Genomic DNA, 129507 nt, shown 5'->3' with positions numbered 1-129507 from the left:
GCTGCCGGGTTCAAAATGCAATGGCTCATTATAGAGAACTGCCAGGAGCTACGGAGGAACTGCCAGGTAGTCTTCCTAGTAAGGGGTATGTTTGGAAAAAAAAGGAGAGCTGACATTATGGAAGATGGTTGAGTCAAGAACATACGTTTTTCCCCTTAAATGAAGAAAGCTCTAAACTTTTCTACTGCAAAGATAGAATACATGTGGTTGAAGGCACACACAAGGAATTAGAAGGACCTTTGGCATTCATTTGTATTCACTCCTGTTTTTGCCTATACTGTACAACTAATCTCTTGAATATCAAAGGAAGAAGTTTTTTTTTTTTATTCACCAATTATATTGGTAGGCAGACAAGTACTTTTAGAAAAAATTATTGCTACTTTTTTTTTTTTAATTAAGAATGATGGTATTGAAACAGTTCTGGAGATGGATAGTGGTAATGGTTATTCAACAGTGTGAATGTCCTTAATGCCACTGAACTATACACTTAAAAATGCTTAAAAGGGGAAATTTTGTTATGTATGTTTTACTACAGTTTTTAAAAAATAAACATTTGTAACACAGTTCTACCATTTAGTTTATAAGGTGCCAATTTCATCACATCTTTCATCAGCATTAAAAATCTTGACAAATTGATTTTAAAAAAGAATGATGGTATTGTATCGCAATTCTCATAGGAATTCTGTGAATTCTAATGCGAATAATATTTTCCAAGTGCATATCCAAACTCCTGAAGTTCTGCTCTTAGACATTTTTGTCCTTTGAAATCATGTTTTTGAGGCATTTCAGGCCGAGCTTAATATCAGGTCCTGCTTCCCACAGTTTGAGTCACTTGATCCCCGTTTCAGCCCAACCTCTAAGTTAAATTCTGGTCTTTGGTAAAACACATCAAACATCTCTTGTCCAACAATAACACTTGGCATCAAATGGCTTTTGTTACTGGCAAGATTCTGATACTATACTCCATTTTTGGTAATTTGATTTCTGTTTTGTCTCCTATGGCTGAGTGCCTGTTTTTGTAGCCTTCCCTATATCCTAAATGCTTTGTGATTGAACTCGGACTTTCACTTAAGGGTATTTTAAGGGTCTACTATGTCCATGCACACTTTAGGTGCTGGGGTTAAATCAGCGATTAACAAATAATCTTTGCCATCATTTACTTTATAGTAAATAGGGGAAACAGACAGCAAATTATAAACGTTATTAAGCTGGAAGTGTGCCTGGAATGTTTGAGGAACAGCAATGAGGCCAGTAAGCGTGGAACATTGAGAGCAATCGTAGAACAGAGAGGTAATAAAGGGTCAGGCAAAACAGAGCCTTAAAATAACTGCAAACACATTGTTTTATTTTGAAAGAAATTGAGAGGCATTGGACAGTTTTGAGCAGAGAGATAATATGATCTAACTTATATTTTAAAGGGACCATTTTAGCTATATTGTTGATAACATGCTCTGAATAGTCACAGAAACAGGCAGACTACTGTGGTAATAGCAAGAAGACTTCTGCTCCTGGCCAAGATGAAGTAACTGAAGAGACCGAATTTACCTGGCCATCTGAAACAACGGAAAAGTGGGACATGATTGATGAAACAATGGTTTTCAAATATTGGACATCAATTAGCACAAGGTTTATTTCTTAGAGGTGGACAGCAACTAAGGTGAGCCCTGTGATTGCCCCAGGTTACTCCCAGGGGAACTTCCAGGTCACAGTGCAGAAGAAGGCAATCCAACAGGAACCTAGTGGTCCCAATGAGGTGAAGAAATGGAGCTGAGAATTATAGGGCCAGCATAGCTAGAATTCTCAGAGCAGAGTGCCAGAGAGGAAAGAGGCACAGAGAATACAGAGATCTGCTGAGGGTCTCCCTGAGTGTTTGGGTGACTACTGCTTAGCACTTGCATATAAACTGCCCAAGGGCAGAGGGGGAAAAAAAACCCAACAACAAAACCTGAAATTATCAGTGGGAAGACCCTAGAGCTCACAAAAGGACCGGAATAGTTTGTATTCCCACCAGCCAGAGTGGAAACACTAAGTGTATCACGGGACAAAAAGTAGGGAACTCAAGAAGTGAATTTTCCATTTCAGTTATTTTAATTTTCAACTCCAGAATCTATTTGAGTCCTTTTAAAAATGTCTGCCCTTTTTTGCTCAGCCGGCATGGCTCAGTGGTTGAGCTTTGACCTAAGAACTAGAAGAGGTCACTGTTCGATTCCCGGTCAGAGCATTTGCCCGGGTTGCGGCCAATGCCCCAGTGCGGGGTGTGCGGGAGGCAGCCGATCAATGATTCTCTCTCATCATTGATGTTTCTATCTCCCTCTCCCTCTCCCTTTCTGAAATCAATAAAAATAAGTATTAAAAAATTTCTACCTTTTTATTGATATGCTTTATTTGGTTAGACATTGTTCTCATTTATTTTGTAGACATGGTTTCCTTTAGCTCTGAATATATTTTAAATAATTTAAAGTCTTTATCTAGTAAGTACAACATCTGGGCTTCTTCGGGTACTATTTCTATTGATTTCTCTTTTTATGTGTATAGGTCATACTTGTTCCTTGTAATTTTTTTGTTGAAATCTAAATATCTCAAGTAATGTGACATCTCTGGAAATCAAAATTCTCTTGCCTATTTTGCTGCTTGTAGTACTGGTAATTGTTATGTGTTCAGTAACTTTTGGACTAATTTCATTTTTAATGTCAGAGTTTTTCAAAGTCCCTATGGATATCGCATTCTGCAGCTTTTCATTTTAAGCTTTTTGGTTAGTCTGTTGTTTGTGTCATCATCTCAAACAGCTGTGGTGTTTAAAACCTAGCAGACAGTTCAAATAATGACATTTCTTTGGAAATAAGATCCTCTCTGCTCCCCCCAGGATTAGGAACGCAGGCTGTTATTTCTCAAGGCTACAGTAGAAGTGGGGAATGGGGGATAGACTAAGGTAAATTAAAATGCCACAAAGCTCACTGCTCACCAAGATCCAGCTGTTTTTCTTAACTAAATGTCCCCTGAATTGCTGCAAGCATAGGGTTAATTTTGAGCTCTAAAGCTGATTCTGACCATATGTCTTTTATTTTTTAATCCTCACCCAAGGATCTGTTTTATTTGTTTATTATTTTTAATTTTTAATATACTTTTTTGTTGATTTCAGGGAGGAAGGAGAGGGGGAGAGAGAAACATTAATGATGAGATAGAAATATTGATCAACTACCTCCTGCACACGCCTTACACGCTCCCCCCCCCCCCCAAGCCCCGGCCGGGGATCAAGCCCACAACCCAGGCATGTGCCCTGACCAGGACTCAAACTGTGATCTCTTGATTCATAGGTCAGGGCTCTACTACTGAGCCACGTTGGCTGGGCGGGAGGGAGAAAGAGAGAGAAACATTGAGAGAATACATCAATTCGTTGCCTCCCTTACATGCCTCATCCGAGGATTGAACCTGCAACCTAGGTAAGTGCCCTGACTGGGTATGGTACCCGAAACCTTTCGATGCTCTAACAGCCACACAAGCCAGCACCTGACCATTTTTTTTGCCAGGTTTTTTGTTTCTTATGAAGGATAAGCTTTTGGAAGTCTTTACTGTATGATTTTTTGCTGAGATCTTTTGCTCTCATTTTTCGTTAATTCATATTTCTTAAATGCCTACCATAGCCAGATACTGTTTTAAGTGGGCTGAGAAGATACAGCATGTTCTCTGGGCTCACATGTTATATAACCACAGTAATAAAATAGTGGTTTGTGGTATAATGTAATATTAACTAATATCTGCTATGAAGAGTTTGTAGTCTTCTTGTTCTTCCCCTTTATATATATATATATATATATATATATATATATATATATATATATATATAGTTGATTTCAGAAAGGAAGGGAGAGGGAGAGAGAGAAACATCAATGATGAGAATCATCAATTGGCTGCCTCCTGCATGCCCTCTACTGGGGATCAAGCTTGCAACCCAGGCATGTGCCCTTGACTAGAATCGAACCTGGGACCCTTCAGTCCGCAGGCCAACGCTCTATCCACTGAGACAAACCAGATAGGGCTCTTCCCCCTTTTAAAAGAGTTTTATTATTAACTAGAGGCCCGGTGTATGAAAATTCATGCACTGGAGAGGGGTCCCTCAGCCTGGCCTGTGTCCTCTCACAGTCCGGGAGTCCTCAGGGGATGTCCTACTGATGGCTTATGCCCACAGGCCTACTGGTCATTCTGCCATTCAGTCGATTTGCATATTACGCTTTTATTTATGTAGGATATTTTTATTTTCATGTAGCTAAGCAAGTATTTTGCTTCCTTTGGAGATACTTATTTCAAGTTAAACCATTCCTTTTATACCTACCAATTCCCCAAGCAACTCTGTTTCATTAAGTGTATTTTAAATTTCTTTATGAAAAATAATAAGTCAACAAGAACAATTTTTTGTTTTGCTCTACTCTTTGTGGGGAAAAAAAGTGCTATTTGTAATAATATTCATTTTTTTTAAGATTACTATTTTTATAGTCATTTAACTAAAAACCAAAAACAATGTCTTGGGTTAATACTGAAAAGTTTGGTCTATGTTGAATTTATAGATATAACCAACTTGTTCTTTTAAGCAGTCAGTGAAAATGTACTGAATGCTTCCCACATGTCCAACATTGCTGATATTCTAGGAGACCTTAGTTCCCCTCTTCCATCAACCCCTTATACTCTCCTTTTGCAGAAGAAAGTTTATACTTCACAGGAAGCACTTCTGTCTGTTCCACCACCTTTCTACTTCCTCACCTCAAAATAGTACTGTTACATTCCGAAAGGGTGGTTTGATAGGGATTAGCAGGTATCTCGTAGAGGGAATGCTATGATTGGGACTTAGGGGGAAGGGCTTATCTTTCACAAAGGAGCCTTTTTTTTTTTTTTAAATTTGGAAGAATTTAAAAAGTCAGAGTAAAAACATAATGAAAACCTAGGTTAAAGAGGTTCATTGAGGCTTCTCAGTTTCATGCCATACTCGATTGAATTTTTCCTTATAACTCTAACCCAGCCCACAGATCTATCTTCTTTTTTTTTTTTTTTTATTGAGGTATTATATGTGTACATATCTTACTATTACCCCCCCCACCCCACACCCACACATGCCCTCCCCCCCCAGAGTTTTGCGTCCATTGTTTATGCTTATATGCATGCATACAAGTCCTTCGTTTGATTTCATAACTCCCCCACCTTTCCCAAACTTTCCCCCTGTAATTTGAAAGTCTGTTTGATGCTTTACTGTCTCTGTATCTATCTTTTTGTTCACCACTTTATAATGTTCTTTACTATCCCTAAATGAGTGAGATCATGTGGTATTTTTCTTTCATTGACTGGCTTATTTCACTTAGCATAATGTTCTCCAATTCCATCCAGGTTGCTGCAAATGATGAGAATTCCTTCTTTTTTATGGCAGCATAGTATTCCATTGTGTAGATGTACCACAGTTTTCCGATCCAGTCATCTGCTGATGGGCACCTAGGCTGTTTCCAAATCTTAGCTATTGTAAATTGTGCTGCTATGAACATAGTGGTGCATATATCCTTTCTGATTGGTGTTTCTAGTTTCTTCGGATATATTCCCAGGAGTGGGATTACTGGGTCAAATGGGAGTTCCATTTTCAGTTTTTTGAGGAAACTCCATACTGTTCTCCACAGTGGCTGCACCAGTCTGCATTCCCACCAGCAGTGCACGAGGGTTCCTTTTTCTCCGCATCCTCGCCAACACTTGTTGTTTGTTGATTTGTTGATGATAGCCATTCTGACAGGTGTGAGATGGTACCTCATTGTTGTTTTGATTTGCATCTCTCGGATAATAAGTGACTTTGAACATGTTTTCATGTGTCTCTTGGCCTTTCTTCTGTCTTCTTTTGAAAATATTCTGTTTAGGTCTGTTGCCCATTTTTTTATTGGATCATTTATCTTCCTCTTATTAAGTTGCATAAGCTGCCTGTAGATGTTGGAGATTAAACCTTTATCAGTGATAGCATTTGCAAATATGTTTTCCCATGCAGTGGGCTTTCTTGTTGTTTTGTTGATGGTTTCTTTTGCTGTAAAAAAGCTTTTTATTTTGATGTAGTCCCATTTGTTAATTTTCTCTTTAGCTTCCATTGCCCTAGGGGCAGTGTCAGTGAAGAAGAAGTTCTTGTGGCATATGTCTGAGATTTTGTTGCCTGTGGATTCCTCTAGTATTTTTATGGTTTCCCGTCTTATGTTTAAGTCCTGTATCCATTTTGAGTTTATTTTTGTGTATGGTGTAAGTTGGTGATCTAGTTTCATTTTTTTGCATGTATCTGTCCAGTTTTCCCAACACCATTTATTGAAGAGACTGTCTTGACTCCATTGTATGTTCATGCCTCCTTTGTCAAATATTAATTGAGCATAGTGGTTTGGGTCGATATCTGGGTTCTCTATTCTGTTCCATTGATCAATGTGTCTGTTCTTGTGCCAGTACCAGGCTGTTTTGAGAACAGTGGCTTTGTAATACAGCTTGAAATCTGGTATTGAGATCCCACCTACTTTATTCTTCTTTCTGAGGATTGCTGAGGCTAGTCGGGGTCTTTTTTTATTCCAGATGAATTTTTGGAGAGTTCTTTCTAGGTCTGTGAAATATGCTGTTGGTATTTTGATGGGGAGTGCATTGAATCTGTAGATTGCTTTGGGTAGTATGGACATTTTAATGATGTTGATTCTACCAATCCAGGAACATGGTATGTTCTTCCATCTGTTTACGTCTTCCTCTATCTCTTTTTTCAGTGTCCTGTAGTTTTCTGCGTATAGGTCTTTTACCTCCTTAGTTAAGTTTATTCCTAGGTATCTTAATTTTTTTGGTGCGATGGTAAATGGGATTGCTTTTTTAGTCTCTCTTTCTGTAAGTTCATTATTGGTGTATAGAAAAGCCATAGATTTCTTGGCGTTAATTTTGTATCCCGCTACATTGCCGAATTCATTTATTAAGTCTATTAGTTTTTTGATGGAATCTTTTGGGTTTTTTTATATACAATATCATGTCATCTGCAAATAAGGACAGCTTCACTTCTTCTTTTCCAATTTGGATGCCTCTTATTTCTTCTTCTTGCCTAATTGTGATAGCTAATACTTCCAGTACTATGTCAAACAGTGGTGAGAGTGGGCATCCCTGTCAGATCTATCTTCTATGAATAATATTTATCATCAGTAGCACACGTTAAGTACAAAATCATATGCTGTTCAGTGGCATTTCTTTAGTATTTTTTGCTTATTGGACTTTTCATATGGGAATATGTATTTTTTAAATACATTTTTATTGATTTCAGAGAGGAAGGGAGAGGGAGATAGAAACATTAGTGATGAGAGAGAATCATTGATTGGCTGCCTCCTGCACACCCCACACTGGGGATCGAGTCCACAACGCGGGCATGTGCCCCAATAGGGAATCAAACTGTGACCTCCTGGTTCATAGGTCGATGCTTAACCACTGAGCCATGCCAGCCAGGCCATATGGGAATATCGTATGTTATGATATATTTTCCTTGAAGTCAAAGAAAAGTTCTTCAAATATATCCTCTATTTTCAATTATGACCAATATTCTTAAAGTAATATATATTATAGAGATAGAGATATATAGAGAGATTTATATTTGGCTCACATATTTGTGGAGGCTGTCAAGTCCAAAATCATAGAAAAGGCTGGGGCAACTGGACCCTATCTCCAAATACCATACAGACACATTCTCAGACACGGAAAGTTAGGACTTCAATATATGAATTTTGAGGAGACACAATTCAGCCCATAACAGTGATCAATAAATATTTGTTGAAAAAGTCCTTCTCCCTAAGTGTAATCTGAGCATGTGTTCTCTATGATTCTCCTTTGCCTCTTTGAATGTGAACTTTCAGGTTTTTGTTTTTTTTAAACTAATTTTGTACTTTTGGAAACGAAATGATTCATTTCCTATCTGGGTTTGGGTGTGGTTGGGTGGCAACCTCACTGAACTTTGACACATTGCATAGTTCACTGGAATGAATTTGGAAAAGGAAAAGTGAAGCCTATAATTAGTAGAGAAGGGTGGAGGAAACACTGAGGCAAGCAAGGAGTGGCCCTAGCTTCAGCTGGAGTCACACGGGTTCCTCCCTCCTTTGTCTCCAAAACTATGTCTTGCATTGATTAGCCCCTGCTCTACGCAGGTAGAGCCCCTAACCATCCCTTCTGGAGTGGGACAGAAATAGGCCCCTCTCTTCTGGCCTCTGGTATGAGGAGAGCAGGAAGCTGGCTTATTGAGAATATCATCTCCTAGGTCAGTGGTCGGCAAACTCATTAGTCAACAGAGCCAAATATCAACAGTACAACGATTGAAATTTCTTTTGAGAGCCAAATTTTTTAAACTTAAACTTCTTCTAACGCCACTTCTTCAAAATAGACTCGCCCAGGCTGTAGTATTTTGTGGAAGAGCCACACTCAAGGTGCCAAAAAGCCGCATGTGGCTCGCGAGCCGCAGTTTGCCAACCACGGCCCTAGGTGATAGTGCCGAGGTATTTCCCAGGAAATTACCAAGTCAAGTAGCTTTTGGAGAGCAAAGTATTAAAAGAAAATGGAAGACCAACTATGTGAAAAAGTAGAAATAATCTAGAAATGATAAAATAACATCCTTGAGTACAATGATGCAACTAAAATATAAATTATATTAAAAAAGGATCAGGGAAACTGGAATTATATAAAAAAAGAACTCCACAAATACCAGAACTTTTTTTTTTCTTTTTTAGCTATACTGATGAGTGCTTCTCATCACTAATTTTTTTGGTGTGGATAAATTGGGAATTTATCAGTACTTCTGAATAACTATTATATACATACACATATAGTTATGCCTAAGATAATATACTAGAGGCCCGGTGCACAAAATTCGTGCACGGGGGGAGTGTGTGTGTGTGTCCCTCAGCCAAGCCTGCACCCTCTCCAATCTGGAACTCCCTCGAGGGATGTCCGACTGCCCGTTTAGGCCCGATCCCAGTGGGATCGGGCCTAAACGGGCAGTCGGACATCCCTCTCACAATCCAGGACTGCTGGTTCCCAACCACTCACTTGCCTGCCGGATTGCCCCTAACTACTTCTGCCTGCCAGCCTGATCACCCCCTACCCATTCCCCTGCCAGCCTGACCTACACCTAACTGCTCCCCTGCTGGCCTGGTTGCCCCAAACTGCCCTCCCCTGCTGGCCTGGTCACCCCCAACTGCCCTCCCCTGAAGGCCTGGTCACCCCCAACTGCCCTCCCCTGCAGGCCTGGTCCCCCCCAACTGCCCTCTGCAGGCCTGGGTCCCCCCTCAACTGTCTTTCCCTGCAGGCCTGGTGTGTTGGAGTGATGGTCAATTTGCATATCACTCTTTTATTAGATAGAATAGCATAAGATAATAAGCTATTATCTATATATAAAGACCCAGGGTTCGTAATAACCGAAGGCTCGACCTAACAGCAGAAGTCAGGGCTGGGTTACCATGGCGATCCAGCACTGACTGCAGCCGGTGCCAGGGCAGTGGACCCAGCACTGACTGCCAAGGGGGCTGTGGATTAGGCCCAGAGAGAGGCTTGCAGAGACAGAGGCAGGGTCTGATCTGCAGCCTCAGTGGCAGCTGTTGATCAGCTGTTGCCTCTCTCTTTCTCTCCTGGCTTTACCAGCAGCGATGCCTCTGATTCTCTCCTGGCCTCCTGGCTGCTGATCAGCCCTGCCTCTCTGATCAGGCCCAGAGATAGGTCCAGAGACGCTGAATGGCATAGAAACCGACCAATCAGAACCAAACCTGGGTGAAGTGCCAGGAGCCAATGGCTGCCTAGGAGGTGGGGCTTTTGATGCTGCCTGGCATAGAAATGGACCAATCAGAGCCTAATCTGGGTGAAGTCAGAGGAGCCAATAACTGCCTAGGAGGCAGAGCTTTTGACACTGACTAGCATAGAAACCGACCAATCAGAACCTAATCTGGGTGAACTATGAAGGCAGAACCTAAGGTGGGGGCTGAGGAGGGGTTTTAAGGGCAACAGCTGTTTGGTGTAAGGTGTAAGAAAGCAGTTCAATTTTTTTTTAATATATTTTATTGATTTTTTTACAGAGAGGAAGAGAGACGGATAGAGAGTTAGAAACATCGATGAGAGAGAAACATCGATCAGCTGCCTCTTGCACACCCCCTACTGGGGATGTGCCCGCAACCAAGGTACATGCCCTTGACCGGAATCGAACCTGGGACCCTTGAGTCTGCAGGCTGACGCTCTCCACTGAGCCAAACCAGTTTCGGCAGTTCAATTTTTTTATGACCTCTTTGGCAGTATAGTGCATATGGCTGGCTATCAGTCCAGATATAGGGATTATGGGTTTTTCTCTGCCAAGAGCATCTCCTCCTGCTGAAAAAGGCTCCCCCCCCCCCCCATTTAAGCAATCCTATCCTATATAATCTACCTATACTAATAAAAGAGTAGTATGCTAATTAGACCAGGAGACCTTCCAGACATCCTTCTGGACAAAGCCATGGTCCTGGAGCTGAGGCAGAGGTGGTTAGGGGCGATCAGGCTGGCAGGGGGGGCAGTTAAGGGCATGTAGGCCGGTGGGGGGGCAGGTGGTGGTGATCAGGCCAGTGGGAGGGCAGTTGGGGGCAAGCTGGCTGGTGGGGGGGGGCAGTTGGGGGCCATGAGGCCAGCCAGAGAGGGCAGTTGGGGGCCAAGAAGCTGGCCGGGGAGGGCAGTTGGGGATGATCAGGCTGGTGGGGGTGGGCAATTGGGGGTGATCAGGCTGGCGGGGTTGGGCAGTTGGGGGTGAGCAGGCCGGCAGGGAGGGGCAGTTGGGGGCAATCAGGCCAGCAAGGGGGTGCAGTTGGGGGCGAGCAGGCCAGCAGGCAGAGTGGTTAAGGGCGACCAGGCAGGTAGGTGAGCGGTTAGGAGCCAGCAGTCCCAGATTGGAGAGGGTGCAGGCCGGGCTGAGGGACACCACCCCCCATGCACGAATTTCGTGCACCGGGCCACTAATAAGATAATATTTAATTAAAATATAATTGGTATAATTCTTACTCCAGAAATACTTTTATTGTTTACAAGAAAGGTCCACATGCAAGAAGGATTCTGATACACAGAATAAGTAAGGATTCCGATACACAGATCAAAACTCCTTGAGCTAACGCTTTACAGAATCATCATTAACATGGCTATTTTATCTGTATGTGCCACACTATATGCCAGGAATAGGTTTTATGCAGCCTAAATTTTGGAGGTTATTAAATCCCGTACATTCCCCCCACCAAATTCCAGGCAGATTATCAAGCTGATAGCTAGATTAAATGGATTTTAAAATGGATCAGAAGAGATAAAAATAATTGGTGGGCCAATTTGACTGACGAGAGAGCAGTTAGCCTCCTAGCAGAGGAGTTGGTGTCATTGGAGCTGAGTAGGTTCCCTTAGCCAGAGAGCAGAAACAGAGTGACAGGACAAAGTAGAGACAAGACTTGCTAAAATCAAGTTTATATTCTGGGCCTTTGAATGCTAAACTAACTACTCGAGGGTGGAGATTAAATTTTACATTCATGTTTTCCCTTATGCATCAATGCTTCTATGGAAGTATTTTTTTAAAAAATTATAGATGATAAAACAGAGGCAGCCCCTCATATTTTCTGAGCAACTCTCCTTTTCCATCGAGGGACAGTTCATCTGGATTCATTCCATGGAGAGCTCATTACTGTTGGCATCTTATTTCTTCTACCCCATATGGCTACTATTTTCATTTACTCCGGGTAGCGGAATGCCAAACTAAAATTGCTAACAATAATCTCAGAGAAGTCCTGGGAGGAACAGACTGCAAAAGAGAAAGGATGAAGAGAGAAAGGAAGATAGTTCCATGGCCTCTTTCTATTGGACATTGGTGAGAGAAATGCAGAAGAGAGGCTGACATTCTGCACCTTTATTTTTATTTTTTAATATATTTTTATTTCAGAGAGGAAGGGAGAGGGAGAGAGAGATAGAAACATCAATGATGAGAGAGAATCATTGATCGGCTGCCTCCTGCATGTCCCCTACTGGAGTTTGAGCCTGCAACCCAGGCATGTGCCCTTGATCGGAATCAAACCTGGGACCTTTCAGTCCTCAGGCCGACGCTCTATCCAATGAGCCAAACTGGCTAGGGCTCTGCACCTTTATTATCAGAATCTTGCTCCACACTCCAGGAAGGTATTCTGATTAACTGCTCTCAGATCCACCATACAGCAGCAGTTCTCAAAGTGTGGTCCCTGGGCCAGCAGCATCAGCATCACTGGGGAACTTGTTCAAAATGCGAATTCTCAGGCCCACTACAGCTCAAAGAATCAAAAACTCTGGGACAGGGGCCCAGCAAAATGTGTTTTAACATTTTGTCATGTCTTCCTTACTTTTTAAAAATGTCTTCCTTATTAATGAATCCATTGAGACAGAATGGGATGTTAGCTGCAGAAAAGAGTAATTAATTAATGATTCCACTAATCATAAAAGTCATACCAAACAAGAGCCTCAGACAGGGAAGGAACACTGAAAGAGTTCAGGAGATCAGGAGTAGAGGGGATTAATGTGTAGGAGTTAGGAGATGGACGGATGTGGGGTCATCTTTGCCCTTGGCCCCTCACTTAGCATTCATACTGAGTACCTAGGCTAGGAGAAGATGGATAGTCTTTGATTTTCACTCTAAAAAATTTAAAAGTATGGGTGGGGAAAAGGAATTCAAATAAAGAGTGACAAGACGGCTAACACTGTGGTCACGCTCACTCGGTCCTGAAGTTTGGGGCACAGAAGAAAGAGGAATTAGTTCTGTCTGGAGCAGTGGAGACTATGAGCTGAGTTAGAAACGCCTTCATGGAGTTGCTAGCTGCATCTGAAGGACAATGAGAAATTCTCCAGGTAGAAAAGGAGAAACGGCAATCCAGGTAAAGGGAATGGATGGCATGGACAAGAGCACATGTATGAAGAAGCTGTCTTTCAGGGTTTTCCTGTCTGCTTTGCTGTGTTTCTCTGTGCCTTCTGCAGATCATGTGGAACCCTCAGTGCACCCTAACAGGAGCAAGCATCTGTCCATAAATCTTTCCCTTTTTAAATGAAAGTTACAAGCTTCTTAAATGTAAGAAATATGAGAACTAATTTACTTGGTACTATTTTTACCGCCCTCAAGATCTTTCTTTATTGTTATTATTTTAATTGTGGTAAAAAGTACATAATGCAGCTGAAACCGGTTTGGCTCAGTGGATAGAGCGTCGGCCTGCGGACTCAAGGGTCCCAGGTTCGATTTCGGTCAAGAGCATGTACCTTGGTTGTGGGCACATCCCCAGTAGAGGGTGTGCAAGAGGCAGCTGATCGATGTCTCTCTCTCATCGATGTTTCTAACTCTCTATTCCTCTCTCTTCCTCTCTGTAAAAAATCAATAAAATATACTTAAAAAAAAAAGTACATAATGCAAAACTTACTGAAGCACAGAGAGGTTAATAACTTATCATGGGCACATAGCTAACAAATGGCATTCCCTGTACAGATTCCTTGCACCATTTTCTCTCCTCGGTAAGAATAGTGCCTTCTGGTTACCAGGGCAGTAAATAGCTGTTTTAAATCTCCCTCAGCACTAATGCTGACTTCCTAGAACTACAAGCTAAATACATTTACTGTAAATAAGCACCTCTCCCTAGCTCAGGCATTACTGTTGTTTCATTGCAATGGCTAATATATTACCAGACATACAGATAGCCCCCATAGCTAGAACCATACCGGCCTCCATTCTAGCTTCTCTCTTACTAGTAGAGCCACAGATTGGAAAATGTTCAATAGAATTCCAAAGTTAACAAATCTCATCCGATGGAACGAAAGGGCAAGGGTAAATGAAGATTCATCGCTGGAGAGAATAAAGACATCTTTACTGGGATTTTAGAAAAGCTGAGAGAACTAGACATGTGTAATGGTGGCCCTGAATAAGTTTTTTTTAAAAAAAAAAAAAGGGAGAAAAATTTAGAATCAGAAAATTAAAAATAGGAGAGAAGGAAAATGTGCCAAAGGAATTATGCTAACATTCTACAGTGTCTCTTTATTTTTAATTCCCTTTGTGTTGATTTGTAAAAAATGCCTCACTCCTGCATTATAACTCAGAATGAACTTTTTTTTTTTTTTGCTTTAGGCAGCCATTTATCTTTTAAAGTTATTAAAATTGATTTTCAATGTCTTTTATATTTATTTTATTTGATAGCATTTCCAGATATCTTAATTTGTGATTCCTTAAGTCTACCATAGTAGCACAAAAACAAACGAGTGTTACTATGCTCCAATAAACCTCTATATTCAAAACCTATGGCAGGATGAATTTCACCTGCAGGCCACAGTTTGTCAACCTGAGTCTTATATCTTTTGCCTTAAGAACTCCCTTTAATATTCTTTGTTTTTTAACAGTATGTATAAGATCCTATCATTTTTCAGGGATCAGCAAACTTTTTTTTTTTTTTCCTTTCAAATCCCCATCTGAGGATATTTTTCCATTGATTTTTAGAGAGAGTGGAAGAGAGAGGGAAAGACACAGGAAAATATCGATTGTGAGAGAAATACATTGACTGACTCCTGCACGTACCCCGACCAGGGCTCGGGCTGGGGAGGAGCCTGCAACCCAGGTACGTGCCCTTGACCGGAATCAAACCCAGGACCCTTCGGTCTGCAGGCCAACGCTCTATCCACTGACCCAAATCGGCTGGGGCAGCAAACTTTTTTTAAAAGTATGTTTTTATTGATTTCAGAGAGAGGAAAGGAGAGGGATAGAAACATCAATGATGAGAGAGAATCATTAATCAGCTGCCTCCTGCATGGGGATTGAGCCCACAACCTGGGAATGTGCCCTGACCTGGAATCAAACTACAACCTCCTGGTTCATGCGGCGATAATCAACCACTGAGTCACACAGGCCAGGCAAGAACTCTCTTTGAGCCAAAACCGGTTTGGCTCAGTGGATAGAGTGTCGGCCTGCGGACTCAAGGGTCCCAGGTTCGATTCCGGTCAAGGGCATGTACCTTGGTTGCGGGCACATCCCCAGTAGGGGGTGTGCAAGAGGCAGCTGACGATGTTTCTCTCTCATCAATGTTTCTAACTCTCTATCCCTCTCTCTTCCTCTCTGTGAAAAATCAATAAAATATATTAAAAAAAAAAAAAGAACTCTCTTTGATATTGTTGATAACACAGATCTGCTGATAATAAATTCTCTCAGCTTTTGTTTGTCTGAGAAAGTATTTTCCTTTTTTTATTGATTTCAGAAAGGGAGAGAGAGCTAGAAACATCAATGATGAGAGAGCATGATTGATTGGCTGCCTCCTGCATATCCCCCACTGAGGATTGAACCCACAACTGGGGCATATGCCCTGACTGGGAATCGAACAGTGACCTCCTAGTTCTTAGGTCAAAGCTCAACCACCAGAGCCATGTTGACAGGGCTCCCCCTTCACTAGCCTATCTAGTAAAAGGGTAATATGCAAATTAACTGCCACTCCATCACAAAGATGGCAGTGCCCATAGCCACAAGATGGCAGCACCTAGTTCTCTCAGCCCCACTGGAGTCCCCCAAGTCCCAGGGGGAGGGAGGGCTGCCGCTGAGAACAGGCAGCGTGATCGGCCTGGCGGAATGCTTGCTTTGTCACCACGGTGACGAGGCAAGCATTCCACCCCAGCCACAGAGGGCCTCTGAGTAGTGGACGTGGAGTGGCCAGGCCCCGCAGAGAGCTACTGGTGCACGGATTTGTGTGCAGAGCTACTAGTTGAAAGATATTTCTGTTGGGTACTGAGTGCTGGATTTTCTTATACTATTTTCAAAATGTCAATCCATTGTCTTCTGGCTAACATTGGAGAAGTTTGCTATAATTCTCATCTTTGTTCTTCTATATATAATGTGTCTTTTTTTCTCTGGCTATCTTTAGGACCTCCTCTTCATCTCTGATTTTCAGCAGTTTGAATATGATGCTACTAGGTGTACTTTATTTTATTTATTTATTTATTTATTTATTTATTTTCATTAAGGTGTACTTTATTTTGGTATTTTTTTCTTGCTTGGAGTTCTCTGTGATTCTTGGATTTGTTACCTCTTCTCTTTTTGATGATGTCCATTTCCCCCCAGTCTTTGTGTTTCAGTTTGGATCATTTTTCTTTTCTTTTTTTTAAATTAATCTTTATTGTTGATATCATTATAGGTGTTCCCCTTTTTCCTCCCATAGCTCCCCTCCACTGGTTCCCTCCCCAACCCAGGCCCTCGCCACCCTATTGTCTGTGTCCATAGGTAATGCATACTAGTACATGCATATAAGCTCTTTGTCTAATCTCTTCCCGCACCCCTTCCACACTCCCTTCCCTCTGAGAATCGTCAGTCTGTTCCATTTCCATGCCCCAGATTCAATTCTATTCACCAGTTTATTCTGTTCATCAGATTTTTTATTAATTTAATTTTTAGATTCACTTGTTGATAGATATGTATTTGTTGTCACTTTGTTGTTCATATTCTTTATCTTTACCTTTTTCTCCTTCTTCTTAGAGAATACCCTTCAGCATTTCATATAATACTCTAGCTGGTGGTGATGAACTCCTTTAGCTTTTTCTTGTCTGTGAAGCTGTTTATCTGACCTTCTAAATTCTAAATGATAGCTTTGCTGGGTAGAGTATTCTTGGTTGTAGGTTCTTGCTATTCATCACTTTGAATATTTCTTGCCATCCTGTCTGGCCTGCATAGTTTCTGTTGAGAAATCAGCTGAAAGTCACATGGGCACTCCCTTGTAGGTAACTAACTGTTTTTCTCTTGCTGCTTAAGATTCTCTTTGTCTTTTGCCCTTGGCATTTTAATTATGATGTGTCTTGATGTGGTCCTCTTTGGATTTCTCTTGTTTGGGGTTCTCTGTACTTCTTGGACTTGTAAGTCTATTTCTTTCACCAGGTAGGGGAAGTTTTCTGTTATTATTTCTTCAAATAGATTTTCAGTAACTTGCTCTCTCTCTTCTTCTGGAACCCCCTAATTTGGATGTTGGTACGTTTGAAATTGTCCCAGAGGCTCCTTACACTATCTTCATATTTTTGGAGTCTTTTCTTTTTGCTCTTCTGGTTGGGTGTTTTTTTCTTCCTCATATTTCAAATAATTAATTTGATTCTCAGGATCCTCTAATCTACTGTTGAATCCCTGTGTATTAATTCTTTATTCAGTCAGTTTATGCTTAATTTCTCACTGGTCCTTTTCCATTTTTTTTTTTTTTTTTTAGCATTTTCACTAAGATCCTTGGAAGTCTCACTAAATTCCTTGGAGGTTTCTAGACGATTCTTGAGTAACCTTATAACCATGGTTTTGAACTCTATATCCAGTAGTTTGCTTTTTTCCATTTCTTTCATTTGTGACATGTCTCTTTGTCTCTGCATTTTGTCTGTTTTCCTGAGTTTGTTTCTATGTATTGGGTAGCTACTAAGTCTCCTTGAGTTGATAGAGTGGCCTTGTGTAGTAGGTGTCCCATAGGGCCGGTGGCTCAGCCTCCCCAAACACCTGAGGTGGACACTCTTGGTGCACCCCTTTGTGGGCTGTGTGCACAGTCTTGTTGTAGTTGAGCCTTGATCGCTGTTGGTGTCACTGGGAGGAATTGACCTCTAGGCCAATTGGCTGTGAGTACCAGTTGTGACTACGGTGGGAGAGCTGCTGTGCAGGAGACACCCTTATGGAGCAGGACTTGCTTCAGTGGGGCCTTGGTGCTCACTGAGTCTGCCTCTTGAGTGTGTTGCTTATGGTTGTGAAAAGTTGCAATCTGGTATAGTCTCACACTGACCACTGGTACACTGGCTCTTGGGTTTCCAGGTAGGTGTAAAGTCAGCCACTGCCTGGGGCCATCCAGCAGGAGCTACAAAGAGATCTGCAGATTCCTCCTCTTTATATTGGGTTTGGAAGTGCCTAGACAAGGCCCAGTTGTGAAGCAAGGCAGGCTGGTGCTGATGCTGATGTGGGGGCATTTTATTGACAGGTTTGAGGCTCCCTGACTCAGCTGCAGCTTGTTTAACAGAGTTTTAGCCTGAGAAAGGACAGACCATTCATATGCAAAAGCTGGTGTGCACAGCTTGGGTGGGGTTGTAAATTGGTAGGGCAGGGTCTCAGGGAATCACCAGGGTGGAGCAAACAGAAATGGCTGCCAGTCAGCCCTGCACCGGGGAAGTCCCAGCACAGGATCCTCTAATCTACTGTTGAATCCCTGTCATTACCGCTGGGAGCACCTCCTGCCCTGATCCAGTTTCTCCTCGTATGTGTCTGGATCCCCCAGAGCCTCACCCGGCACTGGAGCTCAGAGGAAGTGGGAGCTCATAAATTCAGTTCATAGTGCAGGCTTTTTAAGAGGAGCAGCTGGGCCAAAACCGGTTTGGCTCAGTGGATAGAGCGTCGAGGGGGTCCCAGGTTCGATTCCGGTCAGGGGCATGTACCTTGGTTGCGGGCACATCCCCAGTGGGGGGTGTGCAGGAGGCAGCTGATCAATGTTTCTAACTCTCTATCCCTCTCTCTTCCTCTCTGTAAAAAATCAATAAAATATATTTAAAATAAAAAAAATAAATAAAATAAAATAAATAAGAGGAGCAGCTGGGTCTCCAGCAGCCTGTGTGTCACTCAGCCCCAACCAGCACTGATTTTTACAGTCTGTATTTCTTATGGAAATAATAATAAAAAAGGTGAAAAGATCAAATGGGTATGAGAATTTGGAATGAAACCAGAGAAAAAGGGCGGAGTCCAAAATTTGTTCTATGAACATCACCACTGTGATTTCTCTGGGACCCTGGGCTGGGGGTCTGGTGTGGGGCTGGGACTCCCTGCTCCTCCAATTGGGCCTCCTACAGAGGCGATCTCCCTCCTGATTAAAAAAGTGGCACACCCAGGTGCCGGACCAGCCCGTTCCAGGCCTCCACACCTCCTACCAGTCTCAATGAGCTTTCTTCTTTACCTCTCTAGTTGTAGTACTTCCACTCAGCCTGCTTTCCCTCGGTTCTGGATGATAGTTCTGTATTTTAGTTGTAATTTTGATGTGGTTGTGGGAGGCAGAAAGTACAGGTGTTTACCTATGCTGCCATCTTGGTTCTCTGCACTTATTTTAGTTTGGATCATTTATATGGACCTGTCTTTAAGATAGATATTGGCTGATTTTTCCTCAGCTCTGTCAAGTTTACTTATGAGCCTGAAGAAGAAGCTGCTCATTCTAATAATGTAGCGTTTCTACAGAGCCAAAGCAGCCCTCCCCAGTCTCTCTCCTACTGTTTTCTATCCTAGGACCTTCCTTGTTTCACTGTCCCAGCTTTAATAAACGTACTCTCAAAATCACCTGGATTCCTATTGTGAAATCTTTCTTGCACAAAGCCAAGAACCCATACCCCACCGGCCAGCCCTAGGCATTCCCCCTCCCGGCTTGGTCCCCTTCCTGGTAACGGTAAGAGACAAGCAAATAATGTTACCGGAAAGGGACCAGGATTGAGGCAGATCTGCTCCCCTGCACAGTGTGGAATGTGTAAACCACTTAATTAAGGAAGATAAGATCTTGTGACATTACCTGGCTGTAAATTACTCAGCCCTTTAACTACCTGTCTCAATATCCTTGTGCCAAGGAATTTTTCTCGCTTCTTTCTGCCAGTATCAAGTCTCTAGTTCTAGACCATAAAGTCTTCAGCATTTCTCTGGTTCCTTCAGTTCTTTCTTCATATCTTACCCATCCCAGTTACCAAAAACTCTTTTTGTTCACGTTGGTTTTAGGTGGTTTGGTCATTGGTCCAGAAAGTATTCTCACTAATTTATATTCTAGGTGGCTTTTAAGTCTTGCATTGTAACGAGCACTACAAAGAAACTCAACGTAGATTCATTTTTTTTTTTTTGCATGTATGCATGTTCTCTTTTCCCATGAAGAAGCATTTCCATAGGTATTGCTGGGTCAAAGAATATGCAAATCTGAAAAGCTTTTGATGCTCAGTGTGAAGTTATCTTCAGAAAGTTTTGGATCATTTTTATTGACACAATATTGAGTAGTGTTAATTTTTTTAAATTCCCAATTAGATAGAGGTATTCTGGTTTCCTATGGATACTGCTCCCATACCTGTGATCCCAAATATGTCTTAATAGAATAATAAAAAAGGTGAAAAGATCAAATGGGTATGGGAATTTGGAATGAAACCAGAAAAAAAGGGCGGAGTACAAAATTTGTTCTGTGAACATCACCACTGTGAATTCTCAGCCCTGGTGTTTCCCCAAAACAGGTATGGACTGGCTGAGCCAGTATGAATGTTTCAAGGAGAAATTAACTTAAGGAAGTAAATAGAATAGAAGCCCTTCCCTCATTTACCACCGTCACCTGAGGCCTCAGTAGGTGATTGGTTGGAGCTTCAATGGTAGCTCCACTCCCAGCCTGGGGAGTTAAAATATATGCTCCAGACGGGGAGCAGATCTCATCTGTGTTACCCTCAACGATGTGGGCTCAACTCCTTCTGGGAATATTGGCTCTATCACCAGCTATTGCAGAACAACTCCTTCCGTAAGTGCTAGAAATCAGAGCTTCTTTGTCTACCTTTCTCAAACCTAAATATGGGGGGAGGAGATAACCTTTGATTTATTGTAATTTCTTTCTCATCTTTTCCCTTCTTTGGTTGCATTTTCCTCTTTACCTGGAGAGAAAAGTTGAGGCCTAAGAGGAAGTTTAAAAAAAAAAAGATAATATTAAAATACAGTAGACTCCCTGTATCCTGTTCTCTGTCACAGAACTAATTTCCTCCTTGGTAATCTAAGCATAGACTCTCAGTGATGGTTTCCTGATTGTGGGAGGTTTAAGGGTTGTGCACTGAGTTATTTGTCCTCTTCTTCTTTATAGAAAACTAGTAGCCCTGCGCACAAATCCGTGCACCAGTAGCTCGCCAGTAGCTCGCTGCCACCCTCCTGTAGCTCCTCCCACTCACCCCCTCATAGCTTGCTGCCCTTCCCCCTCCTGGAGCACTCCACCGCCTGCTTGTAGCTCGCTGCCCCATCCTCCTGCTGATCCGTGATCCGGTCGTTACGCAGTCGGTTGTTATGCTTCACGGTGTAATGACCATTTGCATATTACATCTTTATTATATAGGATAAGGTTTATGGAGGCAGGGGGCTCAGTCTGTTTAATTCACTGCTATATGCTGAGTGTTTGTGAAAGGTCTTAATTTCCCACTGAATGGATGAATCATTATGTCCTCAAACCCTTTTGCTTCTTTAACAGAAACTACCTGGTGACATTACCAGCCCAGCTTCACTTCCCCTCTACTCAGAAGGTTTGTTTGGATCTGAGCCCTGGGTACTATGATGTAAAATTCACTGTTACTCTGGAGACCAAGAACAAGGCCCAGAACTTGCTAGAACACCATGGAATGAGGAAGAGGCACTTACACTGCATGTCCTTTTTGGTAAGCACAGACTTAGCCCCAACTCTAATCCCATACTTTCCTAGTCTCCTCCCTAGGTACTCACTATAATCTAACTTTGTTGTCTTACTTTTGTCAAGGCCCTTAAACCTATCTCCCCTAAACCTGACTTCAATTCCTGGCCATAACTCATCCATAATTTCCCTGACCTTGCATTTCTTCTTTTTGTTCCTGACCTTAACCTCTGACTATTGTTTCCCTTTCTCTTGGCAACTTGTTTTGTGGCTCTACCCTTGCTACTCCCATCTGACTCAGTCCTTTCCTTCTACCCTCCCATTCTTGGGTTTGCAACCAGTAGTAGATTCTGTGCCTCAGTCTCCTCCTCCTCCTCAGAGCTCCCCTCTCTTGGCCAGGTACCCCCTCCTGCGGGTGGCACAGAAGAAGTGGCTACAGTCCGGGTGTCGGGAACTGGAAATAACATCAGCTTTGAGGAAAAGAAAACGGTTTTAATCCAGAGGCAGGGTCATGGCACCTTTGTGCAAACTGACAAACCCATCTACAAACCAGGGCAGCGAGGTAAGAGGCACACATACAGGGTTGGACAAAAGGCTGGGGACACAGTGGCAGGTATCTGTCAATGAGGGCCTTGTGATTTGGTGGCAGGCCTATGGAATGATGAGAGCAGAAGAGGGGAAGGTCTGGGGGGATGCCGGGTTCCACAAGCCAAAAGGCAGTAGGTAGAGTGGCTCCTGTGTGTGTGTTTCTAAAACAGGAGTGCACGTTTCTTCTGGAATAAAATTTGCAAGTATAATTGGATTGCTGGGTCCTTCAGCAAGCTGCTTGTATGTGAAATATGCAAATACACATTTGGCTTGAGCTCCTGACATTTGCATTTGCTCCTTCTTACTTAGAGGGGCATTCCACTCTGAGGTTTCAGAGCCTGCAGCGGTGAAGAGAAATCATCTGAGGGCTTTATTTTCTCTCGGACTAGGTTTATTTTTTTAAAAATAAAACCCGATGGGGTTTTGCTGACTCAGAAGTATGTGTGAGGAAGTAGAAGGGTGGAAGGAAAAAAGATCCGAAAGAGGAAATATCCCCTTTGCTAATGATGCCTGTTTCCTTCCAGTGCACTTTCGCATCGTCACCCTGGACAGCAACTTTGTTCCCGTGAATGACAAGGTGAGAGTTTAGGTGGGAAGAAGGGAAGGGAAAGGGGTAGGACAGGCTGAGGGAATAGGGGAAAGAAGAGGTTCTTTCCAAGGGTGTGAGGAGGTGAGGCCCTCTGAGATGCAGAGTGCAGGTGGGAATTGAGATGCAAATCTAAGACCTCCTTGCCCCTGTCTGCCTGAAAACAAGCAGATACATCTAGTTCTCAGGTCCAACAGCTGAGCACATCAGTGCGGTTAACATTCCCGAGAGACGGTTACATTCCCTGCTGTTCTAAAAAATAGTTTTTGCGAACTTCAAGACTTTCCAGGAATGACACCAAGATGCTTTGCAGTTCAAATCTGAATAAATAATTCAGGAGTGTGTTTAACAAAAGGAAGAAATGAGGATATTCACCACCCCCTCACCTTTTTTTTTTTTTTCTTTTCTATGAGGCAAGGTAATTTATAACTTAGACAATTCTCTTAAGGCAACATTTAAAAATACCAAATTATAAAATAGACATTTCTCTGAAGGCAACATTTTAAAAAAGTGCCAAAGGTAAAAAATGTGCTAACATTTGGTGAATACTTAAATTTTTCTTTGAACAGCTCAACTGCTAGAATCATAAGCCTTATGAGAGGTAGGATCTCAATTCAGGGCTTGTGTTGTTTCTACATGCTTGTGAAATACTTTGCTCTAACACACCCTTGCTGGCTTCTTTCGCCTTCAGTCACAGGCCATGAATTCAAAGGACACTTTTAACGATAATTATAGGGAGGGCATTATTTTTATGTCCCTCTCCATGTTCTCAGAGCTTCTGTTTCCTTTCCCTGTGTACGGGGAGGCTATGGGCTTATGATCAGTAGCCTCCCCCATCACTGCTTTCTTTCCCAATTTAGAATTCTTTTTAGTTTCTCCTTCCCATCATCTGTATCCTTTATCAAAAGTTTGGTAGAGCCTTAGCTGGTTTGGTTCAGTGGATAGAGCGCTGGCCTGCAGACCAAAAGGTCCCAGGTTCGATTTCGGTCAAGGGCACATGCCCGGGGTTGCGGGCTCGATCCCCAGTAGGGGGCGTGCAGGAGGCAGCCGATCAACGATTCTCTCTCATTATGGTTGTTTCTATCTCTCTCTCCATCTCCCTTCCTCCCTGAAATCAATAAAAATATATATTTTTTAAAAAGTTTGGTAGAATATTGAATCACTATTGTTTAACAAATTGTTGATTCCAGAGCTAAAAAGAGGACATACTAAGGCGAAAGTGTAGCCACAGCCAAAGTTATCTCAGACTCTACTGCCTTCGAGGTTGATCTCATTAACCACCCCTGTTATATGATCTTTCCTGTGACCATTTCCTGAGAGGTGCTCTGATTTCTACAGTGACGCTCTGTTTCTGATGTAATATTACTCCTTCCTCTCCACTCCTTTTCTCTAGCCAGCACCCTCACCCCAAGCTCCAGTTTGAACACTGAAAATGTGAAATGCTTAATTTGAAACACTGAAATTACCCAAAGGAATTTTACTGAGAAACGGAGAGACAAAAATTATGAGTATACAGAGCACAGTGTTTTAGCCTCAGGCACTAAAGTAGACTTGAGATGAACTGACCCTGACTACTTTGGTTGCCACAGCCATTCATTCAGAAACCTCAGGCAGCTTCCAGTTGGAAATGCTATCGTCCCAGTTGAACACTTGTTTCCTTTGAGAGGAAAGCGAACTGGTAACTGGTGTCCTCCCCGCCTTTTGACTCCCCGTGTGAGAAAAATACTTTGTTATCTGAGGAAGTGTTCTTTTTCTGGAATTTATAAGATTCCATAATAATCTCAGAGATAGTTGCCTCCTTATCGCCTATGTAGCCCTGGTTTGTGGAAGTCCTGTCCTTCTTTGACCCGGAACTAGAGCAGAATAGGCCACCCCAAAATGTGCTGCTTTGTCATGTGGGCTATTTTGAGCTGAAGGCAGTTAAGACTCTGCAGCCCTAGCCAGTTTGGCTCAGTGGATAAAGCGTCGGCCCTTGGGCTAAAGGGTCGTGGGTTTGATTCCAGTCAAGGGCACATACCTTGGTTGCAGGCTTGATCCCTGGCCCTGGTCAGGGTGTGTGTGGGAGGCAACCAACTGATGTGTCTCTCACACATCCATGTTCCTCTCTCCCTGTCTCTTCCTCTCCCTTCTACTCTTTCTATAAAAACAAACAAACAAACAAATAAATAAATAAATGGAAAAATATCCCCAGGTGAGGATTAACAAACAAAACAAATGACTACAGACTCAAGAAAAAGTTTACTTCTCCCTTAACTGGCTGAAAGATTTTAGACGGGGAGCCTGTACCAGAGAGAGCTATTAGTCATCTCTGATCAGAGATGACTTTTTCTATATCTGAAAGACTTACTTGCATGGCAGGGCAAACATCTGGTTACCAAACATCTGCTTTTCTTCTCTTCCTGTGAATTGCCCTCCTCCGCTTGGAAGCCCCAGACCCCTATTCCATTCCTTAGCTCAGGTGGCATCTCAGCCTCAATTGCCTGACTCCTTTTCAGTCTCATTGTCTTTGTGGTGCTCCTATATGGACGTAATTAAATTTGTTTTTTCACTATTAATCTGTACTAGGTCAATTTAATTATTAGACTGGCCAAAGGGCCTAGAAGGGAAGAAGGGAATAATTTTCATCCCTACAATCTTTATCCCTCATTTCTGGCTTGACTGAGGGAATTGTCATTATCCTTGATATCAAGGCTACTGTTTGTATTTAATGACGCTCTGCTTCTTCAATGGTCGGCATCACATGGTACTTAGAACAAGAATCAAAGGCAAACACCAACTAGGTTCCATTCCATCTCCCTTCCAAGTGAGATCCAAACTTTGTACCCTCTCTAAGACCCCCATATCTAAATTCAGCTTTCAATCTCATTTAGTTGTAAGTCCTTTTAAAAGTGTGCAATACTGCCCAGCTTGTATGGCTCAATGGTTGAGTGTTGACCTATGAACTAGGAGATCACGGTTTGATTCGTGGTCAGGGCACATACCCAGGTTGCGGGCTCGATCCCCAGTGTGGGGCATGCAGGAGGCAGCCAATCAATGATTCTCTCTCATCATTGATGTTTCTATCTCTCTCTGAAATCAATAACAATATATATTTTTAAAAAGTGTGTAATACTAACTGGAGAGCCCTGAGTCCAGCAAATGTATAGTCTCTAACCAGATTTTTAATTATATTCACACCCTAGATGCTGTAATTATCTATTTCCATGGCCATGGTTTTGTAAAATTCTAAGAATTACAGTTAAAGAATTAAAACATCTCATATAAACAGAAACAATACAGTAAAAAGATAATTATCTCATAAGAAAGTTATCTTGAGCAGTCATTTTGTTTTCAACTTTTAATTATTAGAATTGTCAAACATAACACTAGGATTCAATGTTTTTTATTTTGCTACATTTGTTTTAATCTATTAATTTTTTGCTAAATAATTTACTTGTAAATACTTTTTACAAGCATATATCTTCTAAAAAGAATATCTCTAAAAATCTTAATATCATTACCACATCTAATAAAATTAATAATTATTATTTAATATGCAGCCCTAAATCTGTTTTTCCAAATTTTCAAATTAGGAGCCCCACCCCCAAAATCCATGTATTACATTTAATTATTATGTTTTAAATTTTTCTTAATATAATATAATCTCTCTTATTTTTTTATTATATTGACATTTTTTGAGAGAGAAAGAGATCAGGTTAGATAGCTTTTATTTTTATTTTTTTAAATATATTTTTATTGATTTCAGAGAGGAAGGGGAGGTAGAGAGAGATAGAAACATCAATGATGAGAGAGAATCATTGATTGGCTGCCTCCTGCAGGCCCCCTACCGGGGATCAAGCCAGCAACCCAGCAACCCAGGCATGTGCCCCTGACTGGAATCAAACCCAGGACCCTTCAGTCCGCAGGCTGACACTCTATCCACTGAGCCAAACCAGCTAGGGCTAGATAGCTTTTAAAATGTCCTCATTTTGAAATCTGACACTGATCTTAAGGAAACCTACTTGTCTTACAGAATATTTGACATTCTTAATTTGTCTGATTATTTCTTTATTGTGTGATCTGACTTGTTCCTCTGTCTTCTGGAAGTAGGTGTGAGGCCTTAGATAGATTTAAGCTAAACATTCTTGGTAAATAAACTTGGTAGGTCATGCAGTGAACCTCAAATGTGTCTCTTCAGGAAGGAAGCACATAATGTCTCTTTCCCAGGATTAGTGATGATGAGTTTGATGACTGGTGAAGGTGGTGACAGCTTAATTTCCCCAGTGGAAAGCTATGTCTTTTTTCCGTTTGAAATTGGCAAGCGCTTTTGGGGTGCTACTCACACCTAGCACAATGACCTGCTCCCCACCAACTTAATGGTCTCGGCATCTATTTTCTTGAGGAAACTATACATGATCCTTCAATGGAACTCTTTTAAACATTTTTTTAGAAATTGTTTTGCAGTGCTTGAAAATAAGGTTCCCGCCCAGTGGCATCCAAATAGCAGAGGAGGGGCGGGGAGATAGTTGGCTCCAAGAAGAGCTCTGTCACAGAGCACTGAGGGATGCTGAAGTGTCTGAAGCTCCATTTCTTTAAATATTTTGGAGACCAGCAACCCCTCTGAGGAAATCCCTTCTCTCTCCTCCACTAGCCAATAAGCCTTTGCCCCATTGTTACCCTTATCAGAGCAGCACAGAGCCATCTGAAAGGAAGGAGTGGGCAATGGAGAAAGAAAGGGGCCTTTGTGAACTTGCTTTCAACAAACCTAACCTTGTTGCGTATCCTGCTTTAACCCACATTATCTGGTTTTCCTTTTCAGTATTCTGTGGTGGAACTGCAGGTAAGTAGAAGTTTTTTTTTGTTTGTTTTCCTGTCAGTGGTGGAGAAGGAGGAGTGAGTGTTTGGTGCTAAACTTGGAAGCCAGACAGAACACTGAGATCTTGGCCCAGAGCCTGGGACTGCCCAGCACCGAGTGCCCACAATTCCACCTACACTGTGCCTGTTCTCTTGCCTCTGCCCGCCCCAGTCCTCTCAGCCCTACACCTCTGTAAGGAAAGTCACCGACCTCTGCTGGGACTAACCCTTCCACTCTGATTCCTGTAACTTCTCCGTGCCACGCCAATGCACCTGGTTCCATACTCCTCTTCGTTTTCAGTGATGAGCTCTTGTCATAGACACTCGACAGTTGACTATGACATGAATGCCTGTGAGAAGTGTGAAGAAGAAAAGGGCCTGGAAGTGCGAATTCCCCAGAGCCTCCCCTCCACTTCTCTGTTAAATTCCCTATCTCTCATGCATCTTACAATCAATCCCTTTAGTGTTGTCCCTTAGAAGAGACCAAGAATAGAGTAAACATTCTTTGTAAAGGACATCCTAAATCCCTCTTTCTGAAACTGGCCATAACACCTTAGAGGACTCAGTCTGATCATTTGAAGGACCCTGTTCTTCCAAAATGGGGGCTGAGCCTATCTCATGCAGCAATGAAGAGAATAATAAATAACCCAGGTGCGGTTTTTCGTGGACATGGGGAGACCATGGGAGAATGCTGTACCTGCTTTTGGCAGTGCAGAGTGTAAGTCAGACTGGCAGGTACATCAAGAGGTTTCTTTTTTCACGGACACAGGATCCAAATAGCAACAGGATTGCACAGTGGCTGGAAGTGGTGCCCGAGCAAGGCATTGTGCAGCTATCCTTCCAACTGGCACCAGAGGCCACGCTGGGCACCTACACAGTGGCAGTGGCTGAGGGCAAGACCTTTGGCACCTTCAGTGTGGAAGAATATGGTAGGTGGGAGATCGATGAGCTCAAAGTGTTCGATGTAATCTGGTTACAAAATCAGCAATAGCAAAGTAAACACTGCAATCCGGAGGGGTATTTATTCATTTTTGAATCAGTGCTAAACTGGCTAATAACTTTAGGAGTATTTCACCTTAACAAAGCCCTCCTTAATTGATTGATTGATTGATTGATTGGTTAATTACTGCTTTTATACCCCACTGTTCACTACCTATATGGTCAAGTTCTTCTCTTATTCCTTTTCCACTTTCTTTCCACTCTCTCCAGTGCTGCCTAAGTTCAAGGTGGAAGTGGTCGAGCCCAGGCAGTTATCAACCATGGAGGAATCTTTCTTAGTAAAAATTTGTTGCAGGTAAGAATAAGTCTCTAGATCTGGTGGAGATTGAAGCTACATGGAGAAGTATGTTGAGGAGTGTTATGGAGAAATGGAGGTAGTGGCTAAAACTTGGGGTTTTTATGCAGTCTAGAGTCAGGACTTCTCCAAGAACACATTTCCTAATGTGCTTCTGCTCTTACTTCCCACTGCCCGCTCAGTCAGCATTATGGATTTTGAGTCTACTTTGTGCTGAACGGAATGTTGAATCCCGTGGAGAAATAGGAGTAAGGAAAAAGAAAGCCGCTGTTCTGTCCTTTGGATGGCACTTACTGTGTAGTGGCAATACTCTAAGGGTGTGAGTAAAGTAGGGAAATGAATGAGAGCTGCTGAAGGGTGGGATTGTCAGAGTACTTGCAGAGGTTGGCGTGTGGGGAAGAAGGGAAGTGGTGTTTTGGGGGATGAAGGTTGGCTCTCAAGGGGAATTTCCTAACTCTGACTCCGCATGCTTCTCTGGTTTAGGTACACCTATGGAAAGCCTATGCTAGGGGCAGTGCAAGTATCAGTGTGTCAAAAGGCACATGCTTACTGGTTTGGAGAGGCAGAAGGGAAACAGCTACCTGACAAATGCAGGAACCTCTCTGGACAGGTGAGTAAATGGTATTTAGAAAAGTCACCTTATTTACATGTCCTAAAGAGTAAGTACCTGGTAAGCACCAACACAGAAAAGTGCTAAAAAGCCTAGAGTAGAAAACATTCACACAATTGTTATCCAAGTTTCAAAGAGCAAAGGAGTCTTTTTTATTCAAAATAGATAAAGTCTTTTAGAATCTGCCTTGTAATCAAGAAATGAACTTAAACCCTTGGGAGATAAAGTTTTCCCATTCTACAGTTGGCTCTTTTCATCTTCTCATATTTTGTAGCTTCAAAGTCATTTCATGACTATATATGTGTAGGTGTATACTCTATGCTATTGGAGAGTTTTTCTATCTTAAAGATGGAGAAACTAAAGTACGAAGGTAAGAAATTATTTCCTTCTACACTACATTATGAAATGGAAGTTGGGATCAGATTATTCATCCTCTATTTCTCCCTCCTTCTCTCTAACCTACTCATTAGACAGACAAAGCAGGATGCTTCTCAGCTTCTGTGAACATGTCCACCTTCAACCTCACTGGCTATAGGTACAGCCCCAGCATCAATATTGTGACTACTGTGGTGGAGGAAGGGACAGGTAAGTGGGATACTTCCTGGTTCATTAAGAAAAAAGCTAGGAAAGGGACTGTTTCAGGGACACACCTACTCAGAGAATTCAAGACCTACCTTCATTAGTTTGGGAGTGACTTCTAGTTCACAAAGGGAAATGCCAGATTCCAATCTGCCATCCAGTACCTGTTTCCCCCAAACATTTGGGGAGGAGGAGTTGGTTTGGATCTTTGGCTAGAAATATATTAAGCTTTATACTTCCAGAGGCACCATCCTTTCCGAGATTTTGTATTAAACATGAAAATGAGGATTTCAGGCATTTAGATTAATGTACATCTGGTTTTCCTCTGCAGGCGTGGAGGCCAATAGCACTCAGGAAATCTACATTTCTTCACAAATAGGATCAATGACCTTTGAAGACACCAATAATTATTATTACCCCAATTTCCCCTTCAGTGGGAAGGTATGTTGAAGCCTGTCTCTGCACAGACAAAAATAATTGCTTACCAGCAACTGTTGCCTCCTTTCTGTAGACATCAAAATAAAACTACCAACATTGTTCTAAGTACTCGATGGCTATTCACTTATTCAATCTTTACAACCAATCCTATGAGATAGACACTATTACTGGTCCCATTTTACAGATAAGGAGACTGAGGCAAGAGAGGTGAAGTGATTTTCCCAAGGTTATATAACTAGTAAGTAATAACTATGATAAAAACTAGGCAGCCTGCATTCAGAATATATACTCTGAACTCCTTATGTTGTGCTGCCCTTAATCTCACATGAGATATATCTTGAATATTAGTGTGACTTCCGTGCCCTTCCTAATGCCAAGGGCTCATATTCTAATGTTAAAATATTTGAATTTAGAGCTGTAAGGTATTTGGAGAAATCATCTAGTCTGAGCTCCTGCATCTAGGCAAGGTTAATATCAAACTTTTCTTGACAGAGAGCCATTTATAGATCCTTAAGCATTTTTTTTAAGAGAATTTAAAATTTTCTTTGTTAATGTCTTCAGTCTAATACCTAAAATCTACCCCTCTCTCCAGCGTATTCTTCTACATTCCTAGGACAACTGGTCAACACAATAATGTACATATTTAGATCCATTTATTCCTTAGTCATCTTTTCTCTAGATCAAGAGCAGATCCAGATTTTCTTAGAGCCTAATGTTATACAATTGGGGAGTGGAAGAGGTTAAATCATCTGTAAAATAGGGCCAATAATAGTGTCTATCTCATACAATTGTTGTAAATATTAAGAAAAAGAAAGCAAAAAATAAATAAATAAATAAAAAGAAAAAGAAAAGGAAAGCAAAATATTCTACAGAGCCTTAGGAAGAGCCTGTGTAGCTAATGAAGGGCCCTAATACTTCATAGCAAATATACTTCTGCTCCAGGCTAAGCTACTTCTGTTTGTTTCTCAATTCCTTGTAGATCCTAGTTTGCAAAACTTGAATACATTTAGCTTTTTCTGGAATCTTTCCTGAAATGTATTCTTAGAGTTTCTGTTATCACATCACTTGAACCTACTCCAAACCTAACTCTAATGACCTTTGCCCCTCAGATAAGAGTTAGGGGCCATGATGGGTCCGTTCTCAAGAATCATACAGTGTTTCTGATGATTTTGGGCATAAATGCAACCATCAACCATACCTTAGTTACTGACAACGATGGCCTTGCTTCCTTCAAGCTGGATACGGTTCATTGGAATGGGACAGACATTTCTCTGCAGGTAAGCACTGGGGAGGGCCAGCTTCCCAGCAAGGAAAACTTCCTGAAGGAAAAACTTCAAAATGTTTCTATTTCTTTTCTTCCTCTACCACCCCATTTGTAATTCCATCACTTGCCAATTCTGCTGCCCAGTTGGCAAAAACTTCTTCTGTTTGCTTTTAATATTAATTAAATAAATGACTCTTCAGATCAAAATTGCTCTTTATACTAATTCATCTTGTAACTTATTCCCATCTTCTAATTTAAAATTAGGATAGGAAGGTAAAAATGGTCCAGAGTTGTCTTCTTCCTCCTGTCCCCTTACTCATCCTATATAATAAAAGCCTAATATGAAAATTGTCCCCTCGCCCTGGAGTTCAACTGGGAGTTCAACCAAGAGTTCGACCACGGGGCAGCAGTGGTGGCAGGTGGCCAGTGGAAGGGTCTCCCCGGCTGGCAGCCGCAAGGGACCCTACCTGTGCATGAATTTCATGCACTGGGCCTCTAGTTACTCATAAAAATGGCAAAGAAGAGAACTCTAGATTTTGATACTTATAAGGAAGACTACTTGTATCAATTATGAACTGACACAATGCTGCTTAACAAACAACTTTAAATTTTAGCATTATACAATAAAAAGTATGTATTGTTCATGCATCTGGGGTAGTAAGTTAGGCAGCACGAAGTATATTCTTACGTTAACAATGAGGTGCAAGAGCAAAAGTGGACATGCAAGTGCTTTTTCAAGCCTCTGCTTATCTTGCATATGCTAACATCTATTTCCAACAAGTCACCTGGGGGCCCACTGTAATATTACATAGTAAATGATGTTGATGCAAGGAGAGATGAAAAATTAAAGCCATTAATGCAATCATTTAGCTACACTCCTTAAGCAAACATATGCTATTTGTCTGTGGCTAATAGAACTATTTTTTCCAGGCATCACTTCATCACTCTACTTAGAAATAATTATTTTCAGGCCTATTATCCTTTATACCTCGTTTTTTGTTTTGTTTTTGTTGTTATTGTTGTTGTTGTTTTCAGAGAGGAAGGGAGAGGGATAGCGAGGTAGAAACACCGATGACAGAGAAACACCAACCAGCTGCCTCCTGCACACCCCCCACTGGGGATGTGCCCGCAACCAAGGCACATGCCCCCGACCAGAATCGAACCTGGGACCCTTGAGTCCGCAGGCCGACGCTCTATCCACTGAGCCAAACCGGTCAGGGCGACATGCCATTCTTACACAGTGAAGATTTGAGAGAGATCTATTTGAAAATCATAACAAATGATTGTGGTTAAATATGGTTAGGGTACATGCCAAAAAAGAGCTTCTTTTCCCTCTCTTTCTCAGGGCAGGTTCCAAATGGAAGATTCGGTATATAATCCAGAACAGGTACCTCGATACTATCAAGATGCCTACCTGTACCTGCAACCCTTCTACAATACAACACACAGCTTCCTCAGAATCAACCAGCTAAATGGCATCTTACAATGTGGGAGGCCCCAGGAAGTGCTGGTGGAGTATGACATTGATCCAGTTGATGTAAACCCTGACCAGGAAATCACCTTCTCCTACTATGTGAGACTGGGAAATGAGGGTTGGTGAAAATGTGTCAAGAAGGAAAGGGAATGGGGAGAGTGAACTGGAGAAATTGGATAGACTATCCAAGTAGAGAGAATGCAAGCAACATAGGTAATTTCAAAATTTTTTAAACCCACACTAAAAGAAATGGAAAATACAAGCAAAACTCAATTTTAAAAATATATTTTATATGATCAGTGTAGGTGTAAAGGAAGGGGGAAATGAGGAATAAAGAGATTATGAGTAAGATCCCAGGGAAATTGTGTGGGGAAAGAAGATGAGGAATTATCAAGAAAATGTTGCTGGCCAGGGATGAAAGGGAACTGGGTGGGTGGGTGGAAGGGAGGGTGAGAAGAGAATGGGACTCAGAATAAAATTCATTCTGTGTTTTATTGACCAATATTTTACAATAGATGATACAGGGTTAAAATTAACATTGATAGCCTTGTTGGAGAAATAAAATCACAACTTGGAGCCTGAAGGAAATGTACAAAGATAAGTAGCTTTATTGGTCCTCTCAGTGAGAGAGAGGATTAGATTCCTGTAGAGCTCAGGTTTGATGGTACAGAGTCTCTTCATTCTGTTATCATCCCCTCAAAGTCTCTGAGAGACTTTCTCTCTACTGAATCATCCTAGTATCTTCTATCATCCCCATGCCTTCATTAAGCTAAAACAATCATCCTGACACAAAAGAATAAGAAGGATTAGGTGGAAAATAACAAATATTGAGTCAGGCTCTGGAACCATGAAAGGAGACTCTCCTTATAGAGAGATGCAGGGATGCTCCAGAAGTAGGGTCAAGATTAATCTCCCATAACATCTATGCTATTGATTTTTTTTCTCTTTCATAGTTAATAGGGAAAGGACGTTTGGAGATGGAGGGGCAGAAACACATAAACTCCAAAAGGAAAGGTGAGTGTTCATGCTTCTTTTGTTTTGTTTTGTTTGTTAATCCTTACCCAAGAATATTTTTTCCATTGAATTTTTAGAGAGAGTGGGAGAGAGAGGTAAAGACAGAGACAATGTGAGAGAAACACACTGATTGGTTGCCTCCTGCATGTGCCTCAACCAGGACCCAGGCTGGGGAGGAGCCTGCAACCAAGGTATATGCCCTTGACCAGAAATGAACCTGGGACCCTTTGGTCCAAAGGCCAACGCTCTATCCACTGAGCAAAACTGGCTAGGGCCATGCCTCTTTTGGAAGAGAAAATAATATTTTAACTTCCAGGAAACAGTTCTTTTTTTTTTTTTTTTTTTTTTTTTTAAATTTCTTTATTGATTAAGGTGTCACATACTTGTCCTCATCCCCCCATTCCCATCCCACCCCTCTCCCCACGCATGCCCCAATCCCCTGTTGAACTTAACCGTTGGATAGGCTTATATGCATGCATACAGGTCCTTTGGTTGAACTCTCCCCCTCCCCCCACCCTCTCCCTACCCTCCCCTATCCTCCCTCTGAGGCCCGATAGTCCGATCGATGCCTCCTTGATTCTGGTTCTGTTCTTGTTCCTCAGTCTATGTTGTTCATCATTTCCTCTAGATGAATGAGATCAAATGTCACTAGATATATACTAATAAGAACTGAATGTGAGACGAGCAATAATATTTATGCTGACAGGCAAATGAATCAATCTGTAGCGAGCTTCCCCCTGGACCAACAGTTCTTTTGAGACCCAATTTCGATGTCCATTAGTTCCTTATGTGTACATGTCAGCACTGACCCCTCAGCTCTGGATGGTGGACAAATGATGGTAATGGAGGTCCGACTCCCTCTGGTTTGGTCTCGGCCGAACCCAGGGGCACGGCGTCACCTGGACTAAGGGGCACGTGGCCTCACCCATACCCAAGGGGCGCGTGGTCTCACCCGGGCCTGGGACCCAGCCTCACCCGGATGGATCCAGGGGCGCACGGTCTCACCCGGACCCAGGATCTGGCTTCACCCGTACCCAGGGACGCTTGGCCTCTCCCAGACCCAGGGGCACGTGGCCTCACCCGGGCTTAGTTGCACAAGGCCTCACCTGGATCCAGGGTCACATGGTCTCACCCAGACCCAGGATCGTTTGGCCACTCCCATACCCAGGGCCACTTGGGCTCACCCGGGCCTAGGTGCACGAGGCCTCATCCGGATCCAGGGACGCATGGTCTCACCCGGACCCAGGGACGCTTGGCCTCTCCCAGACCCAGGGCCACTTGGGCTCACCCGGGCCTAGGTGCACGAGGCCTCACCCGGATCCTGGGACACATGGTCTCACCCGGACCCAGGGATGCTTGGCCTCCCCCAGACCCAGGGCCACTTGGGCTCACCCGGGCCTAGGTGCACGAGGCCTCACCCGGATCCAGGGACATATGGTCTCACCCGGAACCAGGGACGCTTGGCCTCTCCCAGACCCAGGGCCACTTGGGCTCACCCGGGCCTAGGTGCACGAGGCCTCACCCGGATCCAGGGACACATGGTCTCACCCGAACCCAGGGACGCTTGGCCTCTCCCCGACCCAGGGCCACTTGGGCTCACCCGGGCCTAGGTGCACGAGGCCTCACCCGGATCCAGGGACACATGGTCTCACCCGGACCCAGGGACGCTTGGCCTCTCCCAGACCCAGGGCCACTTGGGCTCACCCGGGCCTAGGTGCACGAGGCCTCACCCGGATCCTGGGACACATGGTCTCACCCGGACCCAGGGACGCTTGGCCTCTCCCAGACCCAGGGCCACTTGGGCTCACCCGGGCCTAGGTGCACGAGGCCACACCCGGATCCAGGGACCCATGGTCTCACCCGGACCCAGGGACGCTTGGCCTCTCCCAGACCCAGGGCCACTTGGGCTCACCCGGGCCTAGGTGCACGAGGCCTCACCCGGATCCAGGGACACATGGTCTCACCCGGACCCAGGGACGCTTGGCCTCTCCCAGACCCAGGGCCACTTGGGCTCACCCGGGCCTAGGTGCACGAGGCCTCACCCGGATCCAGGGACACATGGTCTCACCCGGACCCAGGGACGCTTGGCCTCTCCCCGACCCAGGGCCACTTGGGCTCACCCGGGCCTAGGTGCACGAGGCCTCACCCGGATCCAGGGACACATGGTCTCACCCGGACCCAGGGACGCTTGGCCTCTCCCCGACCCAGGGCCACTTGGGCTCACCCAGGCCTAGGTGCACGAGGCCTCACCCGGATCCAGGGACACATGGTCTCACCCGGACCCAGGGACGCTTGGCCTCTCCCAGACCCAGGGCCACTTGGGCTCACCCGGGCCTAGGTGCACGAGGCCTCACCCGGATCCAGGGACACATGGTCTCACCCGGACCCAGGGACGCTTGGCCTCTCCCCGACCCAGGGCCACTTGGGCTCACCCGGGCCTAGGTGCACGAGGCCTCACCCGGATCCAGGGACACATGGTCTCACCCGGACCCAGGGACGCTTGGCCTCTCCCAGACCCAGGGCCACTTGGGCTCACCCGGGCCTAGGTGCACGAGGCCTCACCCGGATCCAGGGACACATGGTCTCACCCGAACCCAGGGACGCTTGGCCTCTCCCCGACCCAGGGCCACTTGGGCTCACCCGGGCCTAGGTGCACGAGGCCTCACCCGGATCCAGGGACACATGGTCTCACCCGGACCCAGGGACGCTTGGCCTCTCCCAGACCCAGGGCCACTTGGGCTCACCCGGGCCTAGGTGCACGAGGCCTCACCCGGATCCTGGGACACATGGTCTCACCCGGACCCAGGGACGCTTGGCCTCTCCCAGACCCAGGGCCACTTGGGCTCACCCGGGCCTAGGTGCACGAGGCCTCACCCGGATCCAGGGACACATGGTCTCACCCGGACCCAGGGACGCTTGGCCTCTCCCAGACCCAGGGCCACTTGGGCTCACCCGGGCCTAGGTGCACGAGGCCTCACCCGGATCCAGGGACACATGGTCTCACCCGGACCCAGGGACGCTTGGCCTCTCCCCGACCCAGGGCCACTTGGGCTCACCCGGGCCTAGGTGCACGAGGCCTCACCCGGATCCAGGGACACATGGTCTCACCCGGACCCAGGGACGCTTGGCCTCTCCCCGACCCAGGGCCACTTGGGCTCACCCAGGCCTAGGTGCACGAGGCCTCACCCGGATCCAGGGACACATGGTCTCACCCGGACCCAGGGACACTTGGCCTCTCCCAGACCCAGGGCCACTTGGGCTCACCCGGGCCTAGGTGCACGAGGCCTCACCCGGATCCAGGGACACATGGTCTCACCCGGACCCAGGGACGCTTGGCCTCTCCCCGACCCAGGGCCACTTGGGCTCACCCGGGCCTAGGTGCACGAGGCCTCACCCGGATCCAGGGACACATGGTCTCACCCGGACCCAGGGACACTTGGCCTCTCCCAGACCCAGGGCCACTTGGGCTCACCCGGGCCTAGGTGCACGAGGCCTCACCCGGATCCAGGGACACATGGTCTCACCCGGACCCAGGGACGCTTGGCCTCTCCCCGACCCAGGGCCACTTGGGCTCACCCGGGCCTAGGTGCACGAGGCCTCACCCGGATCCAGGGACACATGGTCTCACCCGGACCCAGGGACGCTTGGCCTCTCCCAGACCCAGGGCCACTTGGGCTCACCCGGGCCTAGGTGCACGAGGCCTCACCCGGATCCAGGGACACATGGTCTCACCCGGACCCAGGGACGCTTGGCCTCTCCCAGACCCAGGGCCACTTGGGCTCACCCGGGCCTAGGTGCACGAGGCCTCACCCGGATCCAGGGACACATGGTCTCACCCGGACCCAGGGACGCTTGGCCTCTCCCAGACCCAGGGCCACTTGGGCTCACCCGGGCCTAGGTGCACGCGGCCTCACCCGGATCCAGGGACACATGGTCTGCCTGGACCCAGGGGTGTGTGGGCTCTCCCAGACCCAGGGGCGCTTGGCCTCGCCCGGGCACGGGATCCAGCGTCATCCGGGTCCAGGGGCACTTGGCCTCACCCGGACCCGGAGTCCGGCCTCACCTGGACCCAGGGGCATGTGGCCTCACCTAGACCCAGGGACGTGAGGCCTCACTTATACCCAGAGGCGTGTGACCACACCCGAGCCCAGAGGCGCGCAACCCCGCCCGCACCCGGGTCTCAGTGGGGCCCCGTCTTCCCGATCCCAATTCCTGCCGGTCAATCCCCCCTCAGCAATTCCCCTGGCCATCCTTCCGGAGCTCCAGTATGGCTGCTGCAGAACTCGTCGGGCGGCGGCTCGGCGAAGCTCCGGTGCACCCGGTGCATGGCGGTGGGCCAGTCTGGCGTCGCTGTGTCGGCCCTTGGGTCTGCATCGGTGGCCGGTCGCCGAGCATGCGCACCTGGCCGCTTCCGGGGCGTTGAGATTCTTGACGGACTCGGAGGTCAGCAAGCGCGGAGTCTCCCACCCCATGTCTCATAGGGGCTCGTCTGTCCGTGCTTGGCTGCCAGTGGAGCCGTCCCCTCAGCCGGAGACCGCCGGGGGAACTGCGCCGAGCACGTTCCAGGCCGCTGTTGTATCGCCTGAGCCATAGTTCTTTTGTGTCGCCTGAGCTGTAGTTCTTAAAGTGTGGTCTTTGGGTCACCGGCAGCATCATCCCACATCCCCCTCTTTTATTCTAGTTGTAGAGCATCTACTCAGCCAGCCCTATGGTGGTCTTGGATGGTGTCTGCTCTGCTCTCTTGTCGTAGTCTCAAAGTTGTTGTGGTAGGCAACAATCAGGCTTCCGCCCTATGCCTCCATCTTGGTCCTCCTTTGTATAGTTAAGTCTTGATTGGTGTTGGTGTCACTGGGGGGGCTCTCTTTGTCTATAAAGGAAGAGTTGCTGTGCAGGAGATACGTTTATGGGCCGGGTCTTGGTGCAGCAAAGCTTTGGCGCTCACTGAATATTCCCGTTGAATGTGTCCCTTATGCACGTGGTTGAAATCTGGTGTCATCTCCCACAGACCACTAGATGCCCTCGTTTCTGGGTCTCCAATGGGGTGTAGATCAGCTACTGCCTTAGGCACTCAGCAAGGATTACAGCAAAAACTGTAGTTTCTTCCTCCTGTCTGAGTGGCCCTGGAGCAGTCCGACTAGAACAGCAGATTATCTGGTCCGCTGCCAGAGGGCAGTCCACCCACATGCATAAGCCGTTGCTTGGGGCGCAGGTGTGCCTGCAAGCCTTGCGGGGCAGGTCTTCAAGACGTGCAGGGCGGGTCCCAGGGCGGGGCGGGGTCTCAGGGCGCCAACAGGCCATGGTGTGGCGAGCCTCGATGGCTGTGAGTCTGGTCCTTCTGCCTTCCATGTATCTAAGTCCCCTCATTCCGCACTCCAGCGCAGCAAACACTGATTGCTGGGCGCACCTCTGCAAGAGTCCCGCCTCTCCCCGCAGGCATCTGGGTCTCCCGGGGTTCGCCAGAAGATGGGTTTCAGGGTGATGGAGAGCTAATCTCCCTTAGGTTTGGAACAAAAGCCCCTTTCCCCCGCCACCAGCCAGACCCACGCACCTCCACACCTCATCCCCTCCGATTTCGCTGGGTGCGAGGCAACAGAACAGCCTTTAACCTCCGCCGCCATCTTTTTCAAACTTCTCAATTTGTGCTTCTTAATCCCTTCATTTCAGTCAACTCTACTGAAGTCTAGCGCCGCCGGGAGGTGCACGGAAAGGGCGCCCGGGCCTCCGTCCGGTGCGCGGTACGCGCGTCCCGCGGAACCAGGCGCGTGAGGGCCGCGTGGCTGGGACGGGCGCTGGGCGGCCGCCGAGCTCCAGGCACCGCCATCGCCGTGTTCCGGACGTCGCCGCCGCGGCGTCCCCCCAATTTATACTTCTTAATCCCTTGAATTAAGTCAACTCTACTGAAGTCTAGCGCCGCCGGGAGGTGCACGGAGAGGGCGCCCGGGCCTCCGTCTGGTGTGCGGGGCACGCGGTCCGCGGCACCAGGTGCGCGGGGGGCTGCGCGGCGGGGACGGGTGCTGGGAGGCCGCCGGGCTCCGGGCGCCGCCGCTGCGGCGGCGTCCCCAGCGTCCCGGGCCGGGCAGCCTGTGGGGGCGGCGGAGTTGCGAAAGTGAGTGAGTTTCCCAGGGTTTCGCCCGGAATGGGGTTCAGTGCAATCGGAGCCGGTGCTCAGCGCACTCCGGAGCCTTTATCTCCTTCCTGCCAGTGAACTCCGGCCAGGTCATCAGCCGCCCCCTCCTCTCCGGTTCCATCCTCCCCGCAGGCGCGTGTGCTCGTGTCTCCGCCCGTTTCTCCATACCTCAGGCTTTTACGGCTTCCCCGACTGTCCCCGTGGCCTTCTCCTTCCCCCCAGCTGTGGGCATTTCAGTCCGCCAGCTCTCCTGTGGTTCTGGACGATGTCCGTTCTGATCTCTAGTTGTATTTTTGAAATTGTTGTGCCCGGCTGCAGGTTAGGTGTTTAACCTATGCCGCCATCTTGGTTTCTCCAGGAAACAGTTCTTATCCATAGAAGCAATGAGAACAGAACAGTAACAATAACCATAGAAGAATAGGAAAATGAGAAGTTACTTGCACCATTGGGCGTGCTGCTGGCCCAATGGGAAATGCAAACATGTGGTCGGATGTCGTGGGTAAGTGAGTACACTCTCATCCCTGTGTATGTCCTCTTCTCTTCCAGGACTGAAAGGCTCTTTCTCTCTCTCACTGGCCATCAATTCCAGGCTTGCCCCTGATGCTTCTCTGGTGATCTATGCCATTTTTCCCAGTGGAGGTGTTATAGCTGACAAAATTCGGTTCTCAGTAGAGATGTGTTTCGACAATAAGGTAAAATGGCAGTTGAGGAGGGTGAAGAAAAGAATCTGGGAATAGAGAGAGGTCTTGTGTATGCTAGGGTTGAGATAAGGCAGGGCTGGGAAATAAGTAGATAAGATGTCATATTGTATTTATACCTTTAATATCTTCCATTGAAATTATTTCTCTTGTGCTTCTACTTAAAAAGTCATGTCGGGAATCACACATATATAGCTATTCCAAATATAGCTATTCCAGATGCTTTCTTATCTTTTAAACATCTATATCATTCTGCTGTGCTGCTCACTTTTCTCAACTCTATCGTAAGACACTGGTTCTCAAGGGCTAGACTTTACAAAGGGGAAAAGCAGTATTAAAGTCAAAGAGCGGGCTGGATACCATAGTTAAAGCGGATGATCCAAATGACATTTTTGTATTGTCCTCTCCAGGCCTACCTGATGCCCAAGTTATATTTGTCCTTCTTCAGGTTTCCCTTGGCTTCTCACCTTCCCAGCAGCTTCCAGGATCAGATGTGGACCTACAGCTGCAGGCAGCTCCTGGGTCCCTGTGTGCCGTCCGGGCTGTGGATGAGAGTGTCTCACTACTCAGGCCAGAGAGAGAACTGAGTAACCACTCTGTGAGTAGTCGGCTACTAAGGTGGGAAGAGAGAGTTAACAGAGAAGATAATCCGGCTATGTTAGAATAGAGGGTAGATTTCAGGGAGTGGGAAGGAAAATCTTAGGAAAATAGTGCACCACCATAAGGTGGTAGAAAAGCGGGTATGAAAATAAAGGTGGAAATGATGGGAAAAGAAAAGCATGGTTAATGTGGAAATAGAGATAAAGAAAGAAGATGAGCCCAGCTGTTATGGCTAAGTGGTTGAGCGTCGACCCATGAACTAGGAGGTTGTGGGTTCGATTCCCAGTCAGGGCACATGCCCAGTTTGTGGAATCAGTCAATCCCCAGTAGGGGGCATGCAGGAGGTAGCCAATGGATGTTTCTCTCTCATTGATGATTCTATTTCTCTCTTCCTCTCTTTCTAAAATAAATAAAAAAGAAAGGAAGATGATGAAATAGAAGATAAGTGTGACAGATTATGAAGAAAGGTGAGATAGAGGTTAAAATTTAAAAAGTAAAGGAAGAGGTTATGATGAAATAAATATAGGAAGAATTCTGGAGTGATGAAGATAAATAATATGGGAGCTGTGGCACCAAAATCCGAGAGAAGTTTCTCAACTGATTTCACTGTGTCAATACTTTATTTCTTTTTCCCCTTTTATTTCAGGTCTATGGGATGTTCCCATTCTGGTATGGTTACTACCCCTATCAGGTGGCTGAATATGACGAGTGTCCAGTGTCTGACCCAAGGGACCTTCCTCAACCCCTCATTGTCCCGGTGCCTGAAGAGCGTTCAATTATGCAGAGATATTGGTTCTCTAGTGGCATGGACCTTTTCAGGTTTTTTCAGGTAGATGGTCTTACTTATTTATTTATTTATTTTTACCTATTTTGTTTTTATAAAACAATGGTAGTGGGAGGGGGGAAGGAAAGTCCATATTTTAAAAAATGTTGTTTTTTTTTAATTGATTTCAGAGAGAGGAAGGGAGAGGGAGAGAAGGATAGAAACATCAATGATGATAGAGAATCATTGATCAGCTGCCTCCTGCACACCTCTTACTGGGGATTAAGCTCACAACCTGGACATGTGCCCTGCCTGACTGGGAATCAAACCCGCAACCTCTTGGTTCATGGGTTGACCCTCAACCACCGAGCCACAAGAGCCGGGCTGAAAGTCTGTATCTTAAAAAGCAGAGAGAATCATGTGTGCACTGATAGGGATAACATCTTGAAAAAACCTTCTGATATATAAGGCAGTCTCTCTTAGTTCTTATGCTTGAAGAAGTTGTTTCATTGGAAGAGAACCACCATGAGAGGCTGAACACCTAGTTTTCTCGATTGGTGGTCCCCAAAGATTGATTTTCATGGATCAGTCAAGAAGGAAAATGAGGAAAGGTAGACCAGCAGTGTCTGTTCATTATTATATATAAAAAAATATTGCACCTATGTTATGAACAGAAGTTGGGATGCTATGGCCCAAGTCTGACCAGGAGGCCTCTGATAGGATCCATGTCTTGTTCATATTTGCATTCTCTCTAATGCCTGATCCTTCATCACGCTCAATGTATTTTTGTTGAATTGATTGAGCTAATATGGTCCCTGGTCTCTGAAAGTTCAGAGTCTAAATCAAATAATAATATCTTTGACTAATATTTGAAAGAACCATTAAACATATTTAACAATGAAGTAAGTTTACTTGAAAGCCTTTCACGCTAGGCTGGAACAGAAGTGAACCAATCTTGGCTAAGTATTGGGTAAAAATCACCAGTATCACCACTAATAGGACACAAATGTCTTGGTTGAACCCTTTGAGGGTACAATTCCTAGGCAGTAGCCCTTGTATTAAGGGAGAGGACTTAACACTTTATTCTCTCCTCTCTTTGACACCTATCAGAACATGGGACTGAAAATACTGTCCAACGCCAAAGTCAAGAAGCCAGTGGATTGCAGTCACCACTCTCCAGAATACAGCAGAGTAATGGGTGGAAGTAAGCTATCTCTGTGACTTGTGCCCGTCACTGAGATGTTCGGAATCGTGGAGCTCTGAACGCTCCTTCTTTGCCTCTGGTGCTTGTCCTGAGCCTCTAGCCTCAGAATAATGGCTGTGAGTCATAGATGTAGGCAGTTTCCCAAGGATATCTCTGTCTGGGGAGGGCTTTTGAAATCTGAAGGCCTTATCTATTCATTCCCTGGCCAAATGTCCTTGTCCGTCAATGGACTTGTGACTGGTAGTCCCTTCACATAAATTTACCTCTCAACAGAAGTCTTCTAACATTCCCCTATTCTTAGGCTCCTTAGAAAGTGATGGTGCTATTCCACTGGCTTTTGGGCCCTCATCTCCATCAATTCCATCAGAGGATTCTCAGGTTCGCCAGTACTTCCCAGAGACGTGGCTCTGGGATCTGCTTCCTATTGGGTAAGTGATGCCTCCATGGTACAGCAAGAAAATACAGTGTGGACTCAGCAGAAAACTCAAGATAAAATAATTTTTACGAATCTAACTCTAAAGCTAAGAAAATTGAATGGGAATACGGGAATGTATTTCTTTCCTGAATTCTTATACAATTATATACAATCACAACAAATTCACGCATCTTCACATTTACACTAAGTACGGATAGTGCATTCTCACTTCAGATCCACAAAATCTTAAAGGGACATATTGGCATTAGTTTAGTTCTTGCTCACTGCTTATCTGCTCATTTCGACAAGCCATAAGAACATGTGCCTTCATGGACTCAAGAGGGCAGTGGCCTCTCTTTCAGATACATTTGCACACAGACGTGTCCACCCACACATTAAAAAAAAAAAAGAAAGAAAGAAAGAGGAAACAAAGCAAATGCAGTGGAGGAAAGGATGGAGTTCTCATTCTTCTCTTACCCAGCTTGATAGCTGTGATATTCCAGTGATAGGTTTTTGCTTCATCAGCACAGAGACAGCTGGAGGCATGAGAATCTGCCCATGATTCCACCTGGTACTCCTCTGATTGAGCCAGGTTTGTCTGAACCTGAACATACTCAGGCATCCCGCTTCTCCCATATTTGTACATCTTCATTCACCTGAAGATTCACACTCTGAGATTCACGTGGTCCCCCAATTCAGTTGCCTCTTTGCTTTTCCACCCAGATACAACATCAGAAAATTCACTTCTCAGCTGACTTTGTAACTTAATTCTCAAATGCTCTCTCTCATTTACTGTCTGCCTCATCTGGGTTCTTGTTTTCTCACAGTAACTCGGGGAAGGAGGCTCTCCACCTCACTGTTCCTGATACCATCACCAAGTGGAAGGCCATGACTTTTTGTACCTCCCAGGCCAGTGGCTTTGGTCTTTCACCCACTGTTGGACTAACTGCATTCAAGCCATTCTTTGTAGATCTGACTCTCCCTTACGCAGTAGTTCGTGGGGAATCCTTTCGTCTTACTGCCACCATCTTCAATTATCTAAAGGACTGCATCACGGTAAGAATGGGGGGTACAGGAAACAGGTGCCAGACTGGGAACCACAGCCCCCGCTGTAAGTTTTCCCTAAATTGGAAGCATACCAGTTTTCCCTGGGAAAGAGATGCGATGTCGGTGTCTCAGCCCCCATGTTTTCCTAAGCCTCTGTGTTCTGTCTCCTTTACTTGTACCCTTTATCTCTTAAACATCCTCTTCAGGTTCAGACAAACCTGGCTAAATCAGAGGAGTACCAGGTGGAATCATGGGCAGATTCTCATGCCTCCAGCTGTCTCTGTGCTGATGAAGCAAAAACCTATCACTGGAATATCACAGCTATCAAGCTAGGTAAGAGAAGAATGAGAACTCCATCCTTTCCTCCACTGCATTTGCTTTGTTTCCTCTTTCTTTCTTTCTTTTTTTTTTTTCATTTCCCTAGCCTCTTTTTTCCTCCTTTCTATGTCTCTGTTATAAATAAATAAGCAAGTATCCTTTGATAGATAACTTAAAGAATTATCCAAACTGGGTTATTTTGAGTGTGAAAGGGGTAACTTTTTAATATTTAGGCTACAAAAAAAAAATGTATGCCAGGACAAGGGCTATATGGTCATGTTGTTAATCTGGACCAGGCATTATCCTAACTGCTCTACATGTGGTAAGTCATTTAATCTCACACTAACTCTAGGAGATGTCATTTGCTCATGGATTAAATCCTTGCAACTCAAAGTATAGTCTTCCAATAACTAATACTAGTTATTTATTGCTGCTCAACAAATCACCCTACAATTTTGTGGCTTAAAAGAACAAGCATTATTACATAGTTTCTGTGGGTCAGTAATCTGGGTGCAGCTTAGCCAGGTGCCTCTGGCTCAAGGTCTCTTGTGAAGTGCCAGTCAAGCTGTCAGTCAGGGCTGTGTTCTCATCTGAAGACTTGACTAGGAGGTGATCTATTTCTAAGCTCATTCCACAGTCTGTTCCTCACAGGCTGCTAGACTGAAGGGTACAGTACTCACCTCAGTTGTTGGCTAGTGGTCTCCATCAGCTTCTCATCACATGAATCTGTCTACTGGGTGCCTCATGACATGACAGCTGGTTTTCTCCAGAGCAAGGTGTTCAAGAGAAAGGATGTACCCAAAACAGAAGCTGCAGTCTTTTTAAAAATGGAATCTCAGAAATGACATCTTATTATTTCTGCCCTGTCTTCTGCATCAGAAGTGAGTCATTAAATCCAGCTCACATGTAATGAGAGGTCATTGCACAACAGTGTAAATGTGAGGATGCATAGCTCTAGCTGGTTTGTTTCAGTGGATAGAGTATCGGCTTGTGGAATGAGGGGTCCCAGGTTCGATTTTGGCCAAGGGCACATGACATGCCTGGGTGTTGTGGGCTCAATCCCCCAGGAGGGCGTACAGGAGGCAGCAGATCAATGATCCTCTCTCTCTCTCTCTCTCTCTCTCTCTCTCTCTCTCTCTCTCTCTCTCTCTCTCATCAGTGATGTTTCTATCTCTCTCCTTCTCCCTTCATCTCTGAAATCAATAAAAAAATATATATTTTTTAAATATGAGGATGCACAGATCATTGGGGGCCCTTAGAGGCTGCCTACCACACTGCACCAGCATCATTGCTGTCACCTGGAAGCTTGTTGGGAATGTAGAATACAGGCCGCTACCCCAGATCTACTAAATCCAAGATTGTAGCATAACAAGATCCCCAGGTGATTTGTATGCCATTAAGTTTAAGGAGCACTGGTCTAGAGGGGATGAGACCTCATTGGTACCTCTGGCAATAGGTATAATGCTTTCCTTTATCCTTCTTTCTTCTCAGGTCATGTAAACTTTACTATCAGTACTAAGATTGTGGACAGCAATGAACTCTGTGGGGGCCAGAAAGGTTTTGTTCCAGTAAAGGGTCAGAGCGACACACTCATCAAACCAGTTCTGGTCAAGGTGAGTTTTCTGCAGGCCTAGCTTCAGAGGTACAGATAGCCACCAAGCCAGGGACGTTCGGTGTGTGTCTAACATACCAGTTAGTCTCTCACAGCAGCCTTATTCCAACTCCAATCAGGTAGCTCACCTTTCTCCTTCCCTGGTCCCTTTCTTCTTTTAATGACTTGCTTAGCCCACACCAATGGTCTATGAAAAAGCCTAATGCACTTTATTAGTGCCTGGTACTTCATAGTCACTCAGTGAATGCTAGTTTCTCTTATTAAATTCACCAAAGTTATCATTAGCTACTTTTTTTTTTTTTATCCTATCACGAACCCCCATGGAATTCTGCTTCTTAGAAGTTTCCTAAATGTGTCCTTAGCTCTTGTCCTTGCCCAGAAAGAATTTTACTGAGATGCCCATCCCGTGTTGAAGTGGAGTCCTCCTGAGCTACAAAGAGTAGCTTCAGCTCTGATAGAAGCCCGGGGGACACAGGAAGGACCTCTTCTCCCCATTTCCCTTCCCCTGCCTATACCTTCAGTGCCGCCTGCCCTGACATTCATCTTCATGGCATTTACTCATCTATGTTTCTTTTTATGGCAGCCTGAGGGAGTCCTTGTGGAGAAGACACACAGTTCATTGCTGTGCCCCAAAGGTGGGTGAACTCAGAGAGGGGTTGGTAGTGAGGATTCCCTTAGGTAAGCGGAGATTTTCTTAGGCAAAAAGATGAATATACAGGACAAAAAGGTATAGCAGCATCCAGGGGTGTCATCCCCAAAGGGGCCAATTAGCTGGGAGGCAGGAGGAGGAAGAGAAAATGTATAACACAACTATGTCTCTCTTTGGAAGATATTTTCAGCAAGGCTCACTATGAATAGGTTTAAAAAATCTGTCTCCATCCAACAGAACGCCCTGGATCCAGAAAACTCTTAGGAAAAGTTTTCCTCTGGTTTGGGCTTCAGAACCCCACGATTTCCACCTTCTGCCTTCTATTGTTTCACCTTTTTGTTGTCTCTCACAGGAGACGTGGCTGCAGAATCCATCTCCCTGGAACTCCCTGTGGATGTTGTTCTTGATTCAACCAAGGCTTATGTTACTGTTCTGGGTAAGCAGTTAGAGATTCTTGGCTCAAAAAAGAAAGGAGGCTGCCAAGGTGTTGAGTGGGGTGAGGCATGTGGACCCACCTGAAGGAAGGTGTGGTGGGTTAGAAGTGACGAAGGAAGAAGAACTTATTTTATATAGGGGGCAATATGGCCAGGTACAGCTAGATTGGACAAACGTAGACTCTAGTTAAAAACAGAAAAGAATGTGGGCAGGAGGAAGTTGAAGGTCTTTGAAATTTCGTATGTATTTAGGTTTAGGTGATCTATCAATTGGGTGGAGGGGAGACAAAATGTTTACAGCAACCTTTTAAAAAATGAGCACTTGATCTAGCTGAGTGTAGTTTGGGAAAGGTTCAACCATATTTACATAGGCAGGACACTTCACTCCTTTGGGCAAGGAGAGGGAGTGAGTAGAAAAGCATTATCTTGAAAATCATATCAAACTGAGTTAAGATCTCAGTTGTGCCATTTAACAGTCATGTGACCTTGAATACGTTAGTGAACAATTCCAATCCTTCTTTTCTCTCTGGAAGGCAGTGATAATAACCTCTCTCTCAGGATTGGTGTAGATGAAATACAAAGTTCCCAGCATAATTTATAGCTTATAATAGAAACCCCTAAAGTGATAGGTTCTTTCTTTACTCTTAGCCCCTTTCAAGATCCCTTCCAGGTTAAGATTTGTCCATTTTGACTATATTTGATTCATATCTCTGGGATAGCACTCACAATGCTATAATTGAATTACAGCTCATTGCCTATCTTAATCAGTGCATTGTGAACTCCTTGAGGATAAGGGCCATGTCTTTTTCATTTATGTTCCTGGTACATTTCCTACAACACAGTTGACATTCAGTACATATTTATGCATTTGAATTGGACTCTATGGCTGAAATGCAGATAAATGTTCATGAGTCATTTAGTTCAGGCTTCCTGGCTTATGAAGTATATGGAGTGGTCAATAGATATAACTTGGAAAGCAGTATCAGGATTATGTGTATTTGGGAAGGACACGGTGATTTGGAGGGTGGTATACATATATATAGTGGAAGAACTTAGAGATTGAGTCTAAGTATTGACAGTCTTGTTATATCACTCACATCTCCAGTGACATGTTTGTTTGTTTGTTTGTTTGTTTGTTTTTAAGCCCAAAACTCCCTCAGGTGGCTTATGTACCTCTCCATATACTACAGTACCTTGTACATTCCCAATATTGTACTACTATATTATATTGTTTACAATAAATTATAATTGCAATGTATTGTAATTTTTTGCTCCTCTGATTATGAGCTCTTTGAGGCAGAGACATGTTTGACTTACTGTGATCTCCAAGATCACCGAGTAGATCCTCACTAAATGATAGATAATAATGTTAATTGAATGATAATAACTCTTATGGGTTCCTTCTTCTACCACCACCTTCTTTCTCTCTCCTTTGGATCCCAGGAGACATCATGGGCACAGCCCTGCAGAACCTGGACAATCTGGTGCAGATGCCAAGTGGCTGCGGGGAGCAGAATATGGTGTTGTTTGCTCCCATCATCTATGTCTTGCAGTACCTGGAGAAGTCAGGGCTGCTGACCAAGGAAATCAGGTCCCGGGCAGTAGGTTTCCTGGAGATAGGTGAGTTGGTTTAATATTTCTTCTTGGTCACCTTGTCTAGGGCCAATGATAGCTTGATAAGATACAGGGAAGTTCAGCCGCTGAAATGTCCCACATCCTTGGAAGCCATTGGGGGGGAGGGGTGTTTTTTGAAGTTGTCACTGTAATCTAAAACTATATCTGGCTTCCCAGGGTACCAGAAGGAGCTAATGTACAAACACAGCAATGGCTCATACAGTGCCTTTGGGGAGAAGGATGGAAATGGAAACACATGGTAATATGTCCCAATTATCAATTCACTAGATGCCCAGTACACAAATTCATGCACAGGAGGGGTCTGGCTGGCCTGCCCTGATTGGGGCTGATTGGGCACCCCCGATCAGGGTGTGGGGGGGTGCTGATCAGGGGCAGGGCCGGCTGGGGGGAGGGCCCGTGGATGGTTGGCTGGCCAGCCCTGCCCCCTGGTTGAACTCCCAGTTGAACTCTGGTGAAGGGGACAATTGGCCTATTAGCCTTTTATTATATAGGATTCTGTACCCTAGAGCATAATTTCTGAATGGAACTATTCCTCTACCTGCCCCCTTAATGCCATTCCTTCTTGCACTCTATCCTCTACCTCTTTCATTCTGTTTATTTCAGCCACTTGTATGGTCTTCTCCCTGATTTTATGCCTCCCCAGTTCTTGTCCCCATTAATGCCTATAAATGCCTTCCTTTTCCAGGCCTTCTAGGGCATTATATTTCTTCAACTTCCCTCTGGAACCATACACCATAATAAACTATGAAACTATGGCACCCTCACCCAGAAATCCCCCTTCATGCCATGCTTCCCTCTTGACCCAATAGGCTGACAGCCTTTGTCACCAAATGCTTTGGCCAAGCTCAGGAATTCATCTTCATTGATGACAAGAACATCCAGGATGCTCTCAAGTGGATGGCGGGAAATCAGCTCCCCAGCGGCTGCTATGCCAATGTGGGAAAGCTCATGCACACAGCTATGAAGGTACAGATCTGCCCAGGCCCTGCCCCCACACTGTTTCTGGGAGGTACTTGTACCACTGACTGAGCTGAATCAGAAGAGCACTGGCCTGGGAGCTGGTGTTGTTCGGGTCTCAGTCTAGTCTCTGGGTGACTTGGTTAATATACTTAACCAGTCTGAGCCTCAGCTTCCATGTCTATTAAACGAGAGTATGAACAAGAGCATGGTTCTCAAAGTGTGGTTCCAGAACAACAGCATCAGCATCATCTGAGAACTTGTTTGAAATACAAATTCCAGCTCGGCCCCAGAGCTACTCTAAGAAACCCTGGGGGTGTGGGCCAGCAATTTGTGTTTTGAGAAGCCCTCATGACTCTGATACTTGCTACAGTGTTTCTTTTTTTTTTTTTTTTCAAGGTTTGATTATTTTTATTCTTTAAAATATATTTTTTTATTTTTCAATTACAGTTGATATTCAATATATTCGTCTCAGGTGTGTAGCACAGTGGTTAGACATTTATATAATTCTTCCCCCCATAAGTCTTGTACCTGCCCAACACCATATATAGTCATTATAATATTATTGACTATATTTCCTAAGCTGTACTTTACATTCACATTTTGATACTTGCTAATGTTTGTGTTTTCTAAAAAATATATTTTATTGATTTTTTTTTTACAGAGAGAAAGGGAGAGGGAAAGAGAGTTAGAAACATTGATGAGAGAGAAACATCAATCAGCTGCCTCCCGCCCACCCGCCACTGGGGATGTGCCCGCAACCAAGGTACATGCCCTTGACCAGAATTGAACCTGGGACCCTTGAGTCCGCAGGCTGACGCTTTATCCACTGAGCCAAACCGGTTAGGGCGATACTTGCTAATGTTTGATAACCAGTGGACTGGAAGATTTCTGAGCCTTTTATTATATCTCTAAATCTGAAGCAAAGTGCCGAAACCGGTTTGGCTCAGTGGGTAGAGCATCGGCCGGCGGACTCAAGGGTCCCAGGTTCGATTCCGGTCAAGGGCATGTACCTTGGTTGCGGGCACATCCCCAGTAGGGGGTGTGCAAGAGGCAGCTGATCGATGTTTCTAACTATCCCTCTCTCTTCCTCTCTGTAAAAAATCAATAAAATATATTTAAAAAAATAAATAAATAAATAAATAAATCTGAAGCAAAGTGATTTGCTTTGGTGGGGACTAGTAGGCAGCCTAGTCATTTGTAAGGGGTTTTAGGCTCTGCTGGGCACTGTTCTAAGTACTTTATTTATTTGATACATTTTAATGTTTACAACAAATCATTGAACTAGGTACTGGTATGCCACTATTAATCACATTTTACAGATGAAGACACTAAGGTTCAGAGATTAAGTAGATTGCTCGAGGTGAATGCTAATGAGTGGTAGGACTAACCTGAACCTAGCAACTGGACTCCAGAGACACTGCCCCTGCCCATTACTCCATTGTCTGTCCCTCCCAAACGCGGGGGAGGTGTTGATGTGCAAGATAACTTGTTCAATTCAGAACATGCCAGTGAAAGAAAGATTTGCATGAACTTTCCTAAATAAATTATTTACAGTGCTGTTGCAGGACCTGGATTAAAAATCTTGAGCTTTGGAAAAAAATCTCAGTATAAGATTTGTTAGTATTCCTTATGCAGAATCTTTTCTGTACCCCCCAAGTCTCTTTCTTCACTTATGCCCTGTGTGACATATACCTGGGAGTAGTACATGCCAGAAATTGAACAAGATCTCAGAGGTTTTTGTCCTCCTTTTGGATTAGAGCTGCCGATCTGTTGACTATCACATGTATGGTCAATTTTAGTGGTTTGCATAGGAGCTCCAGGGTTAAACTCCCTGGACTCAAATCCCAGTCCTGCTTATTAGCTGTGCAATCTTGAACAAGCTATTTAAATATCTCTGTGTTTTTCCTTTTATCTATAAAATGAGAATAATAATTTAGACGAAATATTTTTTAAAATATGCTAAATCTTTCTGTGAAAGATGTTAAACAGGGAAGGTTTCACTTAATCTCCCCTGAAGAAGAGGCTGGGCTTTGTGCTACTTGAGGGGACATCCATTTGAAGAGGCTCAGATTCCATAAGAATCTGAGAATAAGAAGTCTCTTTTTACTACCTCCCTCTTTTTTAAAATCTCTCTTTGTTTCGTGGGTTCCTCAGTACCCACTCAGAGCTGAAGACCTGTTACCTCCCACAGGCTACTGTTTAAGGCTGTGCAGCGATTGAACTCCACCCAGTTCTCCCTCATTGTGTGCCCTGGAGTCGGCCTGTGGAAAGGAGTGCTTTTGTTTACTTCTTTTTTCAAAGATTTTTTTTATTGATTTTTAGAGAGAGAGAGAAAAAAAACACTGATGTGATAGCAAAACATCAATGGGCTGCCTCCTGCATGCCCCCTACTGGGTATCAAGCCCACAACCCAGGCATGTGCCCTGACTGGGAATCAAACAGGTGACCTTTTGGTGCATGGAATAAGGCTCAGCCAACTGAGCCATACCATCCAGGGCTTTTTTTTTTTTTTTTTTTTTTTTAATAATCCATCCATTTAGATGGGGGGAAGGGGAGGTGGCGGGTAGGGTGACACTATTTTTTAATTTGCACACAATTCGTGCATGTGCCGGCTGCCCCCTGACTTACTGTCTCCCTGTTTCCCTTTAGGGTGGAGTTGACGATGAGATCTCCTTGACGGCATATATCACAGCTGCATTGCTGGAGATGAAAAAGACCACAGATGTGCGTTTCTCTGCTCCTCTTCTTTACATTCTTCTTATCTCGCCTATTTCTAGATAAATTCACCTACTTTTTGCCCCTGCTCAGCCTTTTAAACTCAAAGAAGATATGATGATTTCCTCATCCCTTCCCATTTTACAAGAAATGCCTTATACATTCAGTTCTTCACTTTCACTTTTTAGGACCCAATGGTGAGTCGGGGACTGCAGTGTCTCAGGAATTCTGTTTCCTCCACCACCAACCTCTACACACAGGCCCTACTGGCTTATACTTTCTCTCTGGCTGGGGAGATGGGCCTCAGAAACATTCTTCTGGAACAGTTAGATCAGCAGGCTATCCTCTCAGGTATGCTGGCCATGTGAAGAGTTTTTGGAAATTGTGAAAATATGCTGTGAGTTATCTATAATTTCCCCTCGTCTCCATAGTCCCACATATATTCAATTCTAGGATTCATTTTAGTAAAAGTTATTGTCATAAAATCATTGTTGAGAGTTTTGTGGGAAAGCCCATGTAAGCCCTCAAAGGCATTGCTATACTTTTAACAGGAAGAGGAGATAGATGGTCGAAGCTAGTCAGAAGACTACCTGGCATTGTAGCATCAGCCTTTTGCAGGCATTAAACAATTCTTTTGAGTAAGATCATTCTGATTAAGTAAAAAAAGAAAATGCTGAGAATTAATAAAATTTTGTTAGCCAAAAACATGCCCTAAACATGTAAGGTTCTTTTAGGAAGTTTCTGCCTATCTATCTCCATTAGAAATAGAATTTAGAGGGCTGTTTTCATATAATTGCTAGAGGCATTTACTGGTGCTCCCAGCTTTACTTTGGGGAATTATGTATGAGTGTACACGGACACACACACACACACACCTACCTACATGTATATTAGGGCCAGTAAATCAGAAGATCTTGAGAAATAATTTTTTGTAACTCATGATTAATTTTTGTCGATATTTTATCTGCTTTAAGGTGTAGCATTTACAAAGTGAATATGGGAAAGTCATTTCCTCCCAAGACCTTCCTAATTATGCTTCTTTCTCCATAGGCGAGTCCATTCACTGGAGCCAGAAACCTACTCAGTCATCGGATGCCAGTCCTTGGTCTAAGCTTGGGGCTGTAGATGTGGAACTTACAGCATATGTATTGCTGGCTTGGCTTAGCAAAGCCAGTCTGACTCAAAAAGAGATAGCCAAAGCCACTGGTATAGTGGCTTGGTTGGCCAAGCAACGCAATGCATATGGGGGCTTCTCTTCCACTCAGGTAAATAGCCTGCTCTCCACTGCCACTTGTCAGGTAGGGTGAGACCCCATGTGGAGATGGAGGATGCTCTTGCCCTCTAGGTCCAGGCACTTATAATTCTATAGAGAGGGAGAAAAAGCATGTAAAAAACATATAGAAGGAGTCATAAATTGGGTCTTGTGAGTCATAAATAGTACTATATGCATTTAATGCTCTTTGCAGAGTATGAAGCATCATGAGATTCATATTGTATATGTAAAGAGGACATGTATAAGTATGGATAAATTTATATATTATATTAGAAAGCCAATTATGGGGGCTGTAAGCATAAAAGCAAGATTTTATGGGCATACCTCTTTCTACTATTTCCTAGTAAGGTATAGTCTAAAAAGTTTACAACCTAGAAGGAAAGCTAGGAAAAGTTCTATATATTACAAAGCAGGGTCTGGTTACATAACATAAGAAAGATACAAAGGATACAAATATTGAATTTCAAAAAGGAGAGGGAGCTCTCATCAACTTGAGAAATAAGAAGCGTCTTCACAGGGGAATTGCATTTGAGGTAGATCTAAAAGGATATGTAAACTTTTGATAGGCAGCTACTGAAAGGAAGAGGAATTTGCAAAAATATAGAGTGGTTGTTGGGGAAAACTGATTTGGCTGAAAAACTTAGGTTGGAAAGGTAGGGTAAGTTCATATTATGAAGAGCCTTACATATCAGACTCAAGATTTTGCCTAATTCTGAGGAGCTATTAAATTTTTTAACTTTGTTTCAGAAAGATTAATGTGTTACTTGGTGTATGGGATGATTTAGAGGCGGAAAATACTGGATTTGAAGAGATCATGAGATTATTTCATTTATTTAGATTAGGGGTAAGGAGAAATTGAATTAGTGGGGTGGCAATTGAGGAAAAAGGTATGATATATTTAAATAATGTCATAAAATGATCAGATGATCACAAAGAGAGTCATGATTAATTTATTTGTTCTGCAAATGTTATTAAAACATACCATGTCCAGGTTACTGAAGATACAAAAGTAAACAAAAAAACACATTTCTTGTCCACATAGAGATTATATTCTTGTTGATGTTAGGGCCATTTTCATTGAAGTTATAACATGTAAATTATACACGGAAGAATGAACAGATTTTTAACAGGTAGAATGTCTGGTAAAGATGTTAAGTGCACTGAGCTTGAGTATAGTAATAATTTAGTTGGAATTTTAAAATATTATATGGTACACTGCCTCCTTATTTCAGGGAAATTCTTGGCCAAGGATCAGGAAAGACTTCCTTCTTCTTGTTGAACCCTAAATACCTACAATATATAATTTTAAAAAGAAGTGTGTTAAATCTTTAGAATTCTCAGTGACAGATGTATGCCAGAATTGTTTTTTACTAAAATCCTTGGCTATTCTAAGAAGTCACATATCACCCACATCAGTTTTTGAGCTGATGTGTGGTCCCATTACTTGAATTGTTTCACATGGGCAAGCAATAAAGACCTCCTTGGCCCTAGTTCCCAGAGGGTAGACAAAAAGTTGTTTGTAGATTGTCAAGCTGCACAAGTATAACTTGTTCACAGCTTCCCCAGGAGGGTGACAGGTTTTCTTCTTTTTATATGACACTGTAATGTCTAAATGCGACTGTTCTTTTTCATTTGGTTCAGGAGGAAGTGGGTTCCTTTGTTCAGTAATAGCTATCGTATTAAGTGTTGAGAATGTAGAAATTCTCATAACACAGAGTAAGAGAGGACAATTTTGCTGAATACCTTATTCTCCCTCACCTCCCATCCCCTCGCAGTTGTAACTTATATAAATAAAGATAACATGTTTTCAGAATAGAAAGGTTCAAGCCACATGATGCCATGTTCTGTCTTATTCCCAGATGAGAAAAAAGGATTGTCACGTGGCATAATGGCTAAGAAGCCTTGGCCTGCAAGGAAGGATTTCCCAATACTCTCTCCAACTGTGCCATAGAAGTTTATTACGTAGTTAAATAACTTTGAAAAATGTGCACTTTCTAGGGCTACCAACTTGCTGTTGTTTCTTCCTCAAATGAGGAAACTGCAAAATATATACTGTTATCCACTTGCTTCTAACAAGAGCCCGTTCTGAAGCCAGGTTTGATTGCTGAATGTGAATATATGAGATTAGCCTAGTGACTTATGGATGTTCAATAATAACTTAATTGAGATTTTATATACAGGTGAGATATTACGATTTCTATGTCAGCTTCCCCAGTGTGGGTGAATGTGGTTCTTAGATACCTAGAAGATATATCAACTAAGCTAGCAAGCCACCACCAGATGTATAGGTTATAGGGTTGTTTGAGGTTAATTCCAATGCCTCACAAAATGGTAAGCATATGCTTGATTGTTTTCCTCAGGATACTGTAGTTGCTCTCCAAGCTCTGGCCAAATATGCCACCACTGCCTATGTGCCATCTGAGGAAGTCAACCTGGCTGTAAAATCCACTGAGAATTTCCAGCGCACTTTCAATATTCAGGCTGCCAACCGGTTGGTATTTCAGCAAGAGACTCTGCCCAGTGTCCCTGGGGTGTACACCTTGGAGGCCACAGGCCAGGGCTGTGTCTATGTGCAGGTAAGCAGTGATCCATGTGAGAACAAGTGTGTCTTGGGAAGGTGGGTCTGAGGGCATCTTCACTTCCAGTAGAACATCCCCTCTCTATCTGTCCACCTTATTTGTAAGGAAAATAGTTTGAACTATACAATTTCTAAAGTTCTTCTCAACTCAAATTTGGATATTTTGTTTCTTCATATTAGACAGTGCTGAGATACAATATTTTCCCTCCTAAAAATGTGGAGACCTTTAGTCTTAGTGTGGAAACGGGAAAAACTAGATGTGATCAACCAACTTCATCTCGATCCTTGACTCTCACTCTCCACACAAGGTGAGGAAGGCTGAAGTTGTGATGGGGGCACCTGGATCATAGAAGCTGAGTTGGGATTGCGTGTGTGTGTGTGTGTGTGTGTGTGTGTGTGTGTGTGTGTGTGTGTTGCGGATAGAGTATGCTGCGAGGGAAAATCTTGTGTCTTTCTGTCCTCAGTTATGTGGGGAGTCGCAGCTCTTCCAATATGGCCATCGTGGAAGTGAAGATGCTTTCTGGGTTCAGTCCCATGGAGGGCACCAATCAGTTAGTAAGTCACTTCTTTTTTCTTCATTTACTAGCCCCCAGGGGACCTAACATTTTCATAAAAAGCTGGTGAGCCCTAGCCAGTTTTCTTAGTGGTTAGAGCATTGGCCTGCAGATTGAAGAGTTGTGGGTTTGATCCTGGTCAAGGGCACGCACCTTGATTGCAGACTCAACCCCTGGCCCTGGTTGGGGCACGTGCGGGAGTCAACTAGTCTCTCTCACAGTGTCTCTCTCTCACATAGATGTTTCTCTCTCTGTGTGTCTCCCCCTCCCTTCCATTCTCTCTAAAAAAAAAAAAATCAATGGGAAAAAAATATCCTTGGGTAAGGATTAACAAAAAAATGCTGTTGAAATGGGATATATATATATATATATATAAATAATCATGATTGTAATATCTAAATGGCTACAAAGGTGCATCTGATATATGAAATGGGACCTGTAATAGTCTTTGTTCCTTCTCTTACCTTTTCCACCGTATACATTGTTTCCTTGACCATGACAGAGCTTTGGAAGCTGGGGACAAGGAAGGCTCTGGCTCTTAAACTCTTTTTTCTCCTTTCTTACTCAGCTTCTCCAGCAACCACTGGTAAAGAAGATTGAATCTGGCACTGACACACTTAACATTTACTTGGAAGAGGTAGGTAGCCAAGAACTGAAACAACTATATTTTCTACAACCAAAAAAAAAATAGTAAGAAGAATGTCAGATTGTTTTCCATTTTTGCTTTGCCATCTGGCTTCATTGAAGAGAGTGAAGTTCTATCTGATTCTGTAGTCAATCCACTGCAATATCACACGTCAAATAGCCCCTGTACACATGTACATCAAAGAGAGTGGGAGTGAATAAAAGCATTATTCCAAAAATAATTCTGATCTCGCAGAACCCTTGATACAGTCTTGGGGTTCTGTGAGAGTTCCTGGACCACGTTTTGAGAGGCACTGTACCTTAAAAAGTTCCTTTTGGAAATCTCTTCCTATTGGGCATTTTTAATTCCTTATCCTAATGTACAACATGAATCTTATTTTCTTATTATATTAGATTAATTTATACAATTGTCTTAAATTCTCCATTTATTCACTTATTTAACAAATATTTACTGAGCAACCAATCTATGCCAGACACTCTTCGATGTGATGGAGATGCAGCAGTAAAAATAACAGACATGACCCCTGTCCTCATGGAGTTAATATCCTAGTGAGAGACAAATGATGCAAATTAAAAAATACATATATATGTGTTCACACACACATTCAGTAGTAATTTCGATAGTAAGTGCTATGAAGGATAAAGGGATAGAGTGATGGTGGGAGTAGGCCAGGATGTGACTATTTTAAAATAAGGTAGTTAGGAAAGGCCTCCTGAGGATGTCATTTGATCAGAGGCCTGAATGAATAGAAGAAAGAAAGAAGAAAATAAAAAGAAAGAAAGAAAGAAAGAAAGAAAGAAAGAAAGAAAGAAAGAAAGAAAGGAAGAAGGAAGGAAGGAAGGAAGGAAGGAAGGAAGGAAGGAAGGACAGTAGGGAGAGCTGTTGGAGAAATGTCTATGTTTCTTTGGCCACTTCAGTTAATTTAGTGGAGGAGTCATGGGTTAATGTAGACCGAGGACAGAGGGAACCATTTTACAGAAGGGCCAGGAAGCTGTAAGATCCTGAGAAGAAAGAGCCAGACAGTCAGCAGGAGGTAGTACCTTTCAGCCTGGCATAGGTCAGAAGGGACAGATAGAAGAGTTTCAGAAAATCTGTGTGAAGAAAAAAATCTTTTAACCTCCACATCACATGCATTATTTCCATTTTAATTTTAATGTAACATTGTGTCTATCTGCCCCATAGCTCAGTAAGAAGACTCAGACCTATACCTTCACCATCAGCCAAAGTGTGTTAGTCACCAACCTGAAACCAGCAACAATCAAAGTCTATGATTACTACCTACCAGGTGAGGGCTGAGCTTTACCTGCCTCTGCCAACATAGTTCTCATTCTTTAAAATACCTTTCCTGCCCTGGCTAGTGTGGCTCAGTTGGTTGGAGTATCGGGTCATTCCAAAGGGTTGCAGGTTAAATTCCCAGTCAGGGCACAAACCCAGGTTGCAGGTTCAATCCCAGTTGGGGTGTGTGCGGGAGGTAGCCAATCATTTTCTCTCTTGCATCCATGATTTTTTTCTCTCTCTCTCTCCTCTCCCTCTCCCTTCCACTCTCTCTAAAATCAATAAAAACATATCCTCAGGTGAGGATTTTAAAAAATACTAATAAAGTAAAATATCTTTCCTAATTTTACAAATATTTTTTCCCAAGACAAGTATCATATAATTATACTAGAGGCCCGGTGCATGGATTCATGAACCGGGCCTCTAGTATAATTATATGATACTTGGCCTGTTCTGCAGGGATCAAGTCAAAACTGGCTCTCTGACATCCCCGAAAGGTCCCGGATTGCGAACGGGCACAGGCCAAACCAAGGGACCCCACCAGTGCATGATTGGGCCGGGGAGGGACAGGAGGAGGGTTCCAGGGCTTGTCCAGCCATCTCACCCAGTCCTGATCCTGATCAGCTGGACCCCAGCAGCAAGCTAACCTACCAGTTGGAACGTCTGCCCCCTGGTGGTCAGTGCACATCATAGCAACTGGTTGGACAGTGGGAAGAACACTTACTAGTAGCATATTAGCCTTTTATATAGATAGATGATCTGATCTCTTAAGATACTTTAATTCAATTATATGCCATTTTAAAAAGTCTTCTGCATTAGAGATATTTTATAGGATGTGGTCAACAGACCAAAAGAAAAATGTGGACCATTGTTCTGTAAGAGCTAACTATTAATATTCTTGCTGTGATTAATAATTTACCATAAGAGTGCAAATATTATTGTTTGGAACCTTCCTATAATTCTGAATATAACCTGTAAGGATTCTTTGAGAAGGGCTAAAACAATAGCTTTTATGAAATATTTTCTTTCTCATGTGTGAAGCCTGCAATGTAGTAAAATATGTCATTTCATTTCATAGATGAACAAGCAATAATTCAGTATTCTGATCCCTGTGAATGAGGTAAGCCCGGAAGAGAGAAGAATGGGTTTTGGGGTAGTGTGGTAATATTCAGAAGTTAACAAGACCTTCTTCTGAGTTACTGTTATTGTCTTTTGGTCACTTATTTTTGATAGAAAGTGGGCTTTTCTTTTTTGCCCTAAACTCTTGAAGAGGGAGTAATAATCTCCATAGTTCACATCACAGAAAGTTAATAATGCCATTTGTATGAGGGGTTCTATATGATTTTAAAAAAACAACATGTTTTTATCTGATTGAAAAGGAATGAATTTTTCTAATTATATTTACACTAGAGGCCCCATGTACGAAATTCGTGCACAGGGCGGGGGGTGTCCCTCAGCCCAGCCTGCACCCTCTCCAATCTGGGATCCCTTGAGGGCAGTTGGACATCCCTCTCACAATCCAGGACTGTTGGCTCCCAACCACTTGCCTGCCTGCCTGCCTGCCTGATTGCCCCTAACTGCCTGCCTGATTGCCCTCTAACCACTCCCCTGCCAGGCTGATCGACACCTAACTGCTCCCCTGCCGGCCCAATTGCCCCTAACTGCCCTTCCCTGAAGGCCTGGTCCCTCCCAACTGCCCTCCCCTGCTGGCCTGGTATCCACCTACTGCCTTCCTTTGCTGGCCTGGTCACCCCCAACTGCCCTTCTCTGCCGGCCCAGTCACCCCTAACTGCCATCCCCTGCAGGCCTGGTTCCCCACAACTATCCTCCCTTGCAGGCCTAGTCCCTCCCAACTGCCCTCCTCTGCTGGCCTGGTCCCTCCCAACTGCCCTCCCTCCTAACTGCCCTCCTCTGCTGGCCTGATTGCCCAAACTGCCCTACCCTGCAGGCCATCTTGTGGCAGCCATCTTGTGTCCACATGGGGGCAGCCATCTTTGACCACATGGGGGTAGCCATCTTGTGTGTTGGAGTGATGATCAATTTGCATATTACTCTTTTATTAGCTAGGATTATATATTTTTGTGCATTTGTGAGTTTTTTGTTTTGTTTTGTTTTCAAATAGGGAAAAGCTCCTTTATAACTGTGAAGACTTTCTGAGTAACACGTTCTTCCATTTTTGTTTTTGTTTCCCCCTAGGATAGAAGTTGGAAAGAAACTGCATCAATCCTCTGTGACATTATTGGACAGCATTCTTCTGCCTCTTAAAGCAGAACTCATTCCATCAGATAATTTGATTTCTCTGATTGTCTAGTGAGTGGGTAACAGATGAGCGGCCTGGAGCTCAGCTACTTCTGACTACTTCACAGATACTTAGATGCCAAAATAAAGGGTTGGGGGAGAAGGGCTAGGGATGGTTACACAAAGGAGCAATCACAGAGGAAAGATTGCTGGGGGAGATGTGGTTTAGCCAGTTAGGGGGCGCTCCAGAGAGGAGATGGTGGTAGAGAGTGATACAGGGAAGATAAGGATGTCTTCCTAGAGGTGAAATCTAAGGGAAGGTGTAATTTAGGACTTTGGGAATAGACTTAAAAATAAATAAATAAATAAATATTCTTTTATTGAAAAGAAAATCTGTGTACTTGTCTCTGTGAATATTTCTGTGGACACCAAAACTCACATTTTGGCTTCTTCCTTAAACCTTTTGACCCATGCCAGGCCAGTGTGGCTCAGTGGTTGAGCATCCACCTATGAACTAGGGGGTCACGGTTCGATTGCCCATTAGGGTACATGCCTGGATTGTGGGCTCAATCCCCAGTAAGGGGGAGGGGTATGCTGGAAGCAGCCGATCAATGATTCTCTCTCATCATTGTTGTTTCTATCTCTCTCTCCCTTTCCCTTCCTCTCTGAAATCAATAAAAATATATTTCAAAAACTACAACCAAATCCTTTTGACCCAGACTTCTCAAAGAATCATGATAAAGATTCAGGGAAGGGTCAGAGTAGAGAATCCTAGTTGAGCGACTGTGTGCAGCTGGCTGTCACTGTAGGGAAAACCGTGATTGATATTTCTGCTTTTCCCCTGCATGACCTCCAGTGCTTACGCACATGGGAAACCATCATCGTGTAAGCTCTTCCTTGGTGCAATGGTTTTATTTTGGAAACAGGTTTGGAGGCAAGGGGATGGGGGAAATATGGGTGATATTTAAACCGAGAAGATTCTCTAAATAATTACACGCTTTACCCTAGATGTCCACACTCTAATATTGCTCTTGAAGATAATATACTCTGAATGACAGAGTCAGGGAAAAGAATGTCCATGATGTAGAGATATCTCCCTGAGCCCAGGGCCACATAGACTATTCATTCCCTGTCTCCTCCACCCAAGACTCTGCACTGGTCCTCCTAGGAGTTTCCAAAGTAAGAGGACATGGGGGACACACCTAAGGAGGCCACCCCAAAGCTTGCCTTACCCCTCAAGTATCACAGGAAGAGAACAGAGAGAACTCTAAAGAACACTTGGTATTATAGTACTTATAGTAAGTACTCAACACATACATTTACTACATGCCAAGTACTTTATCAAGCCTGGTAATGCAAAGATAAATAAAATGAAGTTTTTATCCTCAAGGACCTCACAAACCAGTGGAGGCAAAAATAAATTAAGTTAAAATACAACGTGCCAAAATATTGGGTGTCTCAAAATAATGTATACACACACTTTGACTAATTATAAAGACAGTGTTTATTAAAATACATTTTATTTTCAAAATTGAGCTATCAGCTGTTAAGTGTATATATATATATTTTGGGGACACTCTGTATATTGATAGAAGAAAGTACAAAAAGCTATGGGAGTACATAGGCCTCATCTCCAAATGCAATCATATTGAGGATTAGAGTCAACATATGAATTTGGGAGGAACACAATACAGTCCATAACACATCCTCAAAGAGATTTTGGACTGACTAATCAGAACCACCAATTTTGTTTTCCGTGAAGCAAATATGAGAAAAAACATGAACTTTAAACATTTTTTATTGTAGATCTCCTAAAAGAAAATTTTAGAAGCATGCATTCCCTTGAGTATTTTCAACATCAGAATTTTCATCTTAAATTTAAATAGTTAAAAGGATTTGATTTCTGGATATTATAATGTTGGCAAGAATAAAACTGTTATATCACTTAAGAAATATTATCCAATGTAATGTAGAGTCCATATAGCTTGATACCCACTACCCATTAAAAAATTACACAAATAAGTTCAATAGTCAGAATTTTGACATTGTTCCTTTTTTCCCTTCAATTCATGTTTCCATCCACTTTCATGATGGAATTTTCTTTCTAATATATTTTATGCTTAAAAGTTTTATTGATTACCCTATCAAACGTTCTGTAACAAAAAAAACATACATAACTTGAAATAGCAAAGAGTTTATTTGTATTTTACAAGACTCAAATATATTCAAGAATTCTTGTGGATTGACTTAACAATAGAATTATTAAGAAACACAGTGAGCCCTATCCGGTTTGGCTCAGTGGATAGAGCATCATTGGCCTGTGGACTGAAGGGTTCCAGGTTCAATTTTGGTCAGGGGCACATGCCTGGGTGGCGGGCTTGGTCCAACGTGCAGGAGGCAGCCAATTAATGATTCCCTCTCAGAGATGTTTCCATCTCTCTCTTCCTCTCCCTTCCTCACTGAAATCAATAAAAATATATTTAAAAAAATAAAAAAGAAACACAATGAATCAAAACAGAACAGCTTTTGCCTGGTTGGTGTGGCTCAGTGGTTGAGCGTTGAACCATGAACCAGGAGGTCCTAGCTCAATTTCCCATCAGGGCACATGCCTGGGTTGTGGGCTCAATCCCCAGTAGGGGATATGCAGGAGGCAGCCGATTGATGTTTCTTTCTCATATATGTTTCTATCTCTCTATCCCTCTCCCATCCTCTCTCTAAAATCAATAAAAATATATTTTAAAAGTATTTAGTATATAAAACAAAATAAAGAGAAAAATTTTAAGAATAAATGTGGGGAAACACGGGACTTGGTTGGAAAGTCTGGAAGGAGGATTCTCCGAAAGGTTGGAGGCCTTTAGGGGGACCTTGCCGAAGGCGACAGTCCCTGCTTTGATTTTTCAAAACAAGTCCGAACCCCCGGGTATTTTACTGGAATCTCTATGTTTAGTCTTTAGACCTGACCTTGTAGAAGCATGTGCTTTCTCAAGGATACTTACCCTGCTGATGGTATCTAATAGTTCATTTTAGTTCAAGCTGTTGTGACAATAAAAGCCTAAGGAGGTAGGTGAACAGGGCTGTTTGGTCCCTATAGCCAAGCAGTCCCTTAGCCCTCTCTTTTGCAGAAATGTGTGTCAGAGTAATCCATTCATCCATTGCTCAGGGTCTGCTTGTCAGTTCCGGCAAATAAAAAGTTAAACAATCATATACTTTGTTAAATAAATATTGAACATAAATATAAAATAGTTAGCCCCGTGGTCAGCAAACTGCAGCTCGCGAGCCACATGCGCCTCTTTGGCCCCTTGAGTGTGGCTCTTCCACAAAATACCATGGCCTGGGCGAGTCTATTTTGAAGAAGTGGCGTTAGAAGAAGTTTAAGTTGAAAAAATTTGGCTCTCAAAAGAAATTTCAATCGTTGTACTATTGATATTTGGCTCTGTTGACTAATGAGTTTGCCGACCACTGGTCTAGCCTGTTTGGCTCAGTGTATAGAGCCTATGACTGAAGGATCCCAGGTTTGTTTCCAGTCAAGGGCACAGGCCTGGGTTGCGGGCTCAATCCCCAGTTAGGGGCGTGCAGGAGGCAGTCGATCAATGATTCTCTCTTATCATTGATGTTTCTATCTCTCTCTCTCCCTCTCCCTCTCTGAAATCAACAAAAATATATTTTAAAAAATATATATAAAATAAACTCAGAAACACTGTTCCTAATGAGATGGATATCATTGTTTTTCCCCCCAATTTGCGCATTTATCTATAGATGATTATTTATTTCTAGAATGAGATCAGAATCAAGATTAATTTTATTCCTATTTTTAATTTCTATACATGCATTCTTTGAGCAGTATGACTTATGTAAATAAGTAGGAACAAGGAGCATTTAGCTTTAGCAATGTCACTGAATTTTCTGAACTCTTTCACATTATATTTCAAAAAGCATATAATATTTCATCAAAAATCATTCTTAGTGATTTATTATCAATACTCAGCTTGATTAGGTTCTTCTTCAATTTAGTTGAAAGTATTGTAAATCTTGACCCCCCAAAAAATTTTCTATTAAATTAACTTACCTACACAAAGTGACAATATTTCAATTTAAAAAACACACCCCAGAACAAGAACAATGCACCGTGGAATAAATTGAAGTTATACCTTTTTGTAAAGTGAAAAGAGAAAGGGAAAAGAGGAATGATCATGAAGCTTCAACTCCTATACCCTGTTCTTAGTGAATTGTTGAGATGGAGATTCCTTGCGGAAGTTGATGATCTAGGAATTTAAGCCCTAGTACCTTTGGGAAGTCTTCACACACCCTAGAGATACAGTTTGGAAACTGCTGATTTAGTGTTCATATAACAGCTCTTCAACTTGACTGACTTAGGGCAAGTTATTAAACCTGTCTACACCTGTTTCCTCCTTCTTAAAGAGGGAGTAATGGAACTTAAAGAGTAAGGTGAAGTTGAAATAATACTATCCATGAAAAGTGTTTAAAAACGTATCTAGTCCTGGCTGGGTGACACAGCTGGTTAGAGCATCCTTCGTCCTGATACTCCAAGGTTGTAGGTTTGACCTCTGTTCAGGGCACATACAAGAATTAACCAATGAATGCATAAGTAAGTGCAACAACAAATCAATGGTTCTCTCTCTCTCTCTCTCTCTCTCTCTCTCTCTCTCTCTCTCTCTCGCTCCCTCCCTCCCCCCTTCCTGTCTCTCTATCAAATCAATACATTCTTTAAAATTAAAAAATAAAACTTATCTAGCCCTAGCTGGTTTGGTTCAGTGGATAGAGCGTCGGCCTGTGGACTGAAGGGTCCCGGGTTCAATTCCAGTCAAGGGCACGTACCTTGGTTGCAGGCTCCTCCCCGGCCCGGGGCCCTGGTCAGAGCTCTTGCAGGAGGCAACCAATCAATGTGTTTCGATCACATCAATGTTTCTCTCTGTCTTTCCCTCCCTTTTCCACTCTCCCTAAAAATCAATGGAGAAGTATCCTTGGGTGAGGATTAAGAAAAAATAAAAATAAGTAATAAAACGTATCTAGAAGGAGGGAGGATAGTTCATATTACACTAATTTTAGAAAGACATTTTAAAAAATATTATTTGGCATTTAGAAAGTACTCTATAAATACTACCTGTTATTGTGAGGCAAGATCCTGGGCATTTCTTTCCAGGAGTTAACATTTCCATTCTCATTTAGGTGCTCTGCGTTGTCATTGAGGCCCTCCTGTCATCTCTTTCCCCAGTCCCGAGTGAGCTCAGATGGAGGCAGCTTGTACCTAGGCAAGAATGACACATTTAGGTCAGAGAGGAGAGTATACATGGTGTCTTCTGCATTTTTTTTTACGTGTTTAAATTTTGTTTTGTTTTATTTTAGCTTATCATTTATTTTGGAGTAGATAAGACATACCAATGTAAAGATTCAATGGTACAAAAGAACATCTTTCACATCTTTTCCTTCCATTCCCTCTTCAGAAGTGGCCTCTGTCAGTTTTGTCCAATCCTAGCTCCCTGAAAACACTCCCTAAACACCCACTGGATTAAGCTGGGTTTATCCAAACCGTAGTGAGGGAGGACACTGCATTGAAGGAGCCTTGGTAATGTCTGGGAGGGGAAGACGAAGTCAGGATATTTGTGAAGTTTTGGGGTCTGGTTTAAGTTGGGGTGTCTTTCAGTATAGGGGTTTGATTAAGACTGGGTGAGAATCATGGTTAAGTCTGTGGACATAGTAAGGTGAGGGTTTTGAAAAGTCTTCGAGAATAATTATTTGATAACTGTCTATTGAAAAGCTGAGCAGTCTGAAATAGTTTTTCTGGGTGTTTCTGACATGAATAATACCATTATTTGCAACTTTTATTTTCTGAGCAGGAGTTTCCGGGAATATTAAAGTCCCGTTGATGAAGACAGTGGAAAAGTAAATGCAGACTGTGTGGGTGTAGATGGCTCTCAGTTTCTTGTAGTTGTTTTCAGAAATACTCTGTGCATATTCAATTTTACATGTGTAAGTTTAAGAATCTTTTACCCTATAATGGTGGTTGTAGAAATCCAGAAATTGAGTATGAGATATCCCTTAGATAATAGCGATCCAATAGCATTTGCTTCGCAGTTATAGGTAATGTACTTTTTTCAGAGCACGCACATTTTAATCGTTTGCATCGAGTAGAATTACTGTTTGAAGCATTCTACTCCTCTTTCCCCGCTCAGCAATTTATTTAACAGATTATGGTTTTGGCAAAACCACTAGGGCACTTTCACTAATTCTTGGTTTCTTCTTTCCCATCATAAAGTGTAGTTACAGGGCGGTGTGGCAGGGGAAAGAAATATTATTCCACAGCACTGAACTATAGAGGCAACCGGAGAGGCCTTCATGAAACATATTTGTTGGGCACCAACTGAATGCCAGGTGCCGTGCCAGGCACAAGATGAACCTAACTATACTCTCTGTCCTTGAAGGGCTTGGAGCTTAGTGAGGAAGATAAATACCGGATGTATAGCTATGAGTGGAATGAATATAACAAAGGGCAGGAGTTATGGGAACCTAACCCAATCTTGGGGCTGAAGTCAGGATTCCTAGAAGTGATGCTTGCTCTGCAGGCTGAAGGATAAGCAGGAATGATACTGGTACAGCGGTGAGGTATGGGAGGAATGTTCCAGACAGAGCAAATAGCTTTATGCATCCTCTGGAAATTGAGGATGTTTTCCTGTTTTCTGTGTCAGGCATTTGTTCTGTGCATCTTGTGATAGTGCTTCTAAATATTTTGAAGGGAAGTGTACACATAAAATTTCCCAGGTCAAAGTCATCATCCTGAACACATAAGAATCTATCCTGTGACTAATGTCCCTCATCAGTGTAAGCCTTTCATGTTAGCGGTCTTAAGGGAGACAACCCTGTACTATTTCTGTTTTCAGGAGATGCAATGAAGATCATTGTCTGGATTCTGGATAAAGTTCAAGAACTTCCCACTATTGGCAGAAAAGAGAATTACAAATTTAAAAAATATATATATTTTATTGATTTTTTACAGAGAGGAAAAGAGAGGGATAGAGTTAGAAACATCAATCAGCTGCCTCCTGCACACCCCCCACTGGGGATGTGCCCACAACAAAGGTACATGCCCTTGACCGGAATCGAACCTGGGACCCTTCAGTCCGCAGGCCGACGCTCTATCCACTGAGCCAAACCGGTTTCGGCGAGAATTACAATTTTTAAAAATTAGAAGTTTGCTCAGCATGTGTTGCTCAGTGGTTGAGCCTTGACCCACATGCCAGGGTTGCAGCCTCGGTCCCCAGTAGAGGGTGTGCAGGAGGCAGCAGATCTATGTTTCTATCTCTCTCTGAAAATCATAAAAAATATATTTTTTAAAATAAAAGTTTCTTTAGAAATCACCTAGAAAGATCTCTTCAACGAAAAAAATCAGGAAACTGAGACCCAAAGTGCAGAATTCTTTATGATATTCAAGACAAGCAGCACAGGAAATCTGAGGGCTACAGAAACTGAACAGGTTACAAACTCACAGAAGATCTGAGGTGCTGGTGTGTCTCCCCAACAATTAGCCATTTGCGAAGTGTGGGAAATAGACGATTTAAAATAAAGGATAAGGTATGCTAGGCACCTGTTTATCTACTTACTTATTTACGTTTTTAATCAGAAAAAAAAAAAAAAAAGTTACTCTGGAGACATTCTAAACAAACGCCCAGAGAGTCTTTTACCTAGGGGATGAGGAGTTTCTTTAATTGGGTCCCAATTTTGTTCCCTTGGAGGGACTCACCAGTTCATGTTCTCTGTGATTATGGCTGCCCCCTATGGGAGCTGTCTTTCCCATTATCCTTCTTGGCCACATCTGAAGATGGCTTTGGATTACTGAGCAGGTTTTACAACTTGCTCAATGCCTGCAGAAGATTAAGAATCCAGGAGTTGCCCTACCCGGTTTGGCTCAGTGAATAGAGTGTCAGCCTGTAGACTGAAGAGTCACGGGTTAGATTCTGGTCAAGGCACATGCCTGGGTTGCGGGTTTGATCCCTCATAGGGGGTGTACGAGAGGCGGCCAATCAATGATTCTCTCTCATCATTGATGTTTCTATCTCTCTTTCCCTCTCCCTTCCTCTCTGAAATCAATAAAGATACATAAAAAAAAAAAAAAAAAAAGAACCCAGGAGTCATTTTTCAGTGACAATTTTCTTAACCTACATTCATGGTTTCAAAATTTAGTTAGTTTCTTATCTATTTTATTATTGCCAGCTCCATGTGTCAGTAGATGCATTTATAATTCTTTCAAGACTTAACTCTTTCTCAACTTAACTGTGAATACTTTAAACCTATTAAGCTTTGGTGGAGAACTAAATACTAAGCCTTTTTTTTTTTTTCCCTAACTGAAAGGATTTGCTGGGTAATACATTAATCCATTTGAGGCAATACTTTGATTTGATCTTTGCCATAAAACTAAGGTCTAGTTGGCGTGCCTTTATCAAAAGCTTTCCTATGGGAGTGAAGGCATGTGTTGGGGGATGGGAACAGCCAGGGAGAGGTCAATGGGGGTACAAGGAGACATATGTAGTACTTTAAACAATAAAGAATTTTAAAAAATTAGCTTTCCTATGAAGTTGCCTCTTCCAAGCCCATAAGTCTCCAAATTTATAGACTCGTTCTTACCCCTACCATTCCTGATTGAAAACTGGCCAGTTCTTTGTTATGGTCATCTCTTGTAGTACCTTGTCAAATTCATTTAAATGAAGTAACCAAACATGCCACTGATATTCTATTTTCCAACTTCTAGAGCTAAAAGATCATTAAACAGATGATCTGACTTTCAAGTTATTGTAGAAAAAATAAGAACATATCGTCCCAGACTTTTGGTTTCCACTAAATTTCGTCATCATCTGCTGACTGGTCCTTGAGCGAAAGTTACATATTTTAGGAATTTAATGAGAACAGCACCTTCGTTTTAGTACCAGAGTAAGAATTGGTTAGGTTAAGTCGCCAAAATGAACAACCTCAAAACTTAGTCCTTAAAGTAACAATATTCCTCATTCTACGCGTCCACTGAGGGTTGGCTAGTGCCTATGTTCTTCATTCCAGTAACCGAGGCGATTGACCAGCTGCTATGGTGAATGCTGCTCTATATTGTGGCAGAAGAAAAGAGAGGACAAAGTTAATCCTGTGCACTGGCTCTTGAGGCTTCTACCCGGAAGTGATGCATATCATATCCACTCATATTGCACTTGCAGGAGCAAGCCACATGACTTCAAGTGGGCAGGGAAGTATAATCCTACCATATGCCTGGAAGGAGAAAGATCTGGAACTTTTGTGACCAATCTTAGGCTTCCTCACATGGTAAAAACAGTTAGAGGTTTAGAACTGGATATTAGGGTTTTGGCCCCGTTCTTATATTTATGTTATCATGGACAAGTCATTTTGCATATCAGTTTCGGTAACCTTATTTAAAAAATTGGAGAAAGTAGTCCTTAATTCAATGAATGCTTGAGAGGATTAAATAAGACATCACATGTAAAATTACTTAGCCCAATAAGTAATTTCCTTCTTTTCTTCCACTTACTGCCCAGAGATAATGTATCATCTGGTTCTAATACTTTTAGTAAAGAAAATTTGTATGTGTTGGTTGGCTGCTTCAATTTACATCAGTAATTTCCGTCTTCCCTACCATACTATAAGCTTTTTGAGAACAGGGCCAATGTTTTAGAGTTCTTCTGTACCTCTTACACTGCCTAGCACAATGTCAAAAACATAATATGTACTAAAAATACATGTATTGATTATTTGCTCCTGGAAAGTGTCTTACTTCAATGGGTTAACTCTCAGATAAAGTTTTCAATAAATTTTAATTTCCTCTCCTAGAACTTTTGTTTTATAGCCTTTTCCAATTAATTATTTTATTTTATAATTAGAATATCATGGTGACACAAATGATATTACACTTATTCATAGTTAAAAAATTGAAATTAGGGGAGCTTTTGTGGGTTCATCCCACATTTCACCTTTTGACACAAAGAACCTCAGAGGCCTCCACCCCAAGAAACCACTGACAAGCTTTTTCCATGGTTGCCAAGGAACAAGGAGGGTCAGTGAGTGGGGAAGGTGCTGCCTATTAACAGGGGTTCTTCTGAGGATCTGGCTCCTCCCTAAGACCTTCCAGGAAACCAATCAGAGACAGAGCTTGAATACAGGCTCACTAATAACCCCCAAACCTAGACGACACACTGTAATGATGGCCTCTCAGGATCGATGTGAAATTAAATGGATAACAAGTAAAAATCATCTAGCATAGTTAGTTAATGTAAACATTGTTGAAGTTGCCATTTGGCCAGTTTGATCTAGAGATAAGATTCTTAGATTGTCCCTCTGATTCCTTCATATTCTGATCAAATCCTACTTCAAACATTATTTTTCTCTTTATCTTTTTTCTCTCTCTTTTTCTGACCAGATGGGGACATGGGCATTCTTGAGTAAATATATTCTTCTTATACAGCTCTTATCACCATCTGCTTGCACTGTAGTTGTTAATATCAACAATCAATTATATTGAATGCTTTCCAAGGACAATCAATGGACTAAATGAATTCTGTGTAGCATTCACTTAATTCTCATAACAACCCTGAAAAGGTAGGTAGGCCCTTCATTTTACAGATAAGAAGAATGAGATTTACAGAAGCTATGTAAATGGCAGAATTAGTAAGTAAGTAGCATAGTCAGAATCCAAAACCAGATCTCAAAGTTTGTGCTGTTGGTCACATTAAACAATATATATACTTGACTTTGTTTTCTAATTATATTAAGTTACTTGAAAGGAGTGAACATTTTTTTCATTTTATTGATTTTTAAATTTTTTTAGAGAGACAAATGTGGGTGGTGGGGGCAGGGAGGGGGGAGAAAGAGAGAGAACATGGACTGGCTGCCTACCATACACACCCCGACCAGGCATCAAACCCAAAACCTAGGAATGTGCCCTGACCTGGAATTGAACCCACTATCTTTTGGTGTACAGAAAAATGCTCCAGCCAACTGAACCATACCAGCCAGGGCAGGAGTGAATATTTTTGTTTATCTTAGTATGTTTACAAATCCTAGCACAATACCTTGAACAAAGGGAATAATTAAATCATGGGAGATATTTACTAATTCTCGAAAGGGTGTTAGGTTTGTGCAGAGAATAATAGATTCAGGTATATGAATTTGGGTTTTCTGAGTGGTACATTTGAAGGGTATCAGAATATGCTACTCCAAAACGTGCCACATTGTTATCAGATCATATTGAGCTGAAGGCAACTGAGAAACAGCAGATGTAAAAAAAGCTCTCTACCTCCCCCTGTCTGCCTAAAATCAGGGCATAAATGTCCCTTCGTAAAGGTGGTCCCCCTTCCCTTTCCCATACCAGGAAGAAGAGAACAACTGATTCTCAGGAGACAATAAGGGGAAGATGGCACTTAAACGGGTCTGCACAAATAAACCGTTCTAAGGTAATTCTTATTTTCCATTTGTTTTCCTCATATATTTACCTTATCACAATTTATTGCACCTAGAAGCCCAAACCCCTCTTTTCTTTGTCTTAGCACTTTCCCACAAATTTATTGCCCCTGTTAAAATGATAATATAAGCTCCCAGGCCTAACTGCTTTTTGGAATTTTTGGGTTTTTCCCCCCCATGTGCATACAAAATAAAAACTTTCCTCCTATTAATCTTTTTGTCAGCCCAATTTGCAGGCCCTAGCTATAGAACCTAAGAGGGGAGAAGAAAGATTACTTTTTCCTTTCCTACATATTCAAAGCTAAGAAATCAGACTATTTATGTGACACTCAGACAATAAAATAATCACCGTTAGCAGGACTACAGAACCATTAGGTCCAGAAGCCATTTCCTGCCTGGGATCAATGTTCCTTTTTCTACTTGAGTCATCATTATACGTTGTTCCCAAGACAAAAATGAGCTACACACTGACCATTCATGTGATATTACAGTTGATACTTCAAAAATCTAAACTTGTCTTCATCTATATACATGTCAAGTTTGAATGTATTGGGGAAATGGTTGAATTATAAAGTGTAGAATTACAAAAGCTGAGCACACCTATATAGACCCTGGGGCAATACTCTCAGACTTCACACTAATACTCTTAATTTTTACAAGTATTTTTTTTTAGTATATATTTTTATTGATTTCTGAGAGGAAGGGAGAGGGAGAGAGAGATAGAAACATCAATGATGAGAGAGAATCATTGATGGGCTGCCTCCTGCACGCCCCCTACTGGGGATCGATCCCACAACCAGGGCATGTGCCCTTGACCAGAATCGAACCCAAGACCCTTCAGTCCGCAGGCTGATGCTCTATCCACTGAGCCAAACTGGCTATGGCCCCACTAATGCTCTTGATGCCAGAATCCATTTGGGCTTGCTTTTTCTGTTTAGTAATTTTGGTTCATGTGCAGAAAACTCATTCATGGTCAATAATATACTATTCTCAACCTAGCCAGTGTTTTGTAAACATGTAATGTTGATCCAAGAAAAACAAAAGCTCAGCATAAATTTATCACTACAAACAAAACTATCACTTGTGTGTATTCTATTAATAACACCTCATCTTTCTATGGGAAGTATAGGAGATGTGTTTTATGTGGGTGGAGGTGAGAGGATTGGTGGTAGTGTGTATAGAGGATTGGAAAGGCAGGGAAGGACAGAAAAAATTTAAAAGATGAAAAAAAAGCCCTGGCTGCTGTGGCTCAGTTGGTTGAGCATCATCCTGCGCACCAAAGGTTCCTGTTTTGATTCCTAGTCCGGGCATATGCCCAGGTTGTGACTTCGATCTCCAGTCGGGAGGCAGCCGATCAATGTTTCTCTCACATCGATGTTTCTCTCTCTTCCTTTCTTTCTTTAAAAATCAATAAAAATATTTTTAAAAATTTTAAAAGGTGAAAAAAGACTATAAAATGATAAGGCATAGGTTAGGAAGTCATCTAAAAACATAGATTTTTAATTATTCAGCTGCCACAGCATGTTTGAGAAATATTATTTTTACATGCCATCCCTATCCTGCCTGACTCATCCCTATAAGGGGCCCAGGATTATAGCTAATTCTGGCTGGAGTATTAATTTACCCACTTAAGAAAATATAGGAGTACAACCTCAGTGGTGAGCAATTTTGTAACAGTTATCCTATATAATAAAAGCCTAATATGCTAAGTGTCCGCCTGTTTGTTCGACCGTTTGACCCGTTGCTATTATGTGCACTGACAATCAGGGGGCAGATGCTCTGACTGGTAGCTCTAAAAAAAAAAAAAAAAAATCAATTAAAAATCTTTACAACAGAATGATTCCAAAAACAAAGTGTTTTTTTGTTTGTTTTGGAGGTTGTTGTTTTTCCCCCTAGACAACTGGAATTGCCATTTTCTAAGCTGGGAAGTCTGAGGGAGGAGCAGGTTTGCCATCCACATGTCTAAAACTTAGTCAAGAAGGAAAGCTCAGCCTTAAATGGTTTGGCTCAGCGGATAGAGCATCAGCCTGCTGACTGAAGGGTCCGGGGTTTGATTCCCCTCAAGGGCACATGCCTGGGTTGCAGGCTCGATCCCCTGTTGGGGGTGTGCAGGAGGCAGCCGATCAATGATTCTCTCTCATCATGGATGTTTCTCACTTCCTCTCTGAAATCAATAAAAATATATTAAAAAAAGGAAGGAAAGCTCAGACCAAGTGCTCTGATGGAGAGATTTAGTCTCCTTGACTCTGGCAAGTCTTAACAGTTTCTTTACTCAAATTTATAGTTGTCAAAAAAAAAAAAAAACAATCTAAAAGTTAGAAGTGGAACCTAGAGCTTACCACTGGACTTGATTGAGCCTTTTACTGACTTCCAATTGACTGGTTACTTTACAACTCTGAAGAAGCAGAGAATTACTCATAAGTGCAAATAGTCTCTGCCCCGCAGAGGAAAAGATAATTCTTAAGGGTACAGTTCATGAACCAATTTTGGATCCAAACCAGCAGTCTTCTCTAACATTCTCTTATTAAATTGCATGTAAACACCCAGTTTCTCAAATGCACTTTGAACTGATTTTAATATCTCACTGTTTTTTTTCATGAATTGAGTTATATAAAATCTTTGACACAAGTTCATTCTATATTTGCATGAGAGTTATCAATTCTACCTTTCTGAAAATTATACTTTAATAGCATTTTTCACCCAACTGAAAAGCTGTCCCTCACAATGATCCCAAGCACCTACTCATTGATTAGACCAAGCATGTGATACAATACATTCTCCAGCTGTTAGCCAACAAAAGAGTAATGAAGTTGGCAATTGGCTGGACTTTAGGCAGCACAAAAGGTCTAAGACTAGCTGCTGCTTTTTGAAACAGTGATTAGATTATGTGTTAGCTTTCTATTGCTGCTTTAACAAGTTAGTGGTATAAAACAACACCATTTTATTACCTTACATTTCTGTAGATCAAAAGTCTGCATGTCACTGGGTGAAAATCAAGGTGTTATCAGGGCTGTGCTCTCTTTTTGGAAGCTCTAGGGGAAATCCCCCCCCCCCCACTTATTTCCCCCCTCCAGCCACCCCCAGTTTCTACAGGCTTCCTAGATTGGCCTGCCCCTTCCATCTTCAAAGCCAACAATGGAAGCATGAGTTCTTCTCACATCACATTACTCAACCTGTCTCTTCTACCTCACCTACACTTTTAAGGATCTTTGTGATTACATAGGGCTCAGCCAGATAATCCTATATAATAAAAGTGTGATATGCTAAGTGTCTGACTGTTCGGTCGACTGCTCAACCAGTCACTATGATGTGCACTGACCACCAGGGGGCAGACACTCTGACCAGTAGGTTAGCTTGCTGCTGGGGTCCGGCAGATCAGGACTGGGCAAGAGGGCTGGACACATCCTGGAGCCCTCCCACAGTCCCTCTCCGGCCAGCCAGCCCCCATCAGCACTGATCGAACTGGGTGAGACAGCCCCTATAGGCCCCCATCGCCAGCCAGGCCGAGGGACCCCAACCATGCACGAATTCGTGCACCGGTCTCTAGTCTAGAATAATCTCCCTATTTTCAGGCCATCTTTTTATAACCTTAATTCCATCTGCAACTTTAATTCCCCTTTGCCTGAGCATAGCACATTCACAGGTTTCATGAATGACAACATCTTTAATGCCATTATCTGCTTTCCATAATTTATAAGCAGAAAAGGGAGAAAACAGAGAATTTAGGGAAATAATACATATACATCTCTATTGTTTGCTGAGACATCTCCCTAGTGTCTTTGTAGACTGATAACCAGAGCTATTTCTATTATTTACAAAGTCAGAATGGGCCTTCCATTGCATGTATTGACAATGGCAAATGCTAACCTTCTTTGTACAAACATTTACGTGTGTGCTAAGCATTTTAAATAGACCTGCATTACTCTACTTTCACACTGTGAATGATGTGATGTAGTTATGAACTTTGGGGTCAGACAGACCTAAATTTAAATTATGACTCTATTGCTTACTACTCCCATGAACGTGGAACAATTTGTCTAACCTTCCTGAGCTTTGATTTCCTCATCTGTAAATTAAAGATTAATAATAGCTAACAGAGAAAGGTTATTGAGAGGGTTGAATGCAATAATGTCTGTGAAGCCATGAACAGAGAGAGGCTCTAAGTATATTTTGAATATTTTTTCCCTTTAGACTTCTTCCCAGGGGTTTAGCTCTCTTGGCTTAGGATACAAACCCAGATGGTATAAATAAACCAATTTGTACCCAAGTCCTGGAAAAGTAGACCAAAGACACACTTGAAGTCCCAAAAAGATAAATTTTGTACACAGGAAAAATGGAATACTCTTTTCAAATAAAACGATAGTAATAAGGGGATCAGAATATGCTGCCCCCAAATAGACCACCTTGGCATAAGTATTATTTTGAGCTCCAGGCAATTGAGAATTAACAGATGCAGAAAGAGTTCTCTGCCTAATAAATTTCCCTTTGAAGAAGGTCCCCTCCAGTCCCCCACCCCAATCCCCACCCAGGGAGAAGAGAGAGCACTTCTCCCAACAATTTAGCAACTTATGCCCCTGAAAGCCCCAAATCCTTTTCCTTTGTTCAGAAGGGCATAGAAGCTCCTCTAATAGCCTCTTTGAGTTTGCTTTTCTGTGAACTCCCATACAAGTAAATATTTATAAAAATTGTGTGTCTTTTCTCCTGCTAATTTGGCTTTGGTTAGTTTAAAGCACGGACCCCCATTAATTGAACCTAAGAGAATAGAAGAAAAGTGTTTTCTCCTCAACAGTAAATTCATGAACTCATAAACTTATTATCTAATTGTGAGTTTAGAAAGTTATGATGTAGGCTGACAAAAAAGAGTGATTTAGATACATTTGGTGATGACAAAAATATACTGGGTTACTAAAGGAAACTAATAATAGCTTGAATGATGTCAGTTACTGTATGAAATACTGTATAAACATTTCACTATTCCAAAAACAATACTGGGTGTTATTCCCATTTTACAGAAAGAAAACCAAAGCTGAGAGGTGCATGATTTGCCCTTAATCGATGGTAACTGTCTAAACTGTTGATGCTTTGGTGGGAGTGTATGTCTCTTTTGAAGGTAGTGATACATGGAATATTGAGTTGAAACAATCAACATAGTAATTTTAAACTTCTGTTCTAAAGAAAAGGAGTATGGTGGGTGTAGGGTAGGAAAAAGCTTTCCTCAACCCTTAGGGTCCCTGGCTGAGTCTGAAAATTAAACTGACAAAGACAGATTAACAGGAGAAAAGCATACAAATTATTAAAAGAATGACTAAAGGAGGCCTAGCTGGTTTGGCTCAGTGGATAGATCATCAGCCTGCGGACCAAAGGGTCCTGAGTTTGATTCCGGTCAAGGGCATGTACCTTTGTTGCAGGCTCCTCCTCGGCCCAGGCCCTGGCAGGGTTGGTGCAGGAGACAACCAATCCGTGTGTTCCTCCCACATTGATGTTTCTCTCTTTCCCTCTCTTTTACATTCTCTCTAAAAATCAATGTAAAAATATCCTTGGGTGAGGACTAACAAAACAAAAACAAAAAGAATGACTAAAGGAGACAATTTAGGTGACAAACTTTAACACTTCATCAAGTGGACAGTCTCCATTAGGAGGACTGCAAAATCAGGTGCAAGGCAGGAAGCTTTGTAGGATAAAGAACAACGAAAAAGGTAGTAATATACAGCCCAGAGTTGGCCTGGCATTTGGGGACTGGCTGACTGGATAGACTGTTTCTGGTGGAGTGGAACATTTGCAGGGACATGAATGTTATGTAAGTTTCAGTTTGCTGACGGGGGAACCCTAGGCCGGAGTGGCTCCATCTTGGGCCTACAAATTGATTTCAACAAAACTTATTTGAGTTGTATGTAACACAAGAGCCTTCATGAAGAAATGAGGAACCAAAGCAAGTTAGATTGGTGTATTTTTAAAAAAATACATATTTTTATTGATTTCAGAGAGGAAGGGAGCAGGGAATAGAAACATCAATGATGAGGGAGAATCATTGATCGGCTGCCTCCTGCATGCCCCACACTAGGGGTCCAGCCCGCAACCTGGGCATGTGTCCTGACCTGGATTCTAATCATGTCCTCCTGGTTCATAGGTCACTCAACCCTGAGCCAAGCCGGTCAGGCTAGACTGGTGTCTTTTTATGCTGGGTTTGATGAAGTGTGCATAGTCAGGGAGGAGTATCGTAAGTTAAGGAGCATGAGGTAAGTGAATTCTTCTTGGTGTTCTTTTGTCTTCAGAGATAAGGATCCTCCATTCCTTCAGGGGCACCTCTCAGAGGGTGTTTTGACCTGGCTTAGGAAAGAGGAAAGAAGGAAGAAGTCAGAGTGACTTTCCTGTTGCTACCTTTTTCTCAAACTTCTTTAGCTTTAAATAACTAATCTACCAAGGAGCTATGCTAGTATTTGGGGCATGTCCTGAACACCATCATGGGTGTTAGTGGTGAGGAATGAGAAGTCTCCTTATATGTTTTAATTCCCCCCCCCCCCCCTTTTTTTTTCAGTTGAGAGAAAGGAGAGCATCTAGGAAATTAATTTAATTAACAAATATATTTGGACATCTATTTGCCAAGTCTTATAAAATGTTCCCCTTCTTCATTCATCTTTTAGTCTTCCAATTTTCTCCACTCAAAATTAAGGGGCTTGGATAATTTTAAAGTTCTTTTTTGCTTTGACTATCTATAAATCCCCATTATCTTCATTTCATCTCCCAAGTAGACGTTAAAGTGGCATGTAGAATTGTGGTGGGATGGGGTGGGATGTGCATGACGGTTTACATCCCACACTGGTGCTGGTTAGAGTAAAGGTTTTGATTTCTCCCCCCCCAACCCCCTCCCTGCTTCATCCTACCCACATTTACATAAAAATGTGATCACCCATGCTTACTTGCTTGGTTACTTGTAAATAGACACATTCCAAGGATACTAACACCTCTAGGGTTAAGGATTGCACAATGCGGGGCTTAAAAGAGAAGCCTGAAGAATGCTCATTCAATGCTCAGTTGATATACAAAATCACATTAGCCTATTTTCTATTTGATTTAGTTGCTTCTAAACAGTTGATTTCCTTTCAGATCCTGATTTTTCCTTATTTAGGTAAGTTTGCAGGGGGGAGGGTTCGGTTTCCACTCACCAGATAGAATGCATTTCCTGTTCACCTATTTAGGCTAATGACTTGCAGTGTTATGCAGAGTAAAGAAATTATTTAGCCTCCATTCACAAGAACTATTTGGTTTGAAAAAGAAAAGACTCATTCCAGCAGGACCATTAAATGAAAATGAGAAAGTTTAGAAAAAAGAAAAGCCAGCTGTGCATTTTCTAGGAATCACAAATTGTTTTGCTCCATTTAGGCTGAGAAGCAATTCTGTACCTGTTTCCAAGCTGATTCAGCCCACGTGGACTGCCTTAGGAATGGAGGTTGTCTACTACTTCACTTTACTGTTTGATACATTTCTTTTTTTTTTATCCTGAAATTTTCTTTGGGAAATTGCTTAAACCTATGACCCAGGAAGACGCCTGTATCTTGGAGAATTACGAACTTGAAGCGAATGACTGCGAAATATGGGGTAAAGTCTCTACCTAAGTTAGACCACTGGCTCATAATTAATGAGGCATGCTCTGGGACAGAGTATTCCTAGGCTAGACTTATATCCGACAGTCAACAAAATTATACTTCATCACTATCTTTTCCCCTGACATCATCTAAATGGGTAACTCTTAGTAGATGTAGGGGCCGAAGATTCAGGAAATTAAAAAAAAAAAATCCTTGAAGGTGGGATGTAACGAAGTGAATTGGTAGTGGTTCTGCTCCACGTCTAATGGGGCTGAAATGGCCGGGCACCCATTAGGTATGCAAGTTCCATAGGCGACTGGAAAAAAAAGACACTCGTGGCATGTGGCCGCCTTGTCCTTGAGAAATATTACAGGGCTTCTGTAGACACTCAATGATGATTCTCCCACAGAACCCATGAAAGCGCAGGAGTAATGTTCCTCGACCCGCATATCACATAATCTGAAAATTATCTATAGGTACAACTTGTTCTTGGTGCTCGGATGTTCCGCTTAGGCTCAGCATACCCGTCCTAAGCCTTCCCCAGGAGGCTTTACACGTGGGCAGGCCCCGAGTCTAAATGACTAACGCCTTACCTAGCTGTTACCACGAATGCTCTGCCAGAAGCTTTTCAGTTCATCCTCAGCCAAAGCCTGTCACTCACCCTGGCGACATGCCCTGCCACCGCCCCGCCCTGCAGGCCTGCGCTTTGCCAGCCCTTTGGCTGCCCTCTCCTTTCTCCCCTCGCCTCCTAGTCTGACTGGTTCCCTGAAGCCTGGCCTGGATGCTCCTCTGACACAAACCTGGCTCCTGCCAAGGAAGAGCCTCCACACGCCTCTCTCAATGCCAACCTGAACGGGTCTAACTTACACACAAAGGGAACACGTCTCTACCTCCTGTAAAAACCAAATCATGCATTGGCTTTGGAAGGCGAGGGTCAGGAGTGGGTTGACAAAGAAAACAACCGGCTGGAACAGAGGTTGGAACAAGGGAGGAGGTGACAACCATTGGTGGGCTACGAGAACCACAGAGACAGCATCGACCCTCGTGTGAATCCACCAGGTGTGCCTGGCCGGCCCCCTCCTGCAAGAGGTTAATGAGGGCCATTATCTCTGCGCCGCGCGCTCGTGCCACCCAAGCCTCCCAAACAGCGAGTGGCGCAGGGTAAGGGCTCCATCCCTAGGTGCCAAGGGTTCCAAGTTGAAGAGAATGAAAACCGGGTACATGACAAAGGCTGCTGCCGCCTCATCCGATGCTTAGGTGCTCCGGGATACAGCCCCATTGTTCTCCCCTTGACACCCCTGCCTTCTCCCCGGTTCACACGCGCACACACACGTTCACAACGAAGAACGTACGGGGGACACAACACCCCTGACATGACAGCCCCCGACGTGCCGTTCAAAGCAAGGGAGGCGAGGCGGCCGCCTGGAAGCGAAGGTCCGCTCCTGCAGGGCTCCCGGTCTCGGCGAGCGTCCTTTCCCGCCTTCTGGGAGTCGAGGGGGGCGAGGCAACCGTCGACGTTCTCCCTCCTTCTGCTCCGTCTCGGCTCTGGTCCCCTGTTCTCGCCTCTCCCAGGCTGTCGGCTCCCCGGGGCCGCTGCCGGCCCTGGCTCCCTCTCCGCCCGGGGGTCCCCTGGATGCTTTCTTTCCCCCGCCTTGTCCCCAGGCGCCCCGGGAAAACACCTTGTTTTCTCCCCTTTCCACGTCACTTCCCCCCGTTCTCCCCCTTTTTCTCCGAGAGGTGCCTTCCCCACTAGAGGCCAGCACTCGCTCCGTTTCGCCCCTCCGTCCGCGGGGCCGAACTCGGGAGAGAAAGAAGGAGAAAGAGGAGAAAGGGACGGCGAAACAGGGAGAAGGGGGGCAATCCACCCCGGGCCTGGAGCGCGGAGGCCCGGGAGCGCCGTCGCCATGGCAACGGGCGCCGGCAGGAAACGAGGGACCCGCGGCGGGAGGGGGAGGAGGGCGCCGAGGGGAGGGGGGCCGGGGGAGGGGTCCGCTGCCCCGGAAGCACCTCCCCGCCAGCCCCCCCCCCCCCCTCCTCCAGCCCGGCCCGCAGCCCCCGGCCGGCAGCCCCCTCCTCTCGGCCCGGCAGGAAGTGACAGGCCCCGAGCGCGTCCCGGAGGCCTGGCAGCCCGCGGCCGGGCCGGACCCGGAGCGGCGGGAGGGGCGGGGTGCCGCGGCCGCGCCGGGCGCCTCCCACCCCGCCCTCGGCGCCCCCGCCCCTCCAGGAAGGGGAGGAGGCGAGGGGGAGCCCGCCGCCGAGGCCGACGAGCCCCCCGCCCAGCCTGGGGTCCCCTTGCCCATGAGGCGGACGCCCCCCGGGAGCCCTCGGGTGCGGAGCCAGGCGCGAAGGTAACCCCGGCGCCCGCGGGGCTGGGGCGGGGCGGACCCCGGGGGGCTTGGCTGCGCGGGGAGGTCGCTCGGGCCGCCCCGCCGCGGGCTGTGTGACGCCCCAGGTACCTCCCCCGGTCCTCTCCCTGCCCACCTCCGGCGCTCGGCTCGGGGTCCTCCGGCTCGGCCCGCCCTCGTCTTTCTGCCGCTCACGTCGCGGCGCTGGATGCTGTCTGTCCGTCCCCCTCGCCGCTTCTGACTGCTCATTTTCTCATTCATTTTTCCTCCTCTGACTTGGCTTCTCCGCTCCAAGCATGCTCGCTGTCTAGTTATCTCCCCCCCCCCCCCCCCCGCTTTTTAGGGTCCGCGGGGGGCCCTCAGCCTCCAGTCCCCTGACTTCTGTCCGCCTCTCCGCTGCCGGCCGCCCCGCTCTCGTCAGCACAGTTCCCGGCTCGCTTGGGTCCGCGCACTCCCGGGGCCGCTCCGGCCGCCCCCTTCCCCCGCCCGGTGTGTCTGATTTCCCTTTGGAACCTCGCTTCTCCATCAAGGTTCTCCGTACAGCCAAGGACCCCTGGGCGTCTGCGACCCCCGCTCTCCGGATTGCTTCCGTTCCTTTGGCACAGCCTTCCCCGAACACCCCCTTCTCCCGCCACCCCCTTCCCACGCCCCATCCTTGCTGCAAGGCAAGAGTTTTGTGCCGAGGGAGACCGAGTCCCTCCAAGGACCGCTTGGCTCGGTCGGCCCTGCCCCGGGTCCACGTCGGGATCCTCTCCCAGCCCCGCCCCAGGGGGATCGGTGCTCCTGACCCACCCAACCCATACACACCTTTCAGGGTGGCCGTGGGTGGGTCAGCCATTCTGGGGACCTCTGTGGGTCAGCTTCTCTCACTCTTTCTTCCCCTTTCATTCCGGGAAACTGAAGTCCACCGTGCCGCCCAAACTTTTCGTCGTTTTTATTTTCGGTGCTTGGTTTCACAATTCCAACATTGGTCACCAACGACTAGATTTATGAGCCTTGGGGTCCAGGAATCCTGGTTTTGATAACTTCCCTGGGTTTTAGCAAAGACTTCAAAGCCGGTCCCTTTCTTTCCATCTCTACAGTCATGTCACAATCTGAAGACATTAATAGTAAGGATTGTGTTCTTGCGGGGAGGGAGGGAGCGGGGGAGTGAGGGATCGATCGTATAGTCTATTGGCATTTTCACCTGTGAATGTAGGAATTAGTGTCCCCCCCTAGCTAGTAAGGGGGTCTCATGTCTCCGAGTCCAGGGAACCAAGTCCCGTCCGTGATCTATACGACTGTGCGTGCTGCCTCTAATCCTTACCCACTTTTTTTCCTTCACATGCTGATAATGAGGATTCATGGGTCTGTATCTGTTTAGTGCTTTGATATTTTGGCAAAAGATGTGGGGAGAAGATGGACTGGAGTGGAAGCTGATATGATTTCTCCTTGTATTCGTCCTGGGTTATACTCGTGTTTTCAGTGACATTTGCTATTTCCAAAAGAAACTGCAGAGATGGGTAGTTCTTGGGGGATACTGCTGCGATCAGGTGATACTGGGAATGGAATAACAAGAAATCTCCCCGACTCTGCTTAGTAGGCCAAGCGGTTTGATTTTATTGACTTTGTTTGCTTGTTTTGGATGCGGTCATTAAGATAAACCCACCACAATAAAACGGTGGACAGCCCTTAGCACCAATTCTGGTTTGATGTCTACGTTTGTAAACCAAATAGTGCTTTGCTGACCTAATATTTCTAGTGGCCCCTGTTCCTCAGAAGTGCAGAATATAGTGTCCAGGTTTAACAAGAGAGAAAAAGTAAGAATGAACAAAGACAAACCTTATCATTTAGTGCTGCTTTGGAGGCATACATATCTTCTTGTTTCTTTTTTTAATTTTTTTTTGCCTGGTTTTTACCAGTGAATGTTAGTGTACACCCCAGAGGGTAGATTGCGATCATTTTAGTGGACTGAAAAAAACTGAATCTTACTCTCTTACTGATTTTCATTACTACCTATTCAATGTTTAATACGTGGGAGTCATTTGTTAAAACGACATATTACATTCAGTTGTGAAGCCTTTGCAAATGGGGAAACTGAGGTATAAGAAGGGAAAGTGTTGTTAGTAACCTGAGCTGGAACCAGGCCTGAGGTGTTATTAGTAACCTGAGCTGGAACCAGGCAGCCATTTGGGCTCCCTGGGCTGTAGCCTCGCTCTTCCACCTCCCAGTTTTATGACTTTCCATGATGTATTTAACATATCTGAATCCTAGGCCCCCTCCTCCATAAAATGAGGACAATGAGTACTCACACTGAATGATCCTGCCTTAATCACACACTTCTTTCTGGTTTGAAGACGTAGCATGTGCTAGTATAAAGACTCGATACTTACTAGGGAAACTTCTTTAATTTCAGAAAACCTCATTTCCACAGTTGTCAAGTGGGGTTGTTATTATTTACCCAACAGCACTGGGAGAGACAATGTATATGAAGAGAGAGCCTGGCTCTGTGAGAGGAGGCACCTAGTGGCTTTTCAGTAAATGGTCACCGTCGTTAAGATGATGCTGATAAGAATGAGTTAACCATAAGTTTTAAGCAGATGCAGATAAAAATGGGATAGCTATAAGTTTTAAACGGGAAGATTTTAAACTGTTACAGAGTGTTAGGGGAATGTAAAGTGGCCTTAGTATTATGAGGTGCTGTCTTACATTCCGGCTGTTTTATGTTAATGACAGCTATGTTGGAATATGTAAAGGTTGTTTCTTTTGAGACACTGCATAACGTCAAAAGAGGGTGTTGGGTGAGGGGGAAGAGTGTATTGCAGATTTGGTAGTTATAACACTAGGAATTGTGGATTATGGAAGAAGAGGAAGATTCTTGTATCTAATTTGAAGAACATGTAATAAAAGGTTGAGATCAGGTGTAAATGTTAACCCTTTGCTCCTTTTATCCAGGTCTTGAGTCAGAGCACCAGCCTTGGGGACCCTGGACCACTGTCATGGAGACGGAGAGTGAGCAGAACTCCAACTCCACCAATGGGAGTTCCAGCTCCGGGGGCAGCTCTCGGCCCCAAATAGCTCAAATGTCACTGTATGAGCGGCAAGCAGTGCAGGTGAGGCTCAACTCTGAGGGGCTGTGATCTCTGAGCATTGGCTTGGGGTAGGCAAGGGTGCTGGAAGATAATTGCCCTTAGTTGCTTTCCAGAAAACTGGGGGAGTTAGATTAGGTGATGACTAAGGTCCCTGCTAGCCCTTGAGAATCTTAGGAATTTATAACAATTTGAGCAAGCAAACAGAGAATGAGATTCAGTCTTTAAACTAAGGTGTTATTTTTTTTGTTTTGTTTTTATACCATTCAGTTCAAATAGGTAGATTCCAACCATTTCTCTTCATGGATTGCCAGGTTTTTAATCTTCAGTCTTTTGTATAAATCATTCTGAGTAATGGAGTGTAAAACTCTTTAGATTAAAGCTTTATTTTTAGACAAATAGTAAATTCCATGTTTTTCAAAATCTGAGAATGGGCCTTTTACTTAAAATATTTAGGTTACTAGAATAGCTATGCACATCATAAGAATAGCTCTAATTATTAGAGAATATTAATTAACACTAAAACTGACTTACTGGTATCATGTTTATAAACACCCATTAGCATTATACTATAGATATTTGAAAATGCCAGTTGTTTGAAAATTTTACCTGATAGAATCTTTCATAAGCTACTACTTACTCTTATTTTTTCACCCTTTTCAACCCCTTAGGGCTCTATTACCTCTATTGTACCCCTAGAATATGGTCTTTTATTTTCTTCTCTTTACATTAATTGACATCTCATTGATTTTTATCCTGTCTAGTCCCAATTCTTTTTCTTGCTGTATTATGTATTTCCAGATTCCATTTTGGGAAATAAGCGTTCATGTGAGTTACACTGCTTTACTTTTCTTTATATACAAGAATAGAATAGAGCATAGCAGAATTAATTGCTTCTCCACTTTTTGAGGGTTATATGAACTTACTGGTTCTCATATAAACAAACTGGACAAATCAGAAGTTGATGATTTAGCCAGACTCCCATCTTCCTTTGTTTCTCTACTTGCCACGAGTCCCTTTCACAGGATCACAGCGATTTGTGTAGAATAGGAGTTGGGAGTGAGTCTCAGTGGGCTGATCTTCTCTTTCTCCTCCTAGGCTCTGCAGGCACTGCAGCGTCAGCCCAATGCGGCTCAGTATTTCCACCAGTTCATGCTCCAGCAGCAGCTCAGCAATGCCCAGCTGCATAGCCTGGCTGCCGTCCAGCAGGTGAGAGGTCAGCAGCCAGCTGGCCCGAGAGGGAAGGGGATGGTGCTGCAGGTGGGTAGGGGCATACCGCATCTTCCACTAAGCCACGCTGGAAACATAGTCTCCTCTTCCTATGCTCCTCCTGTAGGAGGACGAATGGATCTTAGCTTCAGGGGTTGCAGTAAGAACTGTGGAAAAACTCCCTTTTAGAAGTAGGATGGCCATGTCGAGACCTGCACTGTGCAGTGTGGTAGTCACTAGCCATGTGTAGCTTTTGAGTGTTCAAGACGTGGCCAGTTCACATGGGGGCTGTGCACTGAGAATTTGGATTTCAAAGACTTACTAAGGACAAAAAATAAAATATCTTAGTCGTTTACATTGGTTACATGTTGAAATGAGATCTATTGGCCGAAACCGGTTTGGCTCAGTGGATAGAGCGTCGGTCTGCGGACTGAAGGGTCCCAGGTTCGATTCCGGTCAAGGGCATGTACATTGGTTGCGGGCACATCCCCAGTAGGGGGTGTGCAGGAGGCAGCTGGTCGATGTTTCTCTCATCGATGTTTCTAGCTCTCTATCCCTCTCCCTTCCTCTCTGTAAAAAATCAATAAAATATATATTAAAAAAAAAAAAAAGAAATGAGATCTATTGGCTTACATAAAATAAAGTGGAAGAGGGTAGAGGAGGATAAATGGTGATGGAAGGTGACTTGACTTGGGGTGGTGAGCACACAATACAGGATGATGTATTATAGAATTGTACACCTGAAACCTATATAATTTTATTACCCAATGCCACCACAATAAATTCAATAAAAAATTAAAGCGCACTTCTCCTGTTTCTTTTTTCTTTTAAAAAATGTGCATACTAGAAAATTACATATATGGCTCGCGTTATATTTGTATTGGACAACCCTGGGCTAGGCTTACCAGGGACTCGTGATGTGACCTGACCAAAGGTTCTTCCACCTAAAAGAAAGTGGGAGGACAGGTTGCCTGGCTGTCCCAGGAGGGTTATGTGGGAGTTGTTGGGTTAACACATGTGGTAATGTGAGGGTTATTGGCATAGTGAATATACTTGTCCTTGCTCCACAATAGAGTCTCTCAGTTCTTATTGGAAATGTCTATTATGTTTTGTGCCTCTGATTTATTACTGGAAGATTCACAGCCTTTTCCTTTGTTGTTTCTGCTCTTTCTTATTTTCTTTCATCTCTAACAGGCCACCATTGCTGCCAGTCGGCAAGCCAGCTCCCCAAACACCAGCACTGCGCAGCAGCAGACTGCCACCACCCAGGCCTCAGTGAGTGCTGCTTCTCCCCACGGGGCGGCTTCTCTCTTTGGGTCTTCGTCTCTGGGTTAAACGTTGTGCTGCTGATCTGGGAGTGTTTATTGAGCCATCAGTGGTATTTACTGCCCTTATGTAGAGAAAGTTTGTAAAAGGCAAAGTGACCAACTTGGATCTGTATGCGTCTTAATGAGGAGGTCTAAGAAAGGAGAAAGAAAATCCTGGGGAAGAAGACATAGTAAAGGGAAGGGGCTAATCTCTGGACCCTTCAATGACAAGTAAAATTTGTTCCGTTTCGTTCCTTTGCCTTTTCAACTGTTACGCTAGTGGTTAGGCCCAGTTTGTTTACTTTGGTAATACCCTGGAGTAGCCAGGATGACGGTTGTGGATAGGAAGGTATTCATTTTCCCCTGACTCTATGAAAGTGAGATATTCTGTTCTTGACCGGGTCACTCTGAATTTATCAGTCATTTACATTTCCTTTTATGTCTCCTAAATCCTTAGTCCTGGTTCCTTTCTATACCGCACAGATCAATCTGGCCACCACGTCGGCCGCCCAGCTCATCAGCCGATCCCAGAGTGTGAGCTCTCCCAGTGCTACCACTTTGACCCAATCTGTGCTACTGGGGAACACCACCTCCCCACCCCTCAACCAGTCCCAGGCTCAGATGTATCTACGGGTAAGCCACAGACACAACTGCCAGTGTCCCAGGGGCATAATCGTTTTGTCCCTGGCTAGGACTTGAGCAAAAGTTGTTTTATTTAACCATAGTTACCCAGCTGTTTTAAGACAAGCTGATCTACTTGTTCCTCCTTATCTCTAGAAGTAATGCTCAGTATTCACAGGTAGCCTGCAGATTACATGGAGATCCCAAGTTAGAAGATGCTCACCTTAACATTTGACTACATTAGCATCAGATACTCTGATCTTTAGGCCTATGGCTCAAGTACACAAATCCTGAGTGTTCTCTTAGCCTATCTACTTACTGTACATAAATACTTGTTCTGAAATTCTCATTGTCTCAGCTTCTTTCATGTTTGACTCTTGGTTATCAACCTGTAGTTTTATACACATTCCAGGTTTTCTTCTGGATGATTCATCACATATGGAGCATAAGGGTCTCCTGGGTTGGTGTGGAAAGGGGCAGGACTTCGCTGTTTCGTATCTTCTGTTTATTTTGTCTTGTGGTCCTTCCCTTCCATTTCTTCTGTCTTTCTTCTTTTCCTCTTGTTCTCTTTCCTCTGCTCTTCCTCCTCTCCTTGCCAGCCACAGCTGGGAAACCTATTGCAGGTAAACCGGACCCTGGGCCGGAATGTGCCTCTAGCCTCCCAGCTCATCCTGATGCCTAACGGGGCAGTGGCTGCAGTCCAGCAGGAGGTGCCATCTGCTCAGTCTCCGGGAGTTCATGCAGATGCAGATCAGGTCAGTGGCAGCATTGACCTGTGGACGGGCACTGGGGAGGATGAAGGGAACGACCACAGGCTAAGGCCCACCCTTCTGCCTCGTTACCACTTTTCAGGATTCTTATTTTTTTTGCCTTTAATTTCTATAGAACTTGAATCCCTTACAACTTTTGAGTTATTTGAATTAGGCAGGAAAATAGATTTGACTGAAAATAGCCCTCTGGATCTGGGAAGTCTTATTTTTAACATAGGGCTGATTTCCTTAACATTTTTTTTTTTTTTTTTTTTAGCCTTCGATGGCTCAGTTTATTCAGGAAGTCTTTAATTCTCTCTTCTTGCAGTACTGTCTCTGGAAGATGAGGGATGGTTGAGGGAATTCTGTTCCATAGATGTTAAGCTGACATGGCTGAGTTGCTGGCAGAATATTTGATTCCTTCTCTTTATGAGTTCCTGTAGCTCTCTCTGCTTCTGCTCACAGTGTAGTCCCAGTGAAATCTTTCTCACCATTGCTTCTCACCATGCCTTATCTCCCTGCCCCCAAATATATATAAATATATATAAAGTGTTAGTGTTGTATACATATTTTGAGCCTGAATTTTTTTATCTTCTTATGAATGGGATATAAACTGGGATCTCATAATGCTTATTTTTATTTTAGTTTATCAGTTAGCAAGTAAATATTGAGTTTTCTATTGATGTGCTCAGATGTATACTAGAAACTTAGGAGGGCTGAGGATAAATATGTGTCAAGTCTTTATAAAGAGCTTGGAGAACAAAGAAGTACAAAAGTAAATTGCTCTAACTTTGAGTGACACAAGTAGAGAAGAGTTGGCTGCATTACTTCTCAGTGACTCTTGGGATACTTGAGCAAATTTTTGGAAGATGGGTATGATTTGATTTGGAGTAAAAAGAAAAGAAAACTGGAGACAGAACAGTAATATGTAAGGCTTAATTTCACATACGTGACTATGAGTTGCGGGGAGTGGATTAAGAGGAGACAACATGCTTGGTAGAAAAGGTCATTGTTAGGGAGAAGTCTGAAAGCCAAGTAACTCCATAGGTAACAGGGGTCATTGCTGGTTGTTGAATAGCTGATTAATAGGATAAAGCAAGTACTTTAGGAAGAATCATCTAGAAATATGTGCCTGGTGAAGAAAGAAAAATTAGGGAACCTACTAAGAAATGGTTGGGGTCACCCTAGCTGATTTGGCTCAGTGGATAGAGTGTTGGCCTTCAGACTGAAGGGTCCGAGGTTCCATTCCGGTCAAGGGCCCATGTCCTGGTTGCGGGCTTGATCTCCAGTAGGGGGTGTGCAGGAGGCAGCCGATTGATGATTCTCTCTCATCATTGATGTTTCTATCTCTCTCCCTCTCCTTCCTCTCTGAAATCAATAAAAATATATTAAAAAAATAGAAATGCTTGGGGTCATTTAGTGAGAAGGTCAGACCTTTGTTTTAGACTCTGGTAATAGCAGTAGGCTCAGGGATGTGGTTGAGACTGCTTCCATATCCAGTTGTTTCATTTATCCATCTACTCATTGAGTGTCCACATGTGGAGGGACAGAGTAGTGGTTAAAAATGTGAATCTGATGTTTGGCTCCGATTCCAGCTTCATGACTTATTATATAACCCTAGGCAAATGACCTAACATCTTTTGGCCCGTTTCTTCATATATAAAACATGTACGATATTATCAAATATCTACCTCAGGGTGTATTGTGAAGACTAAATGAGTTGATATGTATAAGTGTTTGAACAGTGCCTGGACATAATGAGTGTTAAGAGTGCAAGCTATCGTTATTATATATCAGACATTCCTTAGCCTTGAATGCCCAAGAAAGTCATAATCCCTAGACTGATAGAGATTACAAATCACTGAAGCACCAGACATCGAATAAATAATCACCTGGATGGTTTGATAATTGCTTCATTAGAAAGTACTGAGTGCTCTGAAAGGGAGTTAATGTAGCCTTGGGAAGGCCTCCCTGAGAAGGTGACAGTTAAATTGGGTCTGTAGAAGTTGGTCAGGTGAAGACATTGAAGGAATGGTGAAGGCAGAGGAACCTCATGGCCCAAGATCCTGAGGAGGGAAGGAGTATTATATATTTGAGGAATTGAAAGAAGACCTGTGTTCCTGGAGTTTGGCAAAGAGGAATGGAGATGATGCCTGAGATGGTCAGAGAAACCTCATCTTGCAAGACCTTAGGTGCTGTGTTTAGAATTTGGAGCTTTATCTGAAAGGCAGTGGGAAGCTTTGGAAGGATTTTAAACATGGAAGTGACATGAGAGATTCGATTTTTGATTTTTTAAAATTTTTAAGACTGTTGGCTCCTCTATGGAAGATAAATGGAAATGGTTTGAGTGAATATGGGAAGAGCAACATCATAAATGGTAGTTGTTGAGATGGACAGAAATGAATAGATTTGAGAAAAACTTAGGAGGTTATTAAAAAAGGAGAACTCATTCAGTGGTAGAGAGTTGATGGAGATGCCTGAGATGAGCTGTGGCACTGCAGAGAATTGGCTGGTAGTGATATTTATGAGATGAATGTTGGAGAAGTGGATTTGTTGGAGAAGTGGATTTGGGGTGAAGTTCACTTTTGGATATGCTGGTTTAGAAGTGCTTGCTACCCAGAAGAAGATACTGGATCAGCAGTTTTTATGTGGTGCACGAGCTCTGAGTTGGAGGTAAACATTCAAGAGTAGTAGGCATATAGATGACAATTGAAATCAAGGGAGTGTTTGAAATTTCTTAGGGATATGGTATGGATTGAGAAGAAAAGAGCCTTTCAGATGGAGCCCTGAGGGTTAGGATGAGCCCTTAGAAAATAGAGGAGTTTGAGGTTGAGTAAAGGTTGATGGCTGGCTAAGGGGAGTAGTAAAGAGTGACTGACAGAGACAAGAAAAATCTGGATTGTGTGTCATGAAGACAAAGGGTCAAAATGGAACAAGAGTGGCAAGGGTCCTTCATCAAGTGCAGTAGGGATGGCAAGAAAGATGGAGTCACCGACATGGATGAGAGCTAGTTCAGTGGAGTCTGGGGTGACGCAAATGACTGGATAGTGGGAATAGTTGCAGTGAATGTAAACAGTTGTTAAGAGTTTAGCAGTAGCCCGGCCGGTGTGGCTCAGTGGTTGAACATCGACCTACAAACCAGGAGGTCACGGTTCAATTCCCTGGTCAGGGCACATGCCTGGGTTGCGGATTCAATCCCCAGTGTGGGGTGTGCAGGAGGCAGCCGATAGATGATTCTCATCATTGGTATTTCTGTCTCTCCCTCTCCCATCCGTTCTGAAATCAATAAAAAATGTCTTAAAAAAAAAAAGAGTTTAGCAGTAACAGAAAAGAGGATGAAACTGGGGGAGGGGAAGTGAGGTTCCAGGATGCTGATGGAAGGGAGCCAATAGAGGAGAGATTGAAGAGACAGGAGAAAATTGATTATATAAGCTTCTTGAAAAGTAGGAAGGATAGAAGGAGAGAAGGGAGAGATAAGCGATGGGTGCTTTTGCAGCTGAATGTATAGGTTTGGTGGTGGAACTGATGAAGCATCATGCTCATATAATGGTTTTATTGTTTCCATAGGGGTGGGTGAGAGGGGAAAGAGGAAGTGGTTCTCATGTATAGGGAAAGTAGAAATGTTTTAAGTAGCCATTATGGAAAGGAAGCTGACTAGAAAAAAATGTATAATTGCCAGATAATATTAAGTGCCCCAGCACCCAATCCTGATGATTCTTGTAAACCATTCTCTAAAGCTATCATCTCTTCTTCTTTATTCCTACTGCCTGAATCCAGGTTCTTTTCATTTTTCACCTGAATTACTATACTAGTTTTCCAATTGGCCTCTTGACTTCAGCCTTTTTCTACTTCTAATCCTCTTCCACATTACTGTCAGAACAAGTTTTCTTAGAAAATATATGTTGTTATTAGCATTTTAAATTGAACTTCTGATATGCAGAATTTGATAAATCATAACCCTTGGCTCATGACATTCTCATTAATGGTCCATTCATGGTGCACTTTTATTTATTTACTCAGTAAGTTTTAATAATACAATAAGCAATCTCAGTTTCATCTACTGCCTGCCTCTACCCAGGGTGAAGACATTCTGATTCCTACTAGTAAATTCATCCTTCCTTTGTGTCTCTTTTTATATGGTTTTATTGTATTTACATATAATAAAGACATTTTTATAATGGAAAATTTTAAACATATAAAAATATGAATCTCTACGTACTTACCATCTAGCTTCAACATTGATGAACACATGGCCAATATTTTTAGGCCTTACACACACACACACACACACACACACACACAAAAGGGTTGGCAAAAGTAGATAAATAATAACAATAAATAATACAAGAGTAAACTTTTTTATACTCATAACTGTAAACCTACTTTTGCCCACCCCTGTGTATAAAAATATATAAAAAAATACATATTTTATTTTAAAGGTATTTGTGCTCTTCTCAATCCATAAAGTGCTGTATGCAATCTTTGAGAATGCTTTCTTAATAGCTATTGTCATGATCCATCCATATTGTTGTATGTCATTGTACTTTATTAATTTTGATATCCATATAACAGTCCATTGTGTGAATATAATATAGTTCATCTATCTTCTCTTCTGATAATGGCCACTTGGGTTGTTCTAGGCACTTGCTACTATGAATAGTGCTGTTGGGAACATTTTCATACATGCCTCCAGTTGTACACAGCCAGGGTTTCTCTTCAGGAATTCCTGGAGTATAGCATGTGTGAATGTTCATTTTAGGATATGATGCCAAACTGTTTCCCATAGTTGTTGTACTCATTTCATGTACATTTCCATCAGCAATGTTTAAAAGAATGGTTTCAACTGTAGATTTGATCATGTTTATTCTGATTAATATTCTTCAGTGGCTTCCTGTAATCAATTAGGTTCTCATCATTCCTTCTCTCTATTCATATTTTGGAGTACTTACTATGTGTCCGGAACTGTGCTAGGTGCTGGGAATGCAACAATGAAGACGATAGATACACGTTCTGTTTCCAAACTGAAGTTCAGACTCTCCTTATTTTAACACACCAAGCCCTTCATGATCTGGCACCTTTCTACCCCCCTCGCCTCAGCCTACCTTCCTAGTTTCATTTCTTGCCACTCCCTCTAACCCACTCCAAACATAAATGAAATATTTATAATTTCCAAAAATGCTATTCTTTTTCTTGGCTCAATGGTGTTGCAAATGTTACCTATATCTTCAAACCCTCACCTTCACTATTACCGATTGGGCCTCAGGTCAAGCATCACCTGTGTTAGGAAGTCCTCCCTAATCTTTGTATTCTGAGTTACTCTTCCTATTCTGGGCTCCCATAGCACTTTGTGCATACCTGTGCATAGTGTCATATTGTTATTGGTGATTTTCTTGTCTTTCTTTTCTAGTAGAAAGTACTCATTAATAGCAGGGATTGTGTCTTTCATCTCTGCATTCCCAGTACCCAGTGTAATACCTGAAGCATAGTAGGTATTTGGTAGATATTGAATGAATGAATGAATGAATGAATGAATGGAGAAAAAAGGGAAAATCTGAGACATTTTGAAGGAATAAATGACTGTACTTGGTGATAGATTTGATACTGAATAAAGGAGACTGAAAAATAAAATTTGATGTAGGAGTTTTTCCCTGGGTGACTGGAAAGCCTTTAATGTATATATTTGGGAAATGGAGCATACAAGTTGAGGTGGGCTGTGGAATATCTGTAGCGATCTTTGCTGCTTCTGAATCTGTCACTGAAATCTTTGACCCTAGTGCCTCTTGTTCACCTTTTCTCAGTCTTGTTCTTCTTATCTTTCAGGTGCAGAACTTGGCAGTGAGGAACCAACAGGCCTCAGCCCAAGGACCTCAAATGCAAGGCTCTACTCAGAAGGCCATTCCTCCCGGAGCACCCCCTGTCTCCAGCCTCTCCCAGGGCTCTAGCCAGGCCCTCGCTGTGGCTCAGGCTTCCCCAGGGGCCTCAGGCCAGTCCCTCAACCTTAGTCAAGCTGGTGGAGGCAGTGGAAATAGCATCCCAGGGTCCATGGGTCCAGGCGGAAGTGGCCAGGCCCCTGGGGGCTTGGGGCAGCTGCCTTCCTCAGGAATGGGGGGTGGTGGGAGCTGTCCCAGGAAGGGCACGGGAGTGGTGCAGCCCTTGCCTGCAGCCCAAACAGTGACTGTGAGCCAGGGCAGCCAGACAGAGGCAGAAAGTGCGGCAGCTAAGAAGGCAGAAGCGGATGGGACTGGTCAGCAGAACGTGGGCATGAACCTGACACGGACAGCTACACCTGCTCCCAGCCAGACCCTTATTAGCTCAGGTAAACAATCATTTCTCATTATGTCATTATTCTCAGAACCGTTTGAAAGCTTCAGGATACATTTCTTTCTTTGCCTTTTTCTTGCTTCTCCTTGTCACATCACCCTTGATCATATTGGTCCAGGGAGCAGGAGGACAGGCAACAGAGATCTCTTCTGTTTCCACCAGGCAGCAATCACTTTACAAGTTGCCTTAGGCCCTGAGTTCTTTAGTTTACTTTCTCTACCTATTCATTTACCCTGTTCTTACTCAGTTGTGTACTATGTTCTAGGACGGCCAGGGTTACATCTTTGAAAAATAGATCCCCTGTCCTCATGGAGCTTAAATCTAGCATAAAGGATGAATACTCTCCTCATCTGTGTTTTAATGGTGGTTAGGTGGCCCAGTGTAGAGCAGGGGTTGTATAAGTGTCCTAGGGCACTTAGGACTAGCAAATAGAGCCCTGGTTTAATATAGTCAACTTGTGCCTGGCTAGTGTGGCTCAGCATTTGAGCATTGACCTATGAACCAGGAGGTTACAGTTCCATTCCTGGTCAAGGCACATGCTCGGGTTGTGGGCTGGATCCCCAGTGTGGGGCATGCAGGAGACAGCCGGTTCATGGTTCTCGCCCATCATTGATGTTTCTATCTCTCTCTCTCCTTTTCTCTCTAAAGTCAATAATATATATATATATATATATATATATATATATATACACACACAAACACACACACACACACACACACACACACCCACACACACACACAGTCATCTTATGATCATCTGTGTCAATGATAAGGGTGAAAAAGAATTAATATAATAACCCCAAATAGTTTATACTTGCTTTCAGATTCTGGTTAGATATAGTTAGATATGTGTACCTTACTTGGTAATGTTTTTCTTTTTACTTGGTAATGTTTAATTTTACCTTCCTTGTTTCTAGCACTTTAGTTGTTGCTACATATGGATAATTTATTTACAGAAGTTAATTATCAGTTGTGTTGCTAATAACTTAGTATTTACATACTATAGCAGTTCTGTTTCCAAAGTGTTTCATAACAGATATGTTTTCTGGACAATCTGGTAGGCGTATGAGCGGGGAGTGAGGTTGTCAACTCATTTACAGTGGTGGAAACTGGGCAAAGTCAGAACCTTCGGCTGCTGACTCCCGAGACTTCTCATGGTGGGGACCTAAACTGATGAGTCTTAAAAACTAACATTCGTGGAAAGATGTTGGTATATTTACCTCCATGGACATTTATTCTTTCAGTGACAGTTAAGTGTTTCTAATGTGCTGGGCTGGATTCGAGGGAAGTAAAAATGAATAAAACATGGACTCAGCCTTGAGGAACTCAGAGTCCATTCACATAGAAGATGGGCCAACTTACTTGACTGAGTTCAAAGTAACAGGATTTAAGTATAGCAAAGGAAATAAAAGTTAGGTACATGTAAGAAATTACTGGAGGTCATTAAACGACTGAACAAGGGAGTTCTTCTCTTGAGATCTTTAAGATTGGAGATAGTAATATCTGGCAATGTCTGACTCAGGAAAGAGAATGAATGAGGTGGTCTCTTAGGTCCTTCTAGGTTAGATTTCCATCCATTGTGTGATTCCAAAACGGTACAATTTGGAAAGGCGATTTTACTTCCCATAATGATGATTATTTTCTGCTTTTCTTCCTTTTTGTTCCATTCTGGGCGTGGTCTCTATAGCCACCTACACACAGATCCAACCCCATTCCCTGATTCAGCAACAGCAACAGATCCACCTCCAGCAGAAACAAGTGGTGATCCAGCAGCAGATTGCCATCCACCACCAGCAACAGTTCCAGCACCGTCAGTCTCAGCTACTCCACACAGCCACACACCTCCAGTTGGCCCAGCAGCAGCAGCAGCAACAGCAACAGCAGCAGCAGCAGCAAGCCACAACTCTCTCTGCCCCTCAGCCACCACAGGTCCCACCTACTCAGCAGGTCCCACCTTCCCAGTCCCAGCAGCAAGCCCAAACCCTGGTAGTTCAACCCATGCTTCAGTCTTCACCCTTGTCCCTCCCACCTGATCCAACTCCCAAGCCACCCATCCCTCTCCAATCCAAACCACCTATAGCACCGATCAAGCCTCCTCAGTTAGGGCCTGCTAAGATGTCAGCTTCCCAGCAACCACCACCCCATATTCCTGTGCAAGTTGTGGGCACCCGACAGCCAGGTACAGCGCAGGCACAGGCTTTGGGGTTGGCACAGCTGGCAGCTGCTGTGCCTACTTCCCGGGGGATGCCAGGCACAATGCAGCCTGGTCAGGCCCATTTGGCCTCTTCGCCACCATCATCCCAGGCTCCTGGTGCACTGCAGGAGTGCCCTTCCACATTGACCTCTGGGATGACCCTGGCTCCTGTGCAGGGGACAGCGCATGTAGTAAAGGGTGGGGCTACCTCCTCCTCACCTGTTGTAGCCCAGGTCCCTGCTGCCTTCTACATGCAGTCTGTGCACCTGCCGGTGAGTGATGTCTGATGGTTTGGAGGGTACTGTCACTCTTTTTTTTTAATTAAAAGAAACATTTATCGATTGATTGGTTTTAGAGAGATAGAGAGGGATATGTTGCTACACTTATTTATGCATTTATTGGTTGATTCTTCTATGTGCTCTGACGGGGGATTGAACCTACCTACAACCTTGGTGTGTCAGGATGACACTCTAACCAACTGAGCAACACAGCCAGGGGGGCACTGTGGCTGAGTAGAATTAGAGCTTAACTTAGTAGGGGAACGAAGAGTTTAGAAAGTATTTATTTATTTGTTCCTTGTGTGTGAGAGAGATTAATGGAAACTTAAGATACTGGTATTCTTTTTGTAAGAGAGAGTGATGTTAATGTATATAATATCTGAACTTCATACTCCTAAATCTGCTACTGAAGTCATTCTTGGTTTTTGGATCTGTACTAGGTTAGATCAAGATAGCTGTAGCCACCTAAATAATCTTTAGAAAACAACAGTTCTTAGTTGGGCCATATGAATCCAGGGTCTCAAGGTCTATGTCAGGACTAATGAACATTGCATTTTCTTTTGTCCTGAGGTGGAAGTTAAACTTCTTGGGAATGACCAGGAATTTTAATGTACCGTCAGAAGTATACAAATTGGGGAATCTGGAACTAAGGAAATTTTTTCTGAAAATATGGAGTATTTATGGTTCCTTATCTTTTACTTATAACTCTTGGTTTCTTTCCTGTTCTGTTCTTTATAGGGCAAGCCCCAGACACTGGGTGTGAAACGCAAGGCTGAGTCTGAGGAGGAAAGAGATGATGTCTCCACATTGGGTTCCCTGCTTCCTGCCAAGGCATCTCCGGTGGCAGAGAGCCCGAAGGCCATGGAGGAGAAGAGCAGTTTTGGAGGTGAGAGGCTGACTGCTCAGGGCTGTCGGAGTCCACACAGATCAACGTGCTGAGTGAGGGAGCTAACAGTTAAGTCTGCTTCCGTAGAGTATGGGTCTGAACTTGGTGGACAAATGAGTAGATTGAGAAAACGGAATCCAGGGTGAATGAGCAAAGGTGAACATGCCGGCTGGTGTGGCTCAGTGGTTGAGTGTGGACCCATGAACCAGGAGTCACGGTTCGAATCCCGGTCAGGGCACATGCCCATGTTGCTGCTCGATTCCCAGTAGGGGGCATGCAAAAGGCAGCTGATGGATGATTCTCATCATTGATGTTTCTATCCCTCTCTCCTCCTCCCTTCCTCTCTCTGGAAAAAAAAAAAAAAGGTGAACATGTATTATTGTCAAAGATTAGGCTGGCTTGGCTAATAGATGGGTCAGTTACATTATCCCATATCTGTTCCTTAATTTGTGTTTATTTTCCAGAAAAAGTTGAATCAGTGACCAATGTGAATGCTAATACCTCAAGCAGTGAACTAATATCCTTGGCTCCTGCCCCATCAGCACCACCTCCTACACTAGCCATGGTGTCCAGACAGATGGGCGACTCAAAACCCCCACAGGCCATTGTGAAGCCCCAGATTCTCACCCACATCATTGAAGGCTTCGTTATCCAGGAAGGAGCAGAACCTTTCCCGGTGAGGGCAGGGCCGGAAGATGGGATTTTCAAGTCGGGGCTTGGACTGACTGTTGTCTTTTCAAATGCCACTAAAATCAGAAGGATCAGAACTATTTAGTTACTAGAGAATGATTCAGTTCTGCTGTTCATTTGGTGAGTTGTAAAAGAAGGAAGGGAAAAAGAAATATGTGGACTAGAAAATGAAAGTTTTGGGAAGAGGAGAAGAAAAGGCAGGAGGTACCTTAAAAGCTGTAATATTTTGTTAGACAAACTAGGTTTGGTTTATAATGAAGAGAATTGTGGTAGAAAGTTAATGGACTATTCTAAGTACCACGAGTTGCAAAACTAGAATGTAGGTAACCTGACTGCTAGTGCATTCCCTCAACTTAGTAAGGAAAAGGACAAAAGAGGGAGCCAGGGTAAGAATCTGTTCTCCAATGTTTGTCTGAAAAAAGCCTGTTATAGACTCTTGATTCCTATATTGAAAATGATTCTCTCTGAACCAGACTTGACCATTAACTTAGAAATCCGGCAAAGGCATGAGGGTAAGAAATGCTGGGGAAAGCTATGGAGAAGCAGAAGGGAATTAGGCCAACTTCACTGTGACCTTTTTCTGGGACAGGTGGGTTGTTCTCAGTTACTGAAAGAGTCTGAGAAGCCTCTACAGACGGGCCTCCTGACAGGGCTGAATGAGAACCAGTCATGTGGCCCCTTGGGAGGGGACAGCCCATCTGCTGGTAAGTATTTCCTTAGAGACCCGTCTGGGGAAGGAGGCTCATGCAGATGTGTTTGAAGACTCAGTATAAAATAGTAATCATCAGTTTAAAGTGGGAGTTATATAATGTGCATCCAGACACAGACACTGTATCACATACTAGAATATGTAGATCACACAAAAGGAATTCCACAGGATTAGGGGGAATTTTGTCAGGCTAAAATAAGCTGTTAAATTATTTACTGTAAGGGTATATTTTTCAAAAGATAATCTAAGTAAAATAGGATATTTCTAAATTTTCAGTTCTCTTTAGGTTTTATAATCCATATTAAAGACTCTTATTTACATTTCCTTTCTGCTTTTGGAAACTTTGTGGGAGAGGGATATCTTTCTAGGCATTAGTGATTAGTTCCTTTCTCCTGTTCAGAAATGCCGTCTTGCTTGAAATCTGAGAGTATGAATTGGGATAAAATTAGTAATCAAAATAGAAATAGTCTAGCTTAAGGATAGGAAGACTAAAATGAACATGCCTTTATGATTCTGGAATTTGAACTTTATGCTTTAGGGTGGTGTAGGTCTTTGGGGAGAAATTCGGAGAGTAATTAGTCCCGCTCTGGGCCTACTGAGGGTTTGAGCAGCAGCAGAAACCCATGGCAGCTTTCGATGATGCCTTGTTTTTCAGAGCTGGATAAGAAGGCGAATCTCCTGAAGTGCGAATACTGTGGGAAGTACGCCCCTGCAGACCAGTTTCGAGGCTCCAAGAGATTCTGCTCCATGACTTGTGCCAAGAGGTACTGGAGGCACCCCCTCCTCACCTTCAGCAGTGGCTTTTTCATCTAATATTATAGCCCTTCCCTAGGATCATCAGTCTCACAGCTGATACTTGAATGTCTCCTTTGATTTCATAGCCTCCCCCAAATCAGCTCTTAAAATACCAATTCACCTTCAGCTTAGGGTAACAAGGTAGTTTTCTGTAGCACCTTTGATCTACATGTGCCTGATCTGTAGGTATAATGTGAGCTGTAGCCACCAGTTTCGGCTGAAGAGGAAAAAAATGAAAGAGTTTCAAGAAGTCAATTATGCTCGTGTTCGTCGGCGTGGACCCCGCCGCAGCTCCTCTGACATCGCCCGTGCCAAGATCCAGGGCAAGCGACACCGGGTGAGCTGCTGTCCCAGTGCCACCTACTTTTAAAATGGGCCTGACCAGTGTGAGATCAGAACTCTGGTTTTGCATTGATTGCCTTACTCAGATTCCAAGATCCTGACTTGTTTTTTCTCCTCTCCTCTGATTACTGGTTTATGCATCCATTAATCCTTACATTACATTTGAGTAGGGAACATCTAGATCATTGGTAGAAGGGGAGAATCAAGAGTGATAGTTTATACTTGAAAGGCACTTGAGAGTAGACAGGTGACTGGACATTTGCAAATGAAGTACAAATTACTTCACTTGTGGTAAGATTCATTTTTCCTTCATGCCCGATATGAACCCAAACGCAGGGCGGTTGGGGAGGGCAGAGGAAACTTATTCATGGCCTCACTGGTTTTCGGTTTTCTTTATAGGGTCAAGAGGACTCTAGCCGGGGTTCGGATAATTCCAGTTATGATGAAGCACTCTCTCCAACATCTCCTGGGCCTTTATCAGTGAGAGTGGGGCATGGAGATCGAGACCTCGGGAACCCCAATACAGCTCCACCAACCCCAGAATTACACGGCATCAACCCTGTTTTCCTGTCCAGTAATCCCAGCCGTTGGAGTGTAGAGGAGGTGTATGAGTTCATCGCTTCTCTACAAGGTACTGAGGGCCTATCCAAAAGAACTCAGGTCACATATCTAGTTTTCCTGAGCTCTTCACACAGGCCTTGAGAACAGGGAACATAACCGACTTTTAAGCAGTAGAGGCTTGAAGGCTATACAAGTTACATGCCCACAGGCTTGTCTGCTGATTCCATCTGGATTGTCATCCACTGTTATGTCAGCAATTTCAGTGTTTTTCATCTCCTATGATTCAGCTTTCTTACCAATAATTTTTGGGTAAAGCACATTTTTATGTGATTGTGATACCTCCCATGGATAGACTTTTTCAGTGGAGAGGGGGATTAGAAAGTAAGGGGCCATTGTTGCCCCACTCTCTTCAAAGCAGGAATGTTTATGAGCTATTCTTGACAAAGGGATGGTTTTCTCCAGAAATCACCCTGCCCTTTTTGCTATTTGTCTGAGTTCTGTGCTCTTAAGTGTCACGAAGGCTCATTTGAACTTTTTTTGCCAGTGTAAAAGAAAACATTTTTGTTCCCACCATTTCCCCCCCACCTAAGGCTGTTTTGAATGAGGTTATTTCTATGGTTGGAACTTAGTTCCTCCATGATCTTGGCTTTCTTTTAAATAGCCAGTTGCTGATTTCCTTTTCTTCCAAAGCTTGTCATCTCAAATCTTCCTATTACTGAATTTGGGACACATACTTTGGGATTAACCATTGCTACGTTTGCATGTTTTTCAAGTCTTCCCCTCCTATGTGGTGCTACCATATACTTTCTCATACATATTCCCATTTTCTTCTAGGCTGTCAAGAGATTGCAGAGGAGTTTCGTTCCCAGGAGATTGATGGACAGGCCCTTTTATTACTTAAAGAGGAACATCTTATGAGTGCCATGAACATCAAGCTGGGCCCAGCCCTCAAGATCTGCGCCAAGATCAATGTCCTCAAGGAGACCTAAGGTGGCCTTCTTGCACAAAGCAGCCTAAGGCAGTCACTCCCCATTGTCCAGGCTATAACCTGCCTGGTGCCTGCAGACTTTACAGGGAATAAATAACTTTTCCAATTACATGAATCTGTGGAGGGGATTACTAAGACAGGGAAGGAAAGCGCAAGAATTGGTTGCTGGTGCTACATGGTGGAGCTTGGACATTTTCTCTGGGTTCTACATTTTCTAAAATCTTTACAGTTCTTACATTTTCATCTACCCTATTCCAGTCTTTATAAAAATGAACTCTATAGAGAATGAGTACTGCTCAGCCTTTTCCTGGAGTGGAGGAGCCAGGGTCTTAGTTCTCCAGGAAGATACAGTATGATAAGGCAAGGAAATGGGTGGAAGGTAGGTGCACCTCCCCAATGGGAGGAGGGTTCTTCTAGCTTGACACAAGTGGTAAAATCCAGTACTCTCTCTGGATTGTCTGACTGTAGCTATGGCCGTTTTGTCATCACTCACTCCCTTACTACTAACATTTTCTCCTCCATCCATGGCAGGCTCACCAGCTAGTGGAGGCACTTGGCTGGCACCATTCTGATTTGCTGCAGGGACTAAAAGTGTTCGGTACACATGTGGCTGTTGTCCTTCCTGTATCCCCCCTACTCCCTTCCAATTTATCTGTTGTCTTCTACCTTTTTAGTTCCAACTCTGCTGTGTCCTATAGCTTTATAAAACAGGAGTGTGTGGAGCTGAGGTCAGGAGGATAAATGCCTGCCCTAGGCGCTATTCCTTATACAACAAAAATATTCAATATTTTTTTCCTCTTCAGTAAAAGGATAAAAATTGGTCTCTGTTGTCTCTTACTCTAATCCAGTGTTTCTAGTCTCTACCTTCTTTCACACAAATGACTAGGCCAACATGTTTTTTGTTTTTTTTAATCTTTCAAGTGTTTTTGTATAAAAATGTTAGTTTTTTTTGCATTTTTAAAACACTAGAGTGTGGGGGAAGGGTGCAAACAAATAACAAAAAGATGTTTTTTGTAACATTATTTTCCCTGTTTATAAAGAAAAAAGTCATTCCAACAGTGTTTAAAAGTCCAAGGATGAAATAATTTTCTCCTCTATGGCTATAAAAGGCCCTGCCGGTGGATTCCATCCTCTTGTGCCCAGTGGAGCCAGGTTACTCTTCAATGGCACAGGTTCACTATTAAATAAAGATCAGGCCAGGTTTCTGGGCACATGGCCTAAATAGAAAGGTGGAGAGCATTAAAAACTCCCCACACAGAGATGTGGGCAAGAAGATACTTCCCTGAGCCAGAAGCAGGGACAGGTATAGTAGAATCCCACGCCCAGAGCAGAGAACGCAGAGCCCTAGAAGTCATGCTTCTATCTCCATTCCCTTTCCAGAAGATTGAAGAAAATAAAATCAAAATGACAGGCCTGTGAAGAAAGTGCTGCATGTTTAGAAACACTGGTAAGAAAGGCTTTGCCAACTTCTACTCCAAGTGGGAGAGATCCCTTTCAGTTTCCCTTTGTAAGACTGGATTTGTGGGTTAGGTGTTTTGGCTACATACGGACTAATAACTGCAAGACCACAATCCAGGGCCAATTCCAGATACAAAGTTACTATAATGCCAATGAATGATGTGATCCTCTAACTGGGAAATTTCACATTTTCCCATCCTAACCCCACAGGTGGGTGAAGCAGGTCTACCACATCCCCAGGTTCAGACCAAATGACTACTTGGACTACAACCAAGTATTGACTGCAAAGTAGTCCCAAGCAGCAAGAACTTACATGCAGATTCTCATGGAGACTACGAGCATGAAAGCAATCAAAACTTGTATAAATAATGTTTCTTTGCTTTTTTTTAATTAAAGAATTCCAGTGTCTCAAAAACGTGTGAAAAGGTGTTTGAAAAGGCCAGCACATCTGCCACATGCTTTTGCTCATAACTAAACCTACATGTACCTTCCTATACCAAGACATAGTGCCTTTTGTCACAGGCCTTATTATAGTACCTCTCTAGAGGGAAAAACAAATAGAGAACAAAGGGAAGGCATTTCTATAGTGAGAAAAGGATGTAAACCAAAAGCAAACTGAAAGCAAGAGCAACATTAAGGGTAAGGTGAGAGGCTGCAATAGACTGCTTAAGAAATCTGGCTGAGTATGCTTTGGTTCGGGGGACTGAAGAAGCTGGGCGTATAAAGTGCATTCACATTGGTAGTAAATGATCATCCCTTTCTTCTGAATCCTCCCCCAGCTGATCATCCCCCACACCACGATATGTAGCAGGCACATTTCGGGGTTTAGAACGGCACACAAAGTCACAACCATCCTGTAGGGAAAGAAACAAAGGAAGAAAATGGTCATTTGGAATAACGAACTTTAGGGTAAGGAAAGGATATTTATGGTCTAAGAATGTGGCAAGCACTGGTTTTCTCCAGGTATAATGAAGAGAAACCCTCAAAGCTCCACAATCGGCCTAAATTGAATGTGGAGGAAGTAGGAGAAAAATTCTAATTAGGTCTCACCTTCTTCCTATCTAGGCCTCTGAACAGCTATATCAGATTCTTAAATCTAAGCAGCATTGTTGCTCTTCCAGCCAAGTCTTAGCAAGGCCAGACAGTAAGAGGCTAAGCTACTTAGTACTAGGGGCAACCAACTGACTTGGTATGCTGGGCCCTTTTGTGGTTTTAGCTTCCAAGTCCTGTGTCTCAGGAAACCTCAGTCTGGACAAACCAGATGGTTGGTCACTCAACCTTGTATGCAGGCTATAGGCCCGGCCAGCTGCCCTGTTACTTACTGCTACCAGGTTGCCAACATCCTGCCAGAAGGCTAAGTGGGGAAACTGCTCCATTCCCTTGGCTCCCACCACCAATCGCTGGTATAGGAACCCCCCGATGATATAGACAGCAACCAGTGATGCAAACCTGTTGAAGAAAGAGCTATACTTAAAAAACCAAGAAATAGTAAAACTCAGGTACTAAGGATAATCTCTGCACTCATTGTTAGCTGTTTTGTAAGCTGTGTTTTATAAAAACAAGGGGGAAAAGGCAGTGAAATTAAATGAAAAAGGGCTGGTAGCTCCCCTAGAAAACCAATTAGAGCACCGTCAGTCTGAGGAAAGCAAATCGCTCACGAAAAAATGACTAACTTCTGCCCACAGTCACTCTTAGATACATGATTCTGTCTGTCCAAAAGTTCTAATAATCTAACGCAGCAATTTTTAATCATCTCATGGAACACATAAGCTATTACTAAAATTCTGCAGCACATCAGAAAATATATTTTTTGCAAATCTGACAAAAAAAAAAAAAAAAGGTGTAATTTTGATTCATTCATACCAGAGGACTATTGCTATGTTGGTTGTTTCATTTTTAAAAAAAAACTTAAAAATAACTTTTTTAATTCTCATCTTGGATACATTAAAAAAATTAGAGAGGAAGAGAGGGGAGAGAGAAACATCAACTGGTTGCCTCTTGACCAGGGCTCAAAGCTACAACCTAGGTATTTGCCCTGACCAGGAATCAAACCCACAACCTTTCAGTGTATACAATGATACTCCAACCAACTGAGCCACACTGGCCAGGGCTAAAAAAACCCCACGATTTTAGAGAAAGAGTAAGGGAGGGGGAAAGAGAAACATTGATGGCTGTCTCCTATATGCACCCGGCATGTGCCCTGACCGGGTTTGAGAATGACCTTTTGGTGCACAGGATGATGCTCCAAGCAACTGAGCCACATCAGATAGGGTGGCTGTCATCATTTTAAAAAAGTATATTTTTTAAAAAATTGATTTCAGGGAAGAAGGGAGAAGGGGAGATGGAAACATGATGAGAATCACTGATCAGCTGCCTCCTGCATACCTCCTACTGGGGATCCAGCCTGAAACCTGGGCATATACCCTGACAGGAAATCGAACCATGACCTCCTGGTTCATAGGTCAATGCTCCACTAGTGAGCCACCCTGGCTGGGCTGTTGTCATTTTTTAATTTGATAATCTAAGGGAAAAGAGGTCAGTACCCTTGATTAGTCCGATATTGCATGTTTTAAAAATTCTTGCAGCACACGGGCTGAATACTGCTATTCTAATGGATAGTATTAAATACTGTCCAGCCCTCCAGTAGGGAAAAAAAAAGGCACCTTCAAATGTGAATATTTATTATACATTCTCTGTATAGTAAGAGTTTAATGAGGATTTTCACACAGTTTTTCACCCTCCAATGATCTCTCTTCCTCCACCCCCCCCCCCAACAAAACTTATGCCCATATGCATCCAAGAAATTAGAAATTATGAATTAAAAAAAAAAGAGAGACCTGGCTGGTGCAGCTTAGTTGGAGTGTCGTCCCAGTCAGGTCACATACCCAAGTTGTGGGTTTGATTCCCAGTTTGGGGCTGGTGTGGGAGGCAATCGATCGATGTTTCTCTTTTTCTTCCCCCCTCCCTTCCCCTCTCTAAAAATTATTAAAAACATATACTCAGGTGAGGATTTAAAAAAAAAAGAAAAAAGAGAAAGGCTTGGACTGATAAGGGAAAAAAGAGTACTTACGTGACAAGTAAGATAGAACCCACACTGAGGTGGGAGACCTCTGGGGGACAGGCCACACTACTCTCCATCTCAAAGAGGTAGAAACAATCTTGGACTTTGCCTCGCTCCTCAGACACAGGGATAAAATTGTCCTGATGATGAAAGGACAAAACACATTTAAAATGTTTTGACTCCCATCTAAATAAAGAAAAAACCCCCACTAAACTCCAAAACATTTGTTTTCCTGGTCCAATAGCCTATTTTCCATGTATACTGGAAGATGGGTATCTCGATACAGGGAAGAATTGAACCTCGAGTTTTCCCTATTCCATCCCAAAGTATCTTGTACCCTCTGGAAAGTCTCTCCCACCTCAGGTCAGTCCTTGTATCTCTTTAGGCTCATATGCCCCAGGGCGCCTCACCGCTAGGGTGTGTCGATTGCAGGAGATCATCACCACTGCACGACGCTGCTCCTTGCCACAGTGATTGTCATATTCATCACCCCCTTTATAGATCAGCATAATCCAATTACCTGAGGAGGGACAAGGAAAATGGAGCTTTGGGGGTGGGGGAAAAGTAGAGGCAGACCTGGATACTGTGGTAAGATGGAATTGGGATGTTCAGACAAATTTGTTTTAATGAAAATAACCCTCATCAGTATGAACTCTGTATACTGGAAATGCCAAGCTAAAACTTGGCTTTATGTTCCCTTGCTTAGACAACTAAGAATCAAATATTCATACAAGAATCTTAATTTTCACCTTAGCCAGTTTGACTCAGTGGATAGAGCATCGGCTGTGGACTGAAGGGTCCCAGGTTCAATTCCAGCCAAGGGCACATGCCTGGATTTCGGGCTCAATGCCCAGTAGGGGGCATGCAGGAGGCAGCCGATCAGTGATTCTCTCTCATCATTGATGTTTCTATCTCTCTTTCCCTCACCCTTCCTCTCTGAAATCAACAAAAATGTAAAAAAAAATAAAAAAATAAAATCTTAATTTCCTACATTAAAGGCAGACTCCCGATAGCGCAAAACTAACTGTGATCCATTCCTTAGCAATGGTGCACATTTGCTGACCACCTGCTAACATCACAGGAAGAGGCCCCTCACAATTAGTGGGTGGCGGGGAAAGCCTAACATTTAAATTAGCCACAGGTAAGTTCAAAGTGGATGTTTTTTAAGATTGGGAGGCATTTCTTCTTTTTTTTTTCTTCAGTATTTACTGTGTTCAAATTTCTTTTGCAAAATATTTGATTCAAAAAGCCCTGTAAGCTCAATAAAGTAAGGTTTCTGCTTCCAATTTTGCATATATGAAAACAGTAAAAAAGGTGAAATGATTTCTCAGTCACTAAAGTCAATAATGATATGGGTCAAAACTCAGTCTTTTGTCATTTATATTATTTAGCACTGGGGGGATAATTTATCAGCTTAAGGCAGGGGTGGCCGAGGGCTGCATAAGGGCAGGGAAATCATTTGGTCTGGCCCCACCAAGGCTTTAGGGCTAAGTTAATTAAATGTTTGGCCAAATATAGGAGGCTAACTTCTATTTTATTTTTATTTATTTATCTATTTTTAAAATATATTTTATTGATTTTTTATAGAGAGGAAGGGAAAGGAATAGAGAGTTAGAAACATTGATGAGAGAGAAACATCGATCAGCTGCCTCCTGCACAGCCCCTACTGGGCATGTGCCCGAAACCAAGGTACATGCCCTTGACTGGAATTGAACCTGGGACCCTTCAGTCCGAAGGCTGACGCTCTATCCACTGAGCCAAACCAGTCAGGGCAGGAGGCTAACTTTTAAATTGATAACGGCCTGCAAATCATATTACAAATATCCAAATGGCCCTTGGCAGAAAAAAGGTTCCTCACCCCTGCCTTACGGGAAAGAATCCTATATAAGAGAGGGATATGCTAATTATCTGTTACACCATAACATCACAACCAATCTACAAATGGTGGAGAGCTACAGAAGGGCGGGACAGCAAGCTAGGAATGGGGAGAGCTATAGGAGGGCGGAGCAGTGAGCTACGAGCAGCGGAGAGCTACCAGCGGTGGTGGGCAGGTGGCCAGTGGAGGCAAGCGGCAGCAAGCTACTCGAGCACGAATCCGTGGTGGTGGGCGGGTGGCCAGCTGAGGCAAGCGGCAGCGAGCTAGATTATAAGTGCTTACATAATCTTTTCCAGCAATAAGACTGACTTTTGAGAAATATTATCACAAGTTGGTGGAGAAATTTTTGTAGACTGGTTTGCAAAACTTGATCTCTTATCACTTAACTGGCAAAGTTTGATTAATCTGATGAGAAAAGGTTGTGGTTGATATTTTCAAGCCCCAGTCTATATAATTCCACTAAATTCTTCTTTTTTTGCATAAGCTTTCCCCTAACTTTAAAACAAACACATAAATGTCCTGAGCATTGGCTCCAGAGGAGCTGTGGGACTAGGTACCCTGTGGTTTTTAGTCTCAGGCATGCTGAACCACACATACCATATGATATTCTGAAGAGACTGGGAGAGACATATAGGATTGCCTGAGACTGATTTGGGATCAATTAATCAGACAACAGTGAGAGTCTTACTTCCATTGTAGATGTGAGTCTCGTTGATTCTCCCCACCACTGTCTCCTTCCCGTTACTTTTGTTGATCTGCACCAGGCCTGCCCCGGAGGAGTGGTTACCAGCTTCCCTGCACACCCTGAATTTGTACATATAGGTGTCTTGACCCTGGCCCACAGTGCTCTCAAAGCTGTCAGGAAGTGAGGAGAAAGAAGAAGAGGAGAGTTACTGGCTATTAGCTTTTCTTCCTTTTACCCTCCAACCTCTGACCTCCAAAAAGGTGCAATTTATCTGATGTCATGGCTAAATGTAATAGTGAATATTTACTAAATCATGAGACAACAATGACCCTGACAGTCTTCCTGCATATTCACCAGAAGAATGATGAATAAGAGATAAAACAGCCATAGTACCTAAAACTTGGCATTATCTACTTTAATGTCTCATCAATTAGGACAGACCATCCTCATTGTTGATGATGACTGATTAAAATACGCCACCCAGACAGCTAGATATTCCTAGAATATCTCTGCTCTAGACTATGCTAAAGTGCTAGCTACCATTTCCTTATGAATAAGGGTCTATGTTCATGGGATACTCCCTTGTTCCTTAAAGGTCATCTTCAGATTTATATAACTGAAGATTCTTGACACTGATGATGACGTGTATAGGCATAAATATGCTTATCTGATACTTCTAAAGTCCTATTAGATGAAAACATTTAATAATGCTATTTAAATTCCTACAAGCTGGTCTCTTGGATCCAGCCTTAGAAGCAGCTATTCTTCTGCATTAGAGAAATGCACAATGCTACTAAAAACTGGGTGAGAATTTGCTCTGTATCATAAAAGAAAGCATGATAGCACCAGCTATCCCAGATAAAGATAGAGAGGAGGGTATTATACATGTATTCCCTCCATATTCAATAGTAATACCAAAATAAAATCATTAAGGGTTGAAAAAGATTCTTTTAAAAAAGCCCTTCTTTGCCCTGGTTGGTGTTTCTCAGTGGTTAAAGCACTGACCCACACACTGAAGGGTCTCAGGTTCGATTCCCCATCCAGGGCACATACCTGAGTTGCAGGTTCGACCCCCAACTCCATTCAGGGCATGGGTGCATCAGGGCACTTGCGGGAGGCAACCAATCGATGTGTCTCTCACATCGATGTTTCTTTCTCTCTCTCCCCTCCCTCCCTTCCATTCTGACTACAAATCAATGGAAAAAATATACTGGGGTGAGGATAACAACAAAAAATCCCTTCTCTGGTATCACCTATAACCACCTCCCTCCAAGAGCCCTGGGGCCCGGGGTACTGGGGTTGAGGTGGGGGAGGTTAGGGTCTGTTGGGTCCTGGGGTCCGGAGATCTGGGGACTATCTGAAGTTGGAGAGCTGGGTCTGTGGAGGTGGGACAAGTACCAGAGGTTGTCTGGAGAGGCTAGGTGGGGGAAAAAAATTATTTTCTCTAGTTCTTTAAGGTTCTTCTCATTTTTACCTTTTGGTAAACAGTGGTGTCATTCTCTTCAGTACAGCCAACTCTCTCTCTGATTCTCTACCCGTTTCTCCTACCAGGTCGCAGGTTTTTTCTTCTGCCTGCCAGGATTCTCTTACCGTGATGGCCAGGAGTAGCAGCAGCAGTAGTCCAGTCCCCCAGCAGCTGTAGAAGGGGGACATCCTTTTGGGAGAAAGTGTATATGCTGGGAGAAGGGGGGAGGATCCAGAAGAGAAGGGAAAGAGATAAAGCATATGAATGTGTACTAAATGAAAGGTATTTTTAAAACCTTTTTATCTTCCACCTATCACCTCATATTTTACAATAGCCAGTTTTCTTCATTATTGTGAAGTTGGTTTTGTTTCTTGTATCTGCCTATTTCAAACTTTTAGCTCTCATCCAAGTTATTATTTTCCTGTTTCCTAATATTCTCAATTGGATTCTTAGGTCTCTAAGCTTCTTATCTCCCTCCCCCCCCCCCCCCCGGGTCCCCCCGCCCCCCGCAACTTACTTTGAAAGCCTCTTTCTAGCTGACACTATTGCTCACCTGCTGTCCTTCCTGTGCCCCTTCAGGACAGGCCACAATGTACATTCAGCAAAGAGGACAGTGCTGGCCTTGATGAAGAGTTACTGTCTACAGGCTGCTGTTGATAATTTCTGCAAGGTGTGCTTAAAAAGAATATCTCAACTTCCAAAGCAGTTTACCAACTCCTCAGTTCTACTGGGAAAAAAGACACATTTTTTTGTTTGTTCTAGAAACTGTCAGAAGGGCCAGCCAAGGTACAGAATACTTAGGTACTACCAATGAATAATATTTCGATTATGCAGAAAGTGTAAGATTCTTTGGCATATGCAACAAATAGTAGATTTTAATATCTCTCTGCCAAAAGCAACTGCATCAGGAAGCTCGTATATATAACCTTCAGTCTAATTCATAGGTAAATCCAGAAAGGAAAAAGAATTATGACAGCCTGAGTAGAGACATCCTTGCCTCTTTACTGTTTGGTGAAGTTAGATTGCAATAGCTCACTTAAAGTTTAATACTTTAAACATTGTGCAGTTTCACTATACCGGCCATGCAAGGCTTAATCTTTGACACAAGAATATGCTCCTGCCAGGATCAAACAGGTTTTGCAGGTCACATATTTAAAGGGAAGAGGTTGAGGCCAGAGGGATGGGGCTCTGCCTGGAACTTGCCATAAACATAGGAAATGAACAGCTGAGAAGTGTGTACAGGGGCTAGAGTTCATAAATATTGCTTAAACCAGTGGCCCTCCCTAAGATAACATTCAAATTACAATCTGACACTTGATAGGGTCTGTAACACTCAAATTACACTTCAACACTTGAAAGGTTCTGTTTGAAAGCTATTAAGAAAGATATAAAAGAAAGAGACTGAATACTTTGGGCCCTGTCTTATACTGATACTAGAGGCCCAGTGCACTGGGGTGGGGGGAGGGGTCCCTCAGCCTGGCCTACGCCCGCTTGCAGTCTGGGACCTCTCGGGGGATGTCTGCCTGCCAGCTTAGGCCCGCTCCCCGCTAAGCTGGCAGGCGGACATCCCCCAAGGGGTCCTTAGCGCTGCTGCAGAGGCGGGAGAGGCCCCCGCCACCATCGCTGTGCTCGTCAGCCGTGAGCCCGGCTTCTGGCTGAGCGGCGCTCCCCTTGTGGGAGCACACTGACCACTGGGGGCAGCTCCTGTGTTGAGCATCTGCCCCCTGGCAGTCAGTGCACGTCATAGTGACCGGTTGACTGGTCATTCAGATGTAACGGTTGCTTAGGCTTTTATATGTATAGATAGGAAGAAAATTCACTAGGTCAAAATGAGTAGTTTGAAGAAGTCTTCCAAAACTCAACTTAAGGCTCTACAAGTCACACATTTCAAGGATTTCTAGATTTCCAGTAAGTAGTTATCTTTCTACACTCCAAATTCCTGACAATCCTTGGGGGTCACCAAGTCACTTTACAATTTAGTAAATCCAACTGACTTGCTGCTTGTATTGCTCTAGAATAGAAACAAGGGGCTCTGTTTCCCAAACTTGTTTTCTTTTATTTATCTTCATACCTAGGACACACCGATTTACCTCTGTAAAAAAGACTTCACTCTGGTATCATTAATGACCCTTTAGGCCACTGCTATTTGTGAATTTCATAACAGTATCATTAATTTTTCTGATACAAAGATTTAATTCTTTCAAATCTTTCTCATCCTATATAATAAAAGGGTAATATGCAAATTGATCCTAATGGTGGAATGACAGGTGGCTATGATGCGCACTGACCACCAGGGGGCAGATTGTCAACGCAGGAGCTGCCCCCTGGTGGTCAGTGCGCTTCTACAGGGAGAGCGCCGCTCAGCCAGAAGCTGGTTCATGGCTGGCCAGTGCAACGGTGGTGGCGGGAGCCTCTCCCTCCTCTGCAGCAGGACTGAGGATGTCCAACTAACGGCTAGGGCCTAAGCCATTAGTTGGACATCCCCCAAGTGTTCCCAGGCTACCAGAAGGATGTCTGACTGCCAGCTTAGGCCCAGTCCCCCAGGGAGCAGGTCTAAGCTGGCAGATGGACATCCCCTGAGGGATCCTGGACTGTGAGAGGGTGCAGGCCGGGCTGAAGGACCCCCCGCCCAAGTGCACGAATTTTCATGCACCGGACTTCTAGTTTATAATAAAATGCTTCCAATATTACAAGTCTGGACTTTGGTTCCAATACTCTTTAAAGTCCTCTAATTCTTTTCCATGCTTGCCCACTACCTTCACTGCATTTTTAGAATAAAAATCTTGAAAACAGGCAGAATTTAAGGTGTACCACTAAGTTTAAAGATAGGAAAATGGAAGCTCTGAGCCCTGAATGAATTTTCTCCACTCCCCTAAACAAGTTTACATTTGACCTACAGTTTCCCACACTCCACACAAGGACAACAAATGTGTGGAAAGTTGTCTCCCTGACTTTGTGTACTCCAAATATTAATTCACTACCGTAATATTAATAAGGTGTTTCCACAGAATATTTAAAGCCGACCATAAAGTCTGAGGGTCCCATAACCACACTGAAGACACCAATAGGAAACACTTTGAGTGCCTGCCTTCTGCCAGGCACTGTTTGAAGCACTTCACATACATTAATTAACCCTTACAAAAACCCTATGCAGTAAATACAATTACTATCCCTGTTCTACAGATGAGAAAACTGAGACTGAGACAGTAGAGTGAACCAGGTAAGAAATTTCCACTGTCTTTTCTCAGAGCTGATAGTCTACATTTACATGCTATATGCATATCTGTCTCCTTTCACATCAATTTTTGTGTGGGATCAGAGTAGTCAGCCAAAGCTTTGCTTTCTTTTTGACAAAGAAGGGGAATGGGAAGGGGAAGTGACGCCTCACATAGTTCACTGTATAGGAGGTGGAATAAAGAACTCAGACCTCAAACTCCTACCTTCCCTAAATTAACTCATTGCTCAACACACAACATGACTGGCCGAGTTACTTAAGAGAAACAGAAGATATCCTTTGTTAGACTGATTTAGCATGCCGTTTTCCTTATATTCTCTAAGGACCTAATTTAAAGTTTCAACATTCTAGGCTTTCAAGATTTTTTCCTCAGGACCCAGTTTTTCTAGAGGGATGTTCAAACAGAAAGCTGTGTTCTTTGGCCTCAAAGTCAGTTCCTCATCCGTTAACAGTTGATGACTTATTTTCCCAAATTAGAACAAAGAATCTCACAAAACGGGGCAAGGATGGAAGGCTAAACACCCTGCAGTCAGCACTAGCTGAGTTGAGCTCGTTTTCATCTGTTTATTGGTTCAAAAAGTTAGGATGAGAATCAATTTATATTCTTCTCTTTCTAGCTTCAGGTTTGACTACATGCTTGCGCCGCTTCTCTCCGATTCAGTGGCATGTGCTGAGTGCTTTATCTCGATTATGTTCCTTAATCTTCACAACCCAGAAAAGTAGATATAATTTCTCCCATTTTAAAAATGAGGAAGCTGATGCTTTATAGGGGTTAAGTTACTTGCCCGAGGTTATATCTAAGTATTAAATACGTACGAAGTTATTGGAGCAATTTGGGCGACTCATGGCATAAAGGCAGTTGCTGGAAAATTTCTGATAAATACAGGGGTGCAAAAATGGATTAGGAAGAGTATGAAACCCAAGGGCTAGGCAGTCCCTCTTTAATGCGCTACAATTAGGTCCTCAAGGTGCGGATTTGGCCAAAACCGGTTTGGCTCAGTGGATAGAGCGTCGGCCTGCAGACTCAAGGGTCCCAGGTTCGATTCCGGTCAAGGGCATGTACCTTAGTTGCGGGCACATCCCCAGTATCTCTCTCATCGATGTTTCTAACTCTCTATCCCTCTCTCTTCCTCTCTGTAAAAAATCAATAAAATATATTAAAAAAAAAAAAAGATGCGGATTTGCCTAGATAATTTCGGAAACGTGGGGCAGGACTGTAGATTTTGAAAAGCTCCCTTCAGTTTTCTCATTACATGACAGATCTATGAGGCCATGCTGAAAAGCTCTTCATCAGTGGGGTGATCAAAAACTAAACCAGGAACTGGGAAGCAATTTCCATCACTGAGTCTCTGTACCGTTCTCTTCCTCACCCAAGACCAGCCAGGAGTTCCACTTTTCAACGAAATTTCCACTGTCTTTTCTCTGACTCATTTCTGTCTCCGGCACCCTACACTTTTAGAAGAGCAGCCTGATTAGTTAAAAAGGCCCAGTGTTGAAAGGCCTGGGGAGTAGCTCTGTGTCTCAAGGGCAGAAGCTCGCTACAAAGAGAAACACAAGAAGAATCCCGGTACTGGCCGCCCTTCTCCACACCATACACTCATCCTCCCCCAACCCCCCAAACTTCTCCCAGGGGTCTAGAAATTCTAGTTTCCTAACTTTCCAACTGCCGAGGGCCGATGCTGCGACTTGACCTCCCTCACGATGCTGGCCAAAATTCCTTCCAAGGTATCCAGTAACACCTCGAGCGCACGCCATACCTAGGGACTTTCCCTTTCCCTCCCTCCCAAATACACGTACATTCCCTCTATGGTCTGGGGGAGGGGGGTCCCTTTCTCATCACTCCCTTCCGACTCTGCGGCTCCTGCCCTCTCGCCTACGCCTCCATTCTGCTCCAGGGCTCCCGAGCTGTCTTTTGGGCTAGGAACCCGGACCGGGGGGACTTCCTGATCCCGGCCCCTGTCACAAGACGCCGAGGTGTGAGCGATCACCAACCCCTCCTACTCACGTGTCGCGGGCAAAGGGAGTAGCCGAAGTTCAGACTCCCCAGGGGAGTACCTGTCCGGGGCCGGGAGACAGGGCCAGCGAGGGGCCAGCCGCAGACCCCCGTTCCCAGGGACCTTGTCACAGCCAGCGTTCCCCACGGCGCCTCGCGGTGCTCCACTCCGGGAACCGGAAACAGGAAGCGCCGGGCGGCAGCTGGGCAACTGCTCCTCCCACTAGACCCCGCGGCTGGTGACCACAGAACCTTCTCACCACCTTTCCCTTCCCTGATCATCCTGGACGCTGATTGGGCAGTATCACGGGCATTAGGCTCCGCCCTTGTCCTACCAACTCCAATCACTATCGAGATTTTCAAGTTTAGTTCCACCTCTTCGGGTTGCCTTTCTACCAATGGATCCCAGAGTCCCGCCTCCGGGCTTCTCCCGCTGGGGAGGGGTTCGCTCGTCACGTGTGGTCACTCGCGATCACATGCCCGGCCCGCTTCCGGGTGGGTCTGCTGGACGAGAGCACGTGTGAGGGCGGAAGCGGAAATACGGTGGGGGGGGGGCCTGTGCTCCAGGCCTTCATGGGAGTTGTAGTTCTCATTCCAGGTCTCCTCCTCGCGGTGTTTCCCCAGATGATTGGCCGCCTGCGGGAGGCGCTGTTTCGCCGTACGGCGGCCTGGGGTCTCGCTGTCACTAGTGTGGGTGCTTAGAAGATGTGGGGAGTGATCGGGTCGTGGCCGTGCTGGCATTTCTTAGCGACGCCTTTGTTCTTTCCTTTCTACAGTTGAGTACCTCGGGGTGTGCTGTTACTTTGTCACGCTCATCGTGATCATTCCCTTCCCGTCTCGTGGCATCCTGCGTGACAAACACTCTGCCATCACTTCTGTTCGCGAGGTTTCTTCTGCACCCTCAGCCCACGCTTGTCCATCCCGGGCGCATTTCTGGTGTCCTGAAGAGCAAGTAACTCATTTTCAGTCTTTGCGCCTTTGCTAAGAACCTTGGCGGTTCCCCTCAGTGTTATTAGCCGCCTGTGGAAGTCCCACGGATTCCTAGAACTCAGTTCGAAAGCTATCGCTCCTGTGACTTCCTGAATTCATTCTCTTCAGAATTCTTAACTCCGAAATGCTTGCTCATTGCTTGTACATGGCTCTAGCCTGATTTCTTTTCTTTTTAAAAATCTTATTGTTGAAAGTATTATATAGGTCCTCCTTTCCCCCCCATTAACCTCTTCCAGCCAGATACTATCCCGAATTCTCCCCCTTCCCCCTTCCCCCTTCCCCCAGGCCTTCACCTCCCCATTGTCTGTGTTCAAGGGTTATGTTTATATGCACACAAGTTCATTGTTTTGATCTCGTCCCACCCACCCTCCCCTGCCTTCCCTCTGAGGTTCAACTGTCTGTTCATGCTTCTATGTCTTTGGGTCAATTTTTGATCATCGGTTTATTTGGTTCATTAGATTCCACATATGAGTGAGATCATGCGATACTTATCTTTCTCTGACTGGCTTATTTCACTTAGCATAATACTCTCCAGATCCATCCATGCTACTGCAAATGGTAAGAGTTCTTTCTTTTTTATTGCCGCCTAGTATTCTACTGTGTCACAGTTTTTTTATGTGCTCATCTGATGGGCACTTAGGCTGTTCCCAAATCTTAGCTATTGTAAATTGTGCTGCTATGAACATAGGGGTGCATATATTCCTTCTGATCAGTGTTTCAGGTTTCTTAGTGTATATTCCTGAAGTGGGATCACTGGGTCAAATGGAAGTTCCATATTTAATTTTTTGAGGAAACTCCATACTGTTTTCCATAATGGCCTCACCAGTTTGCATTCCCAATAGCAGTGCACTAGGGTTCGCTTTTCTCCACATCCTCGCCAGCACTTGTCATTTGATTTGTTGATGATAGCCATTCTGACAGGTGTGAGGTGATACCTCATTGTCATTTTAATTTGCATCTCTCAGATGATTAGTGATTTTGAGCATTTTTTCATATGTTCCTTGGCCATCTACATGTCCGATTTGGAGAAGTGTCTATGATACGTTTGAAAATGATAGGGAAGAAAATGTAGACTGTTCTTGCCTGGTGAACTCCATTTTATCTGTGAAATAAAAGACAAGGTCACATGCTAAGAATGGAGGAGGAAGTGATAGGTTTGGGATGTGTGGAAGTCAGAAGTTTGGAATTTTCGTAAAGGGAAAAGAGAGATATGTGGTCAGAGGCAGTTTGCTGGTCAGCACTGAGAGCTCAGATGAGGCAAGAGGCCCTACATTTTTAGTGACTTCAATTGGCACTATTGCATGACTATTGGCAGCAACCTATGTCAGACTAGTTGTAATTAGCTGTAGGGGACCCTGACGTGAAGAACATGCTAGATAGAAAAAGATTTGGGAGTAATAGTAGAGAAGATGAACTAAGTACTACAGTGAACATTTTTGTTCATTATGTCCTATTTCTCTATGATAGATTCCTAAAATGTATGCCAAATTAAAAATGTTACCAGATACTACCAGATTACTTTATGAAAAGACAGAAGCAATGGATGAGAATACTGATCCTCCCTGCCCTTCTCAGTTCCACATGTTCTCAGTTTTAAATTTTGGCTTATTATTATTGCATAGGGGAGAGGGGGCATGCTTTGTCCCAACTGGGTTTTACTAACTGCTAGTTTGTCTGAGCATCTTCTCAAGTTATTTGTATTTTCCTCTGAATTACCTGTTGTTGCAAGTAATTTCCTTCTCTCTATTATTTGTTTTCAGACATCATGGAGACTTCTTTCTTTTATTCATGCATTTTAAATTTTAATAAAGGCAATCTCTCACACTCCCTTGCCCCCATTGTGGATTCTGGTATTCCCCCTACAATCTCCTACCTAGGATCAGACATACATCTTCCAAAATTTCTTTCTAGTTAGTTTATATTATTATTTTGTTTCACATTTTAATCACAAATTCATTTCTGCTGTTTTGAGTGTAGGTCTGTCTTAGAATTGAGAAGAATTCTGAGTTCTGGACCCACGTCCTGGATCACTGTGAGGGAGGGAGCAGGTGTGAGGATAATGACAAGAAGGAGCAGAGTCGCCCTAACCGGTTTGGCTCAGTGGATAGAGCGTCAGCCTGCTGACTCAAGGGTCCCAGGTTCGATTCCGGTCAAGGGCATGTACCTTGGTTGCGGGCACATACCCCGTAGAAGGTGTGCAGGAGGCAGCTGATCGATGTTTCTCTCTCATTGATGTTTCTAACTCTCTATCCCTCTCCCTTCCTCTCTGTAAAAAAAAAAAAAATTAATAAAATATATATTTAAAAAAAAAAAAAAAAAAAAAAAAAAAAAAAAAGAAGGAGCAGAGTCTGGGACAGATGGCACAGGCCTCAAAGGAGCCATTTTTTTTGGTGTGTGGTAAAATATACATGACATAAAATTTATCATTTTAACCATTTTTAGGTGTATAATTCAGTGGCATTAATTATATTCATAATGTTTTGCAGCCATCACTATCTAGTCAAGGAGCCATTTTTGTTGTTATTAACCTTCACCAGAGGATATTTTTTTCATTGATTTTTTTTTTAGAGAAAGTGGAAGGTAGGGGGAGAGACAGAGAGAGAAACATAGATGTGAAAGAGACACATTGATTGGTTGCCTTCCAGATGCACCCAACTGGGGCTGGAGCCTGCAATGGAGGTGATGAGAAGTCTCATATTGTACAGAGAGTCCCTAGACACACCCCATAGTCCTTTCCACACTGATCTAGGGACAATTACCAACAACGCATATAAGGACAAAATAAAGACTGATTACAGGGGCAAAGTCCTTTTTTAATTTTTAATTAAATGCAGTTGTTTTTTGTTGTTTGTTTTTTTAAATATATTTTTATTTATTTCATAGAGGAAGGTAGAGGGAGGGAGAGATGAGACATTAATGATGAGAGAGAATTATTGATTGGCTGCCTCCTGCATGCACCACACTGGAGATCGAGCCTGCAACCCAGGCATGTGCCCTGCCCAGGAATCAAACAGTGACCTCCTAGTTCATAGGTCGATGCTCAACCACTGAGCCATGCCTGCTGGGCTAGAGGCAAATTCTTTGAAGGAATTTGTGGCAGAAGAGCTGGCTGGGGTGTTCCCTGCCCCACCTCTACCCCTCAAGCCAAGTGAGAGGGGAAGCTAGAGGACACCTGGGGGAGTTTGGGCACTGCTTGCTGGACACAGAGTCTTACTTCCTGTCTAGGGGAGGAAAGGTCATCCTGGGGACGAGGTCCCACCCTACAATTGTCCTTTGTTAGGCATCCAGGGCTTTCTTCCCTGGTGACCTTCTGTATCTGGCCCATCATCCTTGCTTTGCTCATGTCTGTCTAACTGCCTACCACATATTGATCTGTGTCTGGGATCTCCTAAAACCCACCGAAGTGTCCCATGAGAAATTATTAGTATTTGTGTGTTGTATCAGTCAGGATTCAACAAGAGAAGCAGATTTAGTAGGAAATACATGTTAAGAAATTGATTGAAAGGAGTTTGCTTATGCAGTTGTGGATTTCGCTAGGCAAGTCCAAAATCTAGAGGGCAGGCTCTCAGGAAGGGCAGACTAGCATCTCCAGCAGGGGCTGAAGCTGCTGTCCACAGGTGGAATGTCTGTTTCATCAGGGAAGCTTCTACTCTGCTCTTAAGACCTTTCATCAATTGAATGGAACCCACCCAAATTATCTATGAAAGTCTCCCTTACTTAAAGTCAACTGGTTGTAGGTTTTAATCACATCTACAGAATACCCTTAAAGCAACATCTAGATTAGTGTTTGAATAACAGGGCACAGTTGCCTAGCCAACTGTACACACAAAATAATGGCCAGATAACAACCAGCCAGAGAAACTTTGCCTTTTTCTTCTAATCTCTATTTCCTGAGGGTGGAGGGCTGTCTCACTTCCTTACTGCTGGTCTGTAGAAACAAGGGTCAGAATTGAGGGACGTGTAGGCAGAAATTTTGAATAGGTTACAAGATTGACATTTTGATTTAGATTGGATTAAAATTTTCTCGTATCAACTTGTACACACACAAAAAATCAGGATTAACCAGATGGTCTTGTTTTGGTTTCTGCACGTGTATAATTTTGTTTTTTAAAAACAAAAGCATTTCATATTCCTATTATACTAACTTTTTTAGTTTCTTCTCTTTCACTGAGTTGTCACTTTTAGAACTGATATGTAATAACCTCATTACTGTATTTAATTCCCCTCTTATGGTCAAAGCCAATGATTGCAGTGATAATGACAGTTGCTAAACACTCAAAGGGCACTGAGTTATGATATTCTTCAGTTTTTGTGTGTGTTTTTTAAAATGGTCAATCAAGGGTAGAATATCCATAGTTCAATCACTAGAGGAAAGAATATTTTTTAATTATCTTGATTCTACAATAATTCATGTATTGTTTTTACCTTGGATATGAATAGTTCATTTGTGTCCTGTCATTCCCTTGGTCACTATACATTTTTAAGATAGAGATCTAGGATAATTTAATTAGCAAGATTGCCTAGACACTGTATTCAAGGTCACTGCCTGTTAGAATCCTATCATTATATATATATTGATTTTATATATATATTGATTTTAGAGAGGAATGGAGAGGGAGAGAGAGAGGTGTAAACATCAGTGATGAGAGAGAATCATTGATTGGCTACCTCCTGCACACCCCTTACTAGAGCATGTGCCCTTGACTGGAATCAAACCTGGGACCCTTCAGTCTACAGGCAGATGCTCTATCTACTGAACCAAACTGGCTAGGACAGAATCCTATCATTCTAATCTTAGAATGATACTGAGTGGGTAAGAAAGAAAAAAATGTAACATTCCATAGCAAGGAAAGTGGAAACATCAGTAGTGGGAGGCTCATTAATGAAGAAAAGAACAAAAGAAGATAAAGCAGAAACATATCATATTTTTAATAAAAAGGTGACATTTGATTACAGGATATTAAACTTTCTGAAAAGTAGGAGGAAAGGGAGAAAATTAGGGTAGAATCAAGTGGTAATCTTGTTATCATTTGGAATGGTTCATAATCACAGATACATAATTTTAGTATATGGCCTAGTCACACAGTGCTAGGTCCCCAGGCTATTTCTGTCCTTAAAAGAATGACATGTAAATGGAGGGACCTGGAGAGCATTATGCTAAGCAAATAAGCCAGTCAGAGAAAGATAAGGATCACATGATCTCACTCATTTGTGTAATCTAATGAGCAACATAAAGTGATGAACAAATAGATCCATGGAGGTAGAAGCATAGAACAGTCTGTCAAACCTCAGAGGGAAGGTAGGGAAGGGTGGGTGGGTGGGAAGAGATCAAACAATGAACTTGTATGTATATAGGCATAACCCAGGAATACAGACAATGGGGTGGTGAAGGCCTGGGGTGGGGGTCGGGAGTAGGCTGGTAGAGGTCAATGGGGGAAAAAGGGGACATATGTAATATTTTCAACAATAAAGATTAAAAAAAAAAGACATGTTATTGAATTTCCTTGGTGTTCTGTAGGAAACATTAGGCTGGAAATCAGGAGATTTTTCACTTTTTGACTGTGTTGGATCTACAAAAATGATACTTTCATATAGTTCAACCTACATGTTATTTATCCTGTCATTAAATAGCCATGATATATTTGGAATGTCAGCTAACTTTTCTATTCTGTGCCTCCCTCCCATGCTCACCTCTGGTATTCAGTATTACTAAAACTTATTCTCATTTAGAGTGCAATTCTTCTGAATCATGTTCAGACTCCAGGTTCTTATACACAACTAGAGGCCTGGTGCATGAAATTCGTGCACTGGGGGCGGGGGTGGGGGTCCCTCAGCCCGGCCTGCGCCCTCTCACAGTCTGGGACATTCTTCTCGCAGTCCAGGACCTCTTGCTCCCTATCACCCGCCTGCTCGCTGCTCCTTAGTGCTGCCATGGAGGTGGGAGAGGCTCCCACCACCGCCACTGTGCTCGCCAGCTGTGAGCCTGGCTTCTGGCTGAGTGGCGCTCCCCCTGTGGGAGCACACTGACCACCAAGGGGGCAGCTCCTGCATTGAACGTCTGCCCCTTGGTGGTCAGTGTGTATCATAGCAACTGATCATTCTGGTCGTTCTGCTGTAATGGCTGCTTAGGCTTTTTTTTTTTTTTATAACATTTTTATTGATTTCAGAGAGGAAGGGCGAGGGAGAGAGAGAGATAGAAACATCAGTGATGAGAGAGACTCATTGATTGGCTGCCTCCTGCACACTTCCCACTGGGGATCGAGCCCAGAACCCGGGCATGTGCCTTTGATCAGACCCTTCAGTCCGCAGGCTGATGCTCTAGCCACTGAGCCAAACCGGCTAGGGCACTTAGGCTTTTATTATACAGATACTGTGGTCTGTGACATCATGTGGCTGCTGGTGATGCAGCCCTTCCTAGAAGTGCCTCACTATTGTCTCTAGGACTGTTTGCCAAGCTGACATTCCGCAGGTCTTCATGCTAAATTAAAAAAAAAAAAAATCTTACCAGAAGTTGTCGATGGAGGGTTTCAGATGACAATCAGAATTCCAATTCCAATTCCAAATGGACATTCAGTGATTTAATGACTGAAACATTGAGAGATTAAAGTCATTCAATGGGAAAACAACTAAGTTCATGCAGGAAGGGAATGATGACTATATTATCACATTGCCCATCTGACAGCAACTGTGTAAAACGCTGTGGCAGACTGTATTTCCAAAGATGGTTGCTTTTTATTGAGGTATAATTGATGTACCCAAACTGTATCTATTTATTATTATTAAATTAAAAATATGTTTTTATTGATTTTAGTGAAAGAAGAAGGGAAAGGGATAGAGAGAAACATCATTGATTGGCCGCCTCCTACACGCCCCCTACTGGGATGCAGCCTACAACCTGGGCATGTACCCTGACCAGGAATTGGACCAGTGACCTCTTGGTTCATGGGTTGATGCTCAACTCTGAGCCACACCAGCCTGGCCAAACTATTTAAATTTTACAATTTGGTCCACTTTTACACTGTGTTCTTGACATTCCCCCTTCAATGAAGTAGAGTCCATTTTCCATATTCTTGAATCTGGACTGAATATTTGTTTCACTTATCCTTTTTTGTCTCACCATCATTTATTGAGTTTGCATGTGGGGCAGATATCCTGCCTCTTAAGTTCAAGTGTCGTTAGGTTGAGAGGATCTGTATTTGAGAAGTATACCTAAGGAATTTCACCCCAAAACCCCATTTACACCTGATTTAGGTAGTGTGATCCTAGACTTATCCATAATAAGATAAGTCTTTTTGGGAGGGGCCAAGTTTATTTTATTTTGTATGTGGGAGAGATGTGATTTTGTAGTCAAATGATAGGTTTAGTGAATTGTGTTTCCAAAGGTGGCCACAACACCTCCAACTACGTGCTTTTTTGTAATGTGATCTTGCTTTTCCTCCCTCAAGATATGGAGCTTGTTTTACTTTCTCTTGAATATAACTTGACTCTGGGATGTTCTTGACCAATTAAATGTGATAGCAGTGATACTACATAAATTCTTGGAGTAGGTCATTAGTAACCTTGAAGCTTCTGCCTTAGTTTCTTGGAACCTTTCTCTTGAGAGCTCTGAAATGGTATGTAACAAGTCCAGCTACCCTGTTGGAGATATCACAAGGAGAAGCCCTGAGGCTTCATGGAGAGAGAGAGAGGCCAAGCTGGCCAAAAATCCCAGTAGGGCCTTTACATGATTCCAATTTCAGCTGCCATCTGTCTGCAATTTAATGAGAAACTCCTCGCAAGAACATCAGATGAATTACTTCACTAAGCCCAACCAATCCATATAATATCCTATCTAATAAAGCGGTAATATGCAAATTGACTGTCACTTCAACACACAAGTTGGCCGCCCCCATGTGGACACAAGGTGGCCGCCACAAGATGGCCGGCAGGGGAGGGCAGTTGTGGGCAATCAGGCCAGCAGAGGAGGGCAGTTGGGAGGGACCAGGCCTGAAAGGGAGGGCAGTTAGGGGTGACTGGGCCAGCAGAGGAGGTCAGTTGGGGGCAACCAGGCCTGCAGGGGAGGACAGTTGTGGGGCACCCAGGCCTGCATGGGAAGGCAGTTGGGGGGGACCAGGCCTGCAGGGGAGGACAGTTGGGAGGGACCAGGCCTGCAGGGGAGGGCAGTTGGGGGCAACCAGGCCAGCAGGGGAGGGCAGTTAGGGGTGACCAGACCTGCAGGGTATAGCAGTTGGGGGTGACCAGGTCTGTAGGGGAGGGCAGTTAGGGGTGACCAGGCCAGCAGGGGAAGGCAGTTAGGGGCGACCAGGTCAGCAGGGGAGGGCAGTTAGGGGCGACCAGGTTGGCAGGGGAGGGCAGTTAGGAGCGACCAGGCTGGCAAGGGAGGGCAGTTAGGGGTGACTGGGCTGGCACGGGAGGGCAGTTGGGGGCGACCAGGCCTGCAGGGGAGGACAGTTAGGGGAGACCAGGCTGGCAGGAGCGGGCAGTTAGGTGCAATTGGGCCAGCAGGGGAGCACTTAAGCATAGATCAGGCTGGCAGGGGAGTGGTTAGGGAGTGATCAGGCTGGCAGGCAGAAGTGGTTAGGGGCAATCAGGCAGGCAGGCAGGCGAGTGGTTGGGAGCCAGCAGTCCTGGATTGTAGAGGGTGCAGACTGGGCTGAGGGACACCCTTCCCCCACCCCGTGCATGAATTTCGTGCACTGGGCCTCTAGTTGAAATATTATAAACTGGTTGTTTTACTAAATTTTGGAGTGGTTTATGTAAATGCAAAAAATATGGACACGTTATTTCTGCCTCCACCCCTTTATTACCTAAAAGAATCCATAATTTGTACCCTGTTATATGCTCTACTGTTTTCTCATAACAACATAGTCCTGGAGATATTTCTGTATTGATATGTAGAATGCTTCCTCAATATTTTGCTATTGTTCAGATGTTTGCTAATATTGTATCCTGAATTCTTACCACCCCTTTCATATTGTACAATTGTTATAATCTAATTTGCACATTAACTTTTGATTTATCAGGTGGGTCTAAATAAATTTAAAAGTCATTGATTTTTGCAAGGTAGATTCAAATATTCTATTTCTTTCTACTTGAATTTCTATCATAATCACCCTACTTCCTTGAGACAAATGGATGCCTCTGACCAACTGGCCCAAAGTGGGGAAAGATAAGTTTGGTGGTAAGGTACATAAGCAAATGCAAGAGATTATTATATTTCAAAATGAAAGATAAAACTCTATAAAACTGACTCCACAAATCTCTATCTCATTCCCTATTATGTCTCCATAAACTTTTATAGAAAGAATAAATCTCAATTTATTCTTGACAAAATTAGATGTTGTCAAGACCTATTACTCTTAATACCCATGCCACCAGGATGGTGGCGAATCCATTTTTAATATAATTAGGCTCCTTACCTAGGGTCATATCATAATTTGGATATGGTACCTCAAAGCTTGAGGTTATTTTATCTCTAGTTCATCATGGTAACAAATAGTTTGAAGTACTTATCATATATATATATGATATATATATAAAAGCCTACGCGAATGTTACGACTGGTTGACCAGTTGCTATGATGCTCACTGACCACCAGGGGACAAACACTCAACACAAGAGCTGCCCCCTGGTGGTCAGTGTGCTTCCCATGGCCAACCTCCCATGGCCAGCCAACCTCCCCTGGTCCTTCCCCCCTGTGCCCTTCTGCAGGTAAACCTCCTGCAGTCCCTCCCCCGATCCAGCAGGCTCCGTCAAACAGGCTTTGTCTGGTGGCTGGCAGGCCCTGGCTGGCCCAGCCCCAATCGGGACTAGGCGAGATGGCCCTGATAGGCCCTAATCACTGGCAAGGCCTAGGGACTCCACCCATGCATGAATTTCATGCACCGGGCCTCTAGTAGTAGTATAATTACCCAAGTACCTCCCCCCCGTCCCTCCTGCATTGAGTTTATCTTAGAGAGGAATGCTGTTTTATTCAAATTTGCATCATACCATGGAATATAAATGTTTTGGGAATAAATCTTTTCAGTTCAGGAGATACAACTAATGATTTGCAACAAATATACCCTTTAAGTACATTTGAAGTCATGATTTTCATATGAACAAAGAAAAAAGTGATGGAATATATTATAATCCTTTTATCCTATTTCCTTTAGCCATACCCCTAATTTCTTTTATATTCTATGCTCTGGATTGATGCTTAATTGACACTAATTATAATGTTTATTCAGCTCTGAAACATGTTTTTTCCTGCCCTCTTGTCTGAAGTGGGTTGGAGAGGCAGCATGGTTTTAGGTTTTACGAGTGTGGACTTGGGAGCCAGACTTCTTGCTATTGAATTCTAGTTTTGCCATTCACTAGCTGAATCACTTTGTGCAAGTTATATAACTCTGTGCCTCTGTTTCCTCACTTGTTATAATAGTACTTGATTCATAGGGTTGATATATTAATACCTGTTGGGTTCTTAGAATAGAACCAGGTACAAAAATGACAGCTTTTATCTTTTTTTTTTTTTCTTAGCCTGGAGACAGAGCTAAGGATGCTTGAATTTCAAAGTCCTTGAGTTTTTAGCTTATACCATCCAGGATACTGTTAAACTAAATCAAATGGAGATAAGAACTCCTAGGACTTCCCCAGAGATCTTCCCTCTATAAAATCCTGAAGCTTTGGCACCTCCATCCATATAATAGATGACTTCAATATTTACTCTATCTGAATACCTCCTTGAGTTTATATCTAGTCTTTGATCCTGGCTCAAAGTTTCAGAAAAAAGGTGATCCGGTCTACTATTTGAGTGTTAATATATTCTTTCTTCTAAGGAAACTCTCTTCTACATGTA

The 129507-nt window shown here is 43.5% G+C and overlaps 3 protein-coding genes across 21 annotated transcripts; 2 read left to right on the top strand and 1 right to left on the bottom strand.

Moving 5' to 3' along the window:
* The first annotated feature begins 20400 nt into the window (after window positions 1-20400).
* Window positions 20401-61846, top strand: A2ML1 (alpha-2-macroglobulin like 1). Of its 2 annotated transcripts, none has more exons than XM_028143899.2 (36): window positions 20401-20507; window positions 21219-21402; window positions 21774-21936; window positions 22487-22539; window positions 27347-27367; window positions 28151-28310; window positions 28591-28675; window positions 29159-29285; window positions 29756-29870; window positions 30196-30305; window positions 31412-31579; window positions 32912-33139; window positions 33994-34054; window positions 40728-40873; window positions 41328-41477; window positions 42126-42308; window positions 43353-43446; window positions 43748-43874; window positions 44689-44917; window positions 45115-45241; window positions 46718-46839; window positions 47422-47473; window positions 47840-47923; window positions 49365-49541; window positions 49713-49794; window positions 50366-50522; window positions 53166-53240; window positions 53420-53582; window positions 54282-54496; window positions 56865-57080; window positions 57263-57390; window positions 57547-57637; window positions 58205-58273; window positions 59465-59567; window positions 60636-60677; window positions 61759-61846. In XM_028143899.2, exons 1-35 carry the CDS (start codon window positions 20443-20445, stop codon window positions 60674-60676), a joined length of 4371 nt encoding a protein of 1456 aa, XP_027999700.2. In that variant the 5' UTR covers window positions 20401-20442; the 3' UTR covers window position 60677; window positions 61759-61846. The 2 variants fall into 2 exon arrangements, with proteins under 2 accessions (XP_027999700.2, XP_027999699.2); XM_028143898.2 differs by having other exon boundaries at window positions 61754-61846.
* A 17363-nt stretch (window positions 61847-79209) lies between these two features.
* Window positions 79210-117919, bottom strand: M6PR (mannose-6-phosphate receptor, cation dependent). Of its 16 annotated transcripts, none has more exons than XM_054719293.1 (9): window positions 117693-117919; window positions 113006-113179; window positions 112462-112663; window positions 110991-111157; window positions 108837-108946; window positions 108436-108566; window positions 106101-106219; window positions 100450-100568; window positions 79210-79584 (listed from the first exon to the last, which is right to left on the bottom strand). In XM_054719293.1, the coding sequence occupies exons 3-9, from the start codon at window positions 112638-112640 to the stop codon at window positions 79555-79557; spliced, it is 855 nt and encodes a 284-aa protein (XP_054575268.1). In that variant the 5' UTR covers window positions 112641-112663; window positions 113006-113179; window positions 117693-117919; the 3' UTR covers window positions 79210-79554. The 16 variants fall into 16 exon arrangements, with proteins under 16 accessions (XP_054575268.1, XP_054575267.1, XP_054575269.1 ...); XM_054719292.1 differs by lacking the exon at window positions 79210-79584 and adding an exon at window positions 99816-100168; XM_054719294.1 differs by lacking the exon at window positions 79210-79584 and adding an exon at window positions 106688-106814 and having other exon boundaries at window positions 100505-100568; window positions 117693-117913.
* PHC1 (polyhomeotic homolog 1) lies at window positions 83115-104016 on the top strand. 3 transcript variants are annotated; one of them, XM_054719284.1, is made up of 15 exons: window positions 83115-83192; window positions 86124-86281; window positions 87356-87466; window positions 88661-88741; window positions 89257-89406; window positions 90018-90149; window positions 95964-96459; window positions 98152-98930; window positions 99675-99822; window positions 100287-100498; window positions 101102-101216; window positions 101877-101985; window positions 102203-102353; window positions 102758-102989; window positions 103754-104016. In XM_054719284.1, the coding sequence occupies exons 2-15, from the start codon at window positions 86168-86170 to the stop codon at window positions 103906-103908; spliced, it is 2985 nt and encodes a 994-aa protein (XP_054575259.1). In that variant the 5' UTR covers window positions 83115-83192; window positions 86124-86167; the 3' UTR covers window positions 103909-104016. The 3 variants fall into 3 exon arrangements, with proteins under 3 accessions (XP_054575259.1, XP_054575258.1, XP_054575260.1); XM_054719283.1 differs by having other exon boundaries at window positions 89994-90149; XM_054719285.1 differs by lacking the exon at window positions 90018-90149.
* Window positions 117920-129507: the final 11588 nt, after the last annotated feature.

The sequence above is a fragment of the Eptesicus fuscus genome, chromosome 7 (assembly GCF_027574615.1).
Source record: "Eptesicus fuscus isolate TK198812 chromosome 7, DD_ASM_mEF_20220401, whole genome shotgun sequence".
In the NCBI taxonomy this organism is placed as follows: domain Eukaryota; kingdom Metazoa; phylum Chordata; class Mammalia; order Chiroptera; family Vespertilionidae; genus Eptesicus; species Eptesicus fuscus.
The sequence above is the reverse complement of the archived record's forward strand: the minus strand, read 5'-3'. Positions and strand labels throughout refer to the sequence as shown.

Excerpts from the sequence above, each read along its gene's own strand:
- A2ML1 (XM_028143899.2), top strand. The coding sequence starts at position 20,443 with ATGTGGGCTCAACTCCTTCTGGGAATATTGGCTCTATCACCAGCTATT. Across the intron at positions 41,478-42,125 it reads GAGAACTGAGTAACCACTCT|GTCTATGGGATGTTCCCATT; the intron begins GTGAGTAGTCGG and ends CTTTTATTTCAG. Across the intron at positions 47,924-49,364 it reads GGCTTATGTTACTGTTCTGG|GAGACATCATGGGCACAGCC; the intron begins GTAAGCAGTTAG and ends TTTGGATCCCAG.
- PHC1 (XM_054719283.1), top strand. The coding sequence starts at position 86,168 with ATGGAGACGGAGAGTGAGCAGAACTCCAACTCCACCAATGGGAGTTCC. Across the intron at positions 88,742-89,256 it reads CTGCCACCACCCAGGCCTCA|ATCAATCTGGCCACCACGTC; the intron begins GTGAGTGCTGCT and ends TATACCGCACAG. Across the intron at positions 100,499-101,101 it reads AAGGAGCAGAACCTTTCCCG|GTGGGTTGTTCTCAGTTACT; the intron begins GTGAGGGCAGGG and ends TTTCTGGGACAG.
- M6PR (XM_054719289.1), bottom strand. The coding sequence starts at position 112,640 with ATGTCCCCCTTCTACAGCTGCTGGGGGACTGGACTACTGCTGCTGCTA. Across the intron at positions 108,567-108,836 it reads GCAATCGACACACCCTAGCG|GACAATTTTATCCCTGTGTC; the intron begins GTGAGGCGCCCT and ends TTTCATCATCAG. Across the intron at positions 106,220-108,435 it reads GGTTCTATCTTACTTGTCAC|GATGGTTGTGACTTTGTGTG; the intron begins GTAAGTACTCTT and ends CTTTCCCTACAG.